The sequence below is a fragment of the Anomalospiza imberbis genome, chromosome 8, assembly GCF_031753505.1.
Source record: "Anomalospiza imberbis isolate Cuckoo-Finch-1a 21T00152 chromosome 8, ASM3175350v1, whole genome shotgun sequence".
NCBI lineage: Eukaryota > Metazoa > Chordata > Aves > Passeriformes > Viduidae > Anomalospiza > Anomalospiza imberbis.
Genome location: NC_089688.1, coordinates 3204175 through 3334046, shown reverse-complemented (window position 1 = coordinate 3334046; position 129872 = coordinate 3204175). Strand labels below are relative to the sequence as shown.

General features: G+C 48.3%; 3 protein-coding genes and 2 long non-coding RNA genes across 7 annotated transcripts; 1 reads left to right on the top strand and 4 right to left on the bottom strand.

The window, feature by feature from the left end:
• Positions 1–38760: 38760 nt before the first annotated feature.
• On the bottom strand, positions 38761–94684 carry RNLS (renalase, FAD dependent amine oxidase). Of its 3 annotated transcripts, none has more exons than XM_068197003.1 (7): positions 94530–94684; positions 94302–94398; positions 93517–93659; positions 92737–92895; positions 49936–50109; positions 45009–45184; positions 38761–39037 (listed from the first exon to the last, which is right to left on the bottom strand). In XM_068197003.1, the coding sequence occupies exons 1-7, from the start codon at positions 94639–94641 to the stop codon at positions 38918–38920; spliced, it is 981 nt and encodes a 326-aa protein (XP_068053104.1). In that variant the 5' UTR covers positions 94642–94684; the 3' UTR covers positions 38761–38917. The 3 variants fall into 3 exon arrangements, with proteins under 3 accessions (XP_068053104.1, XP_068053103.1, XP_068053105.1); XM_068197002.1 differs by lacking the exon at positions 38761–39037 and adding an exon at positions 41716–42031 and having other exon boundaries at positions 94530–94683; XM_068197004.1 differs by lacking the exons at positions 38761–39037; positions 49936–50109 and adding an exon at positions 41716–42031.
• Positions 84115–92730, bottom strand: LOC137477797 (uncharacterized). Its single transcript, XR_011001186.1, has 2 exons — positions 92605–92730; positions 84115–84379 (listed from the first exon to the last, which is right to left on the bottom strand). It is a non-coding gene; the product is annotated as an uncharacterized lncRNA (long non-coding RNA).
• On the bottom strand, positions 88695–89475 carry LOC137478540 (uncharacterized). Its single transcript, XR_011001626.1, has 2 exons — positions 89379–89475; positions 88695–89342 (listed from the first exon to the last, which is right to left on the bottom strand). It is a non-coding gene; the product is annotated as an uncharacterized lncRNA (long non-coding RNA).
• Positions 94685–108108: 13424 nt separating the features above from the next.
• On the top strand, positions 108109–113463 carry LOC137477794 (lipase member K-like). The gene is made up of 8 exons (XM_068197001.1): positions 108109–108400; positions 109021–109219; positions 109476–109585; positions 109727–109863; positions 110311–110448; positions 110564–110635; positions 111680–111748; positions 113110–113463. The coding sequence occupies exons 1-8, from the start codon at positions 108289–108291 to the stop codon at positions 113341–113343; spliced, it is 1071 nt and encodes a 356-aa protein (XP_068053102.1). The 5' UTR covers positions 108109–108288; the 3' UTR covers positions 113344–113463.
• Positions 113464–119534: 6071 nt separating this feature from the next.
• LOC137478523 (putative lysosomal acid lipase/cholesteryl ester hydrolase) lies at positions 119535–122684 on the bottom strand. The gene is made up of 9 exons (XM_068198554.1): positions 122661–122684; positions 122223–122340; positions 121590–121788; positions 121368–121477; positions 121014–121150; positions 120716–120862; positions 120150–120221; positions 119862–119927; positions 119535–119768 (listed from the first exon to the last, which is right to left on the bottom strand). The coding sequence occupies exons 1-9, from the start codon at positions 122667–122669 to the stop codon at positions 119535–119537; spliced, it is 1092 nt and encodes a 363-aa protein (XP_068054655.1). The 5' UTR covers positions 122670–122684.
• Between the last annotated feature and the right edge of the window lie 7188 nt (positions 122685–129872).

Genomic DNA, 129872 nt, shown 5'->3' with positions numbered 1-129872 from the left:
TGTGCTGATGCACAGCAAATCCTAAAGCACAGAAATGCCAACAGCCTGGCTCTCTCCTCCATGGACATGCCTGCTGAGCACGGGGTTTGTCCTTCTTCATGTGGCAGCAAAGGCTCAAAAACGAAGCCACTTCCCACTCCTGCTGATCTCCCTCCACAGAGTGTGTGCTCCCGAGGGCTGGTGTCCTTCCCATCTTCCCCTTTTCTGTTTTTCCTGCTTCTCTGATTTACCTGGATTCCTGGTAGCACATCATCTTTAATAATTTAATGAGTTAGACCCTAAAGAAGTGGCCTGAGCTGAATTTTTTTCTCCTCTCCCTCCTGCCCTCCTCTCCCTGTGACACACTGTCAATGACCCCGCTGCTTGCACAGAAAATCCCTGTTCAAATGGATGTTTTCCCATGAGAAACCATTGCCAAATCTGTGATTTTTTTTGTCCCCTCCATCAAAAGAAAAATAAATCCCGAGCTGGAAAGATTCCTCACCTGTCCAGTCCAACAGCAGTGAGCTTCCAGGCTGTGCTGTAAGATCTGCCCACAAGTCTGTTGAATAGAATAGGAATTATTTTTTCCTCCAGTAAATGGAGATATTTTCAGGAGGCATTTGGAGGTACCTTCTAGTACACTTTTTATTCCAAATTCAGCTCAGATGAGGAGGGACCAGAGCGTGCAGAGCACTGAATCCAGCCAAAGGGCCGGGAGCTGATGCAGCAGGAGATTATTTGGGAATTAAATCCAACAGGGTGGCCTGAGGGCACCTGGTGCTGCTGGAAATCACAGGGGCTCATCCAGGCACGTCTGCTTGAGCCACACCGAGGTCTCCTGTTCAGGGATGTGGCTTCCAAGCCGGCTCCTGCTCTGGGGACGTGGCAGTGCTCAAAGGTGGCAGCTGTCCCCCACAGCTGGCCTGGGTTAGAGCTGTGCTCCTTTACCCCACAGCTGCCTTTTGCTCTTTCAAAGGTGAGATATTTGTGCCATGTGCTTGTGAGGCTCTGCCCAAGGAGTGCAAATCGTGCCAGAGGTTTTCCACATTCCATTCATGAAGTCTCCAGTACAGATCCTGAGAACCCAATCTGCCTGGAGGGATTTCAGTGTAGCTGAGGGTCGGTGAAATTTGGGATTTGCCCTTCCTCTCCTTCTCAGGAAAGAGCCCAAAGGCTCCCAAAACACTGCAGATGTCTTTGAAATCGAAGCTCCCCATTTGCCTCGATGTAACCCAAGCTCATGTTGCTAAAGAAATTCAATTAAACTGAGAGCAACTCCTAGTGCAATTCAAATTGGGTGGTTTGTGACTGACTGGAACTGACTATTTTCAGTTGGAAGGGACCTACAATGATCAAATTGAATATTTTAAGTTCTCTGAAAATTTCTCTGAAAGTTTCCCCTCCACAAACCATTGAGCATGGTTTCATAATTGTATACAATTTTATTCAGTAATATATATAGAATCACTCTTATAGGTAATTTGTATTGCATAGAGTCAGGTGAAATACTGTATGAAATATTCTAACAGGAAACCAAAAATGGTGTTTTTACCTTGGTAAAAATACCAGTGCTGGTGATTGTGCTTAGTGAAGGCTTGTGCTCTAAACAGCATCACATTTTAGTCAGGAGGCATTTTCTCTTAAAAATAAGAAAAATAAATAAATTAAAACATCCCTGTGGAGAGCAGCCACCCTTTCTCATGGAGCACGATCAGAAACAGACTCATCACTTCTGATTCCACCCCTCAGAGTGGGAGCAGAGGGATCCCAAAGACTTTCCTGCTTCACAGGACACCGCAGCAGCTCTGGGATGTCACTGGTGTCTCTGAGACATCTCCTGACCAATGCTATTTGTCTGAATTCCCAGGAATGCTGCTGCCTGTTCTTCAGAGCGGAAAAATGTTCTATTTTTGGCCGTGACAACTTTTTTTTTTTCTTCTCCTTTTTTTTTTTCTGGGAATCAAATGATTCAAACAAAGCATGGCAAGGGTTTGTGTAGGTCTGAGTGGTGTGGGATGGGGATGGAGCGAGGCAGAGCTTCAGGCAGGGACAGGAGGAATCTATTACTGCTCTGGTGATGGAGATCCTGGCGTGTCAGAGTGGAGGCAGACGTGGATATGTGGGAAAATGTCTCTTGGAGCAGAAAAAAAAAGATCAAAACAAAGGGTAAATAAACACAGGAGCATATGTCTCAAGACTGGGGGAAGAAAAAAAAAAAAAAGAGATTGGATCAAAATTCAGCGTCATTCCAGAGCTTGAGGTGGCCCTGGGTGAGCAAAGGGATTGTGGCTGCCCCTGGATCCCTGGAAGTAACCGAGGCCAGGCTGGACTGGGATAGTGGAAGGTGCAGGGATGGAATTTTGGGTCTTCAGGGTGCATCCCACCCCACACCATCCCGGGGTTCTGCGACTCTGATTGGTCCAAACCCCAAATTGCTTTCGGCTTTGCAGGTAAAATGGAGTTGGAATCCCAAGGTGGCGTTACTGGGAAGGACCAGACTGGACCATCCTTTAGTAGCTGCTGCCTTAGGGAAAGATTTGACCGATCTGGTGTTTTGCTGGTTTCCTCCCCTGTGATATGTGATGCCCTGTGTTAAAGTGGTTCATAGATGAAGCCTTTTTCTGCCCACTTTTGAAACAAAACCAGCAACTGGAGAATCTCAGGCGCATTTGGTGCCGGCGGTGAATGAGCCCCAAAAAAACGCCCTCCTCCAGAAACTGCCCTGTGCCAGCTCTGCTTTGAGAACTCTCAGAAATACTTTGAAGTAGGGCTGAAGCAGGAAGTTAATTAGAGCTGCTTTGATATCTTCCAGCGTGTTTTAACAGCTGCTTCAGAGGCAGATGGAGCAGCAAGAGCAGGGTTTGGTTTGTGCTCCTGAAAGTCCACGCTGCCCCTGCCGAAATTCCTCCGTGTGTCATGGCGTGGCTGCTTTTTCTCTTTCCTGAGAGCTCAAACTCGCTTTCATGGGGATTTGGGGAAATGAAATGGCCAAACCTTATTGACTGTGGCTTGTAAAATTCTTTTTAAAGTAGTAATAATAATCATATTTTTTAAAAAATCCCTTGATGCTGGGGTGTTGCAGCCACAGTCTGAAATTTCCCCGTTTCTCACTTCTGTTTTCAGTTGTCTTTCTCCCAAGTCCTCCAGCAGGCTAACATTTTCCATGGCTTGTTCACATCTAAATGACTTCCCAGGATATTTTAAAATGAAATCATTGCAGTGAAGAGGTTCAAGCTGTCTCTTTGTGGTGAGGAACCTCTGTAAAGCCCAAAAGCAGAGGTTTTGACCCCGTTGGTCCATCCTCTTGAGGGAGAACCCTCAACCCTCAATTCCCTTCTTTTGTTGTGGTGATTAATGGTTGATTGGCAATGTGCTGCTCTGTCATGGAAAATAAGCAGCTCTTCCAAAGGTTTTTCTCACTGCAGCTGTAAACTTTATCCTCCTTTCTTGTCTTCTGGTTGATCTTCATTTTTATGACTTGGTTTTTGTTATGTTTGTTACAATTTTTTTAATGATAAAATCATATAATCATGGAATGGTTTGGGTTGGAAGGGACCTTAACAATGTCTGGGTATGGATTTGAAAAGAAAAATGAAATTATTTTGGTGGCTGTAGAAAGCAAAACAAATAAAGCAAAGAAAAACAAGGGGGCTCCCAGCTTCCCACCTCTTTTAGCTCAATGCATTGTACCTAAAATCAGGGAATGCACACCTGTGGGTCACACTGTGGGACCTAAAATCAGGGAATGCACATTTGTGGGACCTAAAATCAGGGAATGCACAGCTGTGGGTCACACAGTGAAAGCCATGACTTGCTCCATGATGGAAGAGTGGGAGATATCTGGGTTTTCCCATTACTCCTTGCTCTTCCTCTTTGGGCTTTGTGGGAGCTTTAGGAAAATGCCTGGCCCAGGCTGAGCTGTACACACGGGGCAGGCCAGCAGAGGCCATGGATTTTTGGGTCTGTGCTGGAGTTTTCCCAGTTAGCAGTGGCAGGAGGCTCTGGATGACAGGGATTCACAGGACCAAGGCGTGTCCCCATCCCTGGGAGCACGAGCAGCCTCGGTGCCTTTGACCTGGAGGACAAATCCCACCCTGTGGCACCTCCTGAGCCTCTCTCTTTCCCGCTTGGATCACTCCTGCTCGCCCCTGGCCCTGGGCCTGCCTTCTGCAGCCACTGGAGCAACATCTGCTGTGCCCATCAGTGCCTCTCCTCTCCTGGCCCCCGGCCCACGCCGTGGCTGCCATGGATTAAGGACAATTTCCTTCCCTGACCTGGAAGCACAGGCTGGATGTGGCTGTGCTGGAGGAGCATGGAGGGTGTGGGTGTGTGTGTGAGTGAATGCACAGCATGGAATCCTAGCCCTGGCAGGAGCCTGGGGAACTCTTTGCTCCCTCTGAATTTGGGATCACATTCTGAGTAGAATTTATTTAGTGCCCCTGCACCTCTGACCCCCCAAATCCTGTTCTCTCCACACTTTCTTCCAATTTTGCTCCAGCATCTGACCTGAAGTCGCTGAGCAATGACTTAACTTCCCTGGAGCCGCTTCAGTGAGGCACAAATCCCCCCTGGAAGAGCCAGGATCTCCTGTCTAGCTGCTGGATGCAGAGCCCAGCTATTCCTGGAGCCATAAATCCTCACACCTCGTTTGTCACGGGCCGGAGCTGGGCCATGGGCCTGGTGTTAATTACGCTGGGGAAATGAAGTGATCCCGAGCCATCTCCTGGGCTGGTGCAGTGACCCAAGGCATGATCAGGCAAAGGGTTTGGGGAGGAATGTGGAGTCTTTCTGTGCTGCCTGGTGAAGGGTTGCTCTTGGAACAGATGCTTCTTTTGGGGGTGAAAATCGATGCTGCTCTTCCAAGTGTCCCTGGAACCTGCTGTGGATGGCTCTGGATGGGCTCCAGCCAAGGCACTGCAGGGTGTGGGGGGAAAAAGACAGGAAGATGAAAGCCCTTGGAGCTGATCACCTCACAGAAGTAATCACTGCTGCTTCTGCAGGCTTCAAACCTGCTCTTTATTGCCATTAATTATGAACTCTCTTTGTTGTGCTATTTGTAGTTTGCAGGAATCTTTGCTGGTTTGTCTTGCCACGGAAAACCAATGTCTGTCAGAATCTGTGAAATACTTTTCTTCCTGGAAAGAGAAAGAAGTTATTAAAGTCTAATTTGTTTTTTACATAAACAATCTCTGTCACCTTCAAAAATATTTTTTCACCCAGTGCCACAGTACAGTGACCCCTTCAATCTCTAGAAAACCAGTTGTGTTCAGATGGCTTTTAAATTACTGAGGAGTTTTGGCACATCCCCCGTGAGGGGAGAGAACAAGAAGGAGTAATCTGGTGAAGTGTCCAGTGCAGGAGAGGATGGGGCCTAGAATCAGAGAATAATTTAGGTCAGAAGAGCCTGCTGGGGGTCTCTAGTGCAACTTTACCCAATGCCATGCCAGCTGTGAAGCTTCATGGAGCCAGTGCTGCAAGGCTGTGCTTTCCAGTGGTGTTATTGGGATCAGGTGGGATGGCTTTCCTGGGATGTCCCACTGCTGAATTCAAAGCCCTGCCTAGAAAGGTACTTGGCCTTCAGGATTCTGCTTCTTGCAAATAGTGTCTGTCACCAAACCACTGAAAATGTGGAGAAGGAAGGGAGAAAACCCTCTCCAATGCCTGCAGGTCAATGTCCTTCCAGGAAAATAAAAAAAAGGGAATAATGGAATTTGGCTCAGGCTCGAGAGCAAACACGAAACCTCCCCTAAATTGCCATCTGCAGGAGAAGGAGAGGGAGAGGGGAGAGCGTGTTTACCATGGCAGGCTCCAGGGTGATGCAGGCTGTCAGAATTATAAAATATTCTTGGAATTGCTAAATGTTATGGACAGTAATTCCACCTCGGAAAGTCTCCCAGTGCAAATGAAATCCATTAAACGAGGGCTCGGCACCAAATGAGTCTGGGCATTGCTGTAGGAATTAGCTGCTCTCCGGTCCCAGTTCGTGGGGAACTGCTCGAGGACGTTCCAGAGAAACGTCCAGGGCCTGGGCAGGAAGGCTGTGCTGGCACAAAAAGCTGGGTTGGTGTGGAGGGGAAGACAAGAGAGTTGGATTTCCCTTCAAAGTGGAAACCACAGCAGGCCTTGAAACAGCCTGCAGGAGATGGAAATAGAAACAGGGAGCACTGGGTGTCAGTGGGGTTAGACCTCAGGAGAGAAACTGCTTTGGGATATTGGGAAGGAATCCTTCCCTGGCACAGGGTGCCCAGAGCAGCTGTGGCTGCCCCTGGATCCCTGGCAGTGCCCAAGGCCAGGCTGGACATTGGGGTTTGGAGCAGCCTGGGACAGTGGGACGTGTCCCTGCCCATGGCAGGGGGTGACACTTTAAGGGCTTTAAGATCCCTTCCAACTTAAACATTCTGTGGGATAAATTGACCAGGAAGGTGTTGGAGGCCCTTGAAGTGAGAAAAATCTCCTTTGGGACGCCGTGGGGGAGAGGCCTGGTGGGCCAACACTGAAATGTCCTCCCGTGCCACTACTGGAATGGAAACCAGCCAAAATAACACCTCTGGCTTCTGGACAAGGAGCTCCTGGCAGCTTTGAAGAAGGCTGAGGAGCCTTTGGAGAGGGATGGTGGCAGCTCCCAGAGAAGCTGCAGGAAGACAGCTCAAGATGGAGGCAGATCTAAGGCCTGGCAGCAACGAGGGGAAACGTAAATCCCACACGGTGGGAAATCCCATGAAAACACCTGTCAGGGTCGGGTTGGCACGAGCCCAACAGTGTGAAAGTCCTTTTTCCTTAGCCCGGCAGCCAAAGAAGACATCTGGAAGGCGTGAAGCTGAGTTTTCAAGGTTGTTTATTTCTTCTTATCTAAAATATTTTCTTTCTGACCCGCCGAGGTCCAGCCAGTACAGAAGCCATGGCAGTCTGCCCCGAGCCCAGGGCGTCTCCCCCATTATATACCCAAAATTACGTGTACCATGTTCACAGTTCCTGTACCAATACCTAAAATCTGTGTTGGACAGTGTGTCCCCATCCTAGACCAACAGAAAAGCGTCACTGTCACACTGAGACACAGAGGACAAGAAGAAGGAAGAAAAGGCTAGGGCACGCCCAGATTCCTCCATACTGTATCCCTGGATTACATTCTAAAAAACCCCAAAATTCTACTTTTTCACCCTGTGTCAATTCCCTTATTACACTACTCGAACCCTTTTGGCCTGTAATTCCTCATATAAGGCTGGCAGCCTCTCCCATGAGCTAAAATGGAAGCCACAGGTGTTTTTGACTTGCTGCCAAGGTCCCTGAGCCCCCTGCCAGGGTCTCGAGGCATCCAGAGCAGCCAAAGGGATGTTCTGGACTCAGACAGACATCCAGTTCAGCCCTTTCTGCTCGGGACTGGCAGGTCTTAAACACGGAATCTCGTGCAGATGAGACGTTTGGCACCTCTCAAGGTCTTATTTCCGTCCCTCAAGACAGACGGAACGTGACACATCTAAAGGTGTGCGAGGCACGTCGTCAACAGGCTGGAAATTGGCTGCTGGGTCTGGCCATCCCTCAAATTGAAAACAGTCCCTGGATGTGATCCCCACAACCAGGGTCTGCTCTGGGCTGTCTTGACCGCGTGCTCTTTTTTATTAAACAACAACAACAACAACAACAACCAAAACAAAAAACCCAAACCAAACAAAAAAAACCCACCAAAAAACCAAAAAGCCCCACAAAACCCCAAAAAAACCTCCAAAAAAAACCTCAAAAAACCCCCAAAACCCCCCAAAAGAACAAAACAAAAAAACCCCCACACACAAAAAATTAAATTCTTGGTGGTATCAGCTGCTCTAGAGGGGAAAAGCCTTGCTGCCATGGTCGTCAGGCGTTATGGACTTTCTTTGTGCTGCTGAGCTTTTCCCAGCCCCTGGAAGTTTCCTGGTCCCAGTCCCATGGCAGAAGTGCTGGGGTTGTGTCCAGCCCTCGCAGGGTCTTGGCCATCCTGTTGTACAACTCAGGGTGGTTGTTGCTGCTTCTACCATGGCAAAAAGTCCTCTGGAAATTGAAAGGGGAGGGAAAAAAATAAAAAGCTTTATGGTAGTGGTCATGTAAATAAGAGGTTGCCCGTTAAAATTAAGATATTTTTAAATTAAGTGCTCAGAATTTATTTAATATTAATTTATATAATATTAAACAAATATATGTATTAGATATTTATATTAATATTAACAATGTTATATTAATTATATTGATTATATTATAGTAATAATATTATATTAATGTGATTTATATTACATTCATAAAAATGTATATTAATGATAATGTCTTTAATATTTAATTCATTAAGTGCTTAGAAAAGGTGAATAACTTGGGATTTGGGTAAGTGCTGCTGAAGCCACCGACTGCCACTGCTGTGGAGCTGAATAACAGCCTTGGGAGCCTACATAAAAAACATTTTAAAAATATGAAAAAAAATTACCCATCATTATAAACAAAACTATAATGACATTTTCAAACCCTAAAGGCCTACAGAACAAGTTACATCAAATTTATTTGTACCTCAACTTACCTCAAACATAACATTAAAACAATTTAACCAATTAAAATATTAACTCATTAAAAAAATCAATACTACTTCCATTACAATTAATAACAACAATTGTTAATACTATCAAATATTCAAAAAAAAACTCTCAGCAAACTAAACTAACAAACAAAAACTATCAAAACTATTTGTTTTAAACCAAAACAACCATCAATTTTCTTTTACTAACACATAAACATAGCTATAAAAACTTTTAAAAATTTTATTATACAAACTTATCTAACCATTCAGAATCCGTCCACAAACAACTTCAAAAACTAAAAAATTTAACAAATCAAATTAAAACAGACAATAGATCGTAATTAAACAGCTTATATAAACAATAAAATTTTACACCTTAACTAACAAAACTTTTACAAAATACATTTATATGCATTAATTATTCTAATAACAATATTAATAATAATACCTTATAATCTTCACAATACACAACAATCAATAAATAAAATAAAAAAGGTTTTTTTCTGTTCTAAAGGAAAAAAAAGAGGCCAAGACCTTGTTGAGTGTTCTGAGGGAGAGAAGCGGGATCTGCCACGACATCAGCCTGGGTAAAGGTTGATGATGGGAAGGGTTGGGTCGGGAGTTCCCCCTGGATGTCCCCAGCGCTGACCTGGCACCTCCAGCAGCTTGCTGGGGCCACATCCACGTGAGTCCTGGGGATGGAGATTCCCCCCCTGCTTGGAAATCCATCCAAGGGACGCCCACTCACAGGGAAAATCCCTCTTTTCCAGTCCCAGGTAGTAACAAATCAAGAAGCACCCCTGTCAGCACTTCAGTTTGTGGTTTATATTCCACAAAGAGGTTAAAATTCCTGCTTGAATCTGTTCTCCCTTTGTGAAATCAAATCCAGCTCATGGAGTGACAGAGCATGACCTTGCTGAACTGTGATTCCCCACGAGCAACCAAACCACTAATGATGGACATGTGGTTATTTTTGGATGGGGAGTTCCTGTTACTTGGTTTGTTGTCACTTTTTCTTGAGTGAATTTGGCCATGGAGATATGTTTTTTACTGAAATTGGTAACAGGGACCAAATTGAGGCACTCAGAGCTTCAGTGTGGTTGGATATTTGACCCAACACACTGAAATATTTTCTCTCGGAGGGAATCTGGGGCAAAGTAAGGGTTTGCCTTTCAAACATAGTGGTGATAAGGGAACAAAAATCATGGAGAGCTACAGGCACACAGAAAAATCACAAAATATTCAGGAAATTTATAGAAAATCATGGGCTGGCTGCAGAATCATCTCCCTGCTTGCTAAAATCTAAAGGGGCTCGTCCCTCTGGTTCGGTTTTGGTACTGAGGGTGCGGACTGGACTTGCTCTCCAGGAAGCTAGCAGCTCTAAATTCCACTGAGATGCTCTCAAAAAGAGTTTGTCTTTGAAGGGAAAGCTGATACCATTTCTTTCAGACAGGCTGTGGTGATGTACAGCCAGGGGAAGGTGGCAAAGATGGAATATGCTCCTGTGACAGACATGGGACCCACATGGGAAGTATTGACAGGAAAAAAAGGCATGGGGAGGTGGTAGGAGGAGGGTGATGCTGGAGAGGGTCTGGGGTCCCAGGGGGTGGGGAAGGTAGAACCACAGAGCCATGGAATCAGACTGGTTTTGGTGGGAAAGGACCTTAAAGACCATTTCATTCCATCTCCCTGGCATGGGCAGGGATGCCACCCCCTAGGCCAAGTTGCTCAAATAATTCTCTCTGCTCATCAAGGGATCCACATCTGGACACTAGGAACATTTTAGTGCCCCCAGTACCAGAGAGGCACCTGCAAACTGGGGTGAGTCCAGTGTGGGGTCCTGTGGAGAATGGGGAGGAGGGAGAGCAGCCCAAGGTTTTCTTTCTAGGGAAGAGTAAATGTTTGGGGGTTTCAATTTTCAGGTAACAGGCACAGTGTTTTGAAAGGGACACAAGGAAATCCTCCCTGCAACACCAATTTCTCCTCCACAAAATCCAAGGAACCTGTAAACGCCTTTTTTCCCCTTTGCCATGCCTTGCAGAGGTGCTTGCAAGGATTTGTGCACAGCTGTGGAGTCGAGATGCCTCGTGGGCTGGCTGCAAGCACAGAGCTTTGAATGACTGATTTTATTTAGAAAGTTTCAAATCCACTTACTTTCCAACTGTGCTGGTTGGGCTCATTTATTAACTTCCTTCTCCACCTCATTTACTGCCTGTCAGATGTTCACACCCAGGAAATGTGTGCTTGCATAACTGAAACTTTTGCAACCTCAATGTTAAGTAGCTTAAGCTTCTAGTTATAATTTTTTTTTTCCAGAAAAGGTGTATTTTGCAGCCTCAGCCCTGTGTGCAAACCTGTAGTAACAACGTGCTGCTAATTCCTAGGCTGAGTAAAACAGACCCACTCTCTTCCTCCAACAGGCTCTGCAAAACAGCTCTGTGGGGCACAGGAACTTTATGGTCTTTTTTTTTTTTTTTTGAGGGGGGAGCAAGTCAAACAAAACCTTTTGATCAAAAATATGAAGCAATGACAGGGTTTGTTTCTCATGCAGGTTTGTTTCTTGCATTCACTTGTTTCATTTGTCTAAACAGCATGGGGAAGTACCTGTGGCAGGCAAGTGCTCCTTTCAAGATCATTTACTGGGAAAAAAAATTAAAAAAAAAATATTACTTCAATGTTTTCAACAATTCTTAGGGAATAACCTTGCCCATCATTCCACTGTGAGGGTTTGGAGGGTGCAAGTACAGGCTGTGCTTGGTGTTCTGTTAAAGAAACCCCCAGCTTTGCCTGTGCAGATATCAGGATGTGGGGAGTTTTGTCTGAGCATGCTGAGACAAGCCTCCCTAACTGGGGAGACCCTAATTTGGAGGTATTTTTTACTGTGAGTCCTGCAGGGTCAGGGGTCTCCACTTCCACCTCTTGGTGAACACAGAGGACAGACACAGACCCAGAGAGCTCAAGCTGTCCACGGAGGAAAGGCGGGCACAGACCCCAGGTCATGCAGAGACCAAGGGGATCTTTGTCCCCCCTCACTGCTTGGGTGGAAAATGCCACAGCTGCTCTGGTTCTCTGCCAGAAGCAGACTCTGATGATGGGGAGGTTGCCCAAGTCCATCCTGGGGTTCCCAGGCTGAAATTTGCTGCTGCCCGGCCAGGCTGGATTAAGGAGGTGTAGAAGAAGGTGTCGTTTGCCCGAGGATTTAGGGAAAGAAGGGATGGCTGTTGTCCAGGCAGGATGAGCACACTGTGGGAGCTCCAGAGAACCACCAGGCAGGACAACTTCAGCTCCAGGCTGAGCATGAGGAGAATCTTCTAATGGAGACCTGATGCTGCCTTGCCTTGGGCAGCACATGGAGGGAGAGCGGGGCTGCTTGATGCTGTCACCAGCTGCTCCAAGGCTGACAGTGTGGTCTTCTGCTGAATCCTCCCTAAGCCAGAGAGCAGAGCAGATGATCCCCCATGGACCCAGCTCATTTTTGGGACAATTACAGTTCTTGCACACTGTAAGAGCAAAATGATTTCCAGATTAAACACGGGTTAGATAGAGGACACAATTTTTCTTTTTGCTTGGTTGCAATCTCAAAAGAAGAGATGGCCACAAAGATACAGGGTAAGATTGTGATCTAGCAGGGTGTTAAAGAGTGTGCACTGATGAGGGAGTTACATGGACTTCACTGCCTTCTGTGTTTAGCAGTTGTGCTAAATTTGCAGTAATTTATAACAGATGTGGAGGGTGGGCAGGCCCTGGCACAGGGTACCCAGAGCAGCTGTGGCTGCCCCTGGATCCCTGGCAGTGCCCAAGGCCAGGTTGGATTGGGCTTGGAGCAGCCTGGGACAGTGGAAGGTGTCCCTGCCCATGGCAGGGGTGGCACTGGATGAGTTTAAGTTCCCTCCCAACCCAAACCATCCTGGGATTTCCATGGCTCAGCACCAGTACTTTGCTTGGAGAGCAGTGTAGGTGTTGCCTGCTCACGTCACATGCTGGAGACCTAATCTGAAACCACAAACCAAAATTTGTGCCCTGGCCAAAAGAATGTGGAAATAAGAGCTTGTGAACCTTTGCTCAGATGTTCAGGGTGCAGCGCTGCTGCGTTTGACGCACGATGGGCAAATGCCACAACGAGAAAAACCACAAAGGTTCAGGGGTGGGAGCAGAAACACAATTTATAACCTGGGCTGGGTGAAAAGGAATTAATTGCTGGTACTAGTGATGCCTTGTGAACACTGACCTAGAACAGAGGCTAGACAGAGTTAAAGAATAAAGTAGGGATTAATTAGGAGGTTTTCATAGATCCACCTTGGGCAGCACGAAAGCCCAGCCAGGGCTACGCCCAAGATGAACCAAAATGGTCCCAAAATGCACGACCGCTCCCGGGATCTCTCACTTTGATCAGTTCTGCTCCATTTGCACATTGGAGTTCATTGTCCAATTCCAGCTCCAGCCCATGCAGTCCCATCCTGCTTGTTTTTCTCTCTCCAGACCACATTGTTTGTGCTCTTGGGCCTGAAATTTGGATCAGTTGTCCTTGGTCCCCAGCTGGAGAAGGAATTGTTTTATCTCCCTGCTCTGTGAAGAGAGCTCACCATCCCTTAATGTGAAGCTCAGAACCGCACACTAAAGCAGCTCAGAATCTGAAAAATATAAAAGCTAAAACCTGAGGCACCAGCAGGTCAAGGAAAAGTGTGCTCCAAGCTGTCCAGGTGAGCAGGGACAAAACAATTCAGTGTAAGTGGTTTCCCAAGGAGAAGGTCCAGAGCCTGGTGGGATTGACGGCACTGTGCAGATGACAGCAGAGCCTAAGGGATTGTGAAGTGGGGCCACAAGCTTGGAAGTGAAACTGGAAGTAGGATCAGCAGCCAAAAAGTTTTGGGAACTTTCCCTGTGGTGATCAGAGGCCTCACAATGTGAAAATCCTACAAAGGGAAATGTCTCTACCACCAGGTCGTTTCACCTTGCCAAGCCAAATAATTTAAATGCAACCACAGGCTTCAAGAGGGGGGATCTCAGTCTGGGAAGAAGAGAAGAGATCCCAGAGAGAAGATATCCTACATCAGGTACTAAACTGAAGGTGGAAAATCTGGGTTCAGGTCCAGGGGCTGAATAATAGGGGGAATTTAAGTGTGATCCCAGAAGGCTTCTAAGCATCAGGCTTGTTCCTACAGGCTTCTGTGAAAATATTCCATTTAACACATATAAATTTTTCCAGGAACAACTTTTTGGTGTGAAAAAAATCCTCAAAAATACCTGAAATCATAAACTTGTTAAGGAAAAACAGAAGATTTCCAGCAGGGTGAGATTTCTTACTGGAATTCAGTGGGTTGTTTTGGTATGACAGTTTGGTAGCCTGGGGCCATTCTCGGTCCTCACTGGTCTCTTGGGCACTTATTTTGCAGTTGGGTCGGTCTGCTGCCTCCTCTGGAGATTTATGAACTTCTCTTATTCTTATCCTCCTCATCAGGAGTGTCCCATAAATAACTTTTTTTTTTTTGGTGAGTAGAGAAAATGTCTGTTCCCTCCAGAGAGATCACAACTCTGGCTGATGTTATCTTGCATTTCCCCCTTGCTGTAGTTTCTCAAGCTCATTTTGTGGCCCTGAGCAAGTGTCTGTCAGGGCATCCAGGGTTTGGTAGAGCACACACATCCCTCTGAGCTGACCTAACATGGAACCATGGAATCCCAGGATGGTTTGGGTGGGAAGGGACCTTAAAGCCCATCCAGTTCCACCCCTGCCATGGGCAGGGACACCTTCCACTGTCCCAGGCTGCTCCAAGCCCCAGTGTCCAACCTGGCCTTGGGCACTGCCAGGGATCCAGGGGCAGCCACAGCTGCTCTGGGCACCCTGTGCCAGGGCCTGCCCACCCTCCTAATATCCCATCCATCCCTGCTGAAGCTGGAGGGTCTGGAGCACAGGTGTGATGAGGAGCATCTGAGGGAGCTGGGAAGGGGCTCAGCCTGGAGAAAAGGAGGCTCAGGGGGGACCTTGTGGCTCTGCACAACTCCTGACAGGAGGGGACAGCCAGGGGGGGTCGGGCTCTGCTGCCAGGGAACAGGGACAGGCCAAGGGGAAACGGCCTCGAGCTGTGCCAGGGGAGGCTCAGCTTGGACAGCAGCAGGAATTTCTGCATGGAAAGGGTGCTCAGGCCTTGGCAGGGCTGCCCAGGGAGCTTTGGAGTGCCCATCCCTGGAGGTGTCCAAGGGAGGGCTGGAGGTGGCACTCAGTGCTCTGGGCTGGGGACAAGGTGGGCACTGGGCACAGCTGGGACTCCATGGGCTGGGAGGGATTTTCCAGCCTCAGTGATTCTTTGATTTATATTTATTTGATAACACTTGTTAATTTTTCCCTTCCCTCCTTCCCCCTTTCCTTTTGTTGGTGGAACTTTGGGGCTGGCTCTTTCCTCAGTGCTCTCTGGTGTCCGTGGCAGAAGGAGCAGCCTCTGCAGCAGCTGCCAAGGGAGGGAGATGTGCAGCCCAGGGAACACGGTGTCCTCTCTGCAGCACAGAGGCTGGCTCTGCTGGAGCTTGCTTCAGGTGGCTACATGTGTGTAGGTGCCACGAGTGACTCACAGATGACTGCAGAGCTAAAGACTCCTTGCACGGGGTTGAACTGAGGTGAGGAGAGAGGGAGGAAGGAGAAATCTTGCATGACTCTTTCAGCTGGTTCTTCGAGGGTGCTGCAGAAGTCACTTGCCTGTGAAATTCTTTCTCTGGCAAAGCAGCTTGCAGCGGATTATTCCCAGAAGTTCTTCAGTTCTCAGCAACCACAGGACCCAGGGAATGGCTGGCGCTGTGCAAGGAGGGTTTAGGGTGGAGCTCAGGGAAAGATTCTTCCCCCAGAGGGTGCTGGCACTGCCCAGGCTCCCCAGGGAATGGGCACGGCCCTGAGGCTGCCAGAGCTCCAGGAGCATTTGGACACCACTCCAGGGATGCCCGGGGTGGGATTGTTGGGATCAGGAGTTGGATCAATGTTCCCTGTGAATCCCTTCCAGCTCAGGATTCTGTGGTTCTAAAGCTGGGAAAGCCAAGATGACCAAAACATCCAGCAAACAGAACATTTCCTAATGTGTGTTTGAATGCAACCAAAGACTTTATTTATTGAGCCAAACTGCTGTGAAAACCATGCCAAAACAAGAATTAAGTGTGTGCATCCAGGCCATCTTACAGGAGCTTATTTATGTTTATGAGAGCTCTGTCTTCAAGTTTGCCCTGTTGTCTCCTGCTCACATCTCTCTTGGAGGACCCAAAGGCTTTTGGAACAGCTGGATGGCTCCTGTAGTTTTTAGAATCAAAGAATCCCAGAATGGTTTGGGCTGGAAGGGACCTCAAAGCCCGTCCACTGTTACCCCTGCCATGGCAGGGACACCTTTCACTGTCCCAGGCTGCTCCAAGCCCTGTCCAGCCCAGCCTTGGGCACTGCCAGGGATCCAGGGGCAGCCACAGCTGCTCTGGGCACCCTGTGCCAGGGCCTGCCCACCCTCCCAGGGAACAATTCCTGATTCCCAATATCCCATCCATCCCTGCCCTCTGGCACTGGGAAGCCATTCCCCCTTGGCCTGGCACTCCAGGCCCTTGTAAGGAAAATTTCTTCATGTTTCCTGTGGCTCCTTCAGGCACTGCAAGGCCACAATTTGGTCACTCCAAAGCTTCTCCTCTCCAGGTGAACAATCCCAACTCTCCCAGCCTTTCCTTGAAAAATGTGAGTGAAGAAAACCACACAAAAGCTCAAGATTCCCCTGTGTCCTGTGGGACAATCTTAGGAAATCCTACCTGTTCTTGCAGCCCTGCATTTCCCAGGGTCTAAAATTCCCACCCTCCTGTAGTGGCTTGGATCTAGCCTGGACAGCAGCTCCCGCTCTGGCACACCAGGCTCTCGGGATGGTGTTGCAATGTCCTTTGGTCTGTGGGAGTGGAGAGCTCTGCAAATCTGCGTGTTTGAGCAAGTTCAATGCAGTTGCCTCTGCTGGAGCCTGACTTCCTTCCTTGGACCAAGCCCGAGGTTTGTGGGCTCCAATAACGTGGCAAGTCACCAACTTGGCATCTATAGGAACGAGGAGGGCGCGGCCCTGCTCCCGTTGCACAAAAAATGTCAGAGACTGTGGAGAGGAGACGAAGGTGGAAGCAAGACCTGGTTTATTTTCTTTCCTCCCAAAGCCTGTTGTGTTTCTGGTTGCTGAGAATGCTTTCCTAAGTGCCAGCATATGGAGGAAATTCCGCAGTAAAGAGTTGGGGTCTGAACCGGTGGTGTTCAGGGCGGGGAATTCCTCTTGCGACAAAACTTCTCGGCATTTTAACGCCAGGAGCAGAGGGAAGAGAGGTTGGTTGTGGTGATTGGTGTTGATTTCTTGGTTGAAGGAGGTGTCTGTCTGTGGTCACCTCTGCCCATGAGGTCACGGGCCACAGAGCTGGCGTGAGATGGATCTTCATCCCTGCCAGCCACAGGCTGACCAGGGTGATCTCCAAGAACAAAACTGGTCCAGCATGGGCTGTTCTTTGTTTTCCAGCTTCTTGGCATGCTCAGAGCCGTGTTTTTGAGCCATCCCCAGTGGCCACGTGGATGTTTCCTTCTGACAGCAAGAATGGAGACTAGTGCAAATTCTGGTTTCCTTTAAAGGAGCTTTAAAGCAAATCATCAGAAGTCGCAGAATTTGTTGTAAAGTAGAGGCTTCATGTTTTACTCGTTACCGTGGCTCCAAACGTCAAAGAGCACTTCCAACATCATTGTCACAGTGCTCTTCCCTGGGAGGAGAAAATGCCATGGGTCTGCTGGGAATGACAAACAATGCTGGCACAGGGAGAGGCAGCAAGGCTGAAATCAAAATGCTTGTGTTTATAATTGCTTTTACCATGGTCCCTGGAAGGCTCGGCAGCAGGGTCCTGTAGGGTGAGGGGCTGTGCAGGAATAGAACAGGGCATAATCCCAGTCCTCAAAGGGTTTGAGGGCTGTCAGACTCCTCCACCAGCCAGACTGACACCACCACGCTTGGAGACCGTGTCACAGACTCACTGATTTTAATTGTGAAAACAAAAAAGAAATTTATAGACTTCTTTTTCAGCTGCAAATTAAATTTCTTCTGTCTTGTCAACGGCTTTTGGATGGCCACTGCGGAAGGATCCTTTTGGTGAGACAAAAAGGCTGCAGAAATAAAAGAAATGAACGTCTGCAGCTGAAGAGCTTGACTGAGACTTGAAAAGTTTGCTTTGGGTGGGAGCCAGGTCCTGCTGAGGTCTGCAGGAGTTTTGCTCTTGGCCTCAGCGGGGCCGAGCTTTCACCCTCGGAGATCATGTCCTGAGGAAGAATTTAGCCTAAAATAATTCTCAAAACTTGTATTGTTTGACTCCTATCCAGGGGTTTTTTGGAGGCTGAGTGGCTTTGTGTTTCTGATTGACTCGGATTGCTCCCTTTGGCATCTCCCAAGGATAAGCTCTCAACAGAGGGCCAGGAGGCACAAGGGAGGGTCAAGCCTCAATCTGTGTTCCCAAACCAACAGATTCTTTAATTTGGTGGGTTTGGGACTTGTTGGGTGTGTGCTGAAGCCACACATTTTTGGAGTGAGCCATAGCACGTGAGAGAGCCACACCATGGTGACAGCCAGGACCTGGTGGCATCATCGGGGGATCCCTCCCTCCCCTCTGCTGATCTCCCATCAAGCAGGCTTTGGAAAGAGGAAAGAGGGAAATGGTAAAAAGCAGTCGGATTCCTACTGTATGTGCTTGCTGTTCTTGATGATTTTCCCCTCCTTTTTTTTCAGGACATGGTGGCAGGAAAAGCAACTTGTCTAATTCACAGCCCTGAAGCTCCCAGAGATGCAAGGCTGTCTTTTCCCCAACCTGCTATAATATCCCACTTACATAGTACATAATTACCAAGATTTAAGGTTTGCCTCCTGAACTCAATTGGTTCCACAGCAGACCCTAAGAATTTTTTTTTTTTTAACCAAAAGAGAGTGTGAAATCATTTTAACAGGTTCCTTTAGGAAAACCATGAACACTGTCTAATAAATAGATCTATAGTGTATAGATCTATTTCTTTGGTTACACTTGAAGTTGTCCAGTGTGGAGTGCATGACTTAGACTCGAAAAATAAATTAATCTCTGAATCAGTGACTGCAATACAGGGACTATCAACCACCAAGAGCCTCCTTTAAATCTCTGCAGAGCTGGGCTCTCTGAAAACTGTGGCCTTGCGTGGGGAAGAATAATAAGAATAAAATGAAATCTGAGAATTATTTGTCTTGTAATTATTTTTAGAAAAATAATTTCTTTTTGCTGGGAGAACTTTCATTTTCCCTGCTCTCAAATAAAGCAGTGATATGGTCCTGCTGTGCCTCAGGCTGTCCGCTTAAAATAAAGGAAGGGCTAAAAAGATGGACCATCTGGAAGCCTGTGCAGAAGGAGCATGCCAGAGCAGGCTGACGAGCAAGAGCATCCTTTGGATGTATTTTTGAACACTGGTCAATCCACTAAGGGCTTTTTTTATCACTGTTTTTTGTGATGAGTTGATGGCAACTTCTCAGAGGGTTTTGCTGCGTGTTGCAGTGCTGGTGGTTATTCCATGAGAGGCTGAAAGGGAATTTTGGGACACGGTGTTTCTCCCTGGAAGCAGCCTATGACTGGCACCAAAACCTCCCCCAGCTGAGTTTTGGGCTGAAATTCCATCTGGGACTGGCGATTCCTCTGGGTCAGTGGTCTCCAAACTTTTTAAATTATGCTCCCCTCTCTGCAAAAACCATTTTAAAGCATGCGCCTCAGTTGTGTGTGTGTTTATAAATTACATGCACGTGCTATTGCCTTCCAGGTATTTCCTCCTGCTGCACTTTGGATCATCTCGTGCATCCCACTTTGGAATCACTGCTCCAAGGGATGATGGCACAAGGAGAGCCAGGGGGGTGATGGCACAACCTTCACCCCACTTCCTCTTTATTGAGACCTTTCCCCTCCTCCCATTTCTTTTTTTGTCTTGAGAGGTCTGGTTCCTGTGACTCCAAAGCGTGGAGTGGGAAGTTTTCCATTCTGCTGGGCTTTGCAGGACTGACGCATTAATCAGCAGGCTTTGCTTCATTTCTGCCCCCCAGAGATGGGCAGAAATTTGCCCACATTCCTAGGAAAAGGGATGAATCTCCAGCACAGGCAGCATTCTTCTTCTTAGGTAGTGTCCTCAGGTGTTCAAGTCCCAACGCTGGACTTGATGCATCCCTAGGGAAACTAAAGGCAGGTGTTTTTTTGTTTGGTTTTTTTTGTTTTTTTGGTTTTTTTTTTTTTGGGGGGGGGGTTTGGTTTTTTTTTTTTTTTTAGGAAATGTTGAGGAAAGCTGGTTTTTTGTAATGCTGGTGGCTTTGGGTTGCTGGTTGGCCTGGATAATCTCAAAGCTCTTTTCCAACCTTAATGTTTCTATAATTTTGGTGGAAATTTTCATGCCACAAGCCCAACCAGCTCCACCTCCTCAAAGGCTCTTGGTGTTCCAAGCAGCCTCCACGAGGAGATGATTCCTGGTCTTTGGGAGGGTGGTGGAGAGGGACATTTGAAGGCTGGTAATTTTTTACAAGGACAAGTGATGGCACTTTTCCTTCTCTCATCGTGGCCTGTGTAGAAAGTGCTGAAAGACTAAAGGGCATCACAGTGTGGGGGCATTTGTGCTGTTTATTTCTCCAGCCATATGTACAGCTCAGTCCTTTTTATAGTGCCGCATATGGCACAACCATCATTGAATTTTTATTCATAATTGATCTGACCCGTATCATTCTGTTGGCTTTAGCAGAGCTAAATCCAACAGTCTGAGATTAGGACTGAAAATATGCTCCAGTTAGTGGAGGGGCCATGACTTCCCAGCCATGAGGAGGTGCAGATTCTTTCCTTCTTTTTTCTGCCGAGGTCGGGATTAAATGTGTGAGGTGGTATTTCTTGTTGGGACTCAGTTGTTTATTAGTTCTTATCTATGTTTCAGTCTCACAAACCCTGAGTTCTGCAGCACTTCACTCTAACAAACTAAAAATGGAGCCCCATCTCTCTCTCTACAAGGCCTTTTAAGGATAAACTCTCCAATTAAGAAATGGCACCTAAATTATTTTTACTTTTAACCCTATAACCAACCACCCATGGCCCTCAATGGAGACTTTTTTATCCAATTACACAAAACCACCCAAACCCATGGAGAAGGTGGTGAAGAAGAAGATGAAGAAGGTAAAGAAGAAGGACCAGCCTCTGCCCTAAAACCTGCATCTTGTTTATATCTATTACTGTATTCTAAACTCTTAAACTCTAAAGTTTTCCACCCTGTGATATTACACACTTCTACTCAAACTCCACACCCACAATCCCAGATTATGGGTAAAATTTAATTCTGTCATTCATTCAGATAGAACTGAATTCTATTATTCAATTTTGGAAGCCTCTCCACGGCCTCAGGTCAGATGCAGTGTTCTCCTGGGGGTCAGTGCCTGTCAGCACAGAAAGCCCAAAATTCTCAGCAGCCGGGCTTCCAACAAGGAGGCACAGCCTGCTTTGCCCAGTTTGTGCTATTAGTACCTGGCACGTGGTGGAGGCTGGCACAGGTTTGGATTGCTTTTGTCTCCCATGGGATGTGAGGCAGGGGGAGCAGGTGGCTACCTCTGCCCACACCAGCCAGGCCAGCAGGGCTGCAGTGCTGGGGCTGGTGCCTCTGGCTGTGTTTTCTGGAAAACAGGAGGCTGAGGGTGCTGCAGGGTCCCACCCCTGGGCAGTGGGATGCTGGAGGCTCGTGTGTCATTTCAGAGCTTCACACAGCAAACTGGGGCGACAGCAATGACAAAAACACTGCAACTGGTGAGCTAAGCCTGCCCTTGTGTTTAGAGGGGGAAAAAAACCCTTTGGTGGTCTCTGAATCTCCCCTCGCTACAGCCAGAGCTTCCCTCTTCAGCTTGGACTCTCAAAGGAAGAAGCAGCTCTGATGGGCTGCTGACAATTTGAGAAGATTAGAAACTGTCCTACAAGATTAGGAAGCTGCAAAAATGGGCTGTAGTTACTTTCTTTCCCAGTGCTCTCAGCTGCAGCTGAGAATCTAGACCAGACTTTATTTTTGGCAAGGGGGAAAAAATAAATCTCCTTTGATACTGTGCAAAAAAAAAAAAAAAAAAAAAAAAAAAAGGAGGGAAAAAAAGCAAGTAAATGTTAAGCCTTGTGCCTTGAGCAAGGATCTTTCTGCTGTACAGCAGCAGCATTTTAGAGCTGAAATCCACTTGCTTTGATCACTGATGGGAAAAAAAAAAGACATAAAAGGGATTTATTGTGAAATAATGGATTTGATCCCTGGTAATCCTTTCTTTGGGATTAGACTTGGAATATTATTTTTGTGATCTCTGGAATTAGACTATGCTGGCGTAACAAACCAGAGCATGTGAGTTGCTCTGCAGGATGAGGGTGAGCTGTGAATAGAGAATTACTTGCACAGAACAAAGCAGATGATGAATTTACAGTTCTATTTTTGATTACACAAGACCTACAGGCAAGTCTAAAACCCAGCATAAAACCAACCCCAACCCAAGGCAGAAAAGACCCCAGACCTTCTCTTCTTTGTGGCTGAGCTGCTGTGACCTCTGAGGACTGTTGGTTAGAGCTCCTCTTTTGAGGATTTTCCCATTCATGGGAATTTAGGAGCTTGTACCCGCTCCTGTTGGTGTTGCTGTGGACATAAGATTTAAAATGTCACTGGAAACCTCCTTGGTGCAGGTTCTTGTGTATGGCCACAGGGCTTTCCAGGGAAATTTGGCAAAATTTCTCTGCCCAAAGGGTGAGAAACACCCACAAACCTACAAACCTCGGGTCTCCCAGCAAGGGTAATGTGCTGAGAAATCTCCCTGGGCAGGTCATTTATGGGCCTCTTAAAATAAAATAGGTGCAAAATGTGCTGTGAAACCTTGATGTGGAACTTTGAACTCCCAAACTTTTCAAAGGAAGTTGTTCCAAGGAACTTCTTCCAGTTTTCCTGCCAAATTTCAGCTTTCTGCACTCAGGGGTAGCTTTTAAATTGGGGGGGAATTCTTCAGTGTCAGGCTTTGAAACAGCTGATATTTTTTAAAAACCCCAAAACCACCAAAAAAAAAAAAAGCTGTGGGCAGAGAGGAAGATATGGAAAGGGAAAAATATTCACTGCCTGCCCCATTCCTGGGTGTGCTGCTGGAATTGCAAAGGTCATTTTGTCACTGAACTTTGACCAGGCTCCCAGCCTCACCCTCACCTGGGCACCTGCGATCCCAGAGTGGCACAAAGGCATGGCTGAAGGAGGAAATGAGCTCTGGAGATCCCCTTGGGATCAGGGGCTGCTGCTGTGGTGCCCTGTGCCAGCTGCTTCTCCAGGGCCTTGGTTGTGAGCAGCTCCTCTTTTGGGAGCTGTGGAGAGCCCAGGAGAAGTTATCAGCTTCTCCAGCACTGTGTTTCCTGTCAAAATGTCACCTCCTGGAAGTGCTGGGGGTAGGATTGCTGTGCTGGCTCTCTGCATTTGGGGAATTATTCATGGAGTGCTCGGATGGGGATCCCTACCAAAAACCCCTTGTAAGGACTTCTGGGCAAGGCGTGCCATGTGATCCCCTAGGAAGCAATCTGTGACTACAACCCGTTTTCCAGAGGTAAAACAGTCTCCTGTTCCCTCTGGGGGATGAAAATCCTTTCCATTTTTGGCTCAGGGATGGCGAGCTACCTTTCCCAGCGTAGCAGGGTTATGGATGAGGAGCTTGGAGCCCATCCTGCTTGGCTGATGCTCAGGAGCTTTCCTGGAGCACTCCGTGTCTGGAGGTGGTGCTGACAGCCCCGTGCACAGCCTGCAGCTGGCACCACTCCCCTGGATCTGGCTGTGCCATCTGGATTCCCCAGATCCAAGGGCTGGCACCACAGCATCTCCCCTTGGAATGCTCAGGGAAGGATGATTCAGGTCCACAGTGGGGGGGTGGGGGGAGTGTGGTGGCGCCTGTTTTGCCCGCTGGCACAGAGCTGGGAGCTTTGCTGGGGATGGTGGTGCCGATGGGGAGTGCCCAGCAGAACCCCCACCCTCGTTACAAACCCTGGTGGTGATGCCTCAGGTTTTTGCTTTTATATTTTTCAGATTCTGTGCTGCTTTAGTGTGTGGGTCTGAGCTTCATATTAAGGGATGTTGAGCTCTCTTCACAGAGCAGGGAGACAAAACAATTCCTTCTCCAGCTGGGGACCAAGGACAAATGATCCAGATCTCAGCCCCGAGAGCACAAACAACGTGGGCTGAAGAGATGGGATGGGACAGGACTTCATAACCTAAAGCTGGAATTGGACAATTAACTCCCAATATGGAAATGGAGCAGAACTGATCAAAGTGAGAGACCCCGTGAGCGCTCGTGCATTTTGGGACCATTTTGGTTCATCTTGGGTGCAGCCCTGGCTGGGCTCTTGTGCTGCCCATGGTGGATCCATTGAGGAGATCCTTTTAACAAATCCCTGCTCTATTCTTTAATTCTGTCCAGCCTCTGTTCTAGGCCAGCCTTCTCAAGGCCTCAGTGGTGCTCCAGGTCTGCCTGTCCCCACCCTCGTGCCTCTGGCTGCTTCCTTCCCTTGCAGCCCCCTGCAAGGAAAACCACAATTATGGTGCTATCAGCTCTAAGTCAGTGAAGGATCTGAGCTCCAACCTTCATTTGCTTTCTAGATTTGGACTCCTTGAACCTAAATTCCCTAGCAGCAGAGTGGTGATGCTTGGGAATTTTCTTGGAGCAGAGTCGCCTGCCTGCGCCAGGGATTTGTGCCAGTCCAAGTTACACCTGAAGGATCAGCAGCTCATGGTTTGGGGTGTCTGGAATAGAGACCACACAACTATTTACAAGAATGTGCAGTAACAGGACAAGGGACAGCAGCTTCAAACTGAGAGAAGGTTTAGAGTTGAAATTAGAAAAAAAAAAAATCCTTCCCTGTGGGGGTGCTGAGGCCCTGGCATGGGTTGCCCAGAGAAGCTGTGGCTGCCCCTGGATCCCTGGCAGTGTCCAAGGCCAGGCTGGACAGTTTATTGGAAGGAGTTCCTGTTCACAGCAGGCGTTTTGAGCGAGATGATCTTTTACTGATCTTCTTTACTTTCAGGGAGGTGTGTGTTTGGGCTATTTGTGGACACAGCCTTGCAGAAAACTACCTGCCTCTTGTGCTTTGAGCTCTGGCAAATTTTTGAGAGCTGAAATCTAGAGAGATTTCTTTGGTTTCCAAAGAAACCTTCACCTCTGGCTTTTATTTCTACCTTCAGTTGTTTGGCTTTTGGAGCTCCTCCCATCAGTGGCTTGAACCAAAACCACAAACTCCCGCTTGCTGAAAAGGAGGAACAGAAAAATGCAAGGATAAATAACACTTCAGCATCACTATTCGATCTCAATTGCCTTCAGTCTCGAAGTTCTCTTTCCCTTTCACTAGATCCAGGAGAAATAAAACACTACGAGCAGTTGCTTTGCGTTCTTCCTATTCCTTTTTTCCCCCTCCTCCCCTTCACGGTGAGTCAGAGTGCTGAGGTTCTTGGAGAGGCTGGCAAGAGGAGAGTGCCTGATTTCCAGGGGCACACAGAGTGCCAGCATCTGGTCACAGCTACAACAAGCAAAAATTATAGGTGGTGTTTATGGTCAGGAAGAATCTCCATTTCTTGACCGTATGAAGCATTTCACGGATCCTGTAAGAGAGGAAAAAGGCTCAGCTTTAGGGTTTTTTTATTAAAAGTGTTTGATAGAAGAATAAACCCAGACCAACCCCTGGGGAAGGACACTTGTTTTCCAAAATCAGGCCCAGTTTCAGCCAGGGATGGAGATTTATGGCACAAACTGAGGTTGTCTTGATCCTGTGATCTGAGGGTTGCCAATCTTTGCCATCTCTCAAAATATCCATTAATTTATTTGTTATAATAGTTTATTTATCATATTTCATTTATCATTATATTTTTAAAATTTAACGATATTTTATTTCTCATGGGTTTTTTTTATTTCTCATGATATTTTATTTATCACACTGCTTATCTGGGTTGGTGAGTTGTTGAGCATTATCCCATTAAAAGTCAAGGTAGGTCTGGTTTCTACTCTGGAAACACCCAAAACTAATTGCTTTTAATTAAAAATGACCTAATAGAGAATGAGTGTAGACACTGTCCCACCTGCCTGTCCTGATCCTGTGAATGCCTCAGAGGACAGGATTAAGAGGATACAGAGAAGATTTTAAAATCCAGTCAGGAAGTAGATTGTTGTGGCCATAAATCCATCGAGTCATAGTCCTCCTTCAGCATCAGCTGAAGAAAAGCCAGGTGAAGGAAACAGGTACAGACTGCAGAGCCAACTGGTGGTCCAATCTGTAAGATCCATCCATAAATTAAAAAAAAAAAACTCCCATGGCTGATGGTGCCAGGCTGCAAAATGGTATCGGGGCAGAGGGCCAGCTGGGTGCAGACCTCCTCCAGCCCCCCAGGCTCCTGGGGAAGCTGCACCTGCCCCTGCAGGGTGTGTTTCAATAGCTGATATTGAAAATCCTCCATGACCAGCAGAGGCTGATGGGAAGCATTTCTTCATTCTCACAAACCACTACTAGATATACGTTATGAAGTGTGGGAACCCAAAAAGCTGAAGTTTAGTTTCCATTGCTCGTTGGTTTAGTTTTGCAGAGTCATTTTTTCTCGCCTAAAGTGGAGCAGTTTTCTGCTAAAAGCTGTGCTACAGACCTGATTCCTCTCTGTGGCCCGCTCACCTTGCAGGCAAGGGCAGAGCTTGCTGATCTAGCAAGCCCTGATTGCTGCTTTTCCCCACCCCAGTCACTTGAAAGGGTTTCTCAAACACACCTGCGTCATGACCTCGATTTTGATAATCAGTCTCTTGAGGAGGTTTCACAGCGAGGCAGAGGGGAGGTTCTGCTCCTCTCAGCCCCAACCATGGCCTGCAGAGCACCCCCAGGCATGCTGAGGAACCCTCAGCTGGTGGAATGTCAGAATGATGGCACAATGGAAGTAAAATTACTGATTTCTGAGTCCTTTCCTTTGGGCTGCAGTGGAAGTAGTACTGACCTCCCAGGGAAAACCTTGGCCTCAAACAGGGGATGTTTCATGAGGTCTCAAGTGTTGGTGCTGCTCCTGGCTCAGGGCAGCTCCCAGGATCAATCCAGGGGATGAGCAGCTGGAGCAGCCCTGGAGAAGGAGCTGGGGGTGCTGGGGGTGAGAGCTGGGACCCAGAACCCCCCCGTGCCCTGGGCTGAGCCCCAGCTTGGGCAGCAGGGGAGAGGGGATTCTGCCCCTCTGCCCCTGGGCTCAGGTGAGACCCCACCTGCAGAGCTGCCCCAGCCCTGGGGCCAGCACAGGAGGGACCTGGAGCTGCTGGAGAGAGCCCAGGGGAGGCACCAGGATGAGCAGAGGGATGGAGCAGCTCTGCTGGGAGGAAAGGCTGGGACAGCTGGGATTGTTCACCTGGAGACGAGAAGCTTTGGGGTGACCAAATTGTATCTTGAAGGACCTGACGGGAAAGATGGAGAGGGACTCTCTACAAAGGCCTGGAGTGACAGGACAAGAGGGAATGACTTCCCACTGGCAGAGGGCAGGGATGGATGGGATTTTGGGAAGGAATTGTTCCCCGGGAGGGTGGGCAGGCCCTGGCACAGGGTGCCCAGAGCAGCTGTGGCTGCCCCTGGATCCTTGGAAGTGCCCAAGGCTGGGCTGGACACTGGGGCTTGGAGCAGCCTGGGACAGTGGAAGGTGTCCCTGCCCATGGCAGGAGTGGCACTGGAGGGGCTTTAAGATTCCTTCAGACGCAAACCATTCTGGAATTCTGTGATTATTTCCCCTTTGCAAATCTCCTAGAAAATTTCTGCAAGGGACAAAGGACCACCCAGATTTGGCTGTCAACTGCCCTCCTTCTGCTCCATAAAAGTGCATTGCAGCGAGGACTTCGACTTGTGTTCATGGAGACCCACATGGAAACCAACCTGAGCAAAGGATGGCACAGGAGAGTTGATAATTTCCATTTGCATCCCTCCCTCCTTCCTGGGGCTGGTCTCTCCACCAAGAGCTTAATTCCCACTGCCAAATTCACATCCATGAAGTGAGCTGGCCTGAGGTCTCCAACTTCCCCTTTTCAACCTATGGATACTCTCCATCCAAGCCAGCAGATCCAGAGAAAAGCTCCTCGATGTTGTAGAAAGAGGCAGAAGGAAGAAACCTCCCTGCACATCTTTCCAGGTGCCGAAATGTTAACACAGCCCACATGTCCACACACAAAAAAGAAACAAAATCCTGCCAAAGCAGCTGCGGCTCCATGGGGAACAGCCTCGGTGCTTCCACCTCGTTTCACGTTGCTTAAGTGGGGTGTAAGGTTAATTAAGAAATCCCTGGAACAGCCCTTTGAAGTAGGGGCAGCCAGGCCCAGCCCTTCCTCAGCTGTCCCAGCCCCCGGGCAGGGCAGGTGGGACTGAAGAAAGGACTTTATGGCTGGAGAAGGAGTGGGAATTGGTAGGAATCCCAGCAAAGGGAAGAGGGCTGGCACCATGGGGCCTCTCAGAGGGGGCAGGAGAATCTCTGATGATGCCACTGGAGATGCCAGGACCTCCTGGGACCTCAAAAATGTTGAGCAGAGCTCAAGCTGAGCAGGTGTTTAGCAGATATTTTGTGTAAGGAAATATTCTGTGTAATTGTGTATGAGAATAGATTTTTTCTGCGGTTTTCCAGTGTCCTTGCAAAAACACCTCTCCTTGAGCACAGAGCACAGACTAATACAGGAAAAGGTGCTGGGATTTCAATTTCCAGCTGCTGAACTCCAGCATCTTCCCAGGCATGCTCCTAGAAGAGCACAGGAATAGGGTAGTTAAACCCTCGAGTGTCCCACTGTCCAGTATTGGATACAAGGACACACCACTGGCTATAAAATAAAATATAAAATCCTCATCTCCTTGCACTGATGTTCCTTCTGTTATTTTAGTCTTAACAGGCTTATAGCCCTCTGAGGGATGGAGTCCAAACTGACCCTCATGCAAAATAGAAGGAATCCTGCACAAATGAGGATATTTACTTTATTTGCATTTTAGCTCACTAACCAGGGCAAACCCCTGGCTCGCTGCCCCTGTGTGAGGTACAGCCATGTGATTTCCTTGTCAATTCAGATTTTCGGAGCTCCAGGCTCATTCCTCAGGACTGAAGCAATGTTCAAAACACAGCTGCAGGTGCCACCATCCCCATTTCCATCTGCATTTCCATCTGCCTTTCCATCCCCATTTTCATCCCCATTTCCAGGCATGTCCCTGCCATGCCCTGGGGACACTGGGAGCGCCTGGTGCCAGTGTGGATAGAGCTCAGTGGGGATGTAGGTAATTCTAGAGGGATTTGGGGTCTGCAGTCTGCTCAGAAGGGCACAGCTAGAGCCTCACCAGGACAAGCTGCAGCAGGGGAACCCCCACATTACTGAAATCCAGGCTTTTCTGCCCATTTCTTGGCTACCTGGGAAAAAAGGGAAGTGCGGGATGGTAAAGCTGAGGGACAATGTGAAAGAATCCATTCATTAACTGGGTGCAGAATGATTCACAAAGGGAAAATAACCCAAATGCCACCAGGGAGGTGATTGGCTCTGACTGCTATCAGCACTCCAGAATGACATCCCCACATTCTGATGGATGGTGTCTTAGGTTGGAAGGTGTAGCTGGGGCTGTGTATTCCATCACCATCTGTCAGAGGTGGGGCAGTTATCCCCTGTTCATTGGGCAGTTTTCTTTATCTCTTCCACAACCAATCCTCCCTCCCGGAGATCTCTGCTGTTCATGGCCAGTGAGTGTCCCTGCATGGCTGGGAAAATTCCATCATCCCATGAGGAGATGCTCCACCCAGGGGGAGGAGCCAAGCATTCCTACCTGGATACAATCTGACTTTGGGAACACCACAGCAGCCTTTGCCCACTGCATTCCCAGAGGAGCAGCTTTCTTCCCCACTGTATTCCCAGAGGAAGCCCAGGCCCATCCCCAGCAGCCCTGGAGCTTCAGAGGAAAACTCCACCCTTGACCAGGATCCCTGCTCCAGCAGAGCCACAGCTGGCACTGCAGGAGGGCTGAGCCACCATGGGATGGGACTGCTGCCACCACCCTGACCCACAGGCTGCCAGGGCCTGCTCTGACTCTGTCAGTGTTTGTTTTCTTTTTTTTGGTGCTATTGCATTTGTGTTTTAATTTTCCTAGTAAAGAACTGTTATTCCTACTCCCATATCTTTGCCTGAGAGCTCCTTAATTTCAAAATTATAATAATTCAGACGGAGGGGGTTTACATTTTCCATTTCAGGAGATGCTCCTGCCTTCCTCAGCAGACAGCTGTCTTTCAAACCAAGACAGATGGTTTCTGGAAAGAACTAGTCCATTGCTCAGGACCATCCAAAAAAAGCCAAAATGGTGTGAGGAATTACCAGTAAAGGAAGGGAGAGCACCATGATGCAGCACAAATCCACCACGCCCTGGGAGCAGTTTTAGCCTCCCTGTCTCAGGAGGGAGGTAACAGAGCTGGGAAAGCTTGGGGAAGGATGGAAGAACTGGAATGGCTTCTGTAGGAGGAGCTATTTAAGCCAGGTTGCCTATGACAGGTCCTGCTGTAAGAAATTAGAGTGTAGCAGATGGCACCAACTTCAGCTGGAGACAGGTTAAGGTTGGGCAGGAGAAGGGTGCTGCTCTCAGGACACACATTTCCCCTGCAGAGTCCCCTGGTTTTGGGGATGTAAGGAGTTTTTGTGAGTTTAACAGGGTGATCAACGAGTAAATGAATGATGAATTCCTTCCAGGGTGCTGGTGGCTTCCAAAATGACCCACTTCATAAAATCCTTGAGCAGCAAAGTACCAGAAGCTGCAAGAGCCCCCAGGTGAAATTTCCATGCCTGTTTTCCTTGTTCCTACACCTCTCCCCGGGTTTTTGGGCAGAGTTCAAGGCGGGGTACTGGGCTCAGGGGATTTGCAACAATACAGACATTGTCACGCTCTCCTGACACAGGAAATCAAAGAGACCTTCCCTTGTGAAGACGGATGTGATGAGCAAGTGATTTCTGCTTTACATCCTCATTCAAGCTGAGCACCTGATGATAAAGCCCAGAGTTCAGAGACTGAGGGATGGAAAAATTCAACTCCCCCAAACCATTCTGTTTCAGAACACCTGTGCTGCCAGGTTTCTGAGTAAAAGAACTACTTACAGGCTGTCTCAGGATCCAACCACAGAGCAATCTTGGTTGGCAATAAAAGCCAAGTTAGCCAAAATGCTGAATAAGCAGAGGAACCTATGCCACTTGCAACGTGTTCTCAGCTTCTTTTGCCAGCAGAAAAGGGTCCCAGGCTTGTGGGTGATTCACTTTGTGTCATTTGGCTCCACCTCAGAGGTGAGGGTTTCAGAATTACTCACAGCTCCGTGCTAACGGACCGGATCGTGTGATGCTACTGAAGTTTTGCACCCTTTGAACCCAAAGAGGTTCTGAGCAGATGACTTCAAAATGAGACCTCCACACCTCTTTTTTTTTTTTTTTCCTCCCCAGTTTGAGGCAGGTTTCATTCCAGTGAGTCCTTGTTTCAGGCTGGGTGGCTGGTATTGATTGAGCCTCAGCAAAGCAATCTCAGTTCTTCACTGGGAAGGGACAAGTGGGCTTCAATTATTGATGACACACAGCTCTTAACCATTACCCAGGCATCACAAATTCATTTCCAAAATCCCAGAGCCTGTCTTTTCTAGTCCAACTAACACAAGGAAGGAAGAGGCTTTGGTGCAGACTGCTTGGGGGCCTGGGCATGGTCTGGCAGAGATGGAACAAGGTGGATTGAGGGGGCTCAAGCATCTAAAAAGTACAACCCTCTTTTGACTCCATAGCTGCTTTTACTTCCTCTCCCTCAATTTCTTCCCCAAAGAAACTAGAATCTGACACACAAGAACAAAAGAGAAAAACCCCAAGCCTTGCTTAAGCCATATATCCAAAATTCTTGTAAATGGAGAGTTTGGAAGCCAGAGAAAATTGTTTGTTGTGCCAGACAGGGCTATTTAAAAAGTGCCCAAATGCATTCCTTTGCACTTCTCTCATCATAAAGCTACAATGGACCCTGCACAGATGTGTTTTTAGAGGTGTAAAGAGTTGCCCAAGTAGCTGGAGGAATCAGGAGATACTGTTGTGAGGACTGTGATGCCTCAGCCTGGCTGGGATGCAGCTGTACTGGAAAATACCCACCTTGATCAGTGTGGATGGATTTAGGAGGTGACTGCAATTGTGAATTCTCCCTGTGCTTTCTGCTGAGTGGAGGCTTGGTTTATTTTCCCCCACTTCTCAACTACATGGCCACCTTTGTTTCAGCCATGAAGCCTCCTTGGCCAAACAAATATTTTTATTAATACTCATCAGCAAAAATATAAACAGATACTGAGTTAAATCCAGTACGAACAGGCTCGGCTCTGATTGACCTTTAGTTTCTACTGACAACAGCAAAGTAAACAATCTCTGTGGAGACTCAATGCTCATTTCTGCCACAAATAAATAAGAACATGAGATTAACAGAGTGAGCTTTATGTTATTGAACAGAGACCTGAAGCCATCGAAACTGGGAGCTGCTCTGGAAGTGTTGATACCTGTGGAGCAACGAGTGTCCCTGGCAAAATTCTGCTCTTTGCTCATCATGCAGGCAGGGACAGGTTGAATTAGGATGGATCTGCACAGTGGTGTGGACTTGAGCTGAAGTGGACTTGAGAAGGGTGTCTGCCCTCCTAACCAGCGCTCAGGGTGGGTTTTCAGAGCCAGCAGCTCCCTTGAGGAGCGTGAATGGGCAGGGAAGTTCCTGTGCACAGTTCTGGTGTTCCAAGAAGGATGTGGAGCTGTTGGAGCAGGTCCAGAGAAGTCACCAATCTGCTCAGGGAACTGGAGCACTTCCCCTGTGGAGCCAGGCTGGGAGAGCTGGGGCTGCTCAGCCTGGAGAAGGGAAGGGTGTGTGGAGACCTCACAGCTCCTTCCAGGGCCTGAAGGGACACAGGGAAGCTGGAGAGGGACCTTCAACAGGAACTGGAGTGACAGGACAGGGGGGAATGGGTTCAGACTGACACAGGGGAAATTTAGATGGATATTGGGAAGGAATTGTTCCTTGGGAGGGCGGGCAGGCCCTGGCACAGGGTGCCCAGAGCAGCTGTGGCTGCCCCTGGATCCCTGGAAGTGCCCAAGGCCAGGTTGGGCACTGGGACTTGGAGCAGCCTGGGACAGTGGAAGGTGTCCCTGTCATGGCAGGGGGAGGAACTGGATGGTCTTTAAGTTCCCTTCCAACCCAAACCATTCTCTTCATCTGTAATTGTATTATTCAAGCAGAGTAGGGAAGTAAAACCCCAGATCCCATTGCTTTATAGCCAGATAGGAAAACGTTGAAACCTCAGACACAGACGAGCCTGCAGTGAAAGTAAAAGGTAAAAAGCCCTGGTTTTAACATAGCTCCTGCTCTCAGCAAAGAACAGGAGGCACGTGGAATGCTGTCCAGGCTGTGCTGGGCATGGCTGGCCCAGCAGGCAGCCCCAGGCCTGCTGTAGTCGGAGGGTTACGATAGCCCCACGAGCCGCGCTGACCTTTTGGGAGCTGCGAACTGGCCGTCCCTCCCATCCCTCCCCCACAGCCTGGGACAGCTGTAAACATCCCCATCATAAAGACACAATTGTGAGATCCTACTTATTTGCCATTAGGAACCGGCCTGGCACGGGCCTGGGTTGCCCGAGGGGCTGGGCAGGCAGAGGCTGTCCGTGCCCTCCTGCCACGACCCGCCCGGGGACCATGGCATACAACAACCGCCTCTGGCCTGTCCCTGAGCCCCTCCTGGCGCCAGCATCCTGGGACGGCTCCTGCGAGATGAAAGCAAAACAACAACCCAATTCCCTCCTCGCCTCTCACCAGCTCTTCCCATCCCTGCTGCTCCCCTGGGTGCAGGAGCCGAGGGTGGGGAGGAGGGCAGGAAGTTGCTGACGCGCATGGTTGGATTTGGGTTTGAACACCATCCAGAAAGGAGCACCAAATATTAGTAAACAGATCAGGAAACATTTCCGCGTTTGGCAATAACTGCGCTTTTCCACGGCAGCCATCTCCAGTGGTTTTTCCACCAGGGGAAAAAAGACCCCACTTGGTTGCTTTGCTCAAACTGGAGCAGCTCAGCTCCTGGACCCTGTTCAGATCCTGCCCTTCAAAGCCAGGTCTCTGCGCAGGTGCTGCAGCAGGATTCTGATTTGGCCATGGGTCTGAGTCCTGCAGAGCACAGGGTGCACACTCCTGGACATCCCAGGGGATTACAGGATGTCCAGCATCTCCATCTCCACCATGATCCAGGCTGAAAAGGAAAGGATCAAGATGCTTGGCCTATATTGCTTTGGAAAAGAAGATTACGAAGCAGTTTCCTCGCCGTGTGGTGAAGAGGGAATTACTGAGTTCTGATGGGCTCCTCGGGGCAGGGACAAAAGGTCTGTCAAGTCCTGCTGCTCCAAGCTGCAGTCGGTCCCGTTAGGGAAAAGACACAGGAATGAATCAAGCACTGCATGAAATCCTAGTTTTACCATTTCTCTGCATCTTGGGATGAACCCCAGCTGCTCCTCTTGCAACATGTGAAGGAAATAAACCAGTCCCTGATTCCGGAGGACTGAACTGCCCCAAATCTGTGTTTCTGTGCTCTTCACCATGACTTCCACTCGACAAGTTCAAATTTAGGGGCTTGGATAAAAAGCCCATGGTCAAGGTCTGGTTTTGGAGAGAAGACCTCATTTCTGGCCACAGCACTTCTCACTGCAGATGTAGAGGGATGTTGATGTGGGACGGAGGTGCCACCAGCATGAAGAAGAGGAACCGAGAGGATGAGGCAATCCTGATCCACAGCCAACAGCAACCCTAAAAGCAAAGGAGGAAAAAGCAACAGAATTTGTCTTTTTTCATGTTGAACTCCATGAGATGGTGTGAGAAACCTCTGATCTAACACCTCGTGTGACCAAGTCACTGTGACTGCATGAATCATCCCACGCAGACACCTGGTGATGCTAAAGGTGACACTGTGACACCCACAGCTTGCCACTTATTTTGCCACTGGTGGTTTTCACCGATGCTATCAGTGCTGCCTACAATAACTAACAAATGGCATGTCCATTTGAGAACTAGGGTCTCCAGGGAGACCTTGTGCTCTCACCATTTCAGTCTCATTCCTACACCTTTGTCCTGCTTTTTCTGGTTTACAAAGATAAGGGGCCTGTCTCACTCCAACCCCTGCCATGGGCAGGGACACCTTCCACTATCCCAGGCTGCTCCAACCCCTGGCCTTGGACACTTCCAGGGATCCAGGGGCAGCCACAGCTTCTCTAGGCACCCTGTGCCAGGGCCTGCCCACCCTCACTGCCCAGTCCTCAGCCCCAGCAGCAGGGCTGCTGAGCAGGAAAAGTGAAGCCTGCAGGACCAGCTTTGCCATAAAACTAAGGAGCTGGGAAAGGGGCTGGAGCCCCAGGAGCGGCTGAGGGAGCTGGGAAGGGGCTCAGCCTGGAGAAAAGGAGGCTCAGGGGGGACCTTGTGGCTCTGCACAACTCCTGACAGGAGGGGACAGCCAGGGGGGGTCGGGCTCTGCTGCCAGGGAACAGGGACAGGCCAAGGGGAAACGGCCTCAAGCTGTGCCAGGGGAGGCTCAGCTTGGACAGCAGCAGGAATTTCTGCATGGAAAGGGTGCTCAGGCCTTGGCAGGGGCTGCCCAGGGAGCTTTGGAGTGCCCATCCTTGGAGGTGTCCAATGGAGGGCTGGAGGTGGCACTCAGTGCTCTGGGCTGGGGACAGGATGGGCATCAGGCACAGCTGGGGCTCCATGGGCTGGGAAGGCTTTTCCAACCCCGGGGATTCTGGGATTCTCTAAACACCAACCAAAAGCATCCCGAGGGAGTTCCTTGTGCAGCCTCCTGGCACAGCTGGGAAGTTAATGCCGGATTTAAGGGGCTTTGCTGGGAATGGGCTGGAGCTCAGTCGCGTGCTCAGCTCCTGCAGGGCTCATCTCCAGCTCTCCTCGCCCGGGGAAAGCGCTGAACGTGCCGGGGCGTTCTAACGAGGTTTCCAAATGGTTCCTACCCCTGTGCTCCCAGGCCAGGCTTCCATGGAGCAAACAGAACAGTGCCGAGGCGTGGATGGAGCCGGAATCCTTTCCTAGCCATGGCCAACTGGGAATAAGAGTTACTTCTTTATAGCAGATGTGTAGCTCAAAGTTCACCATAAGGGCACTCACATCGAGAGCACAGCGTGTATTGTTCTGCAAGAAGGCTCAGCTCAGCCCTTCAAAAGACTCTGGAACAACTAATTTCATTATTCAAAGAATAAAGTGAGGCAGAGGGAGCCAAAATTAACCCTCTGGCCGCTCCCTGGAAACAGGGATTTCTTTAGCACCCTGTGCTCACAGATGCAGGCAGAAAATCTGCCTCACAGTGTCCCAGCTCTGTTTTTCTCACTAGTTTAGGAGATGGATGTCTTATTCCTCTCAAAATGACTACCTGCACCCAGGCCAGGCTGAGCACCCCCACATGAAGCCCTCTGTGTGTACACTTCATCAGCAAATATGGCTCAGGATTTTGATCTCTACTTATGATCTCCAGGGAAAATCAGAAGCAAAAAAAAAAAAAAAAAAATTTTTAAATTATCCGTACAAAAAAAGATCATTCTCTTACTGACCAAATTTAAAAAAATAATACTTGCAGACAAGAAGGACAAAAGAAGACAAGTTCCACAAAAGAAAAATTCACCAATTTTTAGGCAGATTTGAGCAAAGAAAAATACACCCCTTCAAATCACATCCCCTTCTTGGCCAAGGATCGATTCACCATGTGGCTGGGACATGAAATTCTCCCTGCCCAACCAAATTCCTCTCTCTGGAGCTGAGCTGCTCACTCAGCATCAATCCTACCTGAGTTAAACTCTAAGGGAAAAGCCCAGGAGACCTAAAGGAAATCCACCCCAGAGGAGTGGGTTGATAAAGGGTCAGTCAAGGACCAGGACCATGTGCAGATGGGTCCTTTCATTTGCTGCTTCATTTCCCACTTCCAGCACACGGTGCAGGGGGTGGAATTGAGATGAGCTCTGGAGAAACAGCCAGGAAACATCTCCAGCTGCATTTGAGGCAGAAACCCCGGGTTTCTCCCCAACCCAGAGCTGCTCAAAAATGCTTTGGCGAGTCCTTTGGCGAGGGCCAGGGAGCGGCTGGAGCTGTGATGTGAGACGGGGATTATTTACACTTGCTCCCGTCCTGCTGTGCTTGCAGCTTGCATTCCCAAGCTGGCCCCCAGGACTGCCCTTTAAATCAAAGGAAAGTGGGATTTGCACTACACAGGTGCGCTGAGGGAGGCAGCAAACCCCAAATGACCGGGATGCGGGGGGCTGATGATCTGATTTGGACCAGACTCGCTCCAGCTCTCCCTGTACAGAGCAACACCCGCGCACAGCCCATGGCTATTGCAGCAACACATCTGTGAGCAGCTCGAGAACAAAAATCCCTTTGTCCCGGCGCGTTCCCGAGGCTCCATCCCTCCTCCCGTGCCGGGGAACGCTGCAAACGGGAACGGCGGCCGTGCCTCGCTAAATTCGAGGCGCTGAGCCGGGATCTTCTGCGCTGGAGAAGGTGGCAAAGTGTGGAAAATGGATTTATATATAGAAAAATATAAAAACTTAACAGAAGGCTCATGTAGTGTGTATTTGTATGTAAACTTTGAGATAAGAAATGCTGACTTAGAAATGTTATTGAATAAGACAGATATTGTTAAGAGAGGAACAGAACTAGAAACAAGGTTTAAAAGGTAGTTTTATACATAAGACTAGATACTTTAGAGAAATAGAATCATGAAAGATACATTGTAGTAAGATTTACGAGGGGTAATTGTAGATTATTAGTTTTAAGATATTTACAGCATAGTGTAGCTAAAGCTGATAGGCTAAGAAACACTTATGGTGCATTGTAGTTAAGAAATAGTTAGTGACTGGAATAGTGTGAATTATAACATCTGTATTATCTCACTCTTCTCATAAGACTAAAAATAGCATAAAAGCTCAATAGAATAATAGAATAAAAAAGAAAAGAATAAACGCCTCTCAGTTACCCCATCTCTGGGTCAGAAAATAATATAATCCGACAGCAAAGGAGAGTGGCCGATCCCCTCCTCTCCCGCCAGCTCATCCCTTTTCCCTGCGCTCTGGCAAGTGAACCAGCTGCAGGGACAGAGGCTGACCTATATTCCAGCCCTGACTGCCCACCACGTGCTTTTAAAAATATTCTTTTCCCCCAAATCTGGGCTGAAAAAAGGCGGTCAAACCCGCGCCCGGGGTGCGAGCATCCCTGCACCGGCCGCAGGGAGCCCTCGGTGCTCGCCCCGGGCGCGCAGCGCCGCGCAGCCCGCGGCAGCAGGGGAGATGCGAGCGGCTGATAGCGCTGGGAAAGGAAGGATGTCGGGCCCGGCGCAGGTGAGGGAGGAGGTGCCGCTCGGCTGGGCTGCAGCCCTGTGCACAGCCGATAATGTCACGCTGAGCTGTGGTTGACCGCAGCGTCCCCGTGACCGGCTCGGCGGTCGGGCGGCAGGGGCACAGCGGAACGGGCTCGTTTTCCCACAGCACGGCTCGGATGGGGCTGTGTGCTCGCCCATGCGAGCCCTCGGCACTAAAACCCCTTCCCCAGATGTTGCGGGGACCAGGGTGGCAGCCACACGCACCTGGCTGGGTTTTTCCGTGGTGGCGCTCAGCTGTTACGGGATGAAAATTGGGGAAGGAGGAGAAGCACGAGGCTTTCCAAGGGTCTCCAGGGGTTCCATCACCACAACCCCCAAGGTGACAGCAACCTGCCCTGCACCCCCTTTACCCAACACAAAATGTCTCCACTAGGGTTGAGCCATTATGGGGATTTTTGAATGAGTTAGAGATAGGGTTTCAGAATTGTTTTTGATGACGTGGTTTATTTTTTTTTAATCTTTTATGTAGCCAGGAAGGGTGAGTTTGGCTCACATCTTTATTGTATGGTTTAGAAGGTCACAAGACCCCCGGTTACAAGACTTTTTAAGGATTTATTGACTAATAAAACACTGCTAACAATAATATTTATGAGTTTGACTTAATCTTTAAATATTTTGTCTTATGGACCCATGTTACAGTGTAAGCTTCCTCAGCCAATCATGTTATGAGACACAAACCTACAGTGCTGCATTCTAAACTCCTTGTTTACCCTTGTAACTACTTTTATTTTTTTATCTTTAAAACTCTAAACTTTCTTTTTAACTTAACGTGCCTCTGCTTTAAACTATAAATCCACATTGTCGCTTCTAGCACCTAAGTTTGGAAGCTTTTTCTAAGGTCTCATATCAAATCCTGTGTTTAATTCTAAGTTGGGCTTTACAGGCCCAAAGTTCTGAGAGCTCCTTGCATTTTGGATTCCAACAAGACACAACCCTCTCCCTGTTTCCACTTATTTACATCCAGGGGAGGAATTTTGCTTGGATCTTCTTGAAAATGAAGTCGGTCACTGTGCCTCCTCCTCCTCGGCAAAGGGGCTGCTCCGTGCCCCGTGGGGCTGATCCTGAAGGTGCCACCTGAAAGTGGGAATTAAGCACAAATCCCAAGGAGGATGACAGGGAGGTGTTGCAGCGAGCCAGGCACGGTGGCAGCAGAAGGCTCCGGGATTTCAGGGCTTCAGCTCTGCCACACAAAGCGGCTTAGGGACAGCACAGCTGAGCCAGGGGATGGATTAGAGCAAAACCGGCTCTGGCTGCGGGGAAATCTCTGCACAGGGGCTCAAGGTGCTCGCTGGGCAGCTCAGAGAGCGCCCTGGTCCTCCCCTGGGAGCAGCTGGGCTCCTGGGTCCAGCACAGCCTCCGAATGGCATGTCACAGGCTCCTCGTGGCCTGTCACCAGCCCCCTGGGGCTGGTCACTCTGGGGCTTGCAGCCGAACAAACGCTGCCCTCGCCCAGGCAGCCACAGAGCCCTCGGTGCCAGGCTGGGGCTGGTGACCAGACACGGTTTGGGTGGCACAGGATCAGGTTCCTCTTCCCTGCATTGACTCAAGGAAACTCCTCTGGCAGTGTCACACCCCATGTCGGTGCCACTGCAGCAGCAGAGACCTCTGCTTTCAGTCTGGGGCTGTACCAGCACAACGCTGCCCCTCCACCAAGAGGAAATGTGGTCACAGGGGTGCTTTCAGCTGGGCAGCACCTCCCACCTGCAGCTGCCTTTTTAAAATAATTGAAAAAAAAAAAAAAAAACCAAAAAAAAACCAACACAAAACCCGCAAGTCTCCAAAACTAAATTAATCTCTAAATTTATTTTCATATGCTTGCGCAAAATCACAGCCCAGGTTTCAGGAGACAGAAGAGACTTGTCTGGTTGATTTCCTGGGATTTTCCCTGGATGGACGTGATTTTGATGGCAGACCCATCCAGTGCAGCCTTGTTCCCATATTCCCTGATCCCACTGTAAGAGCAGTGGCTGCACAGGGTGCCACGAGCCAGCCCTGCCGTGGGATGTTGCCTGGGTGGAAGTTACCACAGCTGGGAGCTGGAAGGCTATGAGAAGCCATGGCCCTGGCTTTCCTTGTCATGAGGAAGACAAGAACATCGTGGTCTGGGAGCTGGAAGGCTCCAGCCCCACTTCAGGCAGTGGCTGGGCTCATGGCACAGATGAGAGCAGACACAGCCATCCCCCTTGTCTGGGAACAAGGAGAGAGCGGCTGGAATGGATGGATCTGCCAGTTAATCAAAATCAGGGAAAATCCCAGGAAATCAACCAGACAAGTCTCTTCTGTTGCCACCCTTCTGGATACAGTGGGCTCTTTGAAACATCACCCTGCCACCCTCCTTGTGTGGGAATTCCACATCTCCCTGCTCCCAGCATTCCCACTGCCCAGAGGAACACATCCAACAACTTTTTCTCTCCACCTTAAAAAAAACCCCAAGCAGTTTTTACCTAAATTATCTTATCCTGGAGGGATGCGGCAGAACAGAGGCATTTTGGTAGACTGGCATGATATTTTCAGGAGGAATTTCTGCATGGAAAGGGTGCTCAGGCCTTGGCAGGGGCTGCCCAGGGAGCTTTGGAGTGCCCATCCCTGCAGGTGTCCAAGGGAGGGCTGGAGGTGGCACTCAGTGCTCTGGGCTGGGCACAAGGTGGGCACTGGGCACAGCTGGGACTCCATGGGCTGGGAGGGATTTTCCAGCCTCCTTGATTCTGGGATATGAGGAAGGAGCAATTTGAGACTCACTGGGTTTCGAAAGAGCTCCAAATTGAAAAGCTCATGACTCAAAAAACATCTCAGAATCTGTGATTTGGGTACTTTGAGGTGTCAGGGTGACCAAAGCTGAGAGATTGCTGAAAGGACAAGTCAGAGACATCTGCACTGGTCTGTCACTGCTGGTGTCAGAGGCTGCTGCTGATACAAAGCCCCTGAAAGAGCATCACAGCTCTTCAGAGAACAGCCATTGAGCCAAAGATGCCTCACATCCAGTTTTCGGCCTACTTTTAAAATTAACAAGTCTTTAATTCTTAGTGTCACTTAAAATACGCCACTAGAAATGGCCCAAGGCAGCAGTAAATCACAGTGGTCAGCTGGTGTGATACAGGATGCCAGATTTGGGTAAAAGGCAGGGGTAAAATAAGAAAAAACAGAGGCTGAATTGTACTTCTCTGAAGTTTTAAATTCCTATATTTTGTTATTTTCAGTGCTGTGGTAGAGAGGCACTAGACTTGTGACACGTGATTGAAGAGGAAGGTCAAGTTAAAATCCAGTTTAGAATAAATAAATTATTTCTTGATTAATTTCTGAGTAATTTCTGAACCTATCCAGTGTTACCCCCTGACATGGGCAGGGACACCTTCCACTGTCCCAGGCTGCTCCAAGCCCTGTCCAACCTGGCCTTGGGCACTGCCAGGGATCCAGGGGCAGCCACAGCTGCTCTGGGCACCCTGTGCCAGGGTCTGTCCACCCTCCCAGGGAGCAATTCCTGATTCCCAATATCCCATCCATCCCTGCCCTCTGGCAGTGGGAAGCCATTCCCTGTGTCCTGTCACTCGGACAAGGAGTAATAAGGAGTTTCCAAGGAATAAACTCTGCAGCTTCATGGATTTTTGTGCTGCTTCAAGTCAGGCTCCTCTCCCTGACACAATTTTCATGGGCTGTAAAAGTATCAGGAGACCCGGCACGAGTGCTGGAGCTCTGTGCTTCTGCCTAGAGCCGGGGAAAGTCCTACTCCAATCAAAGTAACCACTCAGCACAGATCCTGGAAAACTCAATTTAATTCCATCCCAATAATTATTCCAGCGCACCGATACATCTTCCTTTATTTGTTTTTTTCAAGATGATGTTAAACTCAAATTCGATCCATCACAGCAAAATTCATAACAAATCTAGAGGAAGTTTAGCAGCCTGGCTTTGAAATTGCTGTAAATGAGGCTTCACAGCCTCTGCAAGGCTCATGGCAGACTCTATGCAGCCATCGAAGTTGGAACGAGTGAATCCATCCCCCCCACAGATCAGGAGAGGCTGAGTGTGAAGAATCATCTGTCCTGGACAATTGGCCACAGCTCTTGTAACCTGAAAATGAAAAACATAAAAGGGAGTGGGAAGAGAAAGTATTTTATTTACCTGAATTTCACACCAGAAAGATGTGAGTTCTTGAGAAGCACATCACAGAACCACAGGATGGTTTGGGTTGGAAGGGACCTTAAAAATCATCTCTTCCCACCCCCTGCCATGGGCAGGGACCTTCCACTGTCCCAGGGTGCTCCAAGCCCTGTCCAGCCTGGCCTCCCACTCCAAAAGGTAGATCCAAACATTAACCATCAAAGTACCACAGTAAAATACTTACTTCTGGGAGATGAATAATTAGAGTAAAACTCGATTGTGTGTGCAAATTTAGAAACTTTACAGCCTGTTCTGTTTTATTGTCAGCCCGTCTCAGCAGAAATTAATTGTCTGACCCTGGTGTAGAAATCTAAAAAGGTGTGAGGGTGATCTCACATCAGCAAAGAGGGGCTTGCAAATGGGTTCAACACAGGAAAGGGAACCTCCTGTCCCTGGATCACAGAATCACTGAGGCTGGAAAAGCCCTCCAGGATCTCTGAGCCCAACTTTGATCCTCACCTTGTCAACTCAAGGAATCACAGAACCCCAGGGTCACCGAGGCTGGAAAATCCCTCCCAGCCCATGGAGTCCCAGCTGTGCCCAGTGCCCACCTTGTGCCCAGCCCAGAGCACTGAGTGCCACCTCCAGCCCTCCCTTGGACACCTCCAGGGATGGGCACTCCAAAGCTCCCTGGGCAGCCCCTGCCAAGGCCTGAGCACCCTTTCCATGCAGAAATTCCTGCTGCTGTCCAAGCTGCTAAAGCATGATACTCTTACAATTTTCCTTTGATCATTCCATGGATTTCCACCCAGTAAACCACTGCTGTAACCCCTGTGCGACTGTCATTCCTTTCAAGGAATCTTGCTAAATCCAGGGGATTTTTCCACTGATTCAAATGTTCCCTCAGCTGGCCACTGCCAAGCCATTCTCTGCCACTGCCATGTGTGGATGAGCTGCAAAGCATCCACATTTGTGTTGCTGGCTGCATTTTCTGCTACTGGGTTGTTAGCATCTCTCCAAAGGAGGAAACTTGCTGAAATAACTAGTTTTAACCGCTTACCCTTTATTCAGCTTAACAGAGGAGTCCATCCAGGTATGGCAAATCCAGAGAGAGATTCTCCTTCAGACCAGTTTTAAGTCAGTACTTATTTTATTACTGAATTTTTCTCACAGCTGAGTACAAACAATGCCAAAAGACTTGGCAGAAAAGTCTTTTTTGAGTGTCCTTTCTTCTTGGCTACCCAGTGTTTATTTGATGCTGGCTGTACCAAACAGCTCCTACCCTTCCTGGTATTTGGTCAAAGGTTGATGATCTTGGAGGTGTTTTCCAGCCCCAGTAATTCCATAAAAAGTGACTCTGCCAAAGACACACGGTGGGTTGGGAAGCTGTTGGCTCTGAATGCTAATGGTGCCTTCAGCATAATTAGAGCAAGGGGATCCAGAACTGCAGCTGTGCTGCTAAGTAGTGTCAGTAGAATTTTGGAAGTCCTAATCCCTCATCTGCCATGGATAATTGTAATGTCTGCATTTTAATCCCAGGATTGTGTTTGGCCATGTGAAGGATGTTACAGCCGGATTTAATTAACAAGTAGGATAAATCCCAACTAAAAGAGTCAGGGGAAACAGGCACCCATCTTATCAGTTCCCCTGGCCTCTGTGGCAACAGCTTATTATAATTGAAAGTAAAGAGAGCTTTAGGAGAAAGAGGGAGCTCTGCTCCAGATATTTCATTTAGACAGTGATTATTTTATAGGGTGGCATTAGAGATCTCTTTATTGAGATAACGGGTCTGACCTACACGGACTTATTTGCAACCTAAGACATATTGACATTCATCCACCAAATTACAGGCTGGTGATAATTCCTCCTGTGGCACCAGCAGCTGCTGGACTCGGAGCCCTGGCTGGCAGCAGCAACAGGAGCAGGAGTTGGATGGGCTTTGTGAACCCCTTCCAGAGCTGGATCCAACTCTTCTCCCCACTCCCACCCACAGCCCTCGTGAGCACCAGAAGCTCTCAGCAGGTAAGGCAGGAGAAAAGACCAGGTGTCACAACCAGGGAACCTTAACTGCTTTCCCAAAAAAAAATCCATAACTGATAAAGAGGAACTTAGAGAACACACCAAGATTTTGATGGGTTTTTTATAAGTATTAAGGTTGCTTTTGCAACCCACCAATACTTTACTCGCAGAAAAATAAACTTTGTGCTAACGAGACCAGGTTCCCAAATTGGATGCAGATCAAGGGGTATGAGCAGACTACACAACAGCCATCCACAGCAACTTCAAAAAAGGAAAAATTTTTAGGGGACTGCTTTAAAAGTAAATATTTTGCATCAACCTCCACGTTCAAATTCACCAATGTAAATTAACTTGAGAGGCTTTGGGTAAACATGGAGATACTCTTCAATACTTTAGGAAATCACCAACCATTTCCTTGGATTTTTAAAAGAAGACTACAAAATATACACATTTTGCTATTATTACCCCTAGGTAGTTTACTTTAAAATACTTTTCGCATAACATTCTCTTAAATCGAGCAGGGCCAAATCAAATAATAACAATTAGTACATCTGTACTTCTGCTCTTCTGTGGCAGGGTGGGAATTTTGCTAATAATACTTTGGGATGCAGAGGGACGCATTGAGTCATGATTTTTAAATACCAGTGAACATCCCACCGAATTACGTGGGATTTACTTCCTTCCTGTACACTACTCCTACCCCTGCTTACCAGGAGAGCTGCATAACTCACCACTGAGCCAGGCCCACAGTGTTAAAAAATGGCTAAAAATGACCTGGCTTTTGCTGGCCAGCCCTGGATCCTGCTCAGGGCTACATGGAGGAATGTGTTGTGGATTTTGAGCAACCTTCCCCTTTCCTCTTGCTCCCTGAGGATGGAAAATGCAGCCCAGCAGGTCCTCCCAGCTGACTGGTCCCACCAGGGAGTACCTGGGAGTATCTCCACCTCTGGCACTTGATGCTGCTTGGTTTAGGCAGGGAGGGCACAATCCTCTGCAGGTGGCTGAGAATGATCTGCTGCACCTCTGCAGGCTCTGAGTCCAGGTGCTCACTTCCAAAGGTCACAGTCGTGTGCACCACGACTGAGGGCCCAACTTCGGGAGACTCTGGAAGAAAGAAAGGAAGGGGAGAGGTGCTTTTGAAGGATTGCTCATTCATACCTGCCTTCCCCACATGCTGACAATTGTGTCTCTGGCCTAGGAGTCAGTAAGAACAAAAATATCTGTGGTACCACTCAGTTCTTCCAGATGGGAAAAAAGCACAAGGAATAACAAGGAGGACAATCTCTGCAACAACCTGGCCTTGGACACTTCCAGGGATCCAGGGGCAGGCACAGCTTCTCTGGGCAACCTGTGCCAGAGCCTCACTGTAAAAAAATTGGGATTTTTATCTCATCTAAATCAACCCTCCATCAGTTTAAAACCATCACCCTTTGTCCTATCAGAAAAAAAATTGTTCTGATCTATGGAGTCATAGCTCAGGTGCTAACATTGATCCCAGCAGACTTGGAAAGGGCCAGGCTTTGTTACATTTGGGGTTGGTTGCAGGTTCTCTGCAGCAGGTGACTCCTGTCCCCGCTGGCATGTTGGCTTGCCACCTTACCGACGTGGCCTAACCACCAGCAGCAGGAGAACTTGGCTGGATTAGGGGATTTTGGGGTGCCCCAATGAGCAGGATGGAGCGAGGACACAACGTGGGTTATGCTGCATTTCAGCTGAGCTGGTTGTTCAATTAAGTGATTCCCTCTCACTCCCCTACCCAGCAACTCCCTCCTTTGGAAGCCTCTCCTGGTTAGACCTTTGTTTGGACCAGCACATTCTTAGAAGAAGATTTTAGTTTTAGCAAATGAGTGTTTTCTGACAGAGGAATCCACAAAGAAAGAGGTGGTTGAACACCCGCTGACCATTCTGGCTGTTAGGCACCAAGCTTGATAAACTCCTTATCTCTGCTCTGCCACTGAAGAAATCTCCAGCTCCTCAAGCCAGAGATCCCCTCTGGGAAAATGACACATTCCAGCTTTCCAAAACAATTGTTGGAGTGCTCAGGGGTCGTCCAAGGGTTACAACCTGGTCTCCAGCAGAAAACTGTCCGTGGATGTGATAGGCAAACATCTCCCACAGGAGTGTTCTCCTCATTTCAGGGGAACGGTATCGAGTATTTTTCTCACGTTGCTGCCCAAAACCTGGAGCCATAATGGATCCCGATAAAAACCGAGATGTGGTTGTTTCCTGACCCTCAGGGATTTGTAAGCTTCCTGAGGAGATGTGTTTTGCCATCTAAACCCCATTCTGGTCCTGGGTAGCAGGAGGGGAAGGGGAAGGCCTTTTGCCACACCAAACAAACCCTGGAAGAAGGAAATGGCTGCTGGGTCAGCGTGGAGGGCAGCAGAGAAGCTGGACACCTCCGGACAGGCTGGAACTGCATCCCTGCTCCCTGGGAGGCACCACACGGTGCCAAAAGATGATGTGTAGGCCTCATAAACCCTACCTAAAAGTTTAAAAAAAGAGCAGTGATCAACTTTACTACACCTAGAAAGCAAGAGAGGTGGAGGGTCATTTTAAAAATGCCGCGCTGCTGTTTGGAAGGAGGGCCAGTGAGCTTCCCCAGTTATCCTCAGAAATTCCCATGGTTCCTAAGGTCCCATAGTCTCCCTGGAATAAAATCTACTGTCTGACAAGGCACATTTGGGAGGAGTTATTGAAAGAATGGCACTAACTTTTTCATATTCAGAAACCCAGCATTTCATTAGCCTTACCAACAGTTTCTGATTATTTTTCTAAAAGGCAGGCAGGGCCGGCAGAGGATTACAACACAACTGGCTGCGTAACAAGGCAAAAACTTAAATAGCTCTTTAACTCTTTCATCTTCCTAAAAATTCTTGTTTCAGGAAGGAAAGGAATCTCTACTTCGAAACTGAAGAGGATACTCAGGAATTATACAACGCTAAAAACCTGTGAGGCAGATCTTCCCTTTAAATTACATAACCCCACAATCCTGGAGCAAAAGAAAGGAACCACTTCCCCTTTGATGTGTCATCTATCTTTAGTCCTCCTGGAATGCAGAGAGATGCAAAGACTGCGGTATTCCAGAAATAATTTATGCTGGAGAATTCCCACTGTCCCCCCCGACCCGGTATAAATATGGATGGGGTGTTTGAGGCAGCCAATCCCACAAAGTGTTTAATATTCATGCATGCCACACAGGGAATTCAGCACACGCTTCTGGTGGGCTCTTCCTTACGTAACATCACCTCTGCAGGCAGGGACGGGATTCTGCCCACAGCAGCTGGGATCCTCAGCTGCTGGAAAAAGCCTTCCCTCCTGGAGGCTCCTGATTACAGCAGGAATTGGTGGCAACAGGGAAATTGCCTTATCAAGCCCACCCCGCTGCGTGATTACGACAACGAGGCCGGTTTGGGTTTCACTGGTACGACGTGAAACGCCCACAAGTTGGATGTCTCTGCTTTACCGAGTCAAGGCAGGGACTGCCACGTCTCAGACAAGTGACAAGGACAGTCTGGGCTTCCAACAGCCTTTGTTGCTGGCCTTTGAGGCCTACCTGCTTTAGGGACATGTTATATGAGTCCTTCAGCAGAAGGCTCACAGGATCATAGAATCATAAAATTGATTGAAGATCATCCAGTTCCAAACCTCTTGCAGGGGACAACTATCAGCTATCATTATTTTCCATGTTCTAGCTGTTATTTTCTGTACTGTTCAAGGCTGTTTTTGAAAAAGCCTTGAAAATTTGAGGAGGCAGTGAGGGTGAGATAAGCCTCCATGTATTGCGGATACATCAGGTGAAGAAACAACTGGAGAAAGTGATGGCTTTTTGGGAATGATGACTGCCCTGGAAGATCTCAGCTGCCTCACCCAGCAATTCTGCTCTCTCTGAATGTTTACTTTTTGACTGTCACCACCCTCTTCATCAGATGAGTCCAAATAATCAAGGTTGAAGAATGGGAAGATCAATGAGTGGAGTGGAGTTAAAAGGGACAGTGAGGTGCTCCTGTGCCTCCCAGAAGCACAGGAATAAAAATGCAGATGCAAAATACTTGCATATGTGCTAAAACAAGCATAAAGGAACTTTTTATTCATGTGTTTTGGTTGCAGGACTTCACATGTAAATAAATTTCACACTCAACCTCCCTTGCCTGTGCTGTCTAAAGTCTGTCTCCTAGGAAGAGACACACACACAATTTGTTCTTCTTGGAAAAAACTTGTTCATATAAACAGAACTCTCCCACAATTCAAGGGAAATTTCAGTGAGAAAGGTATGTGTCAACACTGATGTTCTGGTACTTTCTGTGTATTTGCTAACAATATATCCCAAATAATGTGCTTTGTACTTGGTTCAGTTGCATCTGGAGAAAGAAAAGCTGCTTGATAATTCCATCATATTTCCATATTTGCTGTTCTCGGTGCTGGGGCTTTGAGATCACATGTGCAGAGAGGTGGGGAAAGTATGGGTGAATTCCTCCTCAACGTTGGTAAGGATAATATCAGTAGGTCCTATTAACTACCAGGTATTTTTTGTTGAACACAACAATGACAACAGAATCTCAGATGCAATAAAATCTCCAGCTGAACGCTGTCAGTAACAAGGAGACAATGCCAGAGAAAAAAAGATCACGCTGTATTTGGCTTTCCTTAGGCTCTTTTTTCACATATTCACCTAAGTCCCTGCTGGAGAAAGCACATCAGAGTGGAGACATCCTTATTTTGCCAGTCCAGCCATTCCTCTCTTTTGTTTTCACTCTTTTCAGATCAACAGGCTAAATTCTTAGAGCAAACAACAAATCTGCACTTGCACAGTGGGATGGAGAATATCCCCTCAAGAAAAGGCTGAGTGAGCTGGGAGTGTTCTGCCTGGAGAAGGGAAAGCTCTGGAGAGACCTCAGAGCCTCTTCCAGTGCCTAAAAGGGGCACCAGGAGAGCTGGAGAAGGACTTGGGACAAGGGATGGGGAGAAAGGACAAGGAGAAATGGCATCCCAGTGCCAGAGGCAGGGATGGATGGGATATTGGGAATTAGGAATTGTTCCCTGGGAGGGTGGGCAGGCCCTGGCACAAGGTGCCCAGAGCAGCTGTGGCTGCCCCTGGATCCCTGGCAGTGCCCAAGGCCAGGTGGGACAGGTGGAAGTTGTCCCTGCCCGTGGAAGGGGGTAGAACTTTGGATCTTTAAGGTCCCTCACACACCAAACCATCCTGGATTCTGTGCCTCTGATTGGTCTGCAAGTGTTTTCTCTTGAGCTGTTTTATGCCACCACACTCCTGGTAGGTGAAACACATTTAATCAATAAAGCACACTTCCTCAACTGCCATCCTCCAGGAAGAGAGGGGCAGGGTCTGCCTTGGGGGAATATTCTCCAAGCCCTACCGAGCACGTGCAGCCATTTCAGGGACTCTCCCTGGTCACCAAAGCAGCCTGGCTAACTCTGAACGGGGCTGAGCAGCTCCAACTATCCAACCCATTCTTACTTCCAAGCCTTGTGGAAAGAGCAGGAGTTGTAGGGTAACGGGTGACGGGAGACAAACTGGCGAGCGCATGAATCAGTGTTTAAACAAAGGAACCCCAGCTCTTTCTTGGAATAGCAACATTTTGATGTCTCCAATCCCCTGACACTGGTTTCATAAACGCGGTAACATAAACCATGTGCTGGGGGCTGATTTTCTGAGGGCCGGCCCGCTCTCATTGTGTGCTTTATTACAGGCCAAATGTGACATTAAACGCCATCCGCTGCGGCTTGGAGTTAAACACTCGCTCTGTTCAGAATAGCAACACTCAATTAAACAGCATTTCTCATGCTCTACACCCTCCATTGTGGCTGTGTTTAAGGGAAATAATGGGAGCACTGACCTATATTGCGCTTCTTGTTATCGATGGAGATGAAGCGTATGCAGGGATTATCAGTGATGTACTGAGCAGCCCAGGGGACAGCAATCCCTGTCCCAGCCTCATAAAACAGTCCCAGGGCGTAGCGGGATGAGTAGCTCACAGATTCCAGTTGCTGCTTTTGACTTTCATTAATTACTGTGAAAAGGAGAGAAAAAAGAAAAAAAATAAAAAAAAGGAAAAGAAAATCAGACAATCCCTCTCCACTCAGAACATTAAATATGGGAATGCTGTGGTTAAGCTGATTATTCCTTCCTGAAAATGACCAGACTGCTAAAACTAACAATTTAATATTAAACCTAGTGCTTTGTAGTATTTTTTTTCTGGGACACCTCTTCATGAAGTTTTAATGGTGCATTTTGTGGAGCGTGTCCTTCACACATGACCCTCCCCCAGCTGCTGGGGGTCCATCTCCCAGCTCTCCCTTAGTAGCCTCTGACTTGAAACTTTGATGATTTTGGTGACTTTTTGTTTCAAACCTTGCCTCAAAGGGTGAATAAATAGCAATAAAATGCTCGGGTTGCCTCAAGGACATCAAGTAAATGGTTGTATGGCTCGACAAGCACCAAAATGACTTCACATATCAACAAAATGAACTCAGAGCCTCTTGAACCTCTGGGGAAAAGAGCCCTGTGACTTCTGTGCTGCAATTCAAATGAATGAAGAAAACCACACTTCAGCATACAAAAGGTTCCTAGTGAAGTTCAGCTCCTTCAGCTGAAGGAATTTTAAAGCAGTTTAGAAAATTTCAGAGCAAGTATGAATCCTAATTCCTCCCTACGATTAACTCTTCTATCTTCTAATTACAGCAAGATCTGCTTTTTGCTGCAATTTCGTAATCTTCATAAAAAGCTGCACAAAGTAGCATTAGCCCCACGGTGAGAATTCAAATACTATTTAATTTCATGCCACAGAGAAATCCAGCTTGGCTGATTGTGGAGTTCAGTTCCATGTCTCTCTTCCTGTGACTGAATGGGGGTCCAAGGCTTCTGTGAGCTGGAGCAGCACACGCAGAGACAACAGTTCAGCTGATGCTGTATGAAGAAAGGAACAGCTGACCCCACAGTGGGTCAGGCTGACCAAACTCATGGCACAGGATTGTGTCCTGACAGCTCTCCCAACTGACAGGCCCCTGGTGGTCCTCCCTCACCAGCCTGACCTAAGGCCCAGCACACCAGAGGATGACAAACCAGATTCCACCTCAAATCCCACCAGAAACCAACCCTGAAATGACCCCAAGGAAAAAAAAAAAACCTGAAAAAACTTGGGGAGGTTTTTTTTTCATATTTTCCCCACAAATATGCTGAGGAACAGAGAAATGGGGAGAGCAGAAAGAAACACTGACCAAACCACAAAACTTGGGGAGAGGAAAGGAGGAGAAATGGGCATCTGGCAGTAGGTGGTGGTGGAGCTGCCAGATGGGGGAAGCAGGACTGGCTGAGCACAAAGGGCTTCGAAGCAGCTCCCTTTCCCTCTCCAGTTCCCCCTCCAAGAAGGAGCTGAGGGGTCCAGCTGCCTCCCACCCCTGCACTCAGGTCTTTCCAAGAAGGATCTACTCCAAGGTCCCTCAGCTTTCTTCCTCCCCTGGGACCCAGGGCTCCTGGGTGCCATGCCAAAGGCCCAGAGCAGCCTGGCACGCCCCAGGCAGGGCACTGGCTTCCATCCCAATTTTCTGTGCTTTTCAAAGGCTGGCCCAGCCTCTGGCAGGACTGCCCCAGCTCCACGAGTCTCCTGCAGGACAGGGGGATGGATTTCTGGTGTGCTTGGAGGGGAAGGCAGGGATTAAGCAGGGCTGGAGGAAATGATGCCAGCAGGAGAGGACCTCGAACATCCCTCCCTGCTGGAAATGTTCCCTGGCCTAAGTTCCCCTGAGCTTAACGTGGTGCCAGCAGCCAGGAGCCATCCCGGGGCTCTTTTCCAAGCGGGAACAGCAGCAGGAGTGATTTCCCTGGGGCTTGTCCCAGTTCCTCCTGGCAGACCACAGGAGCCCAGCCAGGGAACAGAGCTGCTGCTAAACACATTAAACACAGCTCAGGGGACAGATCTCACACAGAACCCAGCCCCTGTCCCCTGTCAGGAAGGAGCTGTGCCCAGCTGGGCTCCCAGATGTCCATTGCCACCAGGCCCCTTCTTACAGCCACCACGAATCACACGGCATTGCACATTCTTGCTGTGCTTCAAGAGAATATAGAAGTCCTATAAACAAGCAAATGTAAAATTGTAACATCCCACCTACAACACTACCCTTTGTCCACGTTACTCTGGCTACTCCTTTCCCCTTGGGGAAAGGAAAATAAACAAGACCTCCTCCAGCTTGTGAAGAAAAACCCCCACGACGGAGCTGAGCTTCCCTGCTCCTCAGGGTGGGAATTTGCTCCAGGTTTATTACAGGGAGCCCCTGAGCAGGTACAACCTTCCCAACACTCAGTGCTGCCAAAGCTGAGGTGGCCAGCAGGCTCTGAAGCACCTCGTTTGAGACTCACCATGCCATTCTGGAGCGGCCTCCACCAGCTATAAAGCTTCAGGAGGTGCCAGGGGTCATCAGGATGGATGCTGGGCAGCAGAGAGGTGATTGAGGACAAGCTGAGATTTTGTCAGGTGTAAACAGACCCCTACACGTGGTGCTTGGCCAGGGGATGACGGGGAATGCAGGAGGAAGGACACGAGCCCAGCTGAGCAGGCCAGGAGAGGGGAGAAGAGGGAAGGCAGGCAGCTGCAGGGCTGGGACTTCCCAGATCAAAGGGCTGTAAAAGCCAGGGCAGCTCGTTCCCAGTGGCCAGGGAAGGAACAGCTTCGGGAAGAAGTGACTTTTCCAAGCCTTGAGGAGATGGGATAACAGCCAGGCTGAGGATAGCCTGCTGCAGTGCCCAGCGCCTGCAGGTGTTTTGGGGACAGTGACAGGCTGCTCACCTGGTGACATGTGAACCCCAGAGACACTGAGGAGCTCACACCGGATCCCTGAGGCTGGAAAATCCCTCCCAGCCCATGGAGCCCACCCTGTGCCCACCTTGTGCCCAGCCCAGAGCACTGAGTGCCACCTCCAGCCCTTCCTTGGACACCTCCAGGGATGGGCACTCCAAAGTTCCCTGGGCAGCCCCTGCCAAGGCCTGAGCACCCTTTCTGTGAGAAAAGGTTCCTCCAGACTCAGCCCTGCTCTGTCCCAGGCTAAACCAGAGCTGGGAGGGAACCTGCAGGCTGGAAGCAGGAGGGCCCTGGAGCCCTGGCCAGGCTCAGGGCAGCTGTCCCAGGTCACTGGGGCCATGTCAGGGCATCCCTGGGGAGGGGGACCCCCCGCACCCCATCCCAGGGCTGCTCCCCTGGGGCTGGCTGGGGTTTTCTGTGCCCCAGCTGCACCTCTGGTCTCTTTCTGACCACACCATAAACCACAACTGACTACAACCCATCATCCCCAACAGTCAGCTTTCCACCCCAAAATTTGAAAGTGCATTAATTCAATTACTGATGTGTGTTTGCTAACTAATTTCCTTCACTACTGCTTAGGTTCTTAAAAAAAAAAAAAAAAAAGTCTGTGGTTCACTGGGTTCTAAGCAGCTGCACATTTACCAAATCGAGGAAGTTTTTAGAACTTCAGAAGACAGGCAAGAAAGTGACGTCAAATTTGAAATCCAGCATCAAAAAAGCTGAGCTACATGCAAAAACAAAGCTAAGAGTTGTAGGATTGAGGTTTTTCCTCTGCTCCATCCATTATGCATTTCACCAAGGCCAACAAGTTGATCTAAGGACATGGAGAGAACTTTCATTTTGAATTTCCATACTTTTATTGGTTTAAATGAAAACCAGACTGTTGTTTTAACGCTGGGTATGAAACCACAAAATAACTATTAATTTTTTCCCTTCCAACAAAAACGGTTAAGATTATTTTAATAACATTTTGGAAAAAAAAAAAAAAAAAAAACAACAAAACAACCCTAGCTTTCAGAACACAGAATTGCCCAGCATACAGCCATAGTGATATTTTTAAAGCAATGCATGAAGACATGAAAATCTTGTATTTTCCACCGCAAGATTCAGCTACAGCTGCACTGCGAGCGCCACTGAAGTGAGCGTCCTCTGGAGATTTCATCACATCAAAGCAAGGGGCATGTATACTTTATTTGCTGTTTCTGCAGACACTGACAGCAGAGTGGATTACTTATCTGTAACACTCAATAAATACAGCCAGAGCCTTTTATCTGCCGTTCCAGGGCTTTAATGTCACCTCGCTGCCTCACTCGTGTTGTGGGAAGGAGAGGACCCAGAGCTCCCATTAGGGCCAGCAGGACAGAGGAGAGCCAAGGCTGGAGCTGGCAGGCTGGGAGCACGGGCACCATGCCATCCAGGCATCCAGGACGGAGCCCAGCCTCCCACCACCGAGCCAGGGAGGCAAAAATAAACCCAGCTGCTCTGGCAGCCAGGAACCCACTGGGGTGATCAAGGTTTCATCCTGGACTTTTTACTCTTCTGCCAGAAAGTGCAGGAGGAGGTTGCAACATCACAGAATCACAGACTGGTTTGGGTTGGAAGGGACCTTAAAAATCATCTCTTCCACGGGCAGGGACACCTCCCACCATCCCAGGCTGCTCCAAGCCCTGTCCAACCTGGCCTTGGGCACTGCCAGGGATCCAGGGGCAGCCACAGCTGCTCTGGGCACCCTGTGCCAGGGCCTCCCCACCCTCCCAGGGAACAATTCCTGATTCCCAATATCCCACCCATCCCTGCCCTCTGGCACTGGGAAGCCACCCTGCTCTGCAGAGCACTGCACTGCAGGAGTGCACAGCTGCATCCCTCACCAGCGGCTCGTGGCAGTTGTCAGAGGCTCCAGCAAGGGCTGGGCTCCCAACAGCACCTTTGGGCAAGCAGAGATGGGCAAGAGCCACCACGGGTCAGTGCAGGACTCCGGCTGCTGGGGCAGGGAGAAACCACGTCAGGAGTGCAAGGAAAAACAGATGCTACGATGTGAGACGTGTTTAAAACAACTCTTGATTTGGAAAGTTTCACTATTGCTAATGCAGTACTGCTGAAAGCTTGTGGAGACTCGTCCCTCCATGAAGTCATCACATGGCGTCAGAGCTCAGCTGGGATGCCTGGAGCCAGCTCTTGCATGACCCCAAGGGTGTGTGGGCAAACTTGGGCAAAGAAACCAAGACCCTGGTTTGAAAGAGAGGGAAAACCCTCACTTAGTTTCACCAGCCAGTCTTGCTTGCTGAGTGGCAGAGGGGATTTTGCATCCTGACAATCAGCAGCTCCAAAAAAGGGTAACAAACAGCCAGAACTATCTTCTGCTTTAGTGCACAGCAGCTACTGCCTAGTATGTTCAAAATCCCTTATTAAGGTATTGCCAAGGTGACTGTAAATCTAGAGATAATAGACATGACCAGCCACCAAAGCAGTAAGGAAATAAACCCCTTTGGCAGTACTTTGAAGGAATAAAAACTGAAAAATATGAGGATGTTGGACTCTTTACTTCAGGACAAGATGGCTCTTTTTCATCCTAACTTCCTTCACTCTAAACTTATCCTAATAATTCCATTTTGATGGGAATAGCATTAGAGCCTGGCTTGAACTTTGTGACTTTGTCACTGCCCAGCCACCCTGCAGCTCCCAGAACCCAAAACCCTCCACCTCCGTCATTTTTTCTCACACTTTATTTCAGTGACCACCTGCCTCTCTCGCAGCTATGCCCTCAATAACCCCACCACTGACCCCATGCCCCAGAAGGTTTTGTGATTTCCTTAGACTGCTTTGCTTGAGATTTTACTTGCAGCAAATCCCCCCGCATCACTCAGACTCTGCCGGTGACAGGGCATCTGTAGGTGGCCAGTGGCCACCACTAAAAGCTAAAAAGGGAACTGTGGTTAAACGGCTACAAAGATATTTTCAGCTCAGTTATCAAGTTGAGGGATCTCCAGAGATTCACCCAGCAGAATGGGCAGAAATAAAACCAGACAGCATCTGCAGGGACAGTTTATTGTCACAGCTCTGCTCTGGAGGTGACTTAGCTTGGCACGTTACTACGACCTTCACACACCATAGTCTCCTTGGATGGCCACCTCTCCTTCCCCAGCAGAGACCTCTGCCACTGCTCTCCAGAGGCAGGAGCTGCTGTCCTGAGCTCTCCAGCTGCGTGGGGACAAAGGACAGGCCTTGCAGGCCACGCTCTCAGCAGTGGCCATGCCACTGGCCCTCTGCCACCGCGCTGGCCGCTCCGAGGCGCGGCCTGTTCCTGCTGCTGCTGTGCGTGGGAGGGAGCAGAGGTTATGAGAAAGGCTTCGGTTTTAAGTCCAGCTTCCTTATCAAACAGCTCAGAAGTTAGTTGTTTTTTTTTTTTAAAGAAAAGGCAACGTAACAGTTAAAGCCAGCCATGGCTGTGTCTGCACTGGAGCGGTCACTAAGCACAGTTATTGCTGTGATATTCTTCCCACTGCTGGAATAATCCTGCTCGGATCCAGCACGTCCCTCACCTCTGTGTGTGTGCAGAGCTAAATAATTACTTCAAATCACAGCAGGCCTGGCTCACCTGGCACAAAGCTTCGTTATCTAAAGTCTGTGGCACGTGAAGGAAAGGCACATCTAGAAATGTAGATGATGAAGAGGAAAAGAAATGCTGGGGGAGGAAAAAGGCAGCACAACTAAGTTTTTTATGAAGTTTCTGATTTTGAGAACTAAGCTTGGGTAACTGTCCATCAGCTGCTCTTGATGAGATTATTAGAAATTCACAGAATCTCAGGAGAGGTGGGGCTGAAGGGACCTCTGGAGATGATCCAGTCCAACCCCCAGCCAAGACAGGGTCCCCTGGAGCAGGTGACACAGGAGAGCTTCCAGGTGAGCTTGGGATGAATCCAGACAGGGAGACTCCACACCCTCCCTGGGCAGCTCTGCCACCCTCATGGAAAGAAGTTCTGCCTCGTGCTGAGGTGGAACTTCGTGTGTTTAAGTTTATGGCCATTGCTCCTTGTCCTCAGTATTTCACTCAGTATTAAACAAAAACCTTGCATTTTCACCAGTAACATTTCCATTCATCTCCTGCACAACCTCACTAGTTCAAGTTGACTTTTGAACCAACAGAGAAATGGAACTGCACCTTTTCTAGAACAGGGGGCAAAGTTGGCATGGGGGCTGAGAGGCACCCACTCCTGTCTCCTGGAGGAAGGGCAGAAAAGAGGAAAAGAAAAGCTCCATGGCATCTTTGCCAAACACTTCAATGCTCAACTCACACTTTCTTAAAAGAAAAAACAGCTCTGTTCTCCAAAGCAATAATATTTTTTGTTACTTTTAACAGACAATTCAATTTTTAAATTTGGAAAACCACTATCCTCCATCCCCAGTTCCATAGTTTATTTTTACCCTGCATTGCACACAGCCAAGGAGCTCCACACTGCTCTCTTCAGCCAGCACGCTCACTCTCAGGTGGGTTTAATGCACATGCTGACATTACATTCACATCTCCTTGCATTTGTATCCATGAGGAAAATCAATTTTCAGCCTGGTTATTTGGAGGACTGAGCTGTGAGGGCAGAGGCTGACTCTCAACCCAAAATCTGGTCGTGCAATGCCCACACACCACAGCATGGAAATGCAGCTCCCCGTGGGTTATTGCATCCATGGTTTTGATCCAAAATTAATGACAGTTGAAAATATGAACCTCTGCTAAGCTACCACCCTGGGAAGAACAGGATATGACATTTATAAGCAAGCAAGACTAAAGGAGAAGACAATAACTGAGTGTTTTTCACCATCCAAACCCTTCCTGTGGTTACAGCACAACCTGCCTGGGGAAAGGAAGCCAGTCCTGTCATGGTTCAAAATGCCCACATTTCAGCTGGGAAATTTCTTCCAGTTTTGTTTGGCTGTGCAGCCTCCAGTACAGAGTAACTCCTTCCAGCAAGGAATTAAGATCCCCAGAATTTTCCAGGAGATTTTGGGCATGCCTGAAAATTAGATTCACTTAGAAAGAACCCTGAGAAATTAGTCAATAAAGCCTAAATAAAAAATAAAATGCACATGTACACTCCAGTTCCTGCTTTGTAAGCATTTAGAGGGAGGTGTAGATGATACATATGGCAGATTAGCAGGACTGCAAATCCAGTTTCCATACAAAACCACATTTTTAGTGTGTTATTCTCACAGAGCCCACTAGTTCCTGTTGCTGGCACTGATGCTGACAGAAACCAAAGACATCTTCGAGAAAATCTGATTTATTCAGGGATCTCTACATAGATGTAAGAACTTACCTTTGAGGTAAGAGACTTGGAAAAGTTTGGCAATAAAAAATAAAGCTCATTGTCACATTTTCCCCAGATTAATCTGCAAATTAATTTGCAGAAGTTACTCTGTAACTTGATGTAGGAAGGAAGCTCCTCTAAGTCCCCTGTAATGACAGGGCACAGCAGGAAGATGAAACTGGATTAATTTGCAAATTAAGCTTCCTTCCTACATCAAGTTATAAAGTACTACACACAGTTCTGGTACTCTCTGGTGCCAAAACGTAAAAGCTCATTACTTACATAATCACCATCATAAAACATTTAGCAAATAACTTCTTCACCTACTGTACACAGCATTGAGCTGAATAATAAAGCCAGGAGGATTTATTTTCTTTAAATATTCCACTAGTTGCTGAAATAGCATTAAAAGCTTTTCAGGCAATGAAGCAAGAGCTTGGATTATTGCTGTGACTGGGGCAGAAGAAACACATAAATAAATTGAATTAGATCTGCCTGATGTTTGTGGTTTCTGGGCTGCAGAAAGACCCTAATGGCTTGTAGGGCTGGGACACAGCAACTGGGATTCTCCCACAAGGTCCCAGTAAAGCCAGACTCCTGGACACACTTCCCTGTTTCCCAGCTCACATCAAGCCCTGCAAAGCAAAGCCAGGCAGTGCAAGGCAGCTTCACAATATCAGACACCAGAGCTATTTCCATTTAAATAAGAACTGGAGGAAAATGCTTTCAGGCATTAATTATTGAGGAAGGATTCAGCTGGCCTCTGGAAATTTCCACTTAAGACGAAATATTAACATATTTTCTTCTCTTTTTAAAGTGCATCTGGTTCATTACCAGAAGGATGCAGAAGGAAGGGTACAACTGTGCACATTAAAAGTCAAAGAAATTGCATTCAACTTGGAAAAGTACCCCCTCGGGGTGACTTCTAGGGGATGTTTTCCCCTCCATTCAGGCCAGACTAGTAAATTTCAGTATTACCTCTACTTGGACATCTGCTTTTTGAAATTTTCTGAGTCACTCCAAACAGCCTTCCTGGGCTTTCCAGTGCCCGTGCTGGAAGAGAGCTTCACACTCCTAACACAATGCAGCTGTCTCTTGCAGGCTGAGGAGTCCCAGGCCACTGAGTCACCCCTGCCTCTGGCCACCCACTCCCGGGCACCTCTGGGGCTTCTGGAATGCAGAGCTGCAGGCACACCAGGCTGTCTCCAGGAGATGCTCAGAGGGCAGGAACCTGCACAGGAGCCACCTCCTTTCCTCCCACACTGACCTGCACCACGGGCACCTCGCTAGGGCACAGCTTTGCTCGTGTTAAAACTGAATTGTGGTGCTCTTCCTCCTGACATCCAGGGAATTACCAATCCCACTCCTCCCTGAACAGCAGAGCTGAAGGGGAAGGCACAGCCAAGAAGTGCTTTGCTGCCATCCCCTCCTCCCTGACAGTCCAGCTGTGGTTTTTACTGGTAAGGAAAGACTGTGCTCAATACTGAGGGATCTGTCTGCTGCCTTACTTAGTTAAGAAAAATGCTTGCTGGGGAACTAAATGACCTTACACATCTGTAGGGAATTCCTGGATGTCTATTCTGCTGCTAATTCTCAGCATTAAGCTTTGTTTTCTCAATTCATCATAAACAGCCTCCTTTTTTTGATATTATTCATGACTGTGAGTTTCTATCTGTCACACAATTCAGCTTAAATGCTTCCAGGCTGCTTCTTTTCGTTCCAGGGGTTTGGCCTGAAGTTGCCTCTGTATTTTACCATCCTCAGATGGGTCCTCTACCAGCTCTGCTCATTTCCACCCTCTCCTGACCAGAACTTCAGTGCATGCTGATGGGTATTTTGCAATACCTTGAAGCAAGTTGGACTCCTGACTCCTCCAAGAGATGCAAGCCACGATGGTACAAACAAAAGTAGAATTTAGTATGGTTTTCTTTTATTAAATCTGCAAAGAATGATGTCCTTATGGAGATGATTCCTTACAGGAAATACCTTATCAGCTACCCAATCTATCCTGCTTCCACCACAGGAAAGCACAGACCAGTATGAAAGCAAAGAAGGAAAAAAAATGCAGCACAGAACAAATCCCAAAGGGAAAAGGGGTTTGAGGGCAGTCTTAGTATAAAAGGCTGAGAGAACTGGGATTGTTCAGCCTGGAAAGGAAAAGCTTTGGGGTGACCAAATTGTGGCCTTGCAGGGCCTGAAGGAGATGACAAAAAACAAAGAGAAAGACTCTGTACAAGGGATGGAGCGTCAGGACACAGGGAATGGCTTCCCAGTGCCAGAGGGCAGGGATGGATGGGATATTGGGAATCAGGAATTGTTCCCTGGGAGGGTGGGCAGGCCCTGGCACAGGGTGCCCAGAGCAGCTGTGGCTGCCCCTGGATCCCTGGAGGTGTCCAAGGCCAGGCTGGACAGGGTTTGGAGCAGCCTGGGACAGTGGAAGGTGTCCCTGCCCTGGCAGGGGTGGGATGGGATGAGTTTTAAGATCCCATCCAACTCCCTAATGTTCGGTGATTCTGTGACAATCCTGAAGCCCCCAGGAGAGCAGAGTTGCAGCAAGAAGATGTTTTTTTCCCCATCTGATAAAGTTCTGTGCTCTCCCTTGGATGGGTGAGCTGAAAACTCACAAAATATCAACCCCCACTGTTCATTCCACCTGCTGTGGAATGTGCAAAAGGCAAAAGGATCAGGATGACAAGGTTATCAGTGAGAAAGGGAGGAAAGGCATTGGCACAGAGACATGCCAGTGGTGCTAGAAAATTCATGACAAATCACACACAAATATTTGCAATAAGAAAAAAAAACTAAATTATATTTGGAGGAAGTCTGTGATTTTCTACTGTTGGGAGAAATCTCATCACGAGCTGAAACACTGAATCCATTTAAATGTAATTTAGGCTCCCAATGAGGCTTTCAAGCTTCCAAAGGCATACAAATTATTTCAGAGGGTAAGTTCTCATCCTGCTAAGATGAGAAGCCAAGAGAACTGAGCTTGGTTTGTCAACACCTGTAAGACAAGCAGGAGGGAGGTGCAGTAGGTTTAAAGGGAAGAAAGGAGGGGATAAGGCAGAGAGGTGACACAAGGCAAAGACACTCATTTCCCTCCTCATCACCAGAGAAAACAAATATTTGCTTAATACAATCCACCACAACTGTGCCTGTGCAAACACAAAACTCCACTACTTGGCACTAGAAGCTTTCTGATTATCACCTTTTGCCCAATCACATCCAAAAGCTCCCTGTCTCAGCCTTTAATTCACCCCAAACACTTTTTTTTTTGTGCCTGTCTGCCTTACCAGTACTTCAGGGGGTTATGGGGAAGGAAAGAAAGCCATAAAGTTTATTCTTTCAAGAGGAAAATACAACTTTTCTGAAGAGAAAAGTTGTTATAAAACCTAGTAGCTAATGAGAAAGTTTAATTTTGGAAGGTTGCTGCACTGTAATAATTAGTTCAGGAGAATCTGGGACACACAATTTCAGGAATCCTCATCCTGAGATAAAGCTACATAACACTGGAGCATCACAGGGCTGGGGATCTTTATAATCACATCACAAACATGTACAGATCCAAATTTGGATGGAATTTAAATTTAACATTCATAATATTGTGTAGAGGATGATAAAAAAAATCAAATCCATTTACTTTCATCTGAGAATTATCTAAGCAGTCTTATAAAGCAAATCCTCTTGCTGGGGAAGGAGAAGCTTTTGGACAATGGAAAATGCCAGGACTTCACAACTGCCAGCCTGGACAGACATTTCCTGCAGGAAGAAATTCTCATCCATCAGATCTTTTACCATTTATGTGACTCTCACCTCCTCTAAAAATGGCCCTGACAAACCTTTCCTTTTTTAAACCCACACCGAGTTCTGCTGGCTTTAATATGAACGACCAGAACTGTGAAAAACACAATAAACCTCCTCGCAAATGCCACTTAGGATTACACATGCCACACTGACACTGTCCATAGACAGAGCACACGTGAGATTCTGGGCTTTTGTTTTTATTCTGGGTGTTTTTTAATCAAATAAATTATGGCCATATTTCTTTCTAGATTTTATTTTCCTTTTTTTTTCTCCCTTTTTTTTTTTTTTTTTGGTGTTCCCTGCAGCTGAATTAGTTCTAGACTCTCTGGGCCTTTCCTGCCAGAAGTTCTAATAAAGCAACGGCTGAAAAGCTGAAACAAACAGTTTTATCCTTTCGCTATTTTTAGAAGCCCATTTGAATTCTTATGTGCATATTTCAGTAACTAAAAGGGCAAGGGAGAGGGGAAAAGATAATTTCTGATGTGTTCCAGCACTGCAAACGGAAGAATCTGAAGTGGATACAAAGGGATAGGCAGGAGAGACAAGGGAAGAAACTGGGACTGGATAAAGGAGCAGGGAAGGAAGCAAAGGGGCAGATGAAAAACCAAGGCAGTATGTACAGAGGAAAAATAACATTAAATGCAAGGCAACAAGACAGGAGGAAAAGACAACAGAAAACACAGTAGAGGTAACAGATTTACAAACAAAAAAAGTTCAGGGAAACTTTTAGGGAACGGTTTTCCAAAAGCAAGTGGAAGATGAATCAAGAGAAACCCGAAGTAAAGGAGGAAAACACGGAACTGAGGTTTGCAGAGAGAGGCAGCCCAGAAGGAAGGCTCACAGCTGGGATTAACAGACACTTCTGTGCATTCCCATGCCAGATGCTCTGTCTCCCTAAACTCAGAAGAAACAATGGGATGACTCCTTTTACTGAACTGGCAGGGAATTTTATTTTCGATTACACGGTTTAAGAATTCGAGTTGCCTTGGCCGGTGCTAAGTGTCTGAAAGTCTCTTTAAAGATTTCCACTGCAACTGCTGAAAAGAATCATCCAGAGAGCTGCTGTTCTCCTCCCAGATATGCCCTGTGTGTTTTATTTACTCTTCTGAACAGCAGAAACATAACAGATCTCTCTACCAAAAGTAGAATAACTTAAAGGCCCTATAATAACTTTAAAAGTTGTTTTTTTTTTTTTTTCTGTAACTGAATGCTCAGCTCCACCACCAGCCCCAAGCTAGCTCAGAGCTCATTCCACCTTTTCAGAAAAGGCTGAGAAAATACACAACCCAACCTGAAAAATTATTCAGGCCCACCAGGAGCTGAGAGATGCTAAAATACACTAAAAATACAACAAATGCAGAAATTTTCAAGGCCAGCTTGAACAGGGCTTGGAGCAAGCAGGTCTCGTGGAAAGTGTCCCTGCCCCGTGGCAGGGGGTTGGAGGGGGATGATTTTTAAGGTCCTTTCCAACCCAAACCATTCTGTGATTCCCTGATCCTATGCAATGGGTGAGGAGCTGCCAGTGGGTATTTTTAGAGGGTTCCTGCAGAGATGGGTAAGAAGTTTAAAAGTGCACAAACAATTTGATGGCAATGGAAACTTGCTAATGGCACAAAGTCTGCCTGAGTGGGCAGCCCTGCACGATCTGCATCTTCCCTGCAGGAAGCTGGAGTAGCAAGGGGGAGGAGAGCTTAAATTTCTGAAATGACAAATTCTGACCTTAAAAAGGAGCTGGAGGAAAAAGATGTCTGGGAGATGGGGAAATTAAGGAGGCTCAGCACTTCTCTAGACAGAGAATTCCCATCTCTAAAAGGATCAGCCAGCCCCAGAGAAACACCTCAGAAGGCAGCAACTGGAAAGAAAAGTTTTCAAAAGCAGGTGGTTAACTAAGAGGTGTCCCATCTTTGATGGTTTCTGCAAACCCTGCATGAATGTCTCTGCTGGAGTGCCACAGGGGAACCTAGGTGTGCTTTACTGCCATCTGAGAGACCAGGCTCAACACAGAATGGGAAGGAAGGGATGGCCTGTGGCAGGTGGGTAAAAGACACTGACTGAACAATCTTCCAGCCTTTAAACAATTTGTGAGAGCTGGGCAAAGTCTGTCCTGTCACATCAGCAGCCTAGAGGGGCTCCAAGAGAGCTGGAAAAGGACTTTTCCCATGGGAATGGAGTGACAGGACAAGGGGGAATGCCCTTAAGTGAAGAAGGGAAGGTTAAATGTAGATTTTAGGTTTAGATTAGGTATTAGGAAGTAGTTCTTTACTCTGCAGGCTTGGGGGGAGCAACCTCTCTCCCTGCTCCTCCTGCACCAGCCTGGATGTGAGCCAAGACCCAAACACAACTTCCCCAACTACAGCCCCGTGTCTAAGGTAGCCCAGTGACTCCCTCACCCCCTGGCAGCAATCCTGGTTTCTGCAGCACAGCCTGGAGCAGGAAACACAGAGATGCATCCCTGATGTACCCACAGGCACATCACAGCCCTGATGGGCTGGCCAGGGGCTGAGGCCAGGACAGGAGCCACGCACGGAGAGCTGCAGGCAGGACAGCCTGTGCAGGAGGCATGGGAGCACTGGGGGCACTGGGGGCACTGGTGGCAGTGGGAGCACTGGGGGTAATGGGAGCACTGGGGGCACTGGGGACACTGGGAGCACTGGGGGTAATGGGAGCACTGGGGGCACTGGGGACACTGGGAGCACTGGGGACACTGGGAGCACTGGGGGCACTGGGGACACTGGGAGCACTGGGGGCACTGGGGGCACTGGGGGTAATGGGAGCACTGGGGGCACTGGGAGCACTGGGGGCACTGGGGACACTGGGAGCACTGGGGGCACTGGGGGCAGTGGGGGCACTGGGGGTAATGGGAGCACTGGGGGCACTGGGGACACTGGGAGCACTGGGGGTAATGGGAGCACTGGGGGCACTGGGATCACTGGGAGCACTGGGGGCACTGGGGGTAATGGGATAACTGGGGGCACTGGGAGCACTGGGGGTAATGGGAGCACTGGGGCCACTGGGAGCACTGGGGGAAATGGGAGCACTGGGGGCACTGGGGACACTGGGAGCACTGGGGGTAATGGGAGCACTGGGGGCACTGGGATCACTGGGAGCACTGGGGGCACTGGGGGTAATGGGATAACTGGGGGCACTGGGAGCACTGGGGGTAATGGGAGCACTGGGGCCACTGGGAGCACTGGGGGAAATGGGAGCACTGGGGGCACTGGGGACACTGGGAGCACTGGGGGTAATGGGAGCACTGGGGGCACTGGGGACACTGGGAGCACTGGGGGTAATGGGATAACTGGGGGCACAGGGAGTGACAGGGATCACTGGGGGTAATGGGATAACTGGGGGCACAGGGAGCACTGGGGGTAATGGGAGCACTGGGGGCACTGGGAGCACTGGGGGCACTGGGAGCACTGGGAGCACTGGGGGTAATGGGAGCACTGGGGGCACTGGGAGCACTGGGGGCACTGGGGACACTGGGAGCACTGGGGGCACTGGGATCACTGGGGGTAATGGGATAACTGGGGGCACAGGGAGCACTGGGGGTAATGGGATAACTGGGAGTGACAGGGAGCACTGGGACCACTAGGAGCACTGGGGGCACTGGGAGCACTGGGAGTGACAGGGAGCACTGGGAGCACTGGGGGCACTGGGAGCACTGGGAGCTCTTCCATCTCCTGCAGGAGCACTGGATGTCAGCGCTGGGACACAGCAGAAGTGGCCACCTCCCTGCTCCTCCCGGGTGAAGGCACAGCCCAGCAGGACGTGGGGCACTGCTGGCCCTAAGGGCTGCCCTCGATGGCCTCAGAGGGCTTTTCCAGCCTTAGAGGCTCTGGGAGGGTTTTGTTACACCAGCAGCACATGAACCTGCTGGAGAGAGCCCAGGGGAGGCACCAGGATGAGCAGAGGGATGGAGCAGCTCTGCTGGGAGGAAAGGCTGGGACAGCTGGGATTGTTCAGCTGGAGAGGAGAAGCTTTGGGGGGACAAAATTGTGGCCTTGCAGGGCCTGAAGGATCTCCAGGAAACATGGAGAGAGACTTGGGGCAAAAGATGGAGGCTCAGGACACAGGGAATGGCTTCCCACTGTCAGAGGGCAGGGATGGATGGGATATTGGGAATCAGGAATTGCTCCCTGGGAGGGTGGGGAGGCCCTGGCACAGGGTGCCCAGAGCAGCTGTGGCTGCCCCTGGATTGCTGGCAGTGCCCAAGGCCAGGCTGGACAGGGCTTGGAGCAGCCTGGGACAGTGGAAGGTGTCCCTGCCCATGGGACTGGATGGGCTTTGAGGTCCCTTCCCAACCCAAACCATTCCATGATCATCAAATTTCAGCTTCTCCAGCTCCTAGGTCAAGATCTGAAACTAAGCATGTTTGCCTTCTGATTTTTTCAATTCTTTCAACTTCTCTCACTAGCATAGAAAATACAATGTTTAATTTTCCAGACATGGTCAAAGCAGCTCAGAATTTAAGGTGACTCTTTAACTCTGGATTAAACAATCCCAAACAAAACAAACCAAAACCAAATCCCCCAGATGCTGCAGAATAAAACTGATACCACTATAACCACATGAAAAATACTATCATGATAGCTGTAAAAACAGTATTTCTAGTTTTGAATTGTTGCATGATACAATCAAAGCTCTCTGACAAAAACAGCCAGAGAAAAAACTCTTGCAGCCCCAGTCTCAATAACTAGGATTGGAAACTACTTATTTTTGACAAATCCCATCATTCTGTGGAACTTAGGATTGTCACAAAGGCAACAGAAACCCATTAAGTGAGTGGTCCAGGCTTCCAGGGTATTAGGTCTCTTCCCTGGATCAAGTTGTGTATGTCTAAATATAATCCAGAATAAGCAGCTAAATGTTATCACATTCATAGTAAGTAACAGCAGAGCTTTTCAACTTAAATAACCAACCCAAAATAGGAAACAACTTCTGGAGGAATAAAAACACCAGGAAAACCTTGTTGTGGTTCAGAGCATTCTGCTGAAATCCAACTGGCACAGCTTCTGGTCCTACAGGAATCTCTGAAGAACCGGTTACTGAAGGGAAAATCAATTACAGCTCAGTCCTCTCTGCAGGACACTGCAGGGATTTTCTCACCTGACTAACCAGAAAAAGAAACAGACCAACCAAAAAAAAAAACCGAACAACACAACAAAACAAGGAAAACCTGTCCAGTTATCTGGAAAAAAAATTCTTTCCAAAAATCATGTCCTGGTCTGCCCTGTCACTTCATACATAATGCACTTCCCTCATTAAAAGATGTTATTCTGACTGTGGCCTTTGGCTGAAAACAGAGCACAGCACGACAAGTGTATCCTAAACATGTGGAGAAGTTGCAGTTTTGCTTGGCATTAACACACTGTCCCTTCCTAAACTTGTTCTGATTTACAGGAAGGTTATTAACAGGCAGGAATTCTCTCTTCTGCTGTTTGAAATCCATCAAGCACTAAAGCCCCAGCCCTAAGTGAGGCTTTTTACTTTTCATCACACACACACACAGTAAGACACATCAGTATTCAAATTACATCAAATTACAGAATGACCATAATGGATATTTTATGGTTAAAAATACCCTAAGCAATGCAGTCAACACCAGCCACTTCAACAGGCATTGTTTATAGGACTGCAGACTATTCTTTTTCTAAATAAAGATTTCATCTATATGATCAAAGAAAGATTTCTTTACAGCCATACTTTAAAAAAAAAATAGCTTTTCAAGTTCAGAAAACACTTAAAGAATGAAGCTTTCCTAGTCCAAGTCCCAGCCTGCAGCACATTTTACAGTTGAGTAATAAACCCTTTTAAAATATGGTTTATTATGGAAATACTGTCAGAGCCTTAATTAAAGTAGGCGCCACAACAGCAGAGTTGCTTTACCCAAGAAATGGGCTCTGCAGAGCACACCAGGCACCCTCTGACCTGGCCATGGGGGGCTTTCCTCCCATCCCACCCTCTCCCTTTCCTGGGATGGGATCCCTGGAACAGCACCTGGTGTCCCCAGCAGAGCTGTGGAACCTCCAAGGTGCACACACCTCCTGCGACGCCACGGAATCGCTGCTGGCTGCAAAGGCAAAAAGGGATCTTCAAACCAGGCTGTAAGGCCTGAGATTTAATTCAGCTTTGGCTTAAATCTGTGGCGTGGATCGTGAAGAATTAAGATCCCATGTCAGCAAAATTTAATGACTTTCATTAAAATATCCTGGCCTCACCGAAGTCAGTTTTGCCCATAGCTTCAGAGCCCAAGTTTTACCCAAAGTAAATCAGAGAATCACCTGCTTATTGGGAAAAAAAAAAAAAATAGGAGGCTTTTAGAAAATGATGCTTTATGACAAGAATTTGTTATTTGCTGGTAAAAAATGGGTCAAGACTGCCCTTCTATCAGAGAAATTCAGAATCTGTGTGTAAAACACATTGAGGGCACCTATTCCAAGCAGGAATGTTCCCAGAACACAGAGCCTCCCATCCTTGTGCAGCCTTCCCTCCGTGTGTCTAGGTTTAATCCCACAGTTCCTTACCCCGAGGCAAACAGGATTCTTTCCCAGTCAATTATGTTAATTGCAAAAGAACTTGCCTGTCCCTGGGGAAACTGTGGGAAGATCCTGCAGGGCCACGCCAGGGATCCCGGCCACATCCTCAGTGTCACTGAGCATGTTTGCCTCCTGATTTCTCCATGTCTTTCAACTTCTCTCACTAGCATAGAAAATATAATGTTTAATTTTCCAGACATGGTCAAAGCAGCTCAGAATTTAAGGTGACTCTTTAACTCTGGATTAAAAAAAGACCCAAATAAAATAAACCAAGCGCAGTGGAGGAGGGAGGAAAGGGGGGCTTCTGCCTCCAGGCTTAAGGAATGCTGGCTGTGCCAGGAGCCTGCTGGGAGGAAGAGGCCGAAGGTTCTTCACATAAATTGTGTTCGTGTTTTTATTTCCAGGGTACAACACAGGCACAGTCTCCCCTTAAGTTCTGCAAACGACCACATTACCAACTTCTTTTTGTAAGAACACGACCAACTTCTTGGTCTCCCCCCATAAAAGCATCGGGAACGTGCAGGACAGCAGGAATAATACCACAGGAAAAGCAGACCTAGAGAGTACACCTTGTATGATTTAAAGCTGGGTTTATCCAGTGAAAGAAAGGCAGTGCAAGGAGCCCTGGTGAGGAGACACGAGGAGTTTTGGGAAGCACGCCTGCAGATGAAAAGCTCACGGACTGTGCTCTGTCCAGCCCACGCAGAGAAGGCCAAGGAACAACTTAATCCCACAGGGATTGCGTAAGTCTGGGAAGCAAACATTCACTGCAGGACTTTTCACTTGCAAGCCTAGCAAGACCTACTGGCCAGCTAAATCTAGGCTTCTCTCAAGGCAAGATTTTAAAGGAGAGATAAATCTATCAAAGGCAAGGGATGGAAGACCTCTTGCCCTTCCCAAAAGCTGAAAAATCACAAGCCAGAGCAATCCCCACTCAAATGTACCAAGCATCCTTTGGCTCATCCATCACTGAAAGTGTTTATGCCAAGATGGGATGTTTCTTTCTAGATTGGCCCCAATTAAAACAGTCTTGTGGTCTCCAGGGGACTGTTTTATCTGGTCAGAGCGGTCCCTCTGGGCTTTCTAATCTGTAATCTAATTTCCAATCATGGAACAGCACTGCTATGTGCTCTCCTCGGTTCCATCCTTGGAAGTGTCATGCGGTGCAGGATGTGGTAAATAAAAGCACATAGCACTTATTTTTAAAGCTGGCTGGGCTGAGATAGGGAGGAAGGACTATTTGTGGGTGGTTTAAATGAATGCACTATATTTAATTCATGGCATTCATCAGACGACACAGCAAGAGGCACAGAACAAGGATCAAACAATTAAGATTTACTGAGAAAATGCAGTAATTCTACTTGTTAGGAAGGGCTAAGGAGGGCCAGCCACGAGATTTTCGTTTTCCATTCATCAGTTTCCCCCCAAAGCCTGGCAGTGAAATACATATTTATTCACATTAGCTGTGGTGACATCATATTTAGGAGCATACCAGATCTCCCCGTCCCGCTGATGAATTCTGGTGTGTAAAATGGGAACAGAACTGAAAAAATAACCTTGTCTGAGCATGGGCTCTCAGCACTGAACTGGTCCCAGCTTGCTTCCCATCACTTCCAATTCTTTGTGGATTTGCCAGAGTGGAGGTGGCCAAGTGGCTCTTCTGCCTGCCCCACACCATCAGGCCACTCAAAAAGTTTGGTTAGAATTTATAAGAAATAAAAATAATAAATCTACCTGGCCCAAGAATGCTTGTTTTGCTTTTTTTTTTCCCTGAGTGTCCTATTCTCTCTCCAATTTTCCACACAATCAACAGACAAAAGAAGGTCTCGTGTCTTTCCTTGAGAAGAATTCTGTAATTAGAAAAAAATTTGACTGATACAAAGTTAGCTCACTGGAAAACTGCAGGAATGGTGAAATGATCAAAGTCACTTGTAAAAACAGACAAAACTAAACATTTGCTCGTGTTTATCCAATGAGGCTCCAGAAAAGAAACACTAATGAACATTTTAATAGGACATTTCACAGCCTAGAAAAAAACTGTATTAAAAAAAAAACTACCTAACTCCAAATCTCAGGCAACTTAGGAGTATAAATGAAAGCACTGAGCAGTCTCCTACTTTTTATATGATAAGCAAATCTCTGTTTATTAAATATCAAGTGCCCAATTTTCATTCCACAGGAGCTGCATGTGTAATCCCTCTCAGTTTTTCTGGAAGACAGCAGTGCAGGGACAGACAGCCATTCTTTTAAAGCACTGATGTCTGTGCTTGGTGAGCTTCTGAGTGGGAGCTCCTTTAAAAGGAACATGAAAGAACTAGACACACATAAAGAGCACATTCACAGCCAGACAAACAATAAGCAGCACAAGGAGGCCACATTGTGATAGCACAGCAAAGGCTTGTCTGGCGTGTGTGCGTGTTATTTAAAAGTTCAAAAAGTCACATACATTTTTAATAAAGCAAAAGCACACATTAGGAGTTCATTACTGCTGAGCCTTCAGAGCAATAGCCTAGTGGACTGGAATGACAATCCAGGCTGGACTTTCTGACGTTCCAGGTCTTTTTCTGCACGACAGATTCCAGCCTCACGCGGTAACCGGACAATTCCCACCCTCTGCTCGCTCAGCCTGGGATTCCCATGAAGTGCAAACTTCCCCCACCGTAACCAAGAGAAACCGAAACACAAAGAAATGATGCAAACCGCCCCCCAAACCACGCGCCTCAGAAAGAGAAAATGAAAATAAAAACCCTACGGCCGTTCAAATTCTGCATCATTGCTTTCCCTCACTTCAGCCAGAAAAACAGAAACGGCCTGATTGCTCTGTGGTCAAGCTGGGATGCGTTTAACAAACTTCCAAGGGCCCTGCAGTAGATTCAAGGCTGTGAGCTGTGCTCATGTTGAATAAGAAATCCCACAGTTTCGAAAAAACACCTCCTGAAAACAGAGAAGCGCAAAGGCAGCTGTTTACCCACCCCAAGTCCCATTTAAAATAAATCCCGTTTGTCAAGTGAGGGAAGGAAGGAGGAATGGCAGCATCACCCCAACCGCGTTTCCTCCGCAGAGCTCTGTGGGGGGAGCATGGAAATGTGAAAGTCAGAGAGAATTTGGGCTACTTGCACCTCCAAAACCTGGGACTCAGCCCAGCCAGGGATTGTGCTGCCCCAAGCTTCTTGGAAGCCTGACTGGGGAAAAAAAATTAATATATATATTTATATATTTTAATACATATTATATATATTTATATAATTTTATAGTATATATATATATATAAATATAATCTATTTTATATATTAATATATTTTATATATTTGTATTTATATTTTTATACCTTTTTATATATTTTTCTATTTTCTATTTTTATTTTTATATATATGCAAATATATTTTATGTATATATTTTCTATATTTTCTATATTTTTAATTTTTTTTTTTTCCTTTTTGCAGTCAAATCAGAGGATATTGGGAAAGGCCCTGGAGGGGGATTCCACCATCAGGCTGTGGTACAGTGAGCAGGTCACTGGGCCAGGGCTCATTTTGTCCCTCTGTCCCACAGAGTTCACCTTTCCGGGATATTTTTGAGGAAAACCCCCACAGCCCCATCTTCCTGGTGGTCACAGAGGTTACAAGGACAGCTCACTTATACATATTCTGGTGTAGTTACCAGCTTCCAAATAAAAGGTTTTAAACCCTTTAAGGAAAACAAAATCACTGATGAATTTTGTAAAACCATTCTGAGAAACACCCAGTGATGCACCTCTCCTCCAGATCCAGGAGAGCTGCAGAGGGACTAAACCCCTGATTTTTAATTCTCTATAAAAACTTGCACTTGGCTTAAATTAGTGAAAAGAGTCACTCTGGCCCTGACTTATAAATGGTACATTTACATGAGGGATATCAGCAGTAAAACAGCCTCAACTATTTCATGTTTTCCTATCGACCAACAACATAAATTTGAATGCTGGGAATCACAAAATCGTGTCGGTTGGAAAAGGCCTCCAAAACAGAGTCCAACCTTTGAGACCCCCACCTTGCCAGCTCACAGAATTCCTTTCCATTTCGAGGGGAGGGATTTAAGGCGCGGCTCTCAAACTGACTGTGGACAAGAGTCCAAAACCCCCCAGAAACCCTGACCAGGAGGAAGGTGATGCCAAACAGTTCTTTGCATGCAACTGGTGGTTGAACTGGTCCCAGCTTGTTTCCCATCACTTCCAATTCTTTGTGGATTTGCCAGAGTGGAGGCGGCCAAGTGGCTTTGCTGCCTGCCCCATGCTATCAGGCCACTCAAAAAGTTTGGTTAGATTCTAATGAAAAATTATTATTATTATTATTATTATTATCATTATCATAATCATCATTATTATTGATTTATTATTATATTATACATTTGTATTATTATCACTTCAAGGATAAAGACTAATTTTTATTATTATAATTAATTACCATCAACTGTTATAAATATTAAATCAATTTTTATAAATATTAATCTATAATAGTAACCATTATTAGTGATACTATTGATAATATTGTCAATAATAATTAATTATCATTATTATAAATACTCATGATCTATTGTGATAATAGAACTTATTATTATTATAAATACAATTTTAATGATAAATATGAATGCAACTGAAAATTAAGTTTAAGGCCTGCACTCCCAGATAACATTGCTGCTGCTTTCAAGCTAATATCAAGTTGTGCACACATGATGGAGGGAACAGTGAGGCACCTCAGTGTTCTCATTACTTGCCCAAACAGGCCTGTATTTCAAGGCTGCATGAATAAATCTGCTGCTGATCTTTCTGCTGTTCAGCTCCATCCTGATTGCTGGATTGTTCCCCCAGCCCTGCTGGATTCACTCCAAAATTTCGTGCATTCCCTTCAGAATTACCTAAAGTTGAAGCTTGCTATAATCACATCTGGTGTAGCCTTCAGCTGTGCCTCACCAACTTGAATAAAAGGATGAAAACAAAGCCTCGGTGAAAACCAAAGCCACAGGTGGAGCTCAACTTCAAAATACTGAGCTGGACTCTACCTGCTCATCATTCCTGTGCCAGCCAGCAAAAGTCATTAGCATTATTTATTATTTATTGTAATGGTGAGGGGTTTAAGGCAGGAATCCGTTTCAAATGGTCTGCTAGGGATAAGCAACAGATCATTTATTACCTATCTGAACTGAAAAAACTCAAATTAACAGAACCAAATTAAGTAATCTCAGCTGAAAAAAAAAAAAAACCAAAACAAACCATAGTACTAATTCCCAAATAAAAATAGGAAATTTTAAAAATTATCACTTCTAGCATGCTCCATATATTGGGATTGGCAGAATAAAATTTAGCAAAGAGCAGACAGGATTTGCCCTTGCCATTCCCCTCAAATTAGGAAAAATAACACAATGCAAATTAAAATCAGAGGAAACTTCGCAGAAGGTATTTTGGGGTTCTTGGGCAGTAAGAGACCTGAATAAACTGGAAAAAAAAAAAAAAAACAAAAAAAATCCCTCAAAAAGCCCTCAAACAAACCAAAAACAAACCAAAAACTCCACAAAACAACAACTTAAAAAAAAAAAAAGAGAGGAAAAAAAAAAAGAAACTGGTTTTTGCACAGCTCCCAGAATGCTCAATCCCCGTGCTGGTCGTGCACAGGAACACACAAACTTCTCATCATCCTTCTAAAAACACTCTGAGGAAGTCACAAATCACAGACTGAACCCCTCCAAAGCCTGCACAAGATTTCTAATCCTAAAACAATCGATGAGTCACGACTTGCAGCCTCGGTGAGTGAAACTGCTGACATCAAACCCAGTGCCAGGGGTGAGCTGGCATGAGAATTATGCACCCTCATTTTCAGCTGGCCAAATGCCTCCCAAAAATAGAACCAGGGATATGAGGCTGTGTCTGAAATACCAGGATTCCTGATTTTTTTAAAAAAAAGAACTTTATTGATGACAACTCAGCAGGTTTCCATGCCACTAGAATTAATCTAGTAAAATATTCAGAGTGTTTAAAGGGAAATTAAGGACTGGCCCCACAAAAAAAAAAAAATTTCCTACCGGGCAGTTTTGTCTTTTGTTCAGTGTGAAAGATTTCCAACTCATTAATTAGCTCTTAGGAGATGTTTTTGGTGCCCTGCAATGAATGCACATCCCACAAAGGATCATCTGTAACGATGAGATACACACTGCAAACTGCACTGAGAGGTTTTGGAGCACAAAACCAGGGTGGTAATGAACAATTAATTAGCATGCATTTGTAAAAGCAAGCTACAATTTAGGGCTGGCCATTTTACACACAGCCACACCTGTGCAGCACTGCTTTACTTCCTACACTGCTAGAAAACCACTGAGAAAATGCAGAATTGTGTGTGAAATCTGTGCCCATTCGGGAGGTCAGCACACATCCAAATTCACTCCTCCAGCAAGAACCTCATCCTGTGTCTATGCTTTGCAGCCTTCTGCATTAAAAACACTGAATTTACACAAAGCTGAACTTATTCTCCCTCATTTTCTTCGATTCCAGAGGTCCACATCCCTTCTTTTATCACCTAAATAAAAGTTACCAAATGCTTCCTTAGAGATCCCTGCTCTCCCCAGCCTGAAACACCACCACCTTTGAAAAAAAATCCTCACAAAGTGCTAAAACTCAGTCAAAGCACAGCATCTGCACTGCCCTGAAATGAACATTTTTACATAGCAAAATGAAGCACTTTTGATACCAAACTGTTCCCACAGAAAGGGAACACTCAATCCAGTTTCCCCAAACGGAAAAAAAAAAATAAAAAGGCAAGGAAAGACATTTTTAGATCGCACAAAAATACAAAGAACTGATATAACCCACAAGGAAGTGTGGCTTGTGTGCACCACTATTAATCTATCTTGACTGAACAATATATATATATTTTTTTTTTAATTTCACTCTTCCGCCTCCACTTTTTGTTTGCTGTGGAGGACAGATAAGTGCTCCTGGCAGTATCTTGGCACAGGCATTTCAATGAACAGTAGCTATTGTAATAGCAAAAAAAAAAAAAAAAAAAATCTCAGTCCCTCAGGTTCTGAGAATTTCACTTTGGGCACATGAGGCTGAAAGGTCTCCAATTCCAGGCTCATGCTGGAAAAACAGTGGTTTGTGGAAGAACAAGAAACCTCTCCTCTGTAGAGAGTGCTGACCCACTCAACGAGGGGGTTCAAAATTCTGATTAAATCCTGTAAGGTTCTGACAACGCTGTGCAGTGAAGGCAAACATCAGCCAAGACAAAGAATCCCACTCCTGGATGGTCTTTAAGATCCCTTCCATCCCAAACCAGCTGGTGGTTCTGTGATTTTGCCAACATCAAAAGAGCCCAGGAAAGGAGGGTGCTGTAACAACCCAGTGGTGAACAACTCCCTGCACTGGGAATCTTGCAGTGATCAAGGGCAGAGGCTGAGCTTAAGAAATGCATGGGGAGCTCTTGCCTTACCAACATGGAAAACCAAAAAAAAAATTTTAAAAATATGACATAATAGGAGTTTTCACATGGAGAAATACAGAAGGGACTGGCTCATCCTAGTAAATATTCCAAATTACGCCGTGCACATTTTGTTTTTAAAGGGATTTTTCAAATCAGTTCACAGCTGTGTCATCTTTTGTACCAGCTTTGTCTGGCCTACTAAATTAGCTTTTTTTTTTTTATTTACTCTGAAGTGTCTTTTTAGGGAAGATTTAGAACTGTGCCAAGAAATAAAAGTGCTAAATCTTCTCAGACGTGAAGGTATCTTAAATAACTGTGTCGCTGTGCCTTTGATCATTTCAGGGTATAAGCTTGGCAATGCTGCTGAGAGGAGTCATCCCCTCCATTAGTTCAGCAGATCCTGCACTGAGAAAACAGAAACACTTTGAGGCTCACCAACCTCCCCTGCCTTTATCAAGAATGAAGCAGAAGCTGTAATTGGCAAACCAAAGACTAATTGAGAGCAATTGCTCCCACTGTAACTTGATTATGTTAATCAAGTAACAGTTGGGGTGGGGGAATAAAAGGGGAAAAAAAAAGATGGTTAACAGTAATTATCCTTCTCTTCTGCAAAGCTGATACATGCATCATCTTCCTCTCTGCTAAAACCTTCTTACTACACAGGCATCCACCACTTTTTCTTTTTCTTTCTGTTTTTCTTTCCAACTGACTGAGATCCTGCCTGTGGAGGCAGAGCTGTGACACAGGTGACATTCAGGTTTTGGAGGACACAGCCTCTGGACTTTAGTTTAGCTACCTGTTTTCCTGGGGGGGGGGGGGAGTGGGGGGGAAATATCAACTTTTTTGTCTTGTCCCCACCTTCAGTTGGATTTATTTATCCCCTTACTACTCTCAGCAGCTCTGCAAAAGTCATTTCCTTCATTTTTTTGGCTTCCTAGACTAAAGAGGCAATTGCACCCTTCAAACCTCATCATGGTGGAAGAGCACAACTGAGGCAAAATCTAGTTATGATGAAAGGGTCAGTGGAAATTTGGCAATTAACTGTGAGCAGGATGAGCTGCACAAACTCCCAGATCCAGGGTCCCCTTTCCTTGCTGGTGATCAAACTGTGACAGCACAGCTCTAAAAGTAAATTTAGATATTTTTCTTTTTAATACACATTTCCAGGATCCTTTTAACCCCCGCTTGGTCAGGGTTCTGAGAAGGCATTGCTGCATGTTCATGAAAATATCCAGCACCTACTGGCAAATCCTTCTGGGTTTTTTCAGATGCTCAAATTTTCCATCAATTTTAATAACCAGCCTTTTTTCTGCTGACTGCTTCTCACTTCTTCCTTCTATTCCTGAAATCAGGGATTCCATATTTTATTTCCTCTTCTTCTTTATGTGGGGGCCTTTAAAAAAATAAAATTGCATGGATACTTCCTGAATTTTACTGGAGATTTTTTTTTCATTTACCAAATTTCTCACAGGATAGTTATCCAAACCCAGGAATTCATAGTTGTCTCCTACCAATTTCATCTCAAACAATTCAAGGCACTCAATTAAAAATTAATATTTGAGTAAAACAAATACCCAAACTGCAGCTAAACCTTGCAGTGCACTCTTCTAGTGAAGGGTGTGCTCTAAGTGACAAAGAGATAAAAAAAGAGGCTCAAAATATCTTCCCACAGGAACAAAGCCTTGCTTTTTTTATTGCAGTCCAACCTAGCCTTTGTCTTTTGATTCAGAGAGCTTCAATCAGCTTAGCCCATCAGTATTGTGAGCAATAATTCTAATTAAACCCCACTAATAATGTTGATGGGGGAAAAAACCCTCTCCAAGTATAGATTTTTCCTAGAGCTAAACACGTAACATTATAAAGCTGCAAGCAGCCACTGCAACAAAAGAAGGTGAGGTGCCAGAAGTTTGAAAAAGAAATTGATAAAGCCCTCAAGACTCCATTAAAATCTCCTCTGGGAATAATTTGCAATCTGCTCCACTTCATGCAGACGCTGGATTAAAGCATCTGAGCACAAACCTTAATCTGGGGGTTTGTCTGGGTTTATTTCACCATGGGTTTCCCTCCCTGCTGCTTCCAGGGGTTCAGCCTCCAGGGAAGGGAGAAGGATTGAAGTGACCACAGCACCACAGGAATTTCACATTCAGCCTCTGATCCTGCTGCAAGTTTGGAGGTGACACCCACAGGGCTCTTCCTTTTCCCCTTCTCTCACCCCCAACCCTTTTCCCACACTCACATTCTCTTCCAACCTGCTCTAATTGCAACACCCCCATCAATTTTGGGCAATATTAGCCAGGATTTAAATGGGTATTTCCTCATACCATCCTTGTCGCAGCTAGGAGGGGAAAAATAAAAGGGAAAAAAAAAGATGGTTAACAGTAATTATCCTTCTCTTCTGCAAAGCTGATACATGCATCATCTTCCTCTCTGCTAAAACTTTCTCACTACACAGGCATCCACCACTTTTTCTTTTTCTTTCTGTTTTTCTTTCCAACTGACTGAGATCCTGCCTGTGGAGGCTGAGCTGTGACACAGGTGACATTCAGGTTTTGGAGGACACAGCCTCTGGACTTTAGTTTAGCTACCTGTTTTCCTGGGGGGGGTAGTTGGGGGGGAAATATCAACTTTTTTGTCTTGTCCCCACCTTCAGTTGGATTTATTTATCCCCTTACTACTCTCAGCAGCTCTGCAAAAGTCATTTCCTTCATTTTTTTGGCTTCCTAGGCTAAAGAGGCAATTGCACCCTTCAAACCTCATCATGGTGGAAGAGCACAACTGAGGCAAAATCTAGTTATGATGAAAGCCTTTTCCATGGATCACATCCCATTATTACCCTGATGGCTGCCAACCTGCACCCCTCACACGTGTCCCAGTGTCAGCTGCACTTCAGAGCAATCAAACAAGGGCAGGAGGCACCTCAAAAAGAACAATTTGTCCTTCCTCATCCCCTTGGGAGATGCTGTGAAAGCTGAGCCTTGTCTTCCACTTCCCCCTTTCCCAAGGCAGCGGTAGGTGCAGGAGGCAGAACCTGCAGGCGTGCGACAGTCAGCGTGATCCCTGCAACCACAGAGCCACCACAGCACAGCTCAGAAAATACATGCCTGCTACACCACGGCCCAAAAAAACCCAAAACAAACCGAAAAAACCCCAACGCCACACCAGAAAAAAAAAAAAAAAAAAAAAAAAAAGGCAGAAGCGGGCACAGGGGAGAAGTACAAAGTGAAAACTGGAAGTAGAAACAGAGCGCGTCAAGTCCTCTGTAGCTGTCTGTTGTTCTGGAGGGTGACTCAGCAGAACAAAGGCTTTTGTCTTCATGGAGAAATAGAGTCCACATTGCACAGGAAGCGGCAAAAATTCACTGGCTGGAATGTGACTGGAGCTCCTGTGGCTTCCGTGGGGAATTTCCTCGGCTCTAGAGAGACTGCAGATCACCACGCTGCTCCACAGCAGCTGTAGACCAGGCTAAGACTCTGGTTTTCCTGCACTCAGTGGAAATAAGAAAAAGAAATTTGCAGAAAAACTAGATGAGTGTGAGATGGTCGTAGCTGAGAAAATTCACTTTTGCACTTGCATGGAATAAATCTGAAACTAGCTGGATTTATAAAGGGGAACACTCTGGGGAGGACACAGGTACAGGACAAATCCTGTGCCTCCACCACGACCCAGCACTGAAATTGTCACCATATAAAAGTCACCAGGTTTAAGACCAACATCTATATTTGAAATACTTGTACTTCCCTTTTTACATCAGTTCTGTCACATGCATTAATGCTAAAGGAGGCTGAAAGGGGAACAAGAACAAAAGCTTTTAAACCACCAATTTTATAATATTATGTTTTAGGAGTACCAAGAGATGCAGCACTTGGATGTGATCAGACCCAGAGGGTGCAGCTTATCAGCATTTTGGAGTTAAACACCACGGGGTAGAAGAAACAAGACAGCAATAACTTTATCCAGGGACAGATTTTTCTGTCCATGCACACACTGCAGTATCTGTGTTTGGACAAGTTTCTGTCACTCTTCCTCACCAAGCATTCCTGTGCCATCACCAGTGAATTTTCTGATGAAAACACAGCATTACTCCACACCCAGAAATCACCTGCTACCATGCAAAGCAGCATGCTCAGAAGGTGTAAAAACATAAAAGGTAATGCAAATTAAAATTTAAAAAAATTTAAAAGCTATTTTATTAAAAATAAAAATTAACATAAAAGTTAATTTTCTTTGGTTGATTGAAGCCATGCTTATCCCCACTTTGACAGAATAACTCTCCACCTCCTTCCATGTACTTTTCCTGTTTTTATTAAAATCCTGAGTGCAGTTTTCCTTGCAGAGTGGGTGAGTGGGAGTGTGGAGCACAAGTAAACCCTGTCTCTGCACGTCACAGTTGTGAAACACACTCTAAATAAAACCATATGCTCTCCGAAGGAAAATTTCATCTCTCTCCCCTTTTGCTGCCTGCTCAGGTTGGCCCCAGTGCAGGGCTGAGGGAATGCAAATACATTTATGGAAAGGTTTGATGAGAAACTGATAAAAAACACACTCATTTCTTTATTCATTCTGCAAGGTGAATGCACAAGAGACTTAATTTTGAAGAATTCCATGATTTGGCTTCTTCTCTTGTGTTGTCCCTTGAGAGAGCTGGGAATTGGTGTCAACTGCTACCTGTGATGTTTTAGTGTCTGAAGCTTCAATGATTTCCAGATCATCTCATGATGACGGGGAGGGAAAAAACCAAACAAAAAATCACTAATCCACTGTTCTAGTAAAAAAACCTTAATAACAGATTTATTCTAGAGCTGGTTAGAAAGTTCTGTGGTTTGTCCTCACATTTAACACTTTAATGATGCCCTGTGTGGCTCTCAGCTATGAAATTTAACAAGCCATTCTGTTAATTCTTTGGAACATTTTGCAAAATTTGCCTGTCACACGCACGACAAGCCACAGAAATAACTGAACCCGTGTTCTTCTTTTTCTTTCCTTATTCTCTGCCCAAATATGTGCCTTGGTGACAGAGGGAGGCTGACCCAGGAGCGTAGGGAGCAAAGATAAACCACCTCATTTCTCCCTCCTATCAGGACTTCTGTTGGTGATCAAAAACACACCAAAGGGGAATTGCCAGAACTTTTTTCTCCTTGTAATATTTAATTTCCCGTTCTGGGTTATGCAATGGTCTCTCCCACGAGCAGCTTTTTTCCCTTGGCCTGCACTAGGTGTTTTGGACACATATAAAGCCCACTGTGTGTTACCTTTCCCTTTTTTTTTTCTCCCATCCTTTGGCGTCTCACCTGTTGGTCAGGTTGCTCTCGAGAAAAAGGGCAAACCCAAAAGCAACGCTCTCCAATGCTGCAGTTGTGTAATGATGGGGAAAAAGGAATACTGGGAAAGCAAGCCAGCAAGGGCCAGGTTATTCAGGAGTCATCACCAAACCTTCATCTGTGTGATCAGCACTGATAAAGGGAAGATAAACCTCCCCCCAAGCTGAGGCTGCTCTGCCGTGCAAAGCACAGCCCCACTTCAGAGCTCTGACAGCTAAATGTTGCTAAATGACTAAATTTCCATTAGCAATAGGGATTTTTGCTTGTTTTTCAAGCAGCTTCTTCGCCCGCTTTTCAGATCTACCTCAGACATAATCATTAACAGAGATGGCTAAAATAATAAAATTAAATTAAATTAAAGCTGTGTACATTTGTAATGCTTCTCCCACAATCAGTTTCATGTGGCTTTGACTGGATCACATGTTCTGGGTGTCTTGTCTGGTTTATTTCTTTTGTTTTATCACACATTCTTTCATTTTGAGTCCTGTCTCTCCTGTCACGACTTTCCAAAGGATTTAGACACGCAGCCAAGCATGCAGAGCACGTGTTCTGGAAGCACAGATAAATTAAACAAGCTGTACCTGATTGCAACTGGCCCCTCCTCTGCCATAATTTTGCCAACTTTCATAAATTAGACACACAATCAAGTGCACAACTTAAAAATCCTGGTTCTCCAACTCTCCTTTTTTTAGCTTGTAAGAAAGGAAGCCACGGCTAACAAACCCTAATGCTCAAAATGTGACACAGTGGAGGGGGGAAAATAAAAATATGATTCCTTGAAAGTTATTGACAGATCAGCTGCAACCTACCAGAGGCTGAAAAAAGATACCAGATGGAATAAAAAATCCTTGCTATTAGTGCATCATACCAAATGCTGTATTCTAAAGCCAAACTCTGCCCTCCTCCTGCTGCAAGGAACTGTTTCTTGGAAAATTGCTTATGCCTTTATTGATGGTGACTATTGACTCTAATAGCTAAATATGACAAAGGGAAAGAAAAAACAAAACAAAGCAGAAATACTGTCATAAAACACTGTCCAGACTTAGCTGCCTTGCAAATCCCATGAGGATTTATAAAAACCACACAGGTACTCACTTAAAATTGAACCTTAAACCCCCACAAACTATTATTAATACTGACCACCCTGACATTTGACTCTACAGTAAAATACAAGAGATAACACACACACCAAAAAAAAAAAAAAGAAAAAAAAAGTGGGGAGAGAGGATTTTTGGCTGAAGGAAACATGATAGAAAAGAACAAATTCTAATTTAAAATACACCAACTAAGAATGTCTTTCATTGCCTATAAACACACACGGATCAGCATCACAGTTCCACTGGCAGAAGACTGATGGAGGATTAAAAAAAACAAAGCCAAACCCCTTAAGATCAGTATTGATGTAAACCCCAGTTCAGGCCAGCAAACCACCTGAAAATCCCACTTAGGATTCAAAACTCCCACAGTTTTTTGAGCACCTTCAGGGCATGAAAGCCAAACTTTTTCCCAAACTGCTCCCCAGGAACTGTCAGACCCCTTCCCTGTGGGATTACTGAGGCATTCTACCACCTCCCGAGGGTTTATTAAAAAAAAAATAATAATAATATAATGAGGTAATGTCTATATTATCTATAATAATTCTATAATTGTTATTTTATGCAATATGTAATTCTTATAGAAGATAAAGTATATATTATATAATTCTATAATATATAACAACATCTATTATATATAATAACATATCTTATATATAATATATATTACATAATTCTATAATGTTTATATATCAGAGTTAATAATTATATATAATATATAATAAAATATACTATAGAATAAATGATATCTTATGATGTATATTATATAATTCTATAATGTTTATATATCACATAGTTTATAATTATATGTAATATATAATAAAATATACATAATATACTATATGATAAATAATATATTATATAGTATATACTTTTATATAATTATATATAATATATGTACTATTGTATATAAATAAAAATATAGATAAAATAGGAAAAAATATGTTAACATTAATATAATTCTTCACCTCCTTCCAAGCGTGCAGATGCCAACGGGGCCAGGATCCTGCAGCACCAGCACGAGCCAAACAGACTTACACTGACCTCTAAAGGTGTCATTTACTATCTGATGCCTTACAAAATGTCTGCAAATAACTTTACAGTATCTTACAAAAAGGGAACAAGAAGAAATGCCAGTATTTAATTCTTACAATTGAAACCAGGCTGGGCAGGGCTTGGAGAAACCCGGGATAAAGGAAGATGTCCCTGCCCATGGAATGAGAGGAGCTTTAAGGTCCCTCCCAAACAATTCTGTGACAGTCTGCACATAAGCCCCAATTTTGAGGCAAATTTCCTGGTTTCAGTAAGAATTATGCAGCGTTTTCTTCCAACTAGAAAAGTAAGCTTTTGCTAAATTCTGTCTTAGGGAAAATGATGCCTCTTTTCCATGGAGCTGGGCACAAATCCTAGCTGTAGTTCAGCCACTTGAAAGCAAGTGGTCATTTCAAAGTCAGTATTTTTTCCCTGCTTTTAAGTTGGTTTTGAGCATAATTCCCATCAGAAAATGTGAGTGCTGGTTTTGCAAGCAGCATGGCTCAAATCAGAATATATGGAAAGGTTTCTCATCGGTGATCCTAAACACATCTCCTACTGTGCCAGAGAGCAATGGACATGGAAACAGAGAGCAAATCTATTTCTTTTGTGCTTTCCAAGCCCAGCCACCACCTTGTTGTTCTGCAGTCACTCAACAGCCTGTGAGACACTGAAACCACTTGCTGCCTGCACACAGTTCACTGAATACAATTTATTTTCCTGGATTTCCATAGGCATCCAGCCCGCTCTCCCTAAAGTATAAATCCAGTGGGAAGGGAGCAGTAAATCCTTCTTTTTGGAGAGGTGCACACCCATCCTCTTTGCCTTTGCAGAGTCTCACCACTCAGCCACCTCTTGGCAGAGCTGTATTTTTAAAGAATGACTTTGGGAATAGAACTGGAGGCTCCTGGTGCATCAGGACTGACTCTGGAAAGCCTGATCTGCATGTCCCTTGTTCTGTGGAATAAATCAAGTGAAGAGACAGCTTTAATCCATTTCAGTAAGGCAGCAGGTTCTTTAAACTTTAAATAATTTGTGGCAGGAGAGTCCATTGCTACAACAGGAGGTGCTTCATCAGCTGAGTCAATAAAGGTGACCAATCACACCTTCATTCCTCACCCAGCCTATCCCATTTCCTAAATTACACCAGCCCTTGAACAGAGATGGTGGTTTCTCTTTTTTTAAACAGTTACAGTGCTTTGAGCATCTCTGACAAGGTGGGTAGAGGAGGGAATTAAACCCCTAAGGAACAGCAAGGCAGTCAGTAGTAAACTCAGGCTTCCAAGGCAGCACAGGTAAATCCAAAACCATCTGTAACATCTCACCTGATGGCTCAGGAAATCATTTTTGATTTCTACAAAAGGTGTCTGAGGGTGAGTTATTCCTAAGGCTTCTTTTATCCAAGAGCACACCAACATTCCTGGAAATTACGAGTGTGGAAAGCTGACAGCAGGCTCCATGCAAAATTTAGGTTTGACTCAGTGGAGCCAAAACCTCATTAGGTTTAAAATTAGTAGTTTTTTCTCCCTGCTCTAATCCAGATGTGGACCGCAAAAATAACTGAAGAGTTCACAGACGTGTCGGTGGGAGGTAAAGATAATCTTTGTAAAGAATGGTCTCAATTACAGTGATGGGAGTGGCCAGCAACTATTAAAAAATCCTCTAGAAATCCACAAAACCCCATCCAGTCCAGAGGCACTGCCTAAGCTATGAGAATACATTTAAAAAACATTGTCCAGTGAAGGCTTTTGTCTGCCTACTCGATTGCAACACTAAAAAATAAATAAATCCCAAAGCAAGCAATTAAATGTAAAGACTGCTTGCAAACCTGCAGCGGACTTTTCAAGGGTTTTCAGCTCTAAAAAAAACATAGTTTGAGTGGCAGATTTCACATCAAAAAGAAGGCTGTAAAGTCCACATCAGCCTGTGGTCACCTTTGCACATTTCTCTCTCTCAAGCATGCCCAGAAGGTTTGGTAACAGGAAAGGAGAGAAAGCTTTCCCAAACTCATTTTTCCAAAGGAAAAAAAAAAAAACCTGAGAGAAAAACATCAAACAAACAAAAAAAAAAAATTACTCAAAGGGAGAGGTGACACACAACATTGTCATTGTTACCCAAGACCAACCATCAAAACCATTTTAGGTTCAGGATCTGAAAATTCAAGGCTGGTAAAAATGCCCTAACTGGACCTTCTGAAGAATAAGATCTTTTAGCACATCCCAGCCTCCTACAACACAGAAACCAGCAGCTCATTAAACACATGTCCCACAAGACACAAATAGAGAAGTTTCAGAATTGCTCAGTTTGGTCTCATTTTTTTGGCAAGGAACTTCCTCTCCCCCCACCCCCCTTTAGGCTCATGGCAAAAAGCAGCTTTGGAAAGATTTCTCCATCTGAAAGTAACCCCTGGAGAGAACCAAAGACTGGGAAAAACCGAGAGGTATCTGTGTTTATTGTTGGGATAAACAAACTTCAGAGCATTTATTTGTTCTGTTCCAAGTATGTCCTGTGTTCAAATACCATCACCTTTATTATCCAGAAAATAAAATCCCACTTTGTGCACACGGCTGATCTTTGTGCACGTTCAGCTGATCCGATGTGTCTGCGGTCCCGTTCTCTATTTTGGGTACTGGAATGACACAAAAGAGCTAAAAAAGCATCAGATAAAGTCTGTGACCAAGTGCCCTGGTGCTGAAGGACCCTGCCAAACCAGCCCAGGCTGCAGTGGCAGCAAGAGAAGCATGTCCAGGTTTAAGGAATTACAAACAGCCACGTCAGGCAGACTTGAAAGTGTCAGCACACAAAAGCAGCGCTGCCTTACACGTCAGAAATAACTTTTTTTCCCGAACCAGCTCAGCTAAATCCGCACAATCTGCTGCCAGTTTAATGTGCAGGTGCTCTGAAATCCCTCCTGGGACTGCACAGGAAACCTGAGCTTAGGACTCAAACCACAGAATCACCAGCATTCAGAGGGCTCAACCACTCTCCCAGCCCCTGAGCTGCTCCCCTGCCCTTGCTGGAAGAGCAGGATGTGCCAGCAAGTCTGTGGGCCACATGGTGAACTGAGGATCACACCACTGAGCCTGCTAAAAATAACTCCCCCACCCTTTTTTGGGGGGAGAAAGGGCGGGGGGAGCGTGTCTGTGGTCCCACAGACAGCTGTGCTGCTGCAGCTGGAGGTGGGGCAGGAGCAGAGCAGGGACTGCTGCAGGAAATGCTTTTGCCACGTCTCCAGGCGCGGAAAGGTGATGCTGTGACAGAGCAGGACTCACCTCCACTGCAGGGTGGCTTTTTAAGAGCTGGCACCCTGGTCTGGCCAAAGGCTGGGCAGCCCTGGAGGGGGAACCAAGCCTGAAGACAAGAAGCTGCGTATTTTGCTCTTCCAGCAAATGGCATCTGGTTTGTTTTCCTTCTGTTTTACCCTGACATCTGTCAAATAAGAGTTTCAGCTCTCCACCCAAGGCAGGCAGCCTCAGCTGACAACACCAAAATGCAAAGTAGCCCTTTATCTAATACAGACTGGATTTCACTCTCCTTTCCAGGCCTCCTCTCGTGCTCACACACATGGGGTTTAATCCCCACACTTCCCAGATGGAGAGGGTCGCTGCCATCGGCCTGTTTGACAGGTTTCCAGTGTGCTCAATAACTGCAGAATAAGCCCATTATAGGCACTGTAGATATTAAAAAAAATAAACCACCTAAAAAACAGACCAAGCCAAACACACACTGAAGAATACACACGGCCTACTTTGATTTTTTTTCCCTCCTGATGTGCAATTCCAGCTCAGGCAGCCTTTATTTTTAGAAGTGCTCCCTCAGAGAGGCTACACCGAGCTGCAGCCGGCAGTGAGCGCGGAGGAGCTCTGCCCTGCTTTGGAGGCTGACAGAGATTCTGGGTTCTGGTGGCAGCTGCTCCTCCTCAGACACTCCCCTGCTCCCCAGATGTGCAGTGCCACCTTCCCCTTCCTGCCTCCCTCCTGCCTGTCAGACCATCCCAAGAGCAAATCCAAATCCTCGACAAAAACAAAAGCAACCTCCCAAAACCAAAGCAAAACGACCTCCCGAAAGGAGGGCCATGGAGATGATCTGAGGGGTGCAGCAGCTCTGCTGGGACAGCTGGGATTGCTCACCTGGAGAGGAGAAGCTTTGGGGTGACCTAATTGTGGCCTCCCAGTGCTTGGAGGAGCCATCAAAAAAGATGGAGACTCGTTACAAGGGCCTGGACAAGGGGGAATGGCTTCAAACTGGAAGAAAGTAGGGACGGATGGGATGTTGGGAAGGAATTGTTCCCTGGGAGGGTGGGCAGGCCCTGGCACAGGGTGTCCAGAGCAGCTGTGGCTGCCCCTGGATCCCTGGCAGTGCCCAAGGCCAGGCTGGACAGGGCTTGGAGCAGCCTGGGAGGGTGGATGTTGTCCCTGCCCATGGCAGGGGGTGGCACAGTGGCCTTTAAGGTCCTTCCAACCCAAACCACTCAGGATTGCATGGCAGAAATCTCCATCTCCCTGCTGGACTGGTGAGATCTCCTCTGAGGATGGTCCAAAACGCTGCTGGGCAAGGTTTGGGGCAGAGCTGGCAGCAGCAGTGGGACACAGGGACTGGCAGCCTGGCCCGGCATCCAAGAGGGGAGCAGCTCACCCCGAGTGCCCAGGGGTGAATCCTGCCACAAAAACCCAGCAGGGCAGCAGGGTTTCCTGCACAGGGATGGATGCTCCACGTCCTGCCACAACCCCAACAATGTCTTTGACACTGCCATGCCAGGGCATCACCCAAATTCACCACGGACCCTTCCCCTGCCACAGCCTCAGGCAGCACTGGGGGGCTCTCCAGCCACATGAGGGACAGCTTGTAAAAGGAGCACCACCAAGAACTCCTCCAAATATGTTTCCAAAAAAGCCCAAATATTTCCACATTGCGGCCTCAGCTCCCTGATAAGCAACTAACAAATCAGTGTACATGTTTACACTGGACATTTCAGATCTGTTAGGTAATGAGAGCTCCAAGCTGGATAAGCCCTGCTTAGATTGCTTGGAACTGGAACCACAGAATTCCGAATTTATCGTCGTGCTATCCAAAAATAAACACATTCACTCAGCAAAGACTTGTGACTCGTGAAAAATTATCAGAGTTGTGCTTTCCTAACTCACATTATAAAGCCCTCCCACGTAAATACAGCCCTATTTCACTTGTATCTTCTCATCAGCTTGTATTATTTAAAACATGTGGGACATTCACACAGATGGGAAAAAAAAAATAGGTCAGGCTAGAAACAAAAGCCAAGCCATCCTGTTTTATTAGCAGCTTAAACATGCAGAACTGTAATTTGAAATTCCAAGGAAAGCAACATAATGAAAACATTCTGAACACACAAATTAAAAAAAAAAAAAAAAAAAAAAAACTACTGCAAACCACCACAACCATAAATTGCCATGTTGCCAACTGCCTTAAACTAAAAACCAGAACTGATAAGAAGGCTTCTCCAACTGATCTGAAAAGGCACAGAAAGAACTACATTGCTCAGTGATCACATGGAATCGGGGCTATAAATCTAGGATTTTTCTAACATCAGCAGCCTGTGTAACAGTCCAGCACCTTTGAAATACTGTTGGACAATGAAAATTCGCAAAATCTTATCCTTTCATTTGCCAAGATCCTACTTTTAAATAAATTTATTCCTTTCCTTGAACTGACATAACAAGCCTCAGGAACATTTATTCATTTCCCTTTTATCTTCTGCACAACCCCAATATTTACTACCAGAATACATAAAGCCCAAATCAGTGCAGTGAATTCAATTTAGTTATTCAAGCTGAATGTCCCAAACATCATTTGATTGCTGCCACCTATTGTTGTTCCAAACAAGTTGCAAGGAGTTAACCCTTTATCCAGCAGCTACTGGAAGTCATGCTGGAAGTAATTCTGGCTCTGCTGCTGCTAAATATTCGACTAAATATGCAACTAAATACACAGCTGGATAACTAGCATCTATTTGGGTGTGATAATTGTAGAAAGAATGAATAAAGGCTGAAAATTAAGGTGAATTATATATCTGTATACACACACTGTTTTTTACATTATTTATTTTACATCTTTTTTTTTACAATTAAGCATTTTTACACACTAGCTTGTCCATTAATCTAAGACTTGGCTTTTCTCTCACAAGAGAAGTAAATCTGGAACATTCATTTCTCACACAGCCCATACAAAATGGTAATTTTAGGTTGCCAAAGGCCACTTAATTCTGTCTCCTCCTAAATGCACACGGTTCCACAATGACATCATGTTCAGGCTCATCTAAGAGGTTAAAGGACACAAAAACTATCCAGTCTAGTTTAGTCTGCTGAGCTTAAGTATTAAAACAGCAACTTTGTCACTGAATGTGGAATTTGAGAGGTTGTTCCAAAATATTAATTTTCTGAATTATCATGTAAATAAGTGAAAATTGTTTTCAAAAAACACGTGGAGGGCAAAATACCTCCTCCCTCAAACAGGAAAATGGTGAATTCCAGAGGGGTAAATTCCCACCTCTGGCAAGTCATTTAACTCCCCAAGTCAAGGTCGCTTACACACAAATGTCAAAGGCTAATTCCATCCCTCACTAATGGATCAAAGCATCCCCTACCCCACCCAGCTGCTCCCCTTTGCGCCTTCTCCTCTTCTGCAGCCTTTATCCACACATTAATGCCAGCACTACCTCACCACAACCCATCTAAAAACTCATCTGGCTTCCAACTGGGAACCAAAAAAACCCAAGAGGGTCATGGCACAGGTCCCCAGCCAAGCACTTCAGCCCCTGGCAAAACTGCCCCAAAAAGGGAGCAGCCTCAGATGGGGCAAGAGAAGGGAGACTGTTGGGGAAGATGAAATAGGAAAACCTTATAAATATGATTGCCTGGCAAAAGATTTGGAAAATACAGACACTGAGATGAGAACTAGATTTGAAATAACAAACCTTGACTACTGAATAACTGGAAAACAATAGTATAGCCAGGTTGAAAGCAATCCCCCTTTCTGATTAAACAATGCCCTTTACCTGCAGATAGGTCCAAGGGTCAAATGGAATGCTCTGTCTCACCCCCAATGTAAGGTTCATCCCACACCTGTGGCCCTCCCCTGAAGTATCAGGTATCTGGGACCCCACTGGCCCAAGTCCTGTTCCAGCCCACCTTGAAGCCCCCTGATAAGGTGTGCCCGAGGGACCGGACGCTCTCTTGGTTCCTGTTCTCCCCCCTCTCTCTTGGTTCCTGTTCTCCCCCCTCTCTCTTGGTTCCTGTTCTCCCCCCCTCTCTCTTGGTCCCTGCTCCTTGCCCTGGCTCCTTTGTCCCGCTTCCCCATCCTTCTCTCTCCCTCTCCCCCTGGGCCTGCCACGAGTTGCGCCTGGCAGCTCCAAGCAGGGCCCTTGCACCCACGCCCTTTCTAATAAACAGCATATATCAACCCGACTTCAGAGATCTCTATCTTCAACCGTCCTGGACACCACCGATCCCCGCAGGAGACCACAGGGGATGTGGCAGAAACCCATAAATGCCCTGCTGAAGAAGCCAAAGCAGGGATGTGACACCGGAGCAGCAGGAACAGCCAGAACTCGCTCCTTGAACACCCCTCACCTCAAACCACAACAGCCACTGGGATTAACACTGCCCAGGCACATTTTTCATTTAGCTCCAGAGTCCTTCTTCTACACAATAAGGGCCTTCCAGACCAGCAGGGAATATTCCCAAATCCTGTCCCCTTCCCTTTAAAGCTGCTCGCCCGCCCTGGCGGGGTGGCCACACGTGACCCTTTGCTGGCCACACAGGAGGAAGCCCTCCCCTTCCTCCAGCTCTGCACATCTCCTGTTCCATCCCAGGGCAGCAATAGGAGCCCTGTCACCCGCAGTGACAGCCAGAGGGAAGCTCCCAACAGGCAGCAGGAACCTCCCCTTCCAGGAGCAGCTGGAATCGCTACCGGCAGTGCACAAACATGGCTCCTGCTCGAATCGCATTTCTGCCCCTGGATTTGGGAGACCAGAGCGTACAAATGACTAAAAAGCGTCTCTGTGGAGGGGAGAGAACGCCCATTCCTTTCAGCAGCTGTCAGGAAACTGCAGCTTAAATCCCAAGTGGGGTGAATCCAGGGAAAGCTCCCTTCTCTGCCCCCTGACACGCAACCAAAACAACGCTGAGATCTGGACACACAGTGATGCACCCGAGCCTCTGTAAGGCAGAACAGAGCTGAAACTGCACCCTGCTCAGGCTCTGAAACACCCTCCTCATCTGCTCTTCCCCTTAGTTCTTAGCCTAGAGTAAGGCTTAGGAGTAAAGATGCCCATGGCTCCAGTGCCAAGGAGCTCTGGGGCAGGGGGAGTCAGTCCTGCAGCCTGAGATGCAGAATTAACAGCTGGATGGACATCTGGAAGCTGGTCTCCCCCAGGGAGCAGGCAGAGAGGGGAACAGAAACAGGAGGAAGGGGAGGAGAAGACAAAACTTGCTGGATTCCCTCAGATAAAAGTCAATCCTGCACTTACACAGAATATGAAGAGAGGATGCTGTGGGAAGCATCTGACAGCTCCAGCTCTCCCAAGAGCAAGTGAAATGAGCTGTTCACCTCAATTACACCTTCTGAAGGGGAGCTGCCTGCTTTCTGGACAAGAAAGGATTTAATTACCCCAAGAAAAACAATTTGCAAAGGCATCAGTGCCAGCTGGGGAAAGCCTTGAGATGCAGATTAGCAGAACCTCGGGAAGGCTCTAAAAAAAAAGACTCCCTCTACTTTTCTTCTCTTCTATTTTTTATTTTTCATTTTCTATGCTATTTAATGTTTTATTTTTATTTCTTTCACTAATAACCAGACTACCACAGTAAGGACAGGATGGGCCAGACCCACCATTATTTTCCAGGGTAAATGGGAGGCCTCATAAAACAGCAACTAGCAGAGAAGTCCTGTTCTTACAGAATATTTACCTACTAAGGCACAAATCTTAAAAGCAGAGGTTGTAATGAAAATCCTTCTCTTTACAGAAATGCTCAAGACAACTTGTCCAATTCAGTAACTATTTGCAAGCTGCACAGAGACAAGGTCTGATTTAGAAGTCAGCAAAAAAAAAATTAAAGATCAGATTCAAAACTGACTCATCCATTCAGATATTTTATGCTGTCAAGGTGTCACTGGTCACACCCCACATGTATGGCCTTGAAATTACCCACCTCTTATCATTTTCCAGCCTGTCCTGATGGAATAATTAAGCAGCTCAGACTGCTGAGTGACATTTTTTGCATCACAAGATGCTCAAATGCCATTTTAAATTCGACACCTGCGATCTTGAGGCCCGAACTTACTGTTCACAATGTCACCTTGCAGCTGGAGGATCTGTGGGACAGGCATGGTGAGAATTACCACATCAAACTGTTCCGGCGGCCCAGCTTTCCTGGAGACTTCCCACCTCCCATCCCGCAGGGAGATGCGAGTTACGTGTTGCTCATAGGACACGTCTGCACCTGCGAGGAAAAAGCAGCAGCTAAATACATGTAGCAGGGAACTGCACAGGGAAAATGCAGAGAAAGAGAGTTATTTACAAGGGATGGAATGTCAGGACAAGGGGCAATGGCTTCCCACTGCCAGAGGGCAGGAATATGGCGAATTATTTACAAGATCAGGCTCTAAAAAATCAGCTGATCAAAAAGAAAAATGAAAACAATTGCACTGAAGGACCAAAGCTTGACTGCTCTCACGGCTCAAACTTTTCTAAACAGGGTTAAATTACTCACTGAACTGTACAGTGGTTGTGCCGCATGACACCTCAGGCAGTAGTTAGAAAGTTTAAACTCATTTCCCAAAGGACTGTCCAGCCAGCATGCTCACATCCTTTCTCCAAAACACAGGGTGTAGCTCACCCCCCTGCCCCCAGTTACACAGCAGAGGTTCTATTTGTATAAATACAAATAGACTTGGAAATTCACACAGCTCACAGACACGTTTATCCCCCCAGGCACTTCCAGACACACATACACCAACAAGGAACCCTAAACATCCTCATCGGGGATTTAAATTCGAAAGACCATTCAAAGGCACCGCCAAAAACACAGCCATTAAAACCTTACCCTTCACAAAGGCATTACCTGACTGCTCTAAATAGTACTTGACAACCGAGGAGATGCCCTGGGGTGCCACGTAATTGCGGGAGCCTTCTCTCACCACCATTCCTTCCACGGGAGCAGTCAGTGGCTTCAGGATGCCGTGAGTGACAAGCTCCTCGTAGAAGCTAGAAAGGAAGAAATACACAGGAAATACAGCTGAATACACGGAAATACACGTGAAAACTCGCTCTGTTTCCCACAAAGTTAAGACCAGCCTAACTTTCGAAATTTTAACTTGAGGCTGCACTTGAAGGCAGGCGATGCACAAATGCAGCAATAAAAGAACAAACTGCATTGCTAGTGCCTTGGGCCTGGCCTGCTACCTGTGAGGGAGCTATCAGCGGCTTGACCCGGAGGCAGGGGGATCCACAGCGGCTCCCTAAAGCTCTGGGCACCAGCACGAACTGCACCGCCACTGCGGAGTGCAGGAACATTCCGGGTGCCTGAAGCGCACCGGCCCTCTCGCTGCTCTCCACGCAAATTTTGCATTTTACTCCTCTGCTCCCTTCCCCACAGCACAGGTGAGCTACCCCCTGCTCCTTTCATCCCAACCCCCGCGATTCCCAGCTTTCACCGCTCCGCTCCCCCGTTCCGCTGGCGGGGCAGCGAGCGAGCGGCTGCGGGGGTTTGGGTGTTGCAGGGGTTAAAGCACGGCACCCGCGCGAGGACCCCACCGGTGGGCTCCCTCCGTGTCCCCCCGCCGGCCCACCGAACCCTCCCGGCCCCGCGGGGTGAGGGCGGACCGAAGCGCTGGGGGCGGGTCTCACCTGAGCCGCGGCCCCGCCAGCTCCGGCTCGCAGGTGACGAACTGCGCGCCCAGGTCGGCGCTGCCGCGGTCGGCGCGGGTCGTGCTCATGCGGCCCCCTGCGCGACAGCCGGTCAGAGACCGCCGCGACACGCCACGCACCGCACCGCACCGCACCGCACCACACGCGACACTCGCCACACGCCAGGCCCAGGCCCGGGATCGCTGCCCCCGCCCCCGCCGGACCCACCTGCGCCCCGCGCCTTGTCCCAGACGGACACCTGTCCCCGCGGGGCCCCGCGCAGCAGCGCCGCGCCCGCCGCGCCCGTCAGCCCCGCGCCCACCACCAGCACCCGCGCCATGGCCGCCGCCCGCCCCGGACACCGGCACCGGCACCGGCACCGGCACGCCCCGGACACGCCCACGGACACGCCCACGGACACGCCCACGGACACGCCCACGGACACGCCCACAGACACGCCCCGGACACGCCCACAGACACGCCCCAAGGGACACTCCCCGCTGTGGGCGGGGCCTCCGCGCAGCGCCTGGGCGGGGCGGTGAAGGCCACGCCCACTGCCCGCAGCTGTGTGCGCGCGCGCGGGAACCCACGGGCACACCTGAGCTGGGCACACACCTGGATTAACACCTCTGTACGGACACACCTGTGCTGGGCACACACCTGGATTAACACCTCTGTACGGACACACCTGTGCTGGGCACACACCTGGATTAACACCTCTGTACAGACACACCTGAGCTGGGCACACACCTGGATTAACACCTCTGTACAGGCACACCTGAGCTGGGCACACACCTGGATTAACACCTCTGTACAGACACACCTGTGCTGGGCACACACCTGGATTAACACCTCTGTACAGACACACCTGAGCTGGGCACACATCTCTGTACAGACACACCTGTGCTGGGCACACACCTGGATTAACACCTCTGTACAGGCACACCTGAGCTGGGCACACACCTGGATTAACACCTCTGTACAGACACACCTGTGCTGGGCACACACCTGGATTAACACCTCTGTACAGACACACCTGTGCTGGGCACACACCTGGATTAACACCTCTGTACAGACACACCTGTGCTGGGCACACACCTGGATTAACACCTCTGTACAGACACACCTGTGCTGGGCACACACCTGGATTAACACCTCTGTACAGACACACCTGTGCTGGGCACACACCTGGATTAACACCTCTGTACAGACACACCTGAGCTGGGCACACACCTGGATTAACACCTCTGTACAGACACACCTGAGCTGGGCACACACCTGGATTAACACCTCTGTACAGACACACCTGTGCTGGGCACACACCTGGATTAACACCTCTGTACAGACACACCTGAGCTGGGCACACACCTGGATTAACACCTCTGTGCAGACACACCTGAGCTGGGCACACACCTGGATTAACACCTCTGTGCAGACACACCTGAGCTGGGCACACACCTGGATTAACACCTCTGTACAGACACACCTGAGCTGGGCACACACCTGGATTAACACCTCTGTACAGACACACCTGAGCTGGGCACACACCTGGATTAACACCTCTGTGCAGACACACCTGAGCTGGGCACACACCTGGATTAACACCTCTGTGCAGACACACCTGAGCTGGGCACACACCTGGATTAACACCTCTGTACAGACACACCTGTGCTGGGCACACACCTGGATTAACACCTCTGTGCAGACACACCTGAGCTGGGCACACACCTGGATTAACACCTCTGCACAGACACACCTGAGCTGGGCACACACCTGGATTAACACCTCTGTACAGACACACCTGAGCTGGGCACACACCTGGATTAACACCTCTGTACAGACACACCTGTGCTGGGCACACACCTGGATTAACACCTCTGTACAGACACACCTGTGCTGGGCACACACCTGGATTAACACCTCTGTACAGACACACCTGTGCTGGGCACACACCTGGATTAACACCTCTGTACAGACACACCTGTGCTGGGCACACACCTGGATTAACACCTCTGTACAGACACACCTGAGCTGGGCACACACCTGGATTAACACCTCTGTACAGACACACCTGAGCTGGGCACACACCTGGATTAACACCTCTGTACAGACACACCTGAGCTGGGCACACACCTGGATTAACACCTCTGTACAGACACACCTGAGCTGGGCACACACCTGGATTAACACCTCTGTACAGACACACCTGAGCTGGGCACACACCTGGATTAACACCTCTGTACAGACACACCTGAGCTGGGCACACACCTGGATTAACACCTCTGTACAGACACACCTGAGCTGGGCACACACCTGGATTAACACCTCTGTACAGACACACCTGTGCTGGGCACACACCTGGATTAACACCTCTGTACAGACACACCTGAGCTGGGCACACACCTGGATTAACACCTCTGTACAGACACACCTGAGCTGGGCACACACCTGGATTAACACCTCTGTACAGACACACCTGAGCTGGGCACACACCTGGATTAACACCTCTGTACAGACACACCTGTGCTGGGCACACACCTGGATTAACACCTCTGTACAGACACACCTGAGCTGGGCACACACCTGGATTAACACCTCTGTACAGACACACCTGAGCTGGGCACACACCTGGATTAACACCTCTGTACAGACACACCTGAGCTGGGCACACACCTGGATTAACACCTCTGTACAGACACACCTGAGCTGGGCACACACCTGGATTAATACCTCTGTACAGACACACCTGTGCTGGGCACACACCTGGATTAACACCTCTGTACAAACACACCTGTGCTGGGCACACACCTGGATTAACACCTCTGTAAAGACACACCTGAGCTGGGCACACACCTGGATTAACACCTCTGTACAAACACACCTGTGCTGGGCACACACCTGGATTAACAGCTCTGTACAGACACACCTGAGCTGGGCACACACCTGGATTAACACCTCTGTGCAGACACACCTGAGCTGGGCACACACCTGTATGGGCACACCTGTACACACAAACACACCTGTACATGGATGCCTGCCTGGTGCACACACATATACACACATACACCCCATGTCACACACTCCCATGTCACACACACCTACACACACAGACACCCTTCTGTTACACACACCCGTGTCTCAAACACCTGTGTCACACCCTCCTGTGTCACATAAACCTCTATCACACACCTGTGTGTCACACACACCCGTGTCACACACCCCTGTGTCACACACACCCGTGTCACACAGCCCTGTGTCACACAGCCCTGTGTCACACACCCACCCCTGTGTCACACAGTCCTGTGTCACACAGCCCTGTGTCACACAGTCCTGTGTCACACACCCACCCCTGTGTCACACACACCCCTGTGTCACACAGTCCTGTGTCACACAGCCCTGTGTCACACACAGCCCTGTGTCACACAGCCCTGTGTCACACACACAGCCCTGTGTCACACACCCCTGTTTCACACACACACCCCTGTGTCACACACACCCGTGTCACACAGCCCTGTGTCACACACACCCGTGTCACACAGCCCTGTGTCACACAGCCCTGTGTCACACACCCACCCCTGTGTCACACAGTCCTGTGTCACACAGCCCTGTGTCACACAGTCCTGTGTCACACACCCACCCCTGTGTCACACACACCCCTGTGTCACACAGTCCTGTGTCACACAGCCCTGTGTCACACACAGCCCTGTGTCACACAGCCCTGTGTCACACACACAGCCCTGTGTCACACACACCCGTGTCACACAGCCCTGTGTCACACAGCCCTGTGTCACACAGCCCTGTGTCACACACCCACCCCTGTGTCACACACACCCCTGTGTCACACAGCCCTGTGTTACACACACACCCCTGTGTCACACACACACCCCTGTGTCACACAGCTCTGTGTCACACACACACCCCTGTGTCACACACCCCTGTTTCACACACACACCCCTGTGTCACACACACCCGTGTCACACAGCCCTGTGTCACACAGCCCTGTGTCACACACACCCCTGTGTCACACACACCCGTGTCACACAGCCCTGTGTCACACACACCCCTGTGTCACACAGTCCTGTGTCACACACCCCTGTGTCACACACACAGCCCTGTGTCACACACACACCCGTGTCACACACACCTGTGTCACACACACCCCTGTGTCACACACCCCTGTGTCACACACACACCCCTGTGTCACACAGACCCGTGTCACACACAGCCCTGTGTCACACAGACCCGTGTCACACAGCCCTGTGTCACACACACCCCTGTGTCACACACACACCCCTGTGTCACACAGCCCTGTGTCACACACAGCCCTGTGTCACACACACACCCCTGTGTCACACACCCCTGTGTCACACAGCCCTGTGTCACACACACCCCTGTGTCACAAACACACCCGTGTCACACAGCCCTGTGTCACACAGCCCTGTGTCACACACACACCCCTGTGTCACACAGTCCTGTGTCACACACACCCGTGTCACACAGCCCTGTGTCACACAGCCCTGTGTCACACACCCACCCCTGTGTCACACAGTCCTGTGTCACACAGCCCTGTGTCAAACAGTCCTGTGTCACACAGCCCTGTGTCACACAGCCCTGTGTCACACACACCCGTGTCACACAGCCCTGTGTCACACAGACCCGTGTCACACAGCCCTGTGTCACACACACCCGTGTCACACAGCCCTGTGTCACACACACACCCCTGTGTCACACAGTCCTTTGTCACACACCCCTGTGTCACACACACCCCTGTGTCACACAGCCCTGTGTCACACACACACCCCTGTGTCACACACACACCCCTGTGTCACACACACCCCTGTGTCACACAGCCCTGTGTCACACAGCCCTGTGTCACACACACCCCTGTGTCACACAGCCCTGTGTCACACACACCCCTGTGTCACACACACCTGTGTCACACAGCCCTGTGTCACACAGCCCTGTGTCACACACACAGCCCTGTGTCACACACACACCCCTGTGTCACACACACAGCCCTGTGTCACACACCCCTGTTTCACACACACACCCCTGTGTCACACACACCCGTGTCACACACCCCTGTGTCACACACACCCGTGTCACACAGCCCTGTGTCACACACACCCGTGTCACACAGCCCTGTGTCACACAGCCCTGTGTCACACACCCACCCCTGTGTCACACAGTCCTGTGTCACACAGCCCTGTGTCACACAGTCCTGTGTCACACACCCACCCCTGTGTCACACACACCCCTGTGTCACACAGTCCTGTGTCACACAGCCCTGTGTCACACACAGCCCTGTGTCACACAGCCCTGTGTCACACACACAGCCCTGTGTCACACACACCCGTGTCACACAGCCCTGTGTCACACAGCCCTGTGTCACACAGCCCTGTGTCACACACCCACCCCTGTGTCACACACACCCCTGTGTCACACAGCCCTGTGTCACACACACACCCCTGTGTCACACACCCCTGTTTCACACACACACCCCTGTGTCACACACACCCGTGTCACACAGCCCTGTGTCACACAGCCCTGTGTCACACACACCCCTGTGTCACACACACCTGTGTCACACAGCCCTGTGTCACACACACCCCTGTGTCACACAGTCCTGTGTCACACACCCCTGTGTCACACACACAGCCCTGTGTCACACACACACCCGTGTCACACACACCTGTGTCACACACACCCCTGTGTCACACACCCCTGTGTCACACACACACCCCTGTGTCACACAGACCCGTGTCACACACAGCCCTGTGTCACACAGACCCGTGTCACACAGCCCTGTGTCACACACACCCCTGTGTCACACACACACCCCTGTGTCACACAGCCCTGTGTCACACAGCCCTGTGTCACACACACACCCCTGTGTCACACAGCCCTGTGTCACACACAGCCCTGTGTCACACACACACCCCTGTGTCACACACCCCTGTGTCACACAGCCCTGTGTCACACACACCCCTGTGTCACAAACACACCCGTGTCACACAGCCCTGTGTCACACAGCCCTGTGTCACACACACACCCCTGTGTCACACAGTCCTGTGTCACACAGCCCTGTGTCACACAGTCCTGTGTCACACAGCCCTGTGTCACACAGCCCTGTGTCACACACACCCGTGTCACACAGCCCTGTGTCACACAGACCCGTGTCACACAGCCCTGTGTCACACACACCCGTGTCACACAGCCCTGTGTCACACACACACCCCTGTGTCACACAGTCCTTTGTCACACACCCCTGTGTCACACACACCCCTGTGTCACACAGCCCTGTGTCACACACACACCCCTGTGTCACACACACACCCCTGTGTCACACACACCCCTGTGTCACACAGCCCTGTGTCACACAGCCCTGTGTCACACACACCCCTGTGTCACACAGCCCTGTGTCACACACACCCCTGTGTCACACACACCTGTGTCACACAGCCCTGTGTCACACACACAGCCCTGTGTCACACACACACCCCTGTGTCACACACACCCCTGTGTCACACACACACCCCTGTGTCACACACACCCCTGTGTCACACAGCCCTGTGTTACACACACACCCCTGTGTCACACACACACCCCTGTGTCACACAGCCCTGTGTCACACACACACCCCTGTGTCACACACCCCTGTTTCACACACACACCCCTGTGTCACACACACCCGTGTCACACAGCCCTGTGTCACACAGCCCTGTGTCACACACACAGCCCTGTGTCACACACACACCCGTGTCACACACACCTGTGTCACACACACCCCTGTGTCACACACCCCTGTGTCACACACACACCCCTGTGTCACACAGACCCGTGTCACACACAGCCCTGTGTCACACAGACCCGTGTCACACAGCCCTGTGTCACACACAGCCCTGTGTCACACACACACCCCTGTGTCACACACCCCTGTGTCACACAGCCCTGTGTCACACAGCCCTGTGTCACACACACACCCCTGTGTCACACAGTCCTGTGTCACACACACCCGTGTCACACAGCCCTGTGTCACACAGCCCTGTGTCACACACCCACCCCTGTGTCACACAGTCCTGTGTCACACAGCCCTGTGTCACACAGTCCTGTGTCACACAGCCCTGTGTCACACAGCCCTGTGTCACACAGACCCGTGTCACACAGCTCTGTGTCACACACAGCCCTGTGTCACACAGCCCTGTGTCACACACACACCCCTGTGTCACACAGTCCTTTGTCACACACCCCTGTGTCACACACACCCCTGTGTCACACACCCCTGTGTCACACACACCCGTGTCACACACACCCCTGTGTCACACACACCCCTGTGTCACACACCTCTGTGTCACACAGCCCTGTGTCACACACACCCGTGTCACACAGCCCTGTGTCACACACACCCGTGTCACACACCCCTGTGTCACACACACCCCTGTGTCACACACACACCCCTGTGTCACACAGCCCTGTGTCACACACAGCCCTGTGTCACACAGCCCTGTGTCACACAGCCCTGTGTCACACACAGCCCTGTGTCACACACGCCTGCCAGTGGTCCAGAGCTAGGTCTGACCCCCCTTTGCTGAGCAGCCTCTGCTGTATCCAACCCTGCCCACCTGGAGGTGCTACCCAGCAGGAACCGTGGGGGTGTGACAGCTTCCAGAAGGTGCTGGTGGATGTCTCCCACACCTGGCCGCTGTTTTGCAAGGAGCCACGGCTCGGTGTGAGGAAAGTGGGATGCTGGGCCCAGAGCAATAGTGCAGAGAGGTGGTGACATTGCGTGCAATGCCTCTGCCCCCGGCAAACCGCCTCCCATCCTCAGAGCCCTGAGAGTGGGCAGCTGCGGGAAGGATTTGGGTTGCTACCCTTACCCAGCTGCGTGGGTGAGAGAAGATGTTCCAGAAAACTTGTGATAGGATCGTTGTGGTATGGGGGACACCAGAACGCGACACTTTGGAAGAGGTGTTTAGCAACAGAGCGGTGTGAAGCTCCTCAGAGCTGCTTGTGCCTGAGGCACAGGCAGGTGTTGGTGATGCTCCCCTCCAAAGGGAGCTCTGAGCTGACCTCGGGGCAGGTGTTGTTTAACAGGCTCTTCCTGCAGTGAGGTGGGAGCCCCTGTCTCCCCTTCCCATGTGCTGTGGGGCTGTCGTGGAGGAGGACATGTGCTCAGTCTGGCAGTTTTTTTAAGAAAAATAAAAAGATGGACTGCATAACTGACCGTCCAACATGTGAGAGTTTGCGGCCATGGATTCCCATTTGGGGGGAGGTTTTCTCTTCTTGACACAGTTGCCCCAGAAAGAAGCCTCAGGAGGTTGTGTCCCCTCCTCAGCACCTCCTGCAGAGCTGGCACCTTGTCCTATTCCCTGCCTGCTGTGGATCCCTCCCTCCAGATTCTGCTGTCTCCCAGAGGACCCTTGGGGTTGTACTTCTGCCTAGCTGGGCAGGAGATTGTCACCACCATTTCTCACCACCATTTCTTGTGTCTGTGAAAAGGAGATTTCTCAAACCTCATAAATATTTGGCCCACTGGGCACCGAATGGTTCTGTGTGGGAGATGTGCTTGGGAACGGTTGATGGCTCTGAGTGGTCACCTGGATTGTCACTGCCAGTGAGCTCAGCAGAGTCTGTCACATGTAGGAGCAGGCAGGAAAGCAGTCACAGAGTCATAGAACCATGGAATATCCCGAGCTGGAAGGGACCCACAGGGATCATCAATCCAACTCCTGGCCCTGCACAGACACCCCGACAATCCCACCCTGTGTGGAGCTCTGGCAGCCTCGGGGCCATGCCCACTCGCTGGGGAGCCTGGGCAGTGCCAGCACCCTCTGGGGGAAGAACCTTTCCCTGATCTCCAGCCTGGCCCAGCTCCAGCTGCTCCCTGGGTCCTGTTCCTGTCCCACAGGGCAGAGCTTGGGGCTCCCCTGGGGAGGAGCTGCAGCCCCCAAGGAGGTCTGACCTCAGTGTGCTCTGCTCCAGCTGAACAAACCAAGTGACCTCAGCCAGCCCCTGTGTGACCCTCCAGACATTCACCATCATCTCCTTTGAAAGCTTTCTGACACCTATTAGATGTAAAAGAGTATTAAGACATTATTACAATTAAAGAGTTGAGGCCAAAAGAGGGACACCAAGAATTAAGACAGAATCCCTGGCAGTAATTTTACAGAAAACTTGATGATTAAACTTGAGCATGATGCTGAAGTTTCCGCTGCAATGGCAAAAGCTCTGCGCTCACCTGATGAACACGCGGGGACTGCCAGCAAAGAAAGCAGGAGTGGTGCAAGAGAGGGCTGCAGGAGCTGGGTGAGAACCCTTGCATGTGTGACACGTTCCTGCTTTCAGGCTAAACACCTACCTGAAGTATGTGCTGGTGTCAGGTGGCCCTGGATGAGGGCAGGGCATGGTGACACAGATTAGGAGCTGTGGCACAACAGCCTTATTGGAAAGGAGCTGGGAAGGGTGGCAGGCCCCAAACTGGATACGAGCCAACAATGTGCTCTCCCTGCAAGGATGGAGAACCCCAGCCTGGGCCACAGGAGCAAGCAAGGAGCCACCTGGCTGTTGTCACCCCTGCCAAGGGAGGTGACATCTGCATCCTCCATCCAGTCTGGAATGCCTGGTGAGAGGGATGTGAAGATGATCCACGGAGCTGTCGGTGACCCTGCAGCAGCAGGTGGATGGAGCTGAGTTTACTGGCTCTGGCCATGCAGTGAAGTTCAAGGGACTCTCCTTGATCCTGATGCCTTGTGAAGGCTGACCTAGAACAGAGACTAGATGGAGCTAAAGAATAAAGTAGGGATTTATTAAGAGGCCTCAATGGATCCACCTTGGGCAGCACAACCCAAATGGCCACAAAAAATGCACGACCGCTCACGGGGGCTCTCACTTTGATCAGTTCTGCTCCATTTGCACATTGGAGCTCATTGTCCCATTCCAGCTCCAGCCCATGCAGTCCCATCCTGCTTGTTTTTCTCTCTTCAGCCCACGTTGTTTGTGCTCTTGGGCCTGAGATCTGGATCATTTGTCCTTGGTCCCCAGCTGGAGAAGGAATTGTTTTGTCTCCCTGCTCTGTGAAGAGAGCTCACCATCCCTTCATGTGAAGCTCAGAACTGCACACTAAAGCAGCTCAGAATCTGAGAAATGTAAAAGCTAAACCTGAGGCACCAATCCCATTCAGTCTCTTCAGTGGTGGTGCTTCAGCAGGAGCTGCACATGACCCTCGGGAGGCCGGAGCATCTTGTAAGACCTATGGCAATGTCCTGCTCTCCGAGTGCTACAGGACTCTCTTGGGTGCAGCCTTCATCTTGCCCCTTCCAGTGCCTCCAGATGAGTGTGACCAGAGCTGCTCTGCCCTTTCCCTGGAGTGTAGATTTCCATGTTCTGTTTCCTCAGAAGGTGAAAGCCAGAAGTGTCTTACTTGGCTTCAGTACCCCAAAAACAAAGTCACCCTTCACCTCCAAACCTCTAAATTACGAACTCCCGTTCTAGTGTGAGTTTATAGAAGTGGCACAAACTGACAAATCTAGGTGCATGCCTTGGACACATCTCAGGCCCATTCCAGGCTGACAGAAGACACCTTCCCCTACTGACCTTTCACCGCAATTTCCACATCAAAACAATCTAGGAAGGAAGGGCAGGAGGCATCCTCAGCCCTGGCATGGGTGATGGAGAGGGATAACTCTCCCTGCTGGCAGGACACTTGTAGGATAAGGTACTCCTCATACCTTCCTGTAAGGGTGTGAAGAACAAGGATGTCGTGGTGAGCTGGCACAGCTCTATCCCCCAGCGCAAAGTGGGGCAGGTGGAGAGAACTGGAAGAGCCAAAGGGAAAAACTGGGTCGAGGGATAGACAAGGTACAGAGTGTTGCTATGGCAACTTGGCTGGGTCCCATCCCTGTGCTATGAGGAAAGGGAACTCCATCCCAGCCTGACCCAGTACAGATGTTTTCAGTCTGTTGCCTGGGATTTAATCTCCATCTCACACGTGGCATCTTTGTATAAGAAACATCATAATTTCCAAAGCACAGCTACGGGAAATCCATTTTAGATTTTGATCTTTCCTTGCAATAACTTAATTATGTCTCTTGTAATAAATAAATAAAACCACCATTGAAATGGGCAGCTGGAAACTTACTTCAGCAATACCAATTAAACCACTTTATTGATGGAAATCACCTCCAAACATCCACAGTCATTTGACTCTGTCTAAACAATATTTAACCAGCCTCCACAAACAAATTCTGGGCAATTGCACTTTCTAAACTGTGGTGTTACCTAATGATTTATATGTCCTATATCCCAGCGTGTTTACACTTGCCACCCCACCCTGCAGCCAGTTCAAATAGGGCTGTCTCCAGAGGGGCGCAGAGCACTGCTCCATGCACCAGCCAGGGGTGAGAACCCATCCTCTGGCACTGCTGGGTGCCACATCTCCATCTCCTCCGGGCTGGGCATCTCTTCCCTGCACTGCCCATCCTCTCCAGGGGCTGACATGTCCCCGTCTCCTCCTGCAGAAGCTGTGCCACCTCTCAGCTCGGCTGGCTGCCTTCCCTTCTGCACAGGTGAGTGTGGGAAAAGCATGGCTAGAGCCTGGCCAGGTGAGTGTGGGAAAAGCATGGCGGGAGCCGGGTCTAAATGTGCCTGTGAATGGCACTTCCAGGCCATGCTTGCCTCAGAACAGGGGACCAAAATCTGATTTGCTGGGTTGGTTCTAGAGGCTGGTCCAGCCCAGTTTTTCTTGTGGCATCCAATGTTACAGTTGTTGGAGGGAGCAGTCCTGCCCAGACCTTTCAGCAGCTGCCTGTGATGCCTCCTGCCCATAACTGTGTGCAAAACCTGCTGTTCCCATCGGCCTCCCCACCTCCTGTGGCAGCTGCACTCTCCAGCACATTGAGTGAGGGGTTTTTTAAGCTGTGTTAAACCCAGTATCACTAAGGGACGTCTAGATCTGCTGGAAGATACATCTCTCCCCATTCTGCATATAGATTTGCACTTCAAAATGTCCTTCTCTGAATTCAATGTAATCAATTCTTGTCTTTTGCACCATGCAGTTAGAGATTTTCTTCTCGTGATTTTATCTCTATTTAGGAAGGGAAGGCAGTGCTGGATCTTATTCATCCTCCCTCTCCCTCCTGGGGAGGTTTGGGCAGTGGTGTCAACAGGTGATGCAAACAGCAGGGTGATGGGACAGAGCTGTCCCTTTCCTGGAAGACAGACTGAAGCAGTGGCACTGCATGGGCACTGATAGGACAAGCAACACCTTCCGTCCTCTGTGTATTGGAATGGCTCACTGGAGGTCTGATCAACCCCAGGGGGTTGGAATGAGAGAGGCTTTAGGGCCCCTTCCAGCCCAAAGCATTCTGTGATTCTATGATTTTTAACCTCTTGCAGTTCCCAGTGGTTTGTACAGCACCCCAAGGGTTGTTGCCTCGCCTCTTACAGGAATTCCTGAAAGTCTGCCCCACCTCCCTGGAAATATCCCTGCTGAGATGTGTTCCCTGAGCCACCCCATGTTTGTCGGGATCTGTGATATTTAAATGATCCCGAGATTGTAAAATCTCTCTCTTTCAGCCCCGCTGCCGAAGGAGGACTCGTAATTCGTCTGTGCTGGTTTTCAATGTTGTTTATTTCTCCTTATCTACAATATTTTCTCTCTGACCTGCAGCAGGTCTGTCTCGCAGGACAGCGTGCGGGGCTCTGCCCCTCAGTGGGATGTTACAAACATTATATACCAAAAACTACGTGTGCTGTATTTACAATAACGTGCCAATACCTATCACCCATGTTGAGCAGTGTGTCCCCAGCCCAAACCAACAGAAGAATGCCAACACCACAGTGAAACGTGGAGGGCGTGAAGAAGAAGAAAAAGGACAAGGCACGCCCAGTTTCCTCCATCTTGCCTCCTTTGAACCCCTTATCTAGAATCCTAAAATTCTACTTTTGCACCCATGCCACACTAATTACTATTTATATCAAACACTCAGAGCTCGTAATTCGTCCTGAAAGACTGAAAACTCTTCTGCATGGACAGAGATCAGAGACAGTGTCTCTCGGGGCTCTGTACAGGGCAGCTCCTGACCCCCTGCCAGGGTCCCAGACCTTCCAGGGCAGCCACAGGGATGCCCTGGATTCCCACACATGTTCATTAACGCTTTTAAGTGCTCATCCAGGCCCCCAGACTGAGGCTGAGTCCTACCTGGGGTGTCTCCCTGCCCTCATCTCTCCTTGCCCTGCTTTCCCTGGCACTGACTCTGTGGGTGTGTTGTTCCAGGCACAGCGAGGATGTGGCTGGCTCTAGCTCTGGTGTCCGTGTTCCACGGGATGGCATCCGGGGAATGCGTCTTGAATTCCCGATTACCTAAGAATCCAGAGGCAGGGATGAACATTGTAAGTACCATGGCATTGGAGAGGAGGTGGGTAGTGTCCAGGAAACAGCCACCATTAAATAATTACAGTGAAATATCACATTCAGGGATTTCCTCGCAGGAGCCTTGAAAATGTTATTATTTATGGGAATAAATCACATGGGACTCCATTTTCTTCATGGTGGAAAAAAAGCCCATTCTTTATTACACAACTCCTTTTTATACAGTTTTACAGACCTCGTGTGTGACTCCAGTTGGTCAGTAGCTTTCTTGCCAATTACTTTATTGGCAATTAACAAGTTGTTACTCTTCATTGATTGGTCACTCAAACCCCCAGTGTGTATGCGCAGGGAAGTTGTTTGTAAAATATTGTTTTCATTTTTCTAACAGTGCAAAAACTGTTTAAACAGGTGTAATTAGGTTTTTTACCCAGGAATAGATTGTTATGTTAAGGAACTGCTCACACCAGGATTGCTTTCACATGGGAACTTGCAAAGTGCTGGCTTTGACAAGGCCAGCCACTGATTCCAGGAGAGCAGGCTTGATTTTATGAAGCCTTTCTCTATGATTTTTCTACCTTACTGCAACAATTATTGGCTTTCTTCTTGTTGCAGAGTGAAATGGTCTCGTTCTGGGGGTACCCCAGCGAGGAGTATGATGTGGTGACAGAAGATGGCTACATCCTTCAGCTGAACAGAATTCCTCACGGGAGAGGAAATGCCGGGTGCCAAGGTAAAACTGATGCCATACAGGACACACACATGCCTTGAAGCATTCACTGAGGTACCAGGGCTTGTGCAAGAGGGATTTCAAGGCTCCCTGTGGCTTGGCATCTGTAGCATCAGTTTTGATGGATCAGAATTTGTCAGGAAGGCTGATCCCTTGCCAGGGATGTTTCCTCACCCTTCATGGATCCCTGAGCACTGAATGTCAGGCTGAAATCCCTGGTGGCACACCTTGGGTTCTCTCCAGAGCCTGGCTCCCAAAATGTGCTCCTGCAGCCATTTCATGGATCTGCAGACTGGTTTGGTACTCCCTGAGGAGCCTCCAGGGGATCCTTTCATCTTGTGAGGGGGGGTAAGATCCATGAAAATTGCATTTTTCCCATCACATCCCCAGGCTCCTCCATGTTTGCCTAAGAGCTCCCTGGGCAGCCCAAGTTCTGCCAACACCCCCAGAGATTTTGGGGATAAAGTCCAAGATAATGGTGCATTTTTAAATGAAATCCAGAGTAACACCGACACAAACCTTCACAGATTTTGGCTGCCATGGGGATAACACTTCATAAAGGTCTCAAAAGGTGACAAACAGCATCAAAAACAAGGAGAGTCATCACGCTGCCTGTCTTGCAGGTGTGAGACCCGTGGCACTTCTGCAGCATGGTCTCCTTGCAGAAGGCAGCATCTGGGTCACCAACTTGGCCAACAGCAGCCTGGGCTTCATCCTGGCAGATGCTGGCTACGATGTCTGGATAGGAAACAGCAGAGGGAACACCTGGTCCAGGAGACACCAGGTGCTGACCACCACACAGGATGAATTCTGGGCTTTCAGGTAAATGGCTTTGAGGGTCTCAGAAACAGCTGAATTCCGTCAGGGCCACGCTGCCCTGGCTGGGGGATGAGTGAACCGGGCTGGACTGAAGCTCATCCAACTTATTTTGATTGAAAGCCCCATGTGAAAACTGAGTAGGATGAAGAAGTTTGTGGGCTGGCCCTGCCCTCCCTGCTGGTTTTGTGGTTTGCTAGTGATGGCTGTGCACGTGCAGATGCTGCCCCTCTCATCAGGACATCTGCTCTTCCTTCTGCAGCTTCGATGAGATGGCTAAATACGATCTCCCAGCCATGATCAGCTTTATTGAGCAGAAAACAGGACAGAAACAGCTCTATTATATTGGCCATTCCCAAGGCACCACTATAGGTGAGTGGGTCCTTCTGATGACAGCACGAGAAGTCTGCAACCCCTCTCAGATTTGGAAAATTACTCACTGAAATTAAACTACATGCATGAGTGTCTTGAAAGACTAAACCAATTTTTTTTTCTACTGTTTTGTCCCCGCAGGTTTTATAGCCTTTTCCACTATGCCCCAGCTGGCTCAGAAAATCAAGGTGTTCCTTGCTCTTTCACCTGTGACCACGGTGATATTTTCTCGGAGCCCCTTTAGAAAACTCTCATTCTTTTCTGACTCTGGGCTTAAGGTTGGTCTGCACTATGTTCTGCACAACCAAAATGTTTTTCCTAGGGATTGTGAAATTATCTATGGAGTATTTCAAGTCATTTACAGAGAGGGGAGCTCTGTGCTCTGTTTTCATAATGAAGAAAAACACATCTCACTACAGAACTTTTCAGTCCTGTCCTGAATTCATTCCCCAAAATGTTCTGGAAGAATTAGATCCAAAGTGTTGGTGAATAAAACTGATGCAGAGGCTGTGAATTGAGCCCTACCATTTAACACAAGATCATTAATGAATGTAAGAGACCATGCCCATAAGAGACAAGGAGCAGAAGCATTTAATGGGGTGCAAGGGAGGTCTCACTATGGGCAACTTTAACGTGGGGATAAAATAGAAGTTGTAAAAGGGTGGTGCTTTGGGGAAAAGCATGACCAGACTTCCTATTTGATGAGCAGATTTGGGATTTTCCAGGAGCTGTTTGGCACCAGGGAGTTCCTACCACACACTGCCCTGGGGGAGCTGGTCATCTCCAGGTTCTGTGTCTGCTCTAAGGTCTGCAAGCACATCTTGGCTACAATTTTCGGGTTTAACTGGAAGAACACAAACATGGTACGTGGGAATGAATCTGCAGAGGGTCCTTCTGAAGGCCAGAGCCTTGGCAATGCCCTGTTTTGCAGAGCCAAGTGAACGCTGTGAAATGTGAAATGTGCTCGTGTCCTTGCAGAGCCGATTCGACGTGTACATGGGACACACCCCAGCGGGCTCCTCAGTCCAGAACATCATCCACTGGCTGCAGGTAAACCTTCCCAGCTTCCCTCCCGTGCCCAACAGAGTGTCCCTGGTCCCTTGTGGGCAGCCTGCTGCGCTGCTTGCTGCGACACACACCTTTGCCAGATCTCTGTTGGTTTTGTTTTCACCCCTCCGTAAAACGCTGGGCAGATTTTGGAGCTGAGCAGCCCCAAAGGAGTGGCTCTGTCAGGAGGAACCTGTGGAAGGAGCTGAGGACCCTGCATCCACAGCAGGCACATTCCAGGGCTCTTATTTCAAACCAGCTTCACTCTTGCCCTGCAGCCCGAGTGCCATTAGTGGTCAGGCTGTGGCAGAGGTGCGTCTGGACAGCAGCCAATTAAGCTTATTACCAATAAAGCTGATTATTTCTCCTTCTTTCCCTTGTGGGCATGAGAACACCACCAGAGCCCTTTGACACTGCAGTTGCGTTCTGCTGCATTCCTTTTCTCTTCCCCAAGCTAAAGCTTAGCACATTTTTCTGTAGATTGCAGACTCAGCCTGTGTACCTTCTCTGAGGTGTGTGCCACAGGCTCTACTCAGGGCACAGCTTCTTCCCTGTGTGGAATTCCTGCTCAGGGACCCCAGAAGAACTTTGTGGGGTTTGTAGCAAGAACTCACACTCCATTTTCTGAAGTGCTGCTGCCCAGTGAAGGGATCAAGCCACCTTGACCTTGTATTGCTGATAGTCCCGTTCCAGTCAGACAAGAGATGTGCAGAGGCTCCTTCCATCTTTGGTTGTGCCATTTCAGGCCAGTTCTTCAGCCTACAAGGAATATTTAGAGTTCTAAACCCATTTTCCAGACCATTTTAATTTCTACCCATCCTGGTGTTATCCACAAACATTAGAAACATAATCCATTTGCCCATTTGTCCAAAATCACGACAGGAATTACTTGTGCTGGGCCTAGGGCCAGACCTGTGAGACACACTTGAAAAATCCTGCTGGCTCAGTGATGAAAACTAACTTTTGAGGGTTGACTTTTGAGGGTTGACTGCATCCCCACAGAACTGTGATTTCACTCAGAGCACTGAATGTCTGAATTTGCTGCAGGGAGTCCACGGTGGGGCACTGAGAGCTTTTGACGGGGGGCACACGTACAACAGCCTTCACTACAGACAGGTGAGGTGCTTGCAATGGCCTTCCCTCTTCCTGTTCTCTTCCCATGCATGCCTGCTGTGTCTCCCCTTAATGTATTCCTCCCTTCACAAACTGGACGTCAGGATCTCTGCTTGGAACAGCAGTGTTTTCCATTCTCTCTAATTTGCAAATACCTTGTAAGTGGAAAAAACGCTTTAAATTAGAGGCTTTCCATTTTCCATAGGATACGGGGCAATGGTCTCAAGTTACACCAGGCTGAATATTAGGAAAAATTTCTTCTCTGAAATAGTGGTTAAGCCCTGGAACGGGAAAAAAAAAAAGCTTCTTTCTTCCTTAAACAAAAAAAGAATCATTCAGAAGGCAGTGTGCTTCTCAACTGGATTAATTACACTGCAGGTAACAAGAGTTGTTGGCAAATCACTTCATGGCAAGTCATCAGGGTGTGGAGCTGAAACAAAACCTCCAGAAATGTTTTAATTTCAAAAACTTGCTCCCAAACACCTCCCTGCTGTCACTGAAGGAAGTGCTGGTGAAGTGTCACCATAAAGCCCAGTAGGGCTGGCTGGGAGGGACCTGTGGAGGTCAGGATGATCCAACAGCACTAAACCAGGGCAGCCAAAGTTCTGCCTCCTTATCCAAACCATCTGTAGAATCAGAACTAGAATTTCTAGCCCAGTAGAATGAATTCTCTAATTAATTTTAATTAAATTAACTCACTAAATCATAGCACGTGAGGCTATGCTGCATCTCTACTGAAGTTCCTCTCCTTTCTAGAAGAAAGGAGTTCCAGTTTTCATTTGCCTCCATTCCCAAAGAGTAGCAACGGTGCGCAATTCGTTGCCGTCCAGCAACATCTCCTTGTGAAGCCCCTTTTCCATCTGCTGCTCTTTGTGAAGCCCCTTTTCCCTCTCCTCCTTGTGAAGCCCCTTTTCCATCTGCTGCTTTTTGTGAAGCCCCTTTTCCATCTCTTCCTTGTGAAGCTAATTTTCCATCTCCACTTTGTGAAGCCCCTTTTCCCTCTCCTCCTTGTAAAGCCCCTTTTCCATCTCCTCCTTGTGAAGCCCCTTTTTCATCTGCTGTTCTTTGTGAAGCCCCTTTTCCATCTCTACTTTGTGAAACCCCTTTTCCCTCTCCTCCTTGTAAAGCCCCTTTTCCATCTCCTCCTTGTGAAGCCCCTTTTTCATCTGCTGTTCTTTGTGAAGCCCCTTTTCCATCTCTACTTTGTGAAACCCCTTTTCCCTCTCCTCTTTGTGAAGTCCCTTTTCCCTCTCCACTTTGTGAAGCCCCTTTTCCCTCTCCTCTTGTGAAGCCCCTTTTCTCTCTCCTCTTTGTGAAGCCCTTTTCCCTCTCCACTTTGTGAAGCCCCTTTTCCCTCTGCTCAGGTCGGGGCTCCGTTCTACGACGTGCAGCACATGGAGGTGCCCACGGCCATCTGGAACGCGGGGCAGGACTGCCTGGCCGACCCCCGGGACACCGCCCTCCTCCTCCCCCAGGTCAAGAACCTGGTCCACCACAAGCTGATCCCCCAATGGAACCACATGGATTTTGTGCTGGGCCTTGATGCCACCGAGGTTTTGTACCGGGAAATCCTTGACATCATGAAGAAGCATCCCTAGAGATGCTGGTTTTACTTGATACAATTTTTTTTTTTAGTGCTGTCTCTAGAGGATTTTGAAATTTCTCTCTATTTGAACCACCTGAATATAGTTGATTAAAATGTTCTGCTTTTAACTGGAGCAGTGACAGGGTGGGGAGAGGAGCCTCCATGCTATTCCTGGCTGGCACTGCATTGCCTTTATTTTTTCCACTTGCTTTCCGTCTTTTTCCTTCTTTTTATTGTTTGTTTTGTTTTGTTTTGTTTTTTGGGGTTTTTTTTTGTGCCTTCATCAGTGACACAAAGCTCATTGTTGCAGTCTCAGGTCTGGCACTGTTACGCATAAAACCATCAAGGTGGATCAGAAAGAGATCCAACAGATCTGTGGTAAAAACCACCAGAATTAGGGTCCCAGAGTGGTTTGGGTGGGAAGGGACCTTAAATCCCATCCACTGTCCCAGGCTGCTCCAAGCCCCGTCCAGCCTGGCCTTGGGCACTTCCAGGGATCCAGGGGCAGCCACAGCTGCTCTGGGCACCCTGTGCCAGGGAACAATTCCTTCCCAATATCCCATCCATCCCTGCCCTCTGGCAGTGGAAGCCATTCCCTGTGTCCTGTCCCTCCATCCCTTGTAAATAGTTTCTTTCCATCTTTCTCCCCTCAGGTACTGGAAGGACATCTCCCTATAGAAAAAGCAGTACTAGTGGGTTTGAATTCAATAAAAATTGTAATTAATCACACTTGTAATGTGGGTCGTTTTAGGCATTATTTTTTTTTTTCTTTCCATCACTGAGAGGTGAGAAATTAATAAATCCTGAAGAGAAATTACCAGTCAGCCCAGTGTGTGATTCTGGTGCAGAATGTGTAAAATCCAAATAAAAAGGGGCTTAGGGCATTCACAGAGTGCTTATCTTTGGGTTTATCTGAGAGGTTTTGGTAATAAGACTGAGTGGGGATCTCAGAGGTGCCGTGATGTGTTGATGATTATTTTCTCTAGCCTGAAGGAAGGGCAGTTATTTTACAGCAATAAAAAATTTGGCTACTTCTGTCAGCCAAAATCCTGAGGCCGGTCAGAAAATCTGGATAAACGTGTCAATGGTGCAAGCACCAGAAGAATAAGCTTCTTTCACGGGGGGGAGAATCCAGCTGTGAGGCAAAGCAATATTTTGTGGAGAAATTACTCAAAATCATGCACTGGAGTATGATCAGATGTTCAGTCTGTCGTGCTTCCTTTAAAATTCCCTGGAAGACCTGCATCGCCCTGAAAAGCAGAGTAGATCAGACAGAGGCTTGGGGGAGGCCAGGAAATAAATCTGGGGGAGAGCAGCCATCCCAAGTGTTGCTTTGAGTTATATATTATATTATTGTATATATTATATTATATTATATTATATTATATTATATTATATTATATTATATTAATTATATTATATTAATTATATATTATATTATATTATATTACTATAATATATATTATTATAATATTATCTATATTATATATATATATATATATATATATATATATATTATAATATATTATATTATATTATAATATATTATAATATATAATGTATATATTAATATATATTAGGTAATTATATATTATATATATTAATATGTATCAATATATAGTATGTCTATTAATATACTATATTATATATACATTATATTAATATATATTATATTCTAATATTGTGATATATATATAATATAGTATATATTTCATATGATATGATGTGATTGATATGATATGATATGATATGATATTATATGATATTATATTATATTATATTATATTATATTGATATGTTATATTATATCATATTAGATTATTTATATTGTTGGTGTATTACTCTATAACGGAATTCCTGGCTATAATTTGCTTGGCAGAAGTGAAGGGCAGAGATTCCTCCCTGCCGCTGGGTGTCCTTGTGCTGGCCTTGCTGAGCACTGCAGTGGCCTTTGGGGAGAACCTTCCCAGGGGGACTCTGAGCCACAGCGTGTTTGTTCCCCTGCTGCTTCCCTCGGCGTCCTGTCCTAAGCCTTTCTCCTCTGGAGGGCAAAGCCAGCAAGAAAATGAAAATTTAATGGCATTTAGTTATGAAAAGAAGCTTGCATTCATTACAGTTTCCTGGAGTATCACGAAGCCGCGCTGGTTGCAGTAAATAATTAATGATTTAGTTCTTTTTTCACCCCTTTTTTTTCCTAAGTATGAGCTTCCACCTCATTCCAAGAAGATTTCTGTATAATTGTCTTTTCAGATAATGCTCTTCACCTAATCTATTTATTCAGTTTGTTCAGGACCATCCATTTCCAGTAAATACTCTTCTCTCTACTAAGAAAATTGCTTGTAAATTTTATTGGGTGATCAGATTATTGGATTTGGATATTGTTTGCTTTTCTGTCTTTTCTGTCTTTAAGAGATTCTCTAAGCATCTTTCTGTAGTACAAATTCTTGCTTAAGTTAATCCTGTTTAAGCACATCTCCTTTTTTTTCTTTTTTTTTTTGAAGTCTCTTGCCAGTTCTGCAGAAACAATTTGCCCAAAGCCAAAAAAAACCCAAATTTAAAAATGCAGCTTCACTTGGTATTTTGCCATGGGGACAAAAGGGCTCTTCCTTGATTGCTTTGTCTTTTTTTCCTGTGCCTAAATATTTTTTTTCCCTTTCAAAACCCTGAAACAAAGCTGTGACCCAAATCCTGGCTGAAATGAAAATAAATCAGCTGCCAAAAGCAGGAGATATTTGCAGATGAGACTCGTGGCACGTGGCAGGACCCTGAAGGTGTAGAAATAAATGAGTGAAGAACCCCCACATCATCCCCTGGGGTCAAGAGGGTACAGAGGGGTGACACAGCATCCCTGCCCTGCTCCCAGTGGGCACCCAAGCAGCTGGGAAACACCAAAAATCCCAAATTCCCAGTCAGGGTTTTCCTGTGTGCTGTTTTCCACCAGTGTCTGGCACCTTGGTGGTCCCTTCCCAGCTGGAGGGGATCCTGACCTCTCCCCACCTCTGCTCCTGTGACAGGCCCTGTGCCACTGCCACCACGAGCTGCCACCCTGCTCCTGCCCAGCTGCCCAGTCTGGCCAGTAGTCCCTTACTGGGAGCACTGGGAAGGCACCAGGGACCTCAGGGGACTTTGGCACTGCCCTGAGGCCATCACCACCCTGCACAGGGAGAAGACATTCCATGTCCCTGCCCTTCCATGAGGACATTCCATTGTCCCCTGTTACTCCATGTCCCCTGCCCTTCCATGAGGACATTCCATTGTCCCCTGTTACTCCATGTCCCCTGTCCTTCCATGAGGACATTCCATTGTCCCCTGTTACTCCATGTCCCCTGCCCTTCCATGAGGACATTCCATTGTCCCCTGTTACTCCATGTCCCCTGTCCTTCCATGAGGACATTCTATTGTCCCCTGTTATTCCATGTCCCCTGCCATTCCATGAGGACATTCCAGTGTCCCCTGTTATTCCATGTCCCTTGTCATTCCATTCTCCCCCTGCCATTCCATGTCCCCTGTCATTCCCTGCTGTCCTGGTGGGAAAGGGTGACTGGGGCCGTGCCATGCCAGACTCCCCAGCCTGCTGAGTCAGCACATTTGTCCCTTGGCTGGCAGGTGAACACGTCCCCAAATAAAAGGCTAAATAAATAAACAAACAAAGAGCCTTTTGTCTCCGTGCTCCTGGCCACCTGGGACAGCGGGCCAGGTTCGATGTGGCACCAGTGACACCAAGACCTGCTGGCCCTTGGCTGCTGAGCTTCTCTGATTCGGTGAGCAGGTTGATTCTTTTGTGAAAGAGTTGGGAAGCAATATAAAATAGTGGCCAGGACTCCAGGTCCTCACAGTTTTGTGGGTGGATAACAGGAGCCTGGCTTGCTTTCACTTGGAAAAGGTTCTTGAAGGTGTTGTTTGAAGGTGCAGCTTTAAACACAGATGTGACCCACCCTCACCAGCCTCAGCATTGTGTTACAAATCACTGGCAACAGCCTCCAACCCCGTGTGCCAACTCCTGTCAACCTGTTATTAGGCAATCTATTGACAGATTGACTTCAGTCCTTCTCCTTTCCCTCCCCAGATGCAGGTCAGGGGTTGAAATATCTTTGCAGAACCCTAGGTGGGCTCAGCGTTGTGCAGAAACCCTGGCGTGGCTGGTGCTGGTGCTGGTGCTGGTGCTAGTGCTGGTGCTGGTGGCACCACCAGATGCCTTCCTTACAAGGATCGATGCCCTGAGTCCAGCTTTGCAGCCCCACAAGCTGCTCAGCTGACGTCAGTTTGGGTTAGAGAGCAAAGCTTTATCCTTTAAACATATTTATCTCTCTATTAAAAGGCGGGGATGCAGAGGTTGCAAATTAATCCCACTGAGGTTTAATCCTCCCAGACCGTCAACATTTTTCTTTTCTTTGGATTGGAGGTCCTAAAACCTTCTGCTGTGGGTGTCTTCTGCCACGTGCAGGGACTTGCAGGCAGAATCCTGCACAACTCCACAAACAGCCGCTGGCCAGCACATGTAACACAGAGGTGGGTCTGTCATAAATAATATGCAATAAACAAAGTGAATCCCATGTAATAAATAGATGGGGCTGCTAGGCTGAGCACGAGCATGCCCACCACACCTGATGAGTGGCTATGCTGGCTGGGCACTCATCAGGGAGGTGGGGAGATGCTGGTGTCTGTTCCTTGGAAAACCTTGGGGGTTTGAGTCGCTGCTTCTCATCATCCACTTGGTCAGGTTTTCACACTGAGGTTTTTCTCCAGCGTCCTGGAGCTGCTGACAAGGCGGAAATATCTCAGTCCTGGTCACTGGGCCACACCAAAGATGCCCTGTAGATGCAGATGATCTTTTTGGTGCCAACCTCTGGCAATACTCTGCCATTCTCATCCCTGGCAAGGCAAAAGGCACCTGCAGAGGACTCATCCATCCTGGTGCTGGGCTGCTCTGCTCCTACAAGCTGGCAGATGCATGGCTTTGGTGATTGCAGGGGTTTTCTCTGAGTAGTCCTGCTGATAAGGTGGAACCCAGAAAGTGAGATGCTCAGCCTCGCCAGATGTCCCCAGAACCTGAAACTAAGTCATGGAGCTACCAATTCCTGCCCTGCTTAATGCAGCACAAGTGTAGGGGGAAAAATATTGTAGCTTTGATTCCAGAGAGTCAGTAACAAGTTAACCTCTCCAGGCTAAACAGAGTGGCTGGAATTTACTCCTCTGGTCATGACTTTATTTTTCATTTCAACAGTAAGAAGCTAAACAGGATGATCAAGAAAAGCTTGGCAACAAACCGTGTGATTGGAGAGGGATAGCTAGGTGGATTGGTGAGGTGAGAAAGGGCTCAGCCTCTCCTTGCACATTTCATCACCAGCAAATCACCAGGTTTGAACTTCACTCTGCACAGTGAGGAGGATCTGGTGAGGAGAATCTCCTGCTTCCCTGCCCTTTGCCAGCTGTGCCCAGCTCAGAGCCCCCTGGGCCAGATGTGGCCTCTTTCCACCAGTGGCTGTCACAAGGTCACTTTCCTCCCCTCCTGTGCCTAAACCCACAAACCACAGCACGTGCTCGATTCCTGGAGTAAAATTTCACTCTTGGATTGCTCTGAGCCTCCAAAAGCTGAAAAAAACCACCAGCACAGCAGACCTCCTGCAAACCCAGCAAGCCCAGCAAGCCAAGGGCTGGAGCTTGGCTGTGGTGAAAGACTTTATTGCAATCTCTACAGACACAGAGGGCAGGCAGAAATCACAAAAGCCTTAAATCAGTGTGGAACATGGGGACAGGGGACATTTTTAAGCAGGGCATCCCTCACACAAACCCCGTGCCTCAAGGCACATGGGAACAGGCAGCTCCTCCATCCTGGGGCAGCACATGGATGGATGGATGGATGGATGGATGGATGGATGGATGGATAGATGGATGGATGGATGATGGATGGATTCATGGATGGATTCATGGATGGATTCATGGATGGGTTAATGGATGGATTCATGGATGGATGATGGATGGATGGATGGATGGATGGATGGATGGATGGATGATGGATGGATTCATGGATGGATTCATGGATGGGTTAATGGATGGATTCATCGATGGATGATGGATGGATGGATGGATGGATGGATGGATGGATGGATGATGGATGGATTCATGGATGGATTCATGGATGGATTCATGGATGGGTTAATAGATGGATTCATCGATGGATGATGGATGGATCCATGGATGGATTCATGGAGTCTCCTCCATCATGGCCACCATCTGCCTGTACAAGCGCTGCGGAGCGTTCAGGCCCCAGTGGTGGTCGAAGTGGTTCCAGTCGGGGAAGTGCTCATAGTGCACAACGTTGGTGAGGTGGGCCAGCAGGAGCTGGGTCTCCATAGGGGGAGTGATTCTGTCCTTCCCCCCGCTCCACACGGCCACCGGCACCCTCATGGCTTCGATCTGGTAGAAGGGCGGCTTCAGCTGGGAAAGGGGAAAGCACTTCTGTTACCTGGGGGCTCTGATGGGTGGGGTGTGCTCCCCCGTCCCAAACCCAGCCTGCCCCATCCCCTTTACCTGTTTATACTTCTCCATGTTTCTCAGCCCGTAGTCAAACTGCTTGAACTCGGCAGTTTTTGCAGTCTGGAAGGCAGAGGCAAAGGGTTAATCCAGGTAAAATTCTGGATCAGCCCCCCCTGGACAGCTGTGGCTTTTGAGACACCTTGGTGCAGCAGCTTAAAAATCCCTTTTATCTCTTGGCTTTGATTCTACCTCCTTTGCCTGTTTCCAGAAGCATTTGAAAATACCACATTCATAGATTAAAAGAAAGGAAAGATAAAATAGTTATAAAATCAGAATCTCTACCTGTCCCCAGTGCAGAAGATTTTTTACTGATGTATAGTCTGGAAAATGAGATATGTACACATCCACTCGGCTCTACAGGAAAAAGAAAGCATTTTCTAAGTGAGTTGGGAAGGATAAAAATCCATCTAGGCAAAAAACCTCAAGCATTCTGTCTTATAACTGCAATATAAGTGTTATTCATTCTTGATTCTTTAGCAGCTTTATTCTGCTCAGAGCTAGAAGCAGCTTTCAAAGGTAAGCCACTTAATCAATGGAAATACACTTAAAACAGAAATACAACTGGTCCAGTCATTCTTTGGTTATTTTCTTCTGTAGACTTGTTGCGTGTCAGCCAAAAATGAGGCAGGCATTTCGTTTCCCTAAGAGATGAGACCACAAGTGACTCTCTCTTACCGAAGACTCCATTAGGTTTAACACCCGCACACCACTGCAGGAAATCTCCAAATAACCACTGCCTTTCACACCTTATTTTAGGGGTTTATGCTCATTGTCGTGTCTCATTAACTATCTCCAGGTGTCTAGGAAAACCAGAGAGGGCTGTGACCTGGAGAGCCTGGTGCACCCACCATGTTCAAGTTCTTCTTGTCGAATCCTCCGATGAGGAAGATTCTGCTGGCACACTCTTCAGCTTCCAGCGACTCGCTGCACCGCTCAGCCAGGTGCAGCTTCTCCTTCCTCGGCACCAGAACCAGCTCTCTGGTTCCAAATAGGTTCTGCAGGAGCACGAGGAAATGTTAGGAATTACGCTAGCAGCTCCAACGCCCACCGCAGGTGCAGGAGCAGTGCACAGTGGCAATGCAGGGGGCAGGAGCTGCCAGAAGTCCCTGAATTTTGGCAGAAACAACCCACAAACACCTCCTGTACCTTGAGCAGCGGGTCTGCTAGAAAGAACAGCTTTAACACAAGGCCCTGGACATGGGAGAAGGTGTACACAGGAGCCAGAGCAAAGAAGAGTTTGATTTTCTTGGCCAGATGTGGCAAGCTGGAAAACGCTATGAAACCTGAAAAGCAACATGACAGCACAGCAGGAACCCCAGCTCACCCCAGGCCCTGTGTTTGAGGTGCAGGGTTTGAGCAAAAAATGCTCCTGGATGCCAGCCCAGCCCAGCATGGATGGGCAGGGTGTGGCAAATCCCTCCCGTGCAGAAGGCTGGGAGGCAGGAGGGGACAGCAGCTCCCAGCAGTGTCCAGTCTGGGATGGACATTAATGTCACTCACCCAGGGAGCTGCCCTGACCGTGACCAACGTAGAACAGCTGCTCCTGCTCCGTTTGCATCAGGATGAAGCCCACCATGGCCGGGAGGTCGTACATGGCCATCTCGTGGAAGCTGCGCGGAAAAGGGAGAGCCTGGAGGAGATTCCCACCTCCCAGCCTCCCAGGGACACCAGGTCAGTGCTGACAGCCCTGCAGCCCAGCCCTGTCCTTGGTGGCCCCCTGACCTGAAGTCCCAGAACTGCTCGGAGGCCACGGACAGGCTGCGGTGCCGGTGGGACCAGCTGTTGCCGCGGTTGTTCCCAATCCAGACGTCGTATCCCGCATCCGCCAGGATGAAGGCCAGGCTGCTGTCAGGGAAATTGTCCACCCAGTCACCACCATCCAGACAAAACCCATGCACTATCAGCACGGGAGTCCTGGGTCCTGAAAGAGGAGATATGAGGTAGCTGACAGGAGGAGACACCTTTCCCATATGGAAATAAACCACCACTGTACATCTTGACACTGTTTTCTGCAGGCTGCACATTTAAAGTTCCATTCTCCCCTTATTTCCCTGGTTATGCTGGTGCTTTTTTTGTGTTTGGGGGGCTTTTGCCACCCCAGGCTCTGAGCCTGGACTTTGGAGGAGGGGTTTGCTGCGGGGAAAGAGCCACTGGGGCTTTGCTGGGTCACTGCCCCATCTCAGGTGCAGCAAAACACAATGCTGAGCTCCTGAAGGCAGCCAGGAAGGAACTCCTCATCCCTCTTCCAGCTGCCCAAACCATGCCTGAAGGCACAGGCGTTCCCACTGTTTCCTCTTGCATCTAGGCAGGGGCCAGAGTCACAGCTGGTGCCCCCCTGGGTGAGGCTGAGCCCACCTGAGAGCCCAGCGCCCCCCTTGCCGTGGGGAATCCTGTTGAGGCTCAGGAAGTAGCCGTCCTCTGTCATCACTTCGTGCTCCTCGCCGGGATAGCCGTGGAAATGGATCTTCTGGCTCTGCAGGGACAACGGTGTGAGGGCAGAGGGTGACCCAGCGCGCTGTGCCTGCCTCAGCTTCACCCACTGCTGCCACCCACGTGGTGTCCCCCAGTGTCACCTCCACCCGAGGGAATCAGAGGGAGGGCAGGGAGAGGCCAAGGTCAAGCTGAGAGCATGAAGTGAGTGCCAGCAATGCAAATATGAGAGATTTTTGATGCCCTGAGCCCCACAAAGAGGCCAGGTGCAGATGCAGGGAAGGGGCAAGCCCAGCTGGTCCCTCAGGAAGGACTTTGGGCACACTCGTGGGGAAATGAGGTAAGTGCTCCCCCAGCACTTACGATGTTCATGTACTTCTCAGGGTTGTAGAACACTTCAGCACCTGGGATGGCCTCTTCCAGCCCCGGGGCCAGGCACAGGGCCACCAGCAGCAGCCACATCTCACCTGTCTGCAGCACCTGGGGGATAGCAGGGCAGCATGAGCAGGGCCGTGGGTGCTCCAGGGGCACGAGGAACACTGTGCAGCCCCAGCAGCTTGGCAGCACAGCCAAAGCCTGATGCTGCCACGGGGAGCAGGTGTCCACAACCCCTTGTGCAGTTTGCAACCCACCCCAAGCCTCTCTTGGTGGCCATTCTCATCTAGTCCAGCTGTAAGTGCAGTATGGGACAAGTAGCCTCCTGCTGCTCCCTGCCTGGGAAAAACATCAGGGTGCCTTCAGGGAAATCCTTAAGCTTTCAGAAAAAGCATTTCAGGGGAAGAATGCTCCCCCAAACAGGAGGGGTCATGCCAGAGCTCTATCCTGCAGGAACTGCCCTGCTCCATCCCTGCCTTGGATGCTTCACAGGTGCTCCTGGATTGCCCTGCCACCCACAGCACCCAGCCCAAGGCATTCCAGACTCAAGGGCACATCCAGCAAAGTTCAATTCCCTGATGATCCTGTTGCGGGAGCTAAAGATGGCTCTCTGCCTCACAGAGTGTTTTTTCCCAGTAGCCTTATCGCATGGAAAGCTTTCCTGGGCTGCTCAGGAAAACTGCAACACCCACTTGCTTCAGAGCACAGTGTGGACACAACAAAAGCTCCCTCTCACACCAGAAAACAAAGTGCCTACTCAAGCCCTGCTCTGGGCTCAAGCCCACCAAGCAGCACCTCAGTGCCTCCATCTCCACATGCAGGTGAGAAGGGATGTGCTGGGATTAAACTGCTGTGATGGCTGAGGGAAGGAGAGGTTGGATTGCTCTTTGATCCCCTACGTAAACCACATCACTAAACCTGATCTCCCTTTTCCTGCCCAGCTGCCCAACGCCACAACTGCAGGCTGGACTCAGTGCAAATCACCTCTTTTAGGTGCTTTTAGTCCTGTAGCCCCTCACCTTGCGTGTGGCATGAAGATGGAAAGGACAGCAGGAAGGCAGGAGCTGCAGTGGCTGGCTCCTCACCTGGCTTAGCTGCCCACAGACACAGGCAAGGCATTGCAGGCCATGCCTGGGGACATCAGAGACTGACCAATTGCTGAAATAACCCCTTCAGTGAGCACTGTGACTTACAAGGGATGGACAAGCCAGGCCTGCTCAGGAATCAGGAGATGCCAGATAGAACAATGTGATCCTCAGTGCTGTTTTCTTGTTGCTAAACCCACAGGAGTTTCACACCAATTGCATCCTCTGGTTGAGCTTGTCACTTAGGAAAGAGCTTCTTTCCCTTGGGGCTGTCCAGAGAGGCATCAAATCCCTGCCAAATTCTGCCCCCATGGTCCATCTCCCTTAGGACTGCACTTCACCACGTACAAGGGGACCTTCCCCTGCTCCACGGCCAGCAGCAGCCCACACACAGGCCTGCACACTTCGTGATGAGAGTTTCCTTCTCTCAACACCCCTCTCCCAGCTCCTGAGGTGTGGCGCCGACAGCTCCCACATGCTGGAGGTCACCTCCACGCCCAGGGCTCTGCTGCCCACCCCAGTGTCACCCAGATGTTATAGTGGCACACCGCGGTGGTCATGCCCGGTGACAAGCTGTGCCACAAAGATGTCAGAGAGAGCACTGGCAGGCAGCATTCAGCAGTGACAGAACTGCTCCTGGTACCCCAAGATGTGGCAGAGAGGGAAGGAAGAGTCCCTGAGCATGGGCAGCCAGGGTGGAGGAGAGCAGAGCTGGTCCCTGCCCATCCTCAGAGCTGCTGCTCCCCAGGCACCAGCCCTGGGTAATTCAACCCAGCCCCTGCAACCCATCCCTTTCACAGAGCCAAAAAGGATGAAGACCCAGGAAAATGTCGAGCCACCAGGTTCTGCACGCATCAAATGCACAGCTGGAGTGGTAAAAAAACCTCTCAGCTCGGCTGAGATCCTTTCTTTCAGCAACAGCCTGGGCTGGAAGGAGAACAGGAGAGCACCAACCTGACCTGCTGCTTGGGGTCCTCCGTGCAGTCAGCGGGGTTGGTGGCACTGAGGGAACCAATCCTTGGCTTATAAAAACACCCAGAGAGGCTGGGGCTCGTCCATCAACAGCTGGCAGCCCAGTCCCTCCCCAGTCACACAGCCCAGTGATTCAGGCACCCCAAACCCCTGGGAGCTCAGCAGCAAAGAGCCACATCCCAAAGTTTGGGACGTGTCCCCATCACTGGGAACACACAGGTCTTGTGGTGTCCTCCAGCTGGGACAGCATTTTTAGCCTTCCTTAGCAGAGGGATTCCAGCTGCTTTTCCTGTGCTCTGGGGTTGCCAGGCAGGCTGCTCATCCTGGCTTTCCAGGTGTGGGTGCCTGTTGGTAACGTGTCCGCCCTGCATGTCAGCACAAGGCTCAGGGACCATGCTTGGGTTGAAAAGAAAGGGGCAAATCTCACCCAGGAAAGGAGGAAGAAATAGCACTTGCATGTGACACTGACTGAGTTTTGTCAGTGTGGACATCCCAAGAGGGGGAATCCAAAGGGTGCAAAGCAAATCTCCCGTGGCAGGGGTGACAATCAGCCCCTCACGATGGCTCTGAGTCCATGGGCCCCTTTAACCACATTTTCCAGACCCACCACCTCTCCTCCTGCCAGGAGAGCAGTGGTGGTGGAAGGGACCTTTGGGGTCTCCATCCCAGCCTCCTGCTCAGCCTGGTTTGAGGTGTATCACTGCTGAGTAAAATATTTCCTCTGTCAGTGCAAAATACCTCTGGCTTGGACAGACACACATTTGTTGTGGTTTTCACCAGCAGAATGATTGTTTGGGTTTCTTCCTGGGTTTAAATGCTGGCATGGAAGAGCAGGATGAGGCACTTTGCAAGAGCTCTATTTAATTATGAGGCCTTTGGGTGCTGCTCCCCATGCCCAGCCAAGGGCCTGGAGGAAGGAGGCTGGTCTGGTAACAGCTACAGAGAGGTGGCAAAATGCTGGGTTGGGAGTGCCCTGCCCTGGCTGACCCTTCAGACAGCACCAGGCACGGATCTGATGGGAAAAGTTGGGCATTCCTTCGAGAAAAGAGAGCAAAAACCCTGCTGAGAAGTGCCAGAGAAGAAAGTAGGCTTAATCTTCAAGCTGACCTAGGGACAGCCTCCACCAGCAGCAATGATGAGAGTCTTCTCCCTCAGCTTCCCTGCTACTACAGCTTGGGCATTTAACATTATTCCAGTGATCCTCTGAGGTCACCTGCCCCTTCCTACCACCTGGAGCCCAGTGGCTGGGGGGATGCTCCCCAAAATCTCTCCCCAAAATCTCTCCCTAGCCCAGCTCATGACCTTCAAGCTGTGGTCCTCTGTGGTGCTCACCCCAGTGTCCCCTGCTGCCAGCAGAGCAGGGACAGGCTGCTGAGATGCAGAGAGCTCTGCAGGCAGAGCTGCACAGACCTTGTCCTTCTCCCCAGAATGCCCCAGGTGCAGCAAAGCCAGATCCCACCAGGATGTGGGCAGGGATGCCCACAGGGAGCAGGGGTTAGGCCAGGTCTGCCTTTGGTCCCCGTATCCTCACAAGCGGCTTCTGGCCTCCAGGCTCACCTTCATCTCCCTCAGTGGCCTGCAGCAAGCCTGGCGAGCCTTTCTTGGTCCTTCAGAGGTCCTTCCTCTCCCAAAATCCCCTCCGTGCCTCTCTGGAAAAGCTGAGAGCCCACGGCTCTCCCAGGGCCTTCTCCCCTTGTTTCTCCAGCCCCTGCCCCACCTCCTTAACCTCTCCTCCTGGGCAGGCTTGGCCTCTTTTGGGAAGGATGATTCCACACCTGGCCCTCCGGCTGCACTCAGGACAGATGTGTTGCACATGCAAGCCCTGGGAGGGATAATCCCCTCTGCTTGGCACTGGGGAGGCTGTATCCCACTGCAGAACCCAGATTTGGGTTCCCAGGGACTACTGGGACACCCCACACCAGAGTGAGCCCAGAGATGGTGGGTGGAGGCTGAGGCCAAGGTGCAGGGAGAGGCTGGGTGGGCTCAACCAGAGCCAGTGGCTGATTCCCCCTGCCCAAAGGGGTCCCAGAGGCACCAGGGCTGGAGTCACACAGAGAGAGCCCCAGAGGTACAGCTGCGGCACAGAAAGCCGGGCTGTCCTCAAGGAAACGACCTGAGAAGTGTGAGCAGGGCAGCCCTGGGGCCAGGCTGGGATCCCCCAGCTGCAGGGCAGCTGTCCACTGGCTGGACAGGCTCCGATTGTAGTGGGTTGTCTGGCAGATGCAGGAAACCTCCAGAAAACGTCAAGCCCCCTGCTTTTTTCCTCTTATCCAGGGCAGCACAAATTTTGTTGGCACAAATCCCTTTTGGCATGTCCCACCTGTGAGCTCCTCACCACATGGGCATGGCCAGCAACCGTCCTGTTTGTCCCAACCACAGCAGGAGCCAGGACAAGTTTTCCCCCACCAAGCAGGAGCTGATGAGAGGCACTGAGGGGACACACAGGTGGGAAGGGAGCCTGGGAAGATCCATGTCCAGGGCTGGGAACAGCAATGCCATGGCCACACCTCCCTGCTCTGCCACTCTCAGCCCAGCACCCAAGGGACAATTGCCTCTCCTTGAAGCCCATGAGGTCTTTCCTCATGGTGGCTTGCAAAATAGCTCCAGGGGGAGGGTGGGGAGGGTTCTAGAGAGAGGAGCAGTAAAAAGATCAGGCAGGGAGGGAGCTCAGCGCAGAACCTTGCTTGGCCCCCTGGTGACAAAGGAGGAAAGTGACGCCTCAGGTTTAGCTTTTATATTTTTCAGATTCTGTGCTGCTTTAGTGTGTGGGTCTGAGCTTCACATTAAGGGATGGTGAGCTCTCTTCACAGAGCAGGGAGACAAAACAATTCCTTCTCCAGCTGGGCACCAAGGACAAATGATCCAGATCTCAGCCCCAAGAGCACAAACAACGTGGGCTGAAGAGAGAAAAACAAGCAGGATGGGACTGCATGGGCTGGAGCTGGAATTGGACAATGAACTACAATGTGCAAATGGAGCAGAACTGATCAAAGCGAGAGACCCCGTGAGTGGTTGTGCATTTTGGGACCATTTTGGTTCATTTTGATATAGCCCTGGCTGGGCTCTTGTGCTGCCCAAGGTGGATCCACTGAGGAGATCCTTTTAATAAATCCCTGCTTTATTCTTTAATTCTGTTCAGCCTCTGTTCTAGGTCAGCCTTCCCAAAGCATCAAAGGCAAACCAGAGACAGGCGTGGCCTGGGGTTTTGGGGTTGGGTGGGATTTTTTCACCAGCAGACTTTAAATTCTGTTGCTGACAAAGCAGGGAAACCTGAGCCCAAATTTCTCTAAATTAAACTCATCAGCACTGACTGCACACACAGAAAGGCACATCCCACCTGCTCTGCTACAGAAGGAATGACAAAAACTTTTATAATCAGCTGAAAATACAGAGGATTCATGGAGGGGCTCATTCTCCCCCTCCTGCTCCTCCGCAACTGCAGGAAGAAAAGTAAATCCAGCCAGGGAGTTGTGGGGACACTGGCTGGCAGCAGCCTCTGGGGATCTGTGGTCCAACCTCAGCCTCCATCAGGGACAATCTCACAGCTGCAGGGGGTTGTTGAGGGCCTGAGATGACAGCATGGCTTATCAAGGCTGCTCTGAGCCCGACAGAGCAGCACAAACACAAATGTTGGTGTTGCTGTCTGTAACCCGGCCAGGCTGCCCTGTCCCATCCCTCCCAGGAGAGTGCTCCGTCCCCACAGAGCCGCGGGTGGCCATGGCCAGGCCACACATGGCCTCATGCTCTGGGAGACGTGGGGTTCGTTGGGTTTGGGATTTCTCCATGCACCGCACTTTCCACCTTCTGCTGCCCAGGCTTTCCTCTTTCCTTTGGAGAGCACCATCCCATGGACAAGCACTGCTCCAAGACTGTGGACTTTTAACTTCTGTTTGCCAGGGTCGGGATTAAATGTGTGAGGTGGTATTTCTTGTTGGCACTCAGATGTCTGTTAGTACTTATCTATGTTTCAGTCTCACAAACCCTGAGTTCTACAGCACTTCACTCTTAACAAACTAAAAATGGAGCCCCATTTCTCTCTCTACAAGGCCTTTTAAGGATAAACTCTCCAATTAAGAAATGACACCTAAATTATTTTTACTTTTAACCCTATAACCAACCACCCATGGCCCTCAATGGAGAGTTTTTTTTCAATTACACAAAACCACCCAAACCCATGGAGAAGAAGGTAAAGAAGAAGGACCAGCCTCTGCCCCAAAACTTCCATTGTTTTTATCTATTACTGTATTCTACAACCTTAAACTCCGAGTTTCCCACCCTGTGATATTATACACTTCTATTTAAACTCCACACCCACGATCCCAGTTCTATCATTCAATTTTGGAAGCCTCTCCACGGCCTCAGGTCAGATGCAAGTGTTCTCCTGGGGGTCAGTGCCTGTCAGCACAGAAAGCCCAAAATTCTCAGCAGCCAGGCTTCCAACACAAGACCTCAGTGCCCACATGGCCAGCCAGCAGCAAGCTGAAATGGAAGGAAGTTTAGGAAAACCTGCCTGAGATGAAAGCAGCATGGGTCAGGGGATCTCAGGTCCCTCTCTGCCCATGTGGGGGGGTTGCTCCCTCCCAGGACTCCCATCATGGTCAAACCAGTCCTGTCCTGGCAGCAGCAGCAGATGGGAAAGCAGCCCAGTGTTCACCCTCTGGCTGCTTTCCAGTAATCCCCTCCTCTCCCCATGCCTTTCAGTGGGTGCTTGTTGGAGGGAAATAAAATAACTGTTAAAGCCTATGCAATAAGCTTGGCTCAAAACACTTAATTTTTATCTCGATTTTTTTTTTCTCTGATTTGCTCATGCCTTAATGGGCTGTGCAGTGATTCACCCTGGGGGACTGCCCACTAATGTGGCCCTAAACTTGTTGCCAGGACCAGGAGTGGCCACAGGAACCTTTCTGATGTCCTGTCCCCAAAAGGAAGGCAAATAATGTAGGTGCTGGGAGGAAGAGGGAGTGGCTTTTTTTCTCATCTGGGCATACCTGATCCTGTTCTTCCACCTTTCCTCCTCTTCCTGCAGGGGAAAAATCAGATTCTTCTCTGAGCCACTGCTTATTTGAGGGTGAGGCAGCTGGGAGGGCTTCTGGCACTGCCTCCAGCTAGTCCTTGGTAGAGAGCAGTCATTAGAGCTCCAGGT

Bases quoted from the DNA above. Each gene is read 5' to 3' on its own strand.
- RNLS (XM_068197002.1), bottom strand. From the start codon at position 94,641: ATGGCGCGGGTGCTGGTGGTGGGCGCGGGGCTGACGGGCGCGGCGGGC. The intron at 45,185-49,935 runs GTCAGTGCTCCC...TCTTTCTTCCAG, and splicing joins TAACAAGAAGCGCAATATAG to AGTCTCCCGAAGTTGGGCCC. The intron at 42,032-45,008 runs GTACTCCCTGGT...TTTCATTTTCAG, and splicing joins AGAGGTGGAGATACTCCCAG to GTTACAAGAGCTGTGGCCAA.
- LOC137477794 (XM_068197001.1), top strand. From the start codon at position 108,289: ATGGTCTCGTTCTGGGGGTACCCCAGCGAGGAGTATGATGTGGTGACA. The intron at 109,586-109,726 runs GTGAGTGGGTCC...TTGTCCCCGCAG, and splicing joins TTCCCAAGGCACCACTATAG to GTTTTATAGCCTTTTCCACT. The intron at 110,449-110,563 runs GTACGTGGGAAT...GTGTCCTTGCAG, and splicing joins ACTGGAAGAACACAAACATG to AGCCGATTCGACGTGTACAT.
- LOC137478523 (XM_068198554.1), bottom strand. The intron at 121,478-121,589 runs GTCAGGGGGCCA...TTTTCCGCGCAG, and splicing joins GAGCAGTTCTGGGACTTCAG to CTTCCACGAGATGGCCATGT. The intron at 119,769-119,861 runs GTAAAGGGGATG...CCCCTTTCCCAG, and splicing joins ACATGGAGAAGTATAAACAG to CTGAAGCCGCCCTTCTACCA.